Source organism: Aegilops tauschii, chromosome 4 (assembly GCF_002575655.3).
Source record: "Aegilops tauschii subsp. strangulata cultivar AL8/78 chromosome 4, Aet v6.0, whole genome shotgun sequence".
Lineage (NCBI taxonomy): Eukaryota > Viridiplantae > Streptophyta > Magnoliopsida > Poales > Poaceae > Aegilops > Aegilops tauschii.
This window is the reverse complement of record NC_053038.3, coordinates 371,595,279-371,739,457: the sequence shown is the minus strand read 5'-3', so window position 1 is coordinate 371,739,457 and position 144,179 is coordinate 371,595,279. Positions and strand designations below refer to the sequence as shown.

Here is a 144,179-nt window from a genome sequence, read left to right as displayed (position 1 = left end):
CGATTTATCATTGAAAATCAAGCCGGGTTAAATAACAACCACTCATATATACTTTAGATATGAAAAAGAGCTTCAAATAAAATCCAAAAATTGTTTGCAAAAAGAGACTTCAAAAATTTTGAGGCTTCTGATTCGAATACGATCAGAAAACCGTCCCAAAGGGGTTAAGCTAAGATTCGAATACGATCATATAGCCCCCAGTGGCTTTGGCGTTGCCGATCAAGAGGGTACCGACAGCTATGTTCTCTTTGGTTCGAATACGACCTATGTTTGAACAGGAAGCCCCCAAATGACCTTGAGAATTGTTTAACGACGCTGATTCGAATACGATCCACGTCGGTTCCCAAAAGGGGTTGAGCTATGATTCGAATACGATCAAGAAGCCCCCTAGTGAGCTCGGTAGTGTGCCAATCAAAAGGGTACCGACAGCTATGTTCTCTTTGGTTCGAATACGACCTATGTTTGAACAGGAAGCCCCCTAGTGATCATGAGAATATTTAACGACTCTGATTCGAATACGACCAGGGTCACACCAAAAGGGTTAAGCTAAATTCGAATACGATCAGCTCCCAATGGCCATTAAAGCAGGGTACCTATGTTTGAGTTGTGCTTTGTAACCGACTCTCTTTGGTCCTTTTAATTTTTCCTGGGAATTCGAACTTTTGCGAGAGATAAATTCTTTTTGAACCGGAAAAACCGGATATTGAGAGTTTCAAAGCTTTGTGATAAACAAATTTACCTTAAACCAGATTTTGAACCGGATTTGAGAGCTTCAAAACTTTGTGGCGGATAAATTTCCCTTGACCCGGATTTTAAACCGGATATTTAAGAGCTTCAGTGCTTTGTGGGAGATGTCAAGTCTCTTGAGCCGGATCTAAACCGGAATCCTTCTTTTTAAGCCGGAAATTTTCCGACGGCCTTTAAACTTTTTACCAATATGGCGGTAGCCTCCGGGACCGGGTTATTTTTCCCTCCAATGACCCGGAGTTCTTTGAATGCATTGGAACCGACCAATGCTGCCGAGTCATATCATTGTAGCCCCCGAGTCTCAAGACGACTCGAGGAGTTGGCTTTGAGATTCTCCATATTGATCATAGCATAAGGTGTATATCATTGGTATTGATAGCGCGATGTGAATCCACAGAAGGTTGAAGTGACTGCGGCGGGTTATAAATGATCCCGTATGAGCCGTGTCAGCAACTCGGCCAATGGTTCCTTCCAACTGGATGTTTTGAAGTTAACCAAACTGTAGTGGCGGCGACTTGTGCGCCTGCCCATTGAACCATCCAGTGCAGACGGCGGCTGATAATACATGATAATTCGCCTCCAATTTGTTGGAAGAAAACCGGGCTTCCCAAACAGTGACTCGCTCATATTCAATAAACAGCTCATGCATACAGGTGCGGCCCAGTGTGTTTATATGGACCAACCCGCGAGAGATGGATGGTAAAGACGACCGTTGCATCAGAGGCGGCACAGACAGATGAGCCGGCCGTGGTGTTGTAAGCCGATCCGGACGGGCGAATCGATCGCCGGCGCGGTAAGCCGCGCGGATGGGCGAGTCAACCACGTTGTGTTGATGTAGTGAACAATTGTCCTACTTGAAAAACATCACAAGCCAGAGTAATTGTTCCTTGACAAAAATAATATGCCTAATAAAATAGACCTTAGATGGATATCACCTGATATGTTAGGCTGGAAATTATCCACCGTGGAGTTTAATGATCCCACGGTGAAGCTAAAATCAATCAGGGATGAGTCGCCCGCAGGAGCAGACGGATGAGTCGGCCGTGGCATTGTAAGCCGGTGCAAACGGGCAAATTGTCCTCCTCGTTGTAAACCGGCGCGGTCGCAAGAAACGGCCACGATGTTTTAAGCCGGTGTGGTCCGTATCCGCGGTATAATGCCACTTTTGTAGTAAATGGTTACCCTGCATATAAAAAACACCGTAGAGCAGAGTAGTTGTGCTCGAATGAATTAATTTGTGCTTTTAAAAATAAGCAGGATAAATAGCACCTGGTATTTTTATCGGATGAATACGGATACTGATGGTGGATAATGCTGGACGTAGTTGGTCAGGAAATAAACTGCCTGCATGTACGTCTAGCTGATGTAGCAGTAGCACCCCATGTGGCCTTCGTGACTGCCGCAATGATCATTCCTTTTTTTTATTCCATCCATAAAAACTCATTTGTCTTGATGAGATGAAGAAACAGCAGCAGCTTTTAATCCCCATGTAGCGCTAGCAGTACTATATAATGTATCCACAACACCAGTGTTTTGCAGTTTGCCTTCGGGTGCATCTTGTGTAACCGTATGTAGACCAGATAAACAAGGCTGCCACTGTCCCTCGCCACCGCAGGAGTCTTTTGATCAGTCAATACACCCACGGGACGCATCCAAAAAGAACCAGGCGCAGCGAGCCAGCAGTCAAGCCCAGCAAACAATCAGAGGAGCAGCGGGTCAACCTTTCAGCGGCTCAGTGCGTGTTGGTGAGGGCAGCTTAAAACAAACCATGTTGCAGCGGTGACGAAGGCAGACGGGTCAACCCAGGCGGGTGCATTGAACCAAAGTTACAGTGAAGGAAGGATCGACGGCGGGTCTCAACAGAGACAGGCCACGACAGCTCAACTGAGGCCTGGCCGGTCTGAAAACGGCTGCTCAGAGCGATGGCTCGCTTGGCATCCGAGTGGCCATTTGATTCCTTGGTTGATCTTTTGACTAGTACTAGAACTGCTATCTGTCAATCTGGATTGGATCCTTCATCACTTGATCCCCTTTTTTATTCTTCCTTAACTTCACGTGGGAGTGGATGCCAAGTCTCCTCTAGCATAGTCTTATCCTGACGCAGCATATGGCGGCTCAGGGCGAGGTTGGCGTCGCAGAAACATCCGAGTCCGTGATTTCGCATGGGTCCTTCTCCATGTCGTGGCCGGTTTCAACAAACCTGTCCGAGTCGTGTTGAGTTTTGACCTTTGTGTTTTGGCTGCGCACGTGCGGATCCGAACGCCAGCGTTGCTTCCGGATGAATAATAGTACTACTCGATTGATTTTGACGGGAGTAGTTGGCTTGTCTTTGATCTCCTCCTGGAGTAAACAATACCTTCGATTGATGGCCTCTAGACTTGCAGGGTATCCAAACGGTCTTGGTGATGACTAGCTTACGCAAAGGGAGTCGATCTGGTTCAGGTCGATGGCTCCTGTTGACTTGGCGACTTGCGGCAGCAAACATCTCGCAATCTCGATTTTCTTGAACCTTAAATCTCATAAACTATGAATCAGAACCGATGAACTCGAAGCTGATGTAGATCCTCTCCAACCGGCTCTTCCTCATCTGGAAAATTATGAACTCCTCGATCCATGGGAAAAATCCCTCCAAGAACTCAACACCACCGTGCACGGGCCCCACGGTGGGCGCCAACTGTCGTGGATTGTCACGGCAGATGTCCTTAGTGTCAAGACTTAGTCGCGAGGCCAGCACATCTATGTGGTAGCTTGAGAGGGGTTGGGCGGAATCGAGAGACGCAACACAAGACAAGGATTTAGACAGCTTCGGGCCCCGGGAAACATCATCCGGTAACAACCCTACATGCTGTTTGAGGCTAGGTCTCATTATGATCACGGGGGAGTCGCCGGGAACCGGCTCTCGGTGTCTAGCCCTAGAGATTGTTTCTTGTTACTTGTCCCTCTTTGGGGTGCCCTGCCCCTCCTAGTAGGATTAGGATTACTCAATTACAAGTGGAGTCCTAGTCTTGCTTTCTTTGTAAGGGAATATTCCTTACGCTTTCCTCTTAAGCCGGCCCACCATACATGAGCCGGCCTTCTGGGCCTTGGGCCTAGTCTTCTATCTGACTCGCCGTCGGGGCCATCCATGAGTCGTCTGGTTCATGAGCTGTCTGACCAATGAGCCGCCAGACCCATGAGTCGCTAGTCCTCCGCCGGGTCATCGGTGAAATGCCAAGTCTGGCCTGGTCATACTCCCGGCTGGGTCATACCGCGGGGTATATCCCCGACAGATGCTTTTCGAAGGTTGAGGTACACGATTTCCGAAGGTTTCTTGGTTATGTGTTGACGGATGGATACAGCTGGATCTAGGGATTGCTAGTTTGGGTGATATATTTTGTGTCCCCTGTATCGCCAACACCAGATTGCATAACCAGAAAGTTTCGGGAGTTTATAGGTGGGATTCATGTAGCTCTTAGCATTTCTTCCCGCAAATATTTGGTTTGTGATTGGGTAATCCTTACCACTTATTTGTTCCACTCGTACCTTGTTATTTTATTCATCAATCTCTTATCAAGTGGCTTCTCACCTTATGGAAGTGTGATGATTTACTATGGAATTCATTCGTTCATCCTCGTTCGAATGTTTATTGTGAAGACTATATGTTGCAATTTCTAACCGTTGATTCAACTTGCCTATTTGTCTATCAAGATGCTAACGGATGTCACCCTCTTCAAGATGGCTCCGCCAACGCGTCAGAATCCGGAACGCAATGAGGGGAGTCAGGCGAACCCTCCGCCACCACCTCCGCCTCCGGAGGCATGGCAAGCTATCATGGCAGCCACCAACGCCAATGCTCAGATGATTTTGCAACTCTTGCAAGAGCGCACCCAAGGGCAAGGCAACCAAGGAAATCAAGGCCAAGGCAACAATCAACCTCATTTTGCTACCCTCAACCAGTTCCTCGCAAATCAGCCGAAGTCTTTCAGCTACTGTGCCGAGGCCACAGACGCCGATGATTGGCTCGTGGACATCAACAAGCATTTTGAATGTAGCAATGTCAGGCCTGAGGACTTTGTCAAGTTCGCTTCTTTTCAACTCAAGGATCAAGCTGCCGAGTGGTATCAACAATACAAAGATTCCAGAGGAGGTCGTGTGATTACCTGGGATGATTTCCGCCGAGACTTCAAAGCTCACCACATTCCACAAAGTGTTGTTGAGAGCAAGCGTGAGGATTTCCGCGGTCTCAAGCAAGGCAGCATGTCTGTGTATCAATACAATACCCAATTTTAGAAACTCGCTCGCTTCGCTAGGCAAGACGTTCCTGATGAAAAGAGCATGATCTATCAATTCAGAGGTGGCCTTAGAGAGGATCTGCAATTACCTCTCGTGCTTTTTGAGCCGACCAAGTATGATGATTTTTACAATATGGCACTGAAGCAAGAGGCTGCTCAGCTCAAGTGTGAGGCTTCTAAGAAGAGAGTTAGGGACGCAGTTCAGTCTTCTTCTTCCTCACTAGTGGCTGCTAAGCAACAGAAGTTCTGGTTGCCTCCTCCTCCTCCTCCGTTTCGTCAGCCTTTCCAGCAGAAGAACAAAGGTGGCCATGGATCTTCCCACCCACCCAACCCTGGCTATCAAAACAAGTCTCAGAATCAAGCTCCAAAGTCGAATGCTCCTTATCATCATCCACTCTCAGAGGTGACTTGCAACAAGTGTCAGTAGAAAGGTCACTATGCTAACAAGTGCTTCAACCAAAGGCGCCTTCCGCCTCCTCCTCCTGTGAGATCTTCCAGCAATGCAGTGGTCAAGCATAATCCCAAGTCTGCAAAGGTGAACATGACGAATGCAGCTCAAGCGGAGGAATCTACTGATGTGATAATGGGTAATCTTCCTGTTAATGACTTTCCTGCAAAAGTTCTTTTTGACACTGGTGCATCGCATTGTTTCATGTCAAGATCATTTGTTGCTAAGCATGATTTCATTTCGGAAATGTTGGAAAAACCCATGGGAGTTGTTTCTCCGGGCTCTTCTATGAGGGCTACCACAATGATTCCAGATGTTTCTATCAAGATGGGCAACTATAAATTTCTGTCTAAACCTTTTGTTCTTGGAGACTCTGATATTGATCTAATTCTCGGGATGGACTGGCTTTCTAAGCACAAGGCTCAACTTGATTGTGCGGCCAGGGAAATTCAATTGACACACTCTTCTGAGGATGTTATCATCTATGCCACTCGTGATGAAACCATTCGGTTGTTTTCTCTCAATGAGAAGGGCGAGCTGGATGCTATTTCTCAAATTCCAGTCGTTTGTGAGTACCAAGATATCTTTCCAGAAGAGCTTCCGGGTATGCCTCCTCACCGGCCAGTTGAGTTCGTTATCGATCTTGAGCCCGGCACTGAACCCGTTTGCAAGCGTCCTTACAAGCTTGGACCCAAGGAGCTGAAAGAATTGAAGAAACAACTCGATGAACAAGAGCGTCTGGGTTTGATCAGACCGAGTTCATCTCCGTGGGGTTGTGGTGTTCTTTTTGTCCAGAAGAAGGATGGCACGGACCGAATTTGTGTCGACTACCGTCCATTGAACAAGAAGACAATCAAGAACAAATATCCACTTCCCAACATCAATGAGCTATTCGAGCAACTTAAAGGTGCTAAAGTATTCTCCAAGCTTGACCTTCGAATGGTGTCGTGGAATTGTCACAGTAGATGTCCTCGAGCTAGGACTTAGTCGTGGAGCCATCGCAGCTAGGAAGCTTGAAGAGGTTAATGCAGGACAAGGAACACGAGGGTTTATGCTGGTTCGGCCCCTTACGGTGAAGGTAAAAGCCTACGTCCAGTTTGAGGTGGTATTGATTAGGGTTACGATCACCAGGGAGCTAAACTGCTATGCCCGGCTCTCGATGAGATTGTTGTCGCCCTTAAACTGCTGCCGGGTCGTCCCTTTATATAAGGAGGCTGACGCCCTGCAGCTCTCAGAGTCCCGGCCGGCTCATAAGAGTGTCCGGCTCGGACTCTCAACTATCCTTGCCTTACACTACAAGTTCTACCATAATAATGATTGTAACTACGGGCCTTAAGCCATATCCGGGTCTTAAGCCCATCTTTGGCCCACCGTCTTTAAGCTTGGAGCCGGGCTTCTGGCAATGACCATATGAGTAACCCGGCCCCTCCTGGCGGGTGACTCTAAGGACTATATCCTCAACATTCGGCCCCAGATTGATTTGAGCCGGCTCATGTCAATCTTCAACTCCTTCGACAGAAAAAACTCCGGCTTACAATTGTATGAAGGCCATAACCCGGCGTGACGTCATCCTCTGGACTCTGGGTAATCCGCCGTGACGTCATCTTCCATTAAATCCGTTTATTACTCCGCCAGATCCGCAACGGATCTTTACCTTTACTGTCGTCCCGAAAATCGAGGCGTTGCGTGGGGAGATAACCACGCCACGGTCTCCTTGATTCTCGCGCCCGCTTTACGAGCTCGCCTTATAAATAGGCCGCCCCGACGGGCCTTTCTCACTCTCCTTCCTCTGTCGTCTCCTTCCTCTCACTGTCCCGTGCTGCTCGAGCTCCGCCGCCGTCGCCGCCGCGGGTCTTCTCGTCGTCACCAGCTCAGGCTGCTGCATCACCCTGATCGGACCAGAGAAACGTGACAACCTCCGCAGCTCTGCAGCTCCTGTAAGTCCTGCTTGTCCCATAGAATAGATCTGCCGTAGGGTTCGTCCGCGTTCTTCGTGTTCGTCGCCATTGCCACAAACTCCGGTAGTTTTCTTTCTTACTGCTCCTTTTGATCTTAGATCTGCATAGAACTATTGCGGTGACTGTTTAGCACCCATTTTACACGCAAGCAGCTCTCTTTTTACTGCATAGGAACTTTGTTCGAGCCCAAGAACTCCCTCGCTTCTGTTTCTAGGTCTAGAAATTTTTCTTTTGCCTGACCATTTTGATCCAAAAAAGTTACTGCAATGTGTGAAACCTGTTTTACCACACTTAGTAAAAAAACTACAATCATTGAATCTCAGCGGTTTATAGTTCCGGCTTAAAGAAACCACGCGCCGTAGAACCGTCCGGCTTAAAGAAAGCCATGCGCCATAAAAATTTCCGGCTTAGCTGTGATAAGGCCTGTAGACGATCAAATTACCCTCAATCCCTCGGCGGCTTAAATAGCCCGATGCACTTAAGTGTATACCATTAGTCCCCTTCATAAGCCGCCACCTTGACATTGAACTGTAGATTTCCTCCGGCTCATAATTAACCCGGACATTTTTCCTTTTATCATAGACTGCCGACTTTCACCATGCCTCCCAAAGCTCCCAAAGCTTCCATCACTTGCAACTGGATGAGGTCCAATGTCACCAGTGAGATACTAGCAAATTTTGTTAAGTCCGGATACCTGCCCAAGAAGGACGTCATGTCCTACCGTGCCCCCGACCCGTCAAAAGAGAGACCACAACCAAAGGACGGGGAGGTAGTGGTTTTTGCGGATCATATGAGCCCGGGCTTCGCACCGCCCGGTTCAAAGTTTTTCAGAGACGTCCTGAACTTCTTCGACCTGCGGCCTTAGGACATAGGACCCAACTCAGTGTCCAACATCTGCAATTTCCAAGTGTTCTGCGAGGTTTACCTTGGAGAAGAACCTAGTCTGCTGCTCTTCAGGGAGCTTTTTTATTTGAACCGTCAGAATGAGTGCGCCAATGGGCCAAGTCTGGAGCTAGGTGGCATCTCCATCCAGCGGCGTAGGGACTGCCTGTTCCCTTACGCAGAGCCGCCCAGCCACCCCAAGGACTGGAATCTGACATGGTTTTACTGCCAAGACACGTCGCCGGCTGACGAGAGTCCGTTGCCCGGCTTTCGCCCCTCGCGTCTGGAGCCGACTCACCCACTGTCAGACAAGCTGACTCAAGCGGAGCGCCAACCTCTGCTCCCCACTATCAACAAGATCAAGGCTCTCCTGGGCAATGGTCTGAATGGAATCGACCTGGTCTGGGTCTGGATCTCATGGCGGGTGATCCCATTGAGCCACCGCCCCGGCTTAATGTGTGAGTACACGGGCCGAAAAGATGACCCTCAAAGACACAGCCGCAACGATCTTCCTGAAGACGTTGCAGAAGAAATGACCAAGGCTCTTTTAAACGAGAGCCTGGCAGACTGCGGAAGGACCGGGCTAGCCCCCTTCTGCAACACCAACCCAGCCCCAGCGGTAAGCCGCTGATCTGAACATCTTATCTGTACATGACTTTCATCTGAATTGTTTTAAGAAAACCTCATTGCATTTTTCAGGCTGATGATAAGTTCTGGCGGGTCAAATACGACCATGAAGCGGCCAAGAAGGCCAGGAAGGCGAAGAAAGCCTCCAAGAAAGCCGCCCCTCGCAAGAAAGGAAGCAGGCCTACTGCTTCGGAGCTGATGCAATTAAGCAACAGCTCCGAGTCAGAGGTAACCCCTGAGCCTTTAAGTCCTTGCTGTATTTGTTGTTTGTTGCTGTCCGTCTTATCAATATTTGCTCATTGACAGGATGACACCGGCGCAAGTAACCCGGTGGTTGAAGAGGTAATGTCACTTTCCTCCGACTCGGAGCCCTTGCCCAAGCTGAAAGTCCGAAGGGTAACCCGGAAAGTAAGCTTTTCACATCCTTTAGCTTATCAAGACCCTCAATTTATTTTGAAGCGACAGGTTCATGAAAGCCGGCGTCACACCCGGACCAACAAGGACACCGACCTCTCAGCCGGGTTACCCGACGCAACAAGGAAGCGCCGAACTGAGGTTATTTCCCACTTGTACCCTTTTCATCCGTTGGCGGGTGTTATCCGTCAGCCACTCAATTCTTCTGACTCCAATTATCAGGAGACCTCCCCCTCTTCGGGCGACTCTATGCAGTCGAGTCTTCCGGCTTTCAAGACCGTGCCCGGGTAATGATAACCCTCTCATATTTGTTCTGGTCCTTGCTCATACTTTTTATACTAACCTTTGCTGTTCTTTCAGTGCCCAGGCAAAACTCACCAAGAGAGCGAAGAAAACCAAGTCGGCCGGAGAGCCGGATTTGCCTCAGCCGGAGGTGACGGTCCAAGACCCGCCAGCTGCCTCCGCCCCCGAAGCCACCACTCCAACGGACACGGCACCTGTAGAAGCTTCTGCTGACCCGGAGGCCTCCGGCTCGGCTCAACCAACAAATGACCCGGACGTGGTAATCACCCGGACGACATTTGTTGAGCCGGGGAGACCTACCGCATTGGCTAAGTGCTCCACGAAGGGGGAGTTGCTGCAGCCCCACCGGGTGAACCTGGACCTCTCCGACCACACCAACCTGAGCATTGGAGAGCTCGTCTCTGGCTACATCAGCCAAGTGCACAAGAGCCGGGACGCAGAGGTTGCCATGGTGAACCAGATCCAGCAGAAATCTGAGGTATCCTTCTGCTATCCTCTTACTTACTGCATAGTTACTTTTATCATGCTAGCCCCCAAGTCGGCGACTTATGATTAAATATGTTGTAGACTTAGGGTCCGGCTTACTCAACTGAGCCGGCAGCTTGTAGATAGATACGTTCAATATGCATTAGCCCCCAAGTGCCAAGTGTCTTTGCCTGGAAAACGCTTGGGACTTAAAATTTATATAGTAACTGTTCATGTCATAACCCGGAAATGTATGCAGGCTGCTGGCAAGAAGCTAGAGGCTGACATGGCTGATCTCAAGAGCCGGCTGCAGATGCAAGAGATGGAGACCCGGAAGGCAAACGCCAAGGTCGTGTCCAGCATCGCCGCGCAAGAGAAGCTGAAGACAGAGTTCGACGCTGAGCGGAAGGCATGGGCCGAAGAAAAGGCCGCATTGATGAACCGGGCAGAACAGGCGGAGAAGACTCTCTCCGAGAAGACCGCCGAGCTCTCCGGCCTAAAGCGCCAGGTGTCCCAGATGGTGGCCGCAATCTTCGGTAAGTCGTCTCGCCGGCTTTCATCAAGTTTAGAATGTTTATATTTCATAATTCCATCCTTGTCGGCGGCTTATCTGACTCTGTAAAATAGGTCCCAGAAGTGCCAACCTGAATCAGAGTGTGGTGACCAAGCTGAAGGCCGTATACACCCTGGTGGAGCAACTCTACACCGGGTCACAACGTGCCTTGGCTGTGGTGGCCCTCTCCAACGAGGTGCCGACTCACCTAGCGGAAGTCCTGCGCCGGCTCGCCGTTCTGCCTCAGCGGATCCAAGAGCTGCGACGGGCCTCTGCAAGAGCCGGAGCAATCGTTGCGCTGAGCCGGGCGAAGGCGTTCTTGCCAGAGCTAGACCCGGCGGACATCGCCCTCGGCTACCCAAGCCTGAAGGAAGACGGCACCGCCTTTGATCAGAAGGACTTCGCAGCTTGCGTGAAGGCTGTACGCCCGGTGGCTACTCTTCTTGGCAACGATACAGATCTGACCAAGTACCAGCCGGGTTACAATGCGGAGAATCAGAGGATCCCAACCCCTCGCTATGAAGCCCTCAACTTGATCCCGCCGGCTCGTCAGCACACTTTCGCCCCGGAGATTGACCCGACCGGGTTTATTGACGAGGAAGCCCAATTCGAAGCTCTCAGCGGCATCGACTGGAAGTCATCAACTTTCCAGGTCTTGGGATCAGCCGGAGGAGAAGATAGGGACGAGCCAGAGACTTCAACTCAGCCAGCGTCGTAACTCGGCTGGCGGTTTACCAAACAATGCCTCACCCTTTTGGACTCAACGAGTCTTGTAATAGAGTAGGACCAACACTTTATCTTGCCGTGCCATCGTGCACGTCTTGAATGCTTGAAGTTTTATTGAAGTTGTCTCCTTTATGCTTCTCCGGGTTATTCATTCTCCTTAGTCTCAAATAAGTGTCTTTAACTATCCTGCATAGAAAGACGAATCACAAATCTCCAGGCGGCTTACCGCCCTGAGAATCATATGTTTTAGATATATAACCCGGAATATGAATCAAAAAAGACTGGTCCCCAATTATATCCTTAATACAGCCGTAATAACACACTTAGCAGCCTGCAAGCATACTTCCGGTTTAGATAACCTGGGTAATAAGGTTGGTACCTTAATTCCGATTTACTTGTCTTAATGACACCCATTGTGTTCAACCAACACTGTAAACCAAAGTTAAACCGGCAAAGTGAGACCCGGCCATACACACTTTGAAATAATCAGAAGAAACTTGCTATAAAACAGAAGAACTTAGGGGCTTCCGGTTCGAATACGACCAGAGACCCGGCCCAAAGGGGTTATGCTAGGATTCGAATACGATCATATAGCCCCCAGTGGGTGTGGCGATGCCAATCAAGAGGGTATCGACAGCTATGTTCTCTTTGGTTCGAATACGACCCATGTTTGAACAGGAAGCCCCCAAATGACTTTGAGAATTGTTTAATGACGCTGATTCGAATACGATCCACGTCGGTTCTCAAAGGGTTTAAACTAAGATTCAAATATGATCAAAGAAAACTCCTCAATGAGCTCGGCACTTTGCCAATCAAATGGGTATCGACAGCTATGTTCTCTTTTGTTCGAATACGACCCATGTTTGAACAGGAAGCCCCCAAGTGACCTTACTGCCTACGGCTAGATTCGAATATGATCATAAGCCGGATCCTCCTTCAAGCTATCATGTAATCTTGCAATGAAAAACAACACGTGCACATATGGAGGAGAAAAAAGGACAGAGGCCCTGCTTTATAGCTTATCATAATATATACATGGCTGAGAGAAATATGTACATTATGAGAGCCGGTGGCTCAAGTGTAGTAAGGCCGAAGCTGAGCTATGTTCCACGGTCGACGGGTTTCTTCCTCCGACTTACGTGAATCTTTGTGCTCCCGAATGTCAATGAGGTAATATGACCCGTTGTGCAAGTTCTTGCTGACCACAAAGAGCCCTTCCCAAGGCGGGGATAGCTTGTGTGCATCTGTTTGATCCTGGATGAGCCGGAGCACGAGATCGCCTTCCTGGAAGACCCGGGATTTAACCCGGCGGCTATGATAACGGCGCAGGTCTTGTTGGTAAATCGCTGAACGGGCTGCCGCCACATCACGCTGTTCGTCCAACAAGTCAAGAGCATTTTGGCACGCCTGTTCATTATCCGCCTCAACATAAGCCGCCACTCGAGGTGAGTCATGACGGATGTCACTAGGGAGGACTGCTTCTGCCCCATAAACCAGGAAGAAAGGCGTAAAACCTGTAGACCTGTTAGGTGTAGTGTTGATGCTCCATAACACGAAGGGCAACTCCTCCACCCAACAACCCGGCGTCCGTTGCAAAGGGACCAAAAGCCGGGGCTTGATACCCTTCAGAATCTCCTGATTAGCTCTCTCAGCTTGACCATTTGATTGAGGATGAGCCACTGAGGAAACATCAAGTCGGATATGCTCTCGTTGACCAAACTCCTCCATGGCGCCTTTGGAGAGATTGGTGCCATTGTCAGTTGTGATGCTGTGTGGAAAACCAAAGCGAAAGATCACCTTCTTCATAAACTGAACCGTCGTGGCTGCATCACACTTGCTGACTGGCTCCGCTTCAACCCACTTGGTGAACTTGTCAACTGCCACCAAAAGGTGGGTCTTCTTATCCTTGGATCTTTTGAAAGGCCCAACCATATCCAGCCCCCAGACCGCAAAGGGCCAAGTAATTGGGATCATCCTCAGCTCTTGAGCCGGTACATGAGCCCGTCGCGAGAACCTTTGGCAACCATCACACTTACTGACCAAGTCCTCTGCATCAACATGAGTCGTCAACCAATAAAAACCATGACGAAAAGCCTTGGCCACAAGGGACTTTGAGCCGGCGTGATGGCCACAATCCCCTTCATGAATCTCACGCAAGATCTCTTGCCCTTCCTCGGGGGAAACACAACGCTGAAACGCCCCTGTAACACTGCGATGATGCAACTCGCCATCGATAACAATCATTGATTTAGCCCGCCGGGTTATTTGCCTGGCCAAAGTTTCATCCTCAGGCAACTCGCCCCGGGTCATGTAAGCCAGATACGGCATTGTCCAGTCTGGTATGATATGGAGAGCCGCCACCAGTCGTGCCTCCGGGTCAGGGACAGCCAAATCTTCCTCTGTAGGCAATTTAACAGAAGGATTATACAGGACATCCAGGAAAGTATTAGGCGGCACCGGCTTTCGCTGAGAGCCTAGCCGGCTTAAAGCATCAGCCGCCTCGTTCCTCCTGCGATCAATGTGCTCTACCTGGTAGCCCTGAAAGTGCCCTGCAATGGCATCAACTTCGCGGCGATAAACCGCCATGAGAGGGTCCTTAGAGTCCCACTTGCCTGATACTTGTTGAGCCACCAAGTCTGAGTCACCGAAACACCTCACCCGGCTCAAGCTCATCTCCTTAGCCATCCAAAGGCCGTGGAGCAAGGCCTCGTACTCAGCCACATTGTTAGTGCAAGGAAACATCAATTGTAGCACATAATGGAACTTGTCGCCCTTAGGGGAAGCCAATACAACTCCAGCCCCCGAGCCCTCCAACTGCCTGGACCCGTCGAAGTGAATAGTCCAATATGTGTTATCCGGCTTTTGCTCGGGCACTTGTGACTCTGTCCAATCATTGATGAAATCCACCAGGGCCTGAGATTTAACAGCAGTGCGTGGCACATATTTGAGACCATGAGGTCCGAGCTCGATAGCCCACTTAGCCACTCTCCCTATGGCCTCTCTGTTTTGAATGATATCACCAAGAGGGGCAGAACTGACCACGGTTATGGGATGACCCTGGAAATAATGCTTAAGCTTCCGGCTTGCCATGAACACACCATAAACAAGCTTCTGCCAATGTGGATACCGTTGTTTGGACTCAATAAGCACTTCGCTGACATAGTAAACCGGCCGCTGAACCGGATGCTCCTTACCCTCTTCCTTGCGTTCCACAACCACAGCCACACTGACGGCTCGTGTGTTTGCTGCCACGTACAGTAATAAGGGCTCTTTATCAACCGGAGCAGCAAGGACTGGGGGCTCTGCCAACTGCTTCTTCAAATCCTCAAAAGCGGTATTAGCTGCATCATTCCAGACAAAGTTATCAGTTTTCTTCATCAACTGATATAATGGCATGGCCTTCTCACCCAAACGGCTTATAAACCAGCTTAAAGCAGCGATGCGACTAGCCAAGCGCTGAACATCATTTATACACGCCGGCCTAGCCAGAGAGGTGATGGCCTTGATCTTCTCCGGGTTAGCTTCAATGCCTCTGTCAGAAACCAAGAAACCCAAAAGTTTGCCTGCAGGAACACCAAAAACACACTTGGCCGGGTTAAGCATCATCTTGTAGACCCGGAGATTATCAAAGGTTTCTCTCAAATCATCTATCAGGGTTTCCTCCTTTATGGATTTAACCACAATGTTGTCCACATAAGCATGAACATTGCGCCCAATCTGTTTATGAAGACAGTTCTGTACGCAACGCTGATAAGTCGCCTGTGCACACTTGAGTCCAAAGGGCATGGAGACATAGCAGAAGGCTCCAAAGGGAGTGATGAATGTTGTCTTCTCCTGGTCCTTAACTGCCATTTTAATCTGATGATATCCGGAATAGGCGTCCAAGAAACTTAAGCGCGCACAACCTGCCGTAGCATCAATAATTTGATCAATACGGGGAAGGGCAAAAGGATCAGCCGGACACGCCTTGTTTAAGTCCGTGTAGTCCACACACATCCGCCAAGTGCCGTTCTTCTTGAGTACGAGCACCGGGTTAGCTAACCATTCTGGGTGAAAGACTTCAACGATAAACCCGGCCGCCAAGAGCCGGGCCACCTCTTCACCAATAGCTTTCCGCCTCTCTTCATTAAACCGCCGAAGGAACTGCCTGACCGGCTTAAATTTCGGATCAACATTGAGAGTGTGCTCAGCGAGTTCTCTAGGTACACCTGGCATGTCAGAAGGTTTCCATGCGAAGATGTCCCTATTCTCACGGATGAACTCGATGAGGGCGCTTTCCTATTTCGGATCCAGGTTGGCACTGATGCTGAACTGCTGAGATGAATCTCCTGGAACGAAATCAACAAGTTTAGTCTCATCAGCCGACTTAAATTTCATCGCCGGCTCATGCCCCGTAGTCGGCTTTTTCAGAGAGGTCATATCTATTGGGTCAACATTGTCCTTGTAAAACTTCAACTCCTCTGTTGCACAAACAGACTCTGCATAAGCTGCATCGCCTTCCTCACACTCCAGGGCCACTTTCCGGCTGTCGTGAACCGTAATGGTCCCATTGTGACCCGGCATCTTGAGCTGCAAGTACACATAACACGGCCGAGCCATGAACTTGGCGTAAGCCGGCCGCCCAAATATAGCATGATACGGACTTCTTATCTTAACCACCTCAAAGGTCAATTTCTCCACCCTGTAGTTGTTCTCATCTCCAAAGGCCACTTCCAATTCGATCTTGCCGACTGGATAAGCCGACTTACCAGATACCACACCGTGGAAAATAGTGTTGGACTGGCTGAGGTTCTTATCAATCAACCCCATACGACGGAACGTCTCATAATAGAGGATGTTGATGCTGCTGCCTCCATCCATGAGCACCTTAGTAAACTTATATCCTCCCACTTGAGGAGCCACCACTAGGGCCAAGTGGCCCGGGTTATCCACCCGGGGAGGGTGATCCTCCATACTCCACACTATAGGCTGCGCAGACCACCGCAAGTAGCGTGGAACCGCCGGCTCAACAGCATTCACATCCCTCTTATGAAGCTTCTGATTTCGCTTACACAGGCTGGTGGTAAACACATGGTACTGTCCACCGCTAAGCTGCTTTGGATTGGTCTGATAACCCCCCTGCTGCTGTTGATGACCCTGGCCAGACTGTTGATTGAAGCCCCCTTGACCGTTCTGAGGATTAGAATTTGAGCCGCCGCCCGGGCCATGGAAACCGCCGGCGCCTGAGCCGCCGCCCGGGCCATTGTAATTCTTAAAGGCCTTCATGATTGCACAGTCCTTCCATAGATGAGTCGCCGGCTTCTCTCTAGAGCCATGCCTTGGACAAGGCTCATTCAACAGCTGCTCCAGCGTCGGGCCTGACCCGCCGCCTCGGGTAGGGGGCCTCCCTTTGCGTCGCTGGTTATTACCTTGTGAGCTGGCGTTGGCTACAAACTCTAGGATGCCATCAGCCTTGCGCTTGCTTCCTCCTTGGTTCCCCGGGTTATGCTGAGGACCCTTGCCATTGCCGTTCTTCTTTCCCTTCCCTGTCCTTTCATCATCTGAAGGGGGATCCTTGGTACCATCAGAATCGGCGTACTTGACAAGAGCCGCCATTAGTGTACCCATATCATTGCAGTCGCGCTTAAGCCGCCCGAGTTTCATCTTCAGGGGCACAAAACGACAATTCTGCTCCAGCATTAAAACTGCTGAGCCGGCATCCATCTTGTCTGACGAGTGTATGATCTCCTTAACCTGGCGAACCCAATGTGTCGTAGACTCACCCTCCTGCTGCTTACAGTTAGTCAAATCCACAATTGACATAGACTGCCTACAGGTATCTTTGAAGTTTTGGATGAACCGGGCCTTCAGCTCAGCCCAAGACCCAATGGAATTCGGCGGTAGCCCTTTCAACCAAGTGCGGCCAGTCCCATCTAACATCATGGTGAAATACTTGGCCATTGCCGCCTCACTGACCTCCAGCAGCTCCATGGCCATCTCGTAACTCTCGATCCAGGCTGCGGGTTGTAAGTCAGCTGTGTAATTAGGCACCTTCCTAGGGCCTTTGAAGTCCTTAGGTAAATGTTCATTACGGATAGCTGGTACTAAACAAGGGACACCCCCAGTCCTGGTAGGGATACCCACGTCGACGGAAGTCGTCGGGTAAGCCGGGGGGGTCTGGTAAGCCGTCAATTGAGGCACCTGCTCCGCCTCTTGCCGCGCTCTGTCCTGGTCTGCTGCGTGAAAGGCTCCGTTATGAACCGGGCCATGGCCAGGGGGCGGGTCATGGCGTCGGACGTTACTTGAGCCGGTCGCTGAGACCATGTGTCTGCTGTAACTCGGGCTCCGGCCTGGCCGAGGGGTCGAGTGGATCCTGTCCCGGCTGTAGGAGTACGCCTCTTGCTGCGCCAGTGCTGTCTGAAGGAGTTCCCTGACCCGGCGGGTTTCAATAGCTGTCGGAGAGTCGCCGTCAACTGGGAGAGCCGCCAGCCGTGCTGCCGCGGCGACCATGTTCTCCAGCGGGTTATTATAATGACCCGGGGGTATTGGCACGTACTGAGGCGGGGCATGGGGCACCTGGGGAGGCTCCATCACTATTGGCTGAATAGGGGTTCCAGACCCGGGCACTATGACCCCTGGCGGGTTACTAGACCCTGCACCTGGCGTGTTGAAGAGGTTGCGTGGATCGTAAACCGGAGGGAGTCGAGATTGGGCCTTTTGATGCCTCCTTCTCATGACCTCATTGGACGCGTTCTGATCCATCGTGAGCCAGAAGGACTGCGCTTGGATCAACTGAGTTTGGGCGTCGAGAGCCGCCCTCTCCGTAGCCATCCTGATCCCTTCCGCTGCCAGATCCTCCTTAGCTTTCACTAGATCCAACTTTAACTGTGCCACCTCCGCATCATGCTGAACTTGATCCGCCGGGTCAACCGTGGCGGTTAACAGGGCCGTCATCTTGTCCGTAAGATCCATCAGCACCTGAGCCGGAGAAGGCACCGGGTTTCCCGCTCCAGCAGCGGGGTTCTGAACAGGCTGCGCACCGGCCATAAAGATTCCAACCCGGCTTGGCGGCTCAAATAGGTCTGGAATACTGTCACCATCGGAACAACCCATGAGCCTGCCATCTTGAAGTTTATACAACGAGTTGGACTCATCGGTGGCCGACTCGCCGTCAGAGCCGGCGGCCGTCTCATCACCAGATCCAGATCGATCAGAGAGTCCTCCGTGGATACACCCCACAAAAGCATGCCTTAAGGCAGGCCGGGCCCGAGCGAGTTGTGCGCGCTGAGCCACCTCGATGAGATCGGCGCAGAGATCCGGCTCAGGGCCCGGCTCACCAATCTTGCCAATGAAAACATGAATTCCGCCGAAGGGGACCCGGTACCCGTACTCAATTGAGCCGGCGTCGGGGCCCCAGTTTGCATCGTCGATGTACAGCTTGCCGCGACGACTCTTGGTCATCCGGCCCACAGCGTATCCCTTGAGCCCTTCGAAGCTTCCCTTTAAGAACTCGAATCCACCGTGGGGCGCCAACTGTCGTGGAATTGTCACGGCAGATGTCCTCGAGCTAGGACTTAGTCGTGGAGCCATCGCAGCTAGGAAGCTTGAAGAGGTTAATGCAGGACAAGGAACACGAGGGTTTATGCTAGTTCGGCTCCTTACGGTGAAGGTAAAAGCCTACGTCCAGTTTGAGGTGGTATTGATTAGGGTTACGATCACCAGGGAGCTAAACTGCTATGCCCGGCTCTCGATGAGATTGTTGTCGCCCTTAAACTGCTGCCGGGTCGTCCCTTTATATAAGGAGGCTGACGCCCTGCAGCTCTCAGAGTCCCGGCCGGCCCATAAGAGTGTCCGGCTCGGACTCTCAACTATCCTTGCCTTACACTACAAGTTCTACCATAATAATGATTGTAACTACGGGCCTTAAGCCATATCCGGGTCTTAAGCCCATCTTTGGCCCACCGTCTTTAAGCTTGGAGCCGGGCTTCTGGCAATGACCATATGAGTAACCCGGCCCCTCCTGGCGGGTGACTCTAAGGTCTATATCCTCAACAAATGGGTTATCATCAGATTCGCATTCGTGAAGAAGATATTCCCAAGACAACATTCAGAACAAGCTTTGGTTCTTATGAATATACTGTCATGTCTTTCGGCCTTGTCAATGCTCCTCCAACATTCTCTTGAATGATGAATTTCATCTTCAACCCCTATACCAATGAATTCGTCCTGGTGTATCTCGATGATATCTTGGTCTTCTCCAAGAATAAGAAGGATCATGCCAAACATTTGCGATTGGTGCTCGACAAGCTCAGAGAGTATCAATTCTATGCGAAGTTTTCCAAATGTGAGTTTTGGCTTGATGAAGTTCTTTACCTTGGTCATATCATCTCTGCCAAGGGTATCGCTGTTAATTCCGAGAAGGTGTCTGCAATTGTGAATTGGGAACCTCCTCAGAATGTCAAGCAGCTCTGCAGTTTTCTTGGTCTTGCAAGCTATTGCCGAAGATTCGTTGAGAATTTCTCTAAGATTGCAAAGCCTCTTTCCAACCTCCTCCAGAAGCATGTGAAGTATGTTTGGACTCCAGAGTGTGACGTTGCTTTCAACACTCTCAAAGAGAAACTCATCACAGCTCCTGTCTTAACTCCTCCTAACGAATCCAAGCCATTCGAAGTTTTCTGTGATGCTTCTCTTCAAGGTCTCGGTGCTGTGTTAATGCAAGAGAAGAAAGTTGTGGCCTATACCTCTCGTCAGTTGAAGCCCAACGAAAAGAACTACCCCACTCACGATCTTGAGTTGCCCGCAGTTGTCCATGCATTAATAACATGGAGACATCTCTTGTTGGGAAGAAAAGTGGACATATTCACCGATCACAAGAGTCTCAAGTACATCTTCACTCAGCCCAACCTCAACCTCAGGCAAACTCGATGGGTCGAGATGATTCAAGAGTACAATCCGAGTATTGAATATACTCCAGGCAAGGCCAATGTCATTGCAGATGCTTTGAGCAGGAAGGCTTATTGCAACAGCTTAATTCTCAAGCCATTTCAACCGGATCTTTGTGAAGCTTTCCGCAAACTGAATCTCCAAGTTGTTCCTCAAGGCTTTCTTGCCAACCTCATAGTCTCTCCTACTTTGGAAGATCAAATTCGTGAGGCACAACTCCTGGATACCATGGTGAAGAAGGTGAAACGTGGTATCGACAAGGGTCTTTCCAAATACAAGTGCTATCACATTGATGACCGAGACACTTTATTCTTCGAGGACCGGATTGTGGTTCCTAAAGGTGATCTAAGAAAAGTCATTATGAACGAGGCACACAATTCTCTTCTTTCCATTCATCTGGAAGTACGAAGATGTACCATGACCTCAAGCAGTCGTATTGGTGGACTCGAATGAAGCGAGAAATCGCTCAATTCGTGAATGAATGTGATGTCTGTCGAAGGGTGAAAGCAGAACACCAATGACCAGCTGGTCTCCTCCAACCTCTTGCTATCCCAGAATGGAAGTTTGATCATATCGAAATGGACTTCGTGACTGGATTTCCTAAGTCCAAGCATGGAAATGATGCTATCTTCGTTGTCATCGACAAGCTTACTAAAGTGGCTCATTTCCTTCCAATCAAAGAATCTATCTCAGCAGCTTTGTTGGCAGAGCTATACACCTCCAGGATTGTCTCCTTGCACAACATTCCACAATTGATATCTTCAGATCGTGGAAGCATCTTCACTTCTAAGTTCTGGGACTCCTTCCAGAAGGCCATGGGCACCAACATTCGCTTGAGCACAGCTTTCCATCCTCAAACTAGTGGCCAAGTCGAGCGAGTCAATCAAATTCTTGAAGATATGCTCAGGGCTTGTGTCTCCTTTGGCATGAAGTGGGAAGATTGTCTTCCATATGCCGAATTCTCCTACAACAACAGCTTCCAAGCGAGTTCGGGCAAGGCCCCATTCGAGATTCTCTATGGCAGAAAGTGACGTACTCCTCTCAATTGGTCAGAGACTGGTGAACGCCAACTTCTTGGCAATGACTTAATCACAGAGGCTAAAGAAATGTGTAAAGTCATCCGTGAAAATCTCAAAGCCGCGCAATCGCGCCACAAGAGTTACTATGATAGCAAGCACCGTGACTTGGCTTTCGAGATCGGAGACCATGTCTACCTCCGCATCTCTCCAATGAAAGGCACTCGTCGCTTCGGTATCAAAGGGAAGCTTGCCCCTAGATACGTGGGTCCTTTCAAGATCATTGGCAAAAGAGGCGACCTCGCCTATCAACTTGAACTTCCCTCCAACTTCGCAAACGTGCACGATGTGTTCCACGTGTCACAGCTTCGCAAGTGCTTCAAGACTCCTGAGCGCACCATCAACTTTGAAGAGATTGACCTCCAAGAAAATCTGTCTTATCATGAGCACCCCGTTGCTATTCTTGAAGAAACTGAGCGCAAGACTCGCAACAAGTCAATCAAATTCCTGAAAGTGAAGTGGTCGCACCATTCCGACTGAGAAGCCACCTGGGAACGCGAGGACCACCTCCGTTCTGAATATCCGGAGTTCTTTCAGTCCTAGATCTCGGGACGAGATCCTCTCGTAGTGGTGGAGTGTTGTAACACCCCGATGTAACTTTCCATATTTGTAACTCCAACTCTTGCCATTTTCGGCTATGTGCTATGATATTCCCCTCGTGGTTGGGTTCTGTTTTTTGTTTTGCATGTTGTTCATGTCATGCATCTCATATCATGTCATCATGTGCATCTCATTTGCATACGTGTTCGTCTCATGCATCCGAGCATTTTCCCCGTTGTCCGTTTTGCAATCCGGCACTCCCACATGCACCTGCGCACCCCCTCTTGTCTCTTTTCGTGAGCGGGTGTTAAACGTTCTCGGAATGGACCGAGGTTTGTCAAGTGGCCTTGGTACACCACCGGTAGACCACCTGTCAAGTTTCGTTCCATTTGGAGGTCGTTTGATGCTCCAACGGTTAACCGGGTAACCGCAAAGGCCTTTGTGTGTTGCAGCAAAACCCCCCTCCAAACAGTCCAATAACCCACCTAAGTCACTTCCATGCTCTCGGTCGTTCGATCATGATCGTGTGGGCGAAAACCGTGCCTCATTTGGACTCTCCTAGCTCCCTATGCCTATATAAACACATCACCCTCCGAAATTTGCGTCCAAACCCTAGACTTCGTCCTCCTCGCGCCACCGGACAAATTTTCGCCGCCGGACGTGTCTACATCGCCGCCTCCGGCCAATCGGCTCTCGCCACGTCACCCCGCCAGCGCCGTCTCCACCGCGCCGCCTCCCGCGGCACGCCGGGGCCCAGGCGGGGCCCGCCTGGCCCGATCCGGCCGCGCCGCCGCCCCTTGTCCACCCGCGTCGCCCGCGCCCCGAGGCCGTTCCGCGCCGCCGCGGCTCCCAGCCGCCGCCGCCGTTCCCGCGGGGCCCGTCCGCCTCCGCCGTCCGCCGCGCCTCGGCGCCGCGCCCCCAAGCCCGCGCGGTCGCTCCGCCACCGCCCGGCGACCCTCGCCGCCATCCCTCCTTCTTCCCCGAGCTCCGGCCCTCTCCTCCGTCCAACTCCGGCGAGCTCGCGCCGCACCTCGGTTTCCGTGCGGATCCAGATCTGGGAGAGGTTGACCCCGAAAATCCTCCAAGTCCCGAAGTTTTTACATTATATTGCTCTGTTCATTGTATCATATCTTATTGGATACTGCTCCGTTTTGTGTGCATGATATATCGAAATGTTCGTCACAAGATGCTCTTAATTTTGTTACATTGCGCCATGCTAGTTTGAGTCCATCTTGATGCCCAAATATCTGGTGCAAGAGTGCTATATGATGTTAACTGCTGTTACTTATCAGAACTTGGTGAATTGTCTTTTTTTATTGCATTTTGTGTGTGCATTTTATGGGCATGAGCTCTACAGGTGTTTTGAAATATGCCATGCCATCTTTACAGAGGTGTATGCCATGTATTTTTTTGATCTATGTGGTGACTAGCACAAGCATGCAAACTAGGCTTCGTGATGTTTCTGTTTTCAGGGTCTTAGAATTTTGCCGTCTGTGACTGCTGTTATTTTGTTGCCATGTATCCATGTGTCTACAGTGAGATCCATGCTTAGTTTGAGTATCTTCAGTAAGGATGCTTTGTAGATATAGTTGTTCTCTATCCATCCATGCACCTGTTTGAAATTTTGGAGTGCCATAGCATGTATTAATGTTGCTCTACTTTTGCTACAAAATGTTCCTGGCAGAATGTTAACATGATATTCAATTTTGCCAAGGTTGTTGTAGTTGATCCATACATGCTATGAACTTGCTCTTGCCATGGTAGCTTCATAAACATGCCATATTGCTGTAGGTATGCTTGTTTTGTCATGCATCACTTTGTGATGAGTGCATCAAGCTCACAAAGATGCCTTCATAATTCTGTTAATGCCATGTTCTGTTTTCTGCTAAGTCTGAAACCTGTTAACGAAACTTGCTATGTCTACATGGGTGCCATCATATCTTCTGGTCCTTTTTGGCTCATGGTCAGTAAGGGACTTTTGTTCTATGCTTTTAGTAGATTCATGCCATGCCTGGTTTTGCTATGTTAAGTTCCTGTAGCATGTTGATTGCTTGCTCTGAACTTTGCTACCTGATGCTGTTTCAGCCATGTCCAGTATTTTCTCCAAGTCTGTTAAGCTGATATCTTTTGCACTTTTGCCATGCTTGTTTGAACCTGTTATGTTGTGATCTAGTCATAGCTCAGTGTTCATATTTTGTCAAGCATCTCCTGTAGATTACTGCCATATGCTTTGTTGCTATGTTGGAGTGATGTAGCATAGTTACTTGATGTATTTTAAGTGCTATCATGCTGTTAATCGCAAAATCGTGTCATTCTTGTTTTGCTTGCCATTTGCTAACCGTGCATCCGTTTCCGGTGATCTTTATATCGATTTCGACCGAAATCATCTCATCTTTCCAGTGGCATACTTGGTTTGCCAAGTTACTGCCTTGTTCATCCTTTTTCTTCCGGAGCACGCATACGCATCGCATATCATATCTCGCATATCATGCATGTTTTGCATCATGTTGCTTGTGCATTTTCCGTGATTGATTGTGGTTCCATTGCTTGTGTTCTTGCTGTGGGTAGAGCCGGAAGACGAGTTCGTGAACGAGGAACCTGTTGAGTACGCTTACGAGGATCAAGCTTTCGACAACTCTGAGAACCTTGCAGGCAAGATGACCATACCCTCGAAATCACTTCTATCTTTGCTTTGCTAGTTGTTCGTTCTATTGCTATGCTGCGCTACCTACCACTTGCTATATCATGCCTCCCATATTGCCATGTCAAGCCTCTAACCATCCTTTCCTAGCAAACCGTTGTTTGGCTAAGTTACCGCTTTTGCTCAGCCCTTCTTATAGCGTTGCTAGTTGCAGGTGAAGTTGAAGTTGGTTCCATGTTGGAACATGGATATTTTGGATTATCACAATATCTCTTATTTAATTAATGCATCTATATATTTGGTAAAGGGTGGAAGGCTCGGCCTTATGCCTGGTGTTTTGTTCCACTCTTGCCGCCCTAGTTTCCGTCATACCGGGATTATGTTCCTTGATTTTTGCGTTCCTTACGCGGTTGGGTGATTTATGGGACCCCCTTAACAGTTCGCCTTGAATAAAACTCTTCCAGCAAGGCCCAACCTTGGTTTTTACCATTTGCCACCTAAGCCTTTTTCCCTTGGGTTTTCGCGAGCCCGAGGGTCATCTTATTTTTAACCCCCGGGCCAGTGCTCCTCCGAGTGTTGGTCCAAACTAGAGCACCGTACGGGACCGTCCCTTGGCAACTTGGGTTACGCTGGTACCTGTACGCTTAGCTTATCCGGTGTGCCCTGAGAACGAGATATGTGCAGCTCCTATCGGGATTTTTCGGCACAGCGGGTGGTCTTGCTGGTCTTGTTTTACCATTGTCGAAATGTCTTGTAAACCGGGATTCCGAGACTGATCGGGTCTTCCCGGGGGAAGGTTTATCCTTCGTTGACCGTGAGAGCTTATAATGGGCTAAGTTGGGACACCCCTGCAGGGTTTTATCTTTCGAAAGCCGTGCCCGCGGTTATGAGGCAGATGGGAATTTGTTAATGTCTGGTTGTAGAGAACTTGACACTTGACTTAATTAAAATACATCAACCGTGTGTGTAGCCGTGATGGTCTCTTCTCGGCGGAGTCCGGGAAGTGAACACGGTTTGAGTTATGTATGAACGTAAGTAGTTTCAGGATCACTTCTTGATCATTTCTAGCTTCGCGCCCGTTGCGTTGTTTCTCTTCTCGCTCTCTTTTGCGTATGTTAGCCACCATATATGCTTAGTGCTTGCTGCAGTTCCACCTCATTACACCATCCTTTCCTATAAGCTTAAATAGTCTTGATCTCGAGGGTGTGAGATTGCTGAGTCCTCGTGACTCACAGATTCTACCAAAACAGTTGCAGGTGCCGACGATGCCAGTGCAGATGACGCATCTGAGCTCAAGTGGGAGTTCGACGAGGAACGTGGTCGTTACTATGTTTCGTTTCCTGATGATCAGTAGTGGAGCCCAGTTGGGACAATCGGGGATCTAGCATTTGGGGTTATCTTATTTTCATTTGGTTTTGACCGTAGTCGGTCTATGTGTGATTTTGGATGATGTATGAATTAATTTATGTATTGAGTGAAGTGGCGATTGTAAGCCAACTCTCGTTATCCCATTCTTATTCATTACATGGGATTGTGTGAAGATGACCCTTCTTGCGACAATACCTACAATGCGGTTATGCCTCTAAGTCGTGCCTCGACACGTGGGAAATATAGCCGCATCATGGGCGTTACACCCACACAAGACCGCCATCCCGCATCCCAACATGCCGCGCAGATGCCCCGCGGGGCCCCACTCCCATGGTACCAGCGCCGACGAAGCAACGCAGGGCGCCGCCACACCGGATCCGCAACCAAGACACCGAAGGGATGCCACATCCGCCGCCCTGGAGAAGAGCAGGGCCAACAAAGTCCGACGGCCCTAGAGGAGACGCGGTGCATGCCGGCGGCGAGGAGAAGCGCCAATGTGGGAGTTGTTGCTGGCGGCGGCTAGGGTTACTCCTGGGTTACGCGCTCTGGAGCGACACGAGAGTCGGGGGGGGGGGGGGGGGGAGGGGGTTGTTTTCTTCTCGACCACCCGTGTATGTAGCAAAAATAGTATTATTAGAAATTATATGCAAATACGAATTTAACAGTACTTTTATTGTTACATATATTAACATTTTGCTAGTTAAATATGTGGTCAAATTTTGACCCAAAAAATGATGAGGACTAATAACCCCGACGAAGGTAATAGAGGCATACGAACGACCTTCCCATGTCATTTTCCCCTACAATTTTGCAGTTGGTTGTTTGTTAATTCGTAAACGAAAATGTTATCTGACGAACGTCAGTTGGGAAGGGGGTGGTGAGCAAATGTTTTTACGGAAAGTTTACTTGATAAGGGATGGAAAATCCTGTCGTTTTTGCTGCAAAATTTCTCTTCTTCCCAGAAGTTGTCATATGTTTTTTAAGAAACTGCCAACCTCATCCAACTAAACTTGCCAAAAACATTGGCAAATGCTAACCTCTCCCAGCGAACATTCGCCAGCTATGTTCTTGGCTTCACTTCTATGTCAAGAATGTAATTTTTCTGTAGTCTTTCATGTTTTGGCTCCAACAATTATTATGAGAACACCCTTTACTTCAAGATGTCCAGCAGCAAAGTAGGATATTCTTCAGTATGTTTGCAACAATTGTCCTTGGCACACATAAAATATGAGCAACACTACAAAAAGAATCCACAAGTAGTAGTTGGTGTCCGCACCTTCCAGAACTTCCGGGCCAAACCATAGTATTAAACTGCAACAAAGTAATACAAAACTATGCAATGGAACTAAGACATCTACTTGCATTATTCGTCTGAAAAGTCATACAAATCAATGATTTGACCAATCAATATTCAATATAGCATGACTGTAATATACGAATAATCAGCAATACTAACAATAATGGTCTTCACAACCTCAATAGAAGGCAGTTTCGACGGTAATGGTAAAATGGCAGTGGTAGTACAAAACACTTCGTGGTTGCAGCACCGTAACAAAGTTTGTGGTTATGGGTGCTATATTCGATGGCATGAATACACAAATAAAATATAAACAATAATAAGATAGGAGGAAACTGTGCTGCGCCCACCAAGTACAAAAGTTCCCTTACATAAACAGAGTCATAGTATTGCTCCAAAAAATGCTTCGAAAGCTAGGGGATCTAACTTTTATATACATATGAATCTATTAGTGTAATCTAGAACAACAGTAGAAGCAATATTTTATCAAACGCCCTATAGAGTATCATAGCCTGCTATAACAAGCCTCACCATATGTTTGGTTGTGCAAGAAGATGATTCTACCATGGAAACAACAAACAAGGCAAAGAAAATGTCTTCATGCCAACTAAGAAAAAAGAAAATGTCTTCATTCTTTTTTTCTTTGGTCCATATACTAGAAAAAATGGATGAAGACAGGAACTCTAGCACAACGACATATAGATACTAATGGTTGTATGCGGTAATGGGAACTTGATTGTTTCCAAATCCCACAAGCCCCCACTCAAGCTCACCGAGTCACCATGACTACACAGGCAAGCCATATCAGTCCATTAGTGATTTTGGAAATAAAACATAAATTAAGTAAAGGATAGGTTAGCTAACCTGATTGTATCCAAGCTCACCATGCACCAGGTCACTTAGCCCTAGGTAGCCGATAAGGTAATTACATATCAGCCAGTAGCTCCAAACCTGGTCAAATCCATCCCCCTGTGGAGGAGAAGTGAATGGATTACTTCCAACCCATCGATACCTTACGATTCAGGAGATAACATTAGAAGATTATTGCAAAGCTACGATACCATTGGACGCTGAGGATAACAGTTTAATCATTCTAGAAATGTCTTAAAGAATATCTGAAATCTACACTGTGTTGTTGTTGATGCTCTCACCCTTGATATCAACAATAAATAGAGTTGACCTTGTCTCATATGATACTACCAACTATTTGAACCAAGTAACCGATTTGGCAAGCAATATGATGGTTCACACGAACTAAGCACAACTCATATCAACTATGCTACACTTACAGACATATCCCATGGAAAGCAAGTTACAGACTGATTTGGCAATGGTTAATTGGAAAACAAAGTGCAGCAGGGCTGTCAGTGTACAAAAGTAGGAGCCTTCTATACCCCTTTACTTGTGCGCGGGCAATTGTAGCCACGCCTGCGGCCACGCTTTGCGGAGCAGAGGAAGCAAAGACACAAGACAACCAGAGCAACGCCAAACCAGAGGCACGAGGAGCAAAGGGACAAGGTGGGCTTTCCCCGGCAAGAGCCTTGCTGGGGCAGCTTACGTAGCCCTGGCAAGAGCCTTGCCCGGGCAACTTGCCCAACACCAGCGAGGCCGCCACCCTTGAGCCTAAGAGTTCCAACACCATCAACGACATTGGAACCAAGGCTCCGGAGGCACCTGCATGGTGGCATGCAGATCTTTGTAAAGACCAAGAACATACAAGGCTGGATGAGAACCAGAAGACGGAAACCCCCGGCAAGATCCTTGCCGGGGACGCTCACAAGACCCCCGGCAAGACCCTTGCCGGGGACACCCGCGAGATCCTGGCAAGACCCTTGCCAGGGACATCCGCGGGGCCACAGCCAGGCCCACACCTGCCAAGGCTCCACCGCCATTCCAACACAACAGTCAGCCCACCAACTAGGCAGGCACCTGCGTGGAGACGTGCGGCTTCCAGACCAACTCAGCAAGCACCTGCGTGGTGGCATGCAGATCTTCGTGAAGAGTCTGCCACCACACCAGCTCAGCAGCTAACCAGCCAGCATGGCGCTGCACGCCTCGTCAGCCTGGACGCGCCTCGGAGCGAGCCGAAGCGGCGACGGACGGGACGAGCTTCCTTGCCGTCCCCGATAAAGTGAGAGGGCACGTCGGCAGCGCATTAAATGCGTTTTGTCCTACGGTGCTAGGGATAGACTTGTGTACAATACATACTTTCCACCTCCTGTGTGCCACTGTGGTGACCCCTTTGAACTATAAAAGGAGGCCCGAGGCGTACTGAGGAAGGATTCAGACATTTTGGACCCTGCATGCTTTGTAGCTAGTCCAAGAACACCAGATAAACACAAACCAGCAGGAGTAGGGTATTATGCATCGCTTGCGGCCCAAACCTGGATAAAATTCCCCCGTGTTGATCTCCCAAACCCGCTCTTTCCACAGCCCCGCGCCCTGTCAACTGTAGTAGGGATTCCCTGTGATCCCATAGGTGTCGTTCGCCCCGACATCCTTGGCGCGCCAGGTAGGGGGCGCAGCTGTGAAAATTCGGTTTTGGAGTCAGGTCATCGATTTCTCCGTTGTGATGGCTCGAGGGAGGAAGGCGACGGCGGCTCCGATGCCATCGGCTAGGCGGGGCGATGTTGTCCGCAGCCGCAACAACCATCTGCGTGGCGACCGAAAAGCTAAGTCACGCACAACTTTGAACAATTTCTTTTTATATAAAGTTATCTCCTCGAAAGATGTTGCTCTTTGTATGGAAAACCTGCACGCAATGGGACCCTTCCGTTATTGGCAGCGCCCTTTGAAGGAAATATGCCCTAGAGGCAATAATAAAGTTGTTATTTATATTTCGTTATATCATGATAAATGTTTATTATTCATGCTAGAATTGTATTAACCGGAAGCTTAGTACATGTGTGAATACATAGACAAAACAGAGTGTCACTAGTATGCCTCTACTTGACTAGCTCGTTAATCAAAGATGGTTAAGTTTCCTAACCATAGACATCAGTTGTCATTTGATGAACGGGATCACATCATTAGAGAATGATGTGATTGACTTGACCCATCCGTTAGCTTAGCACTATGATCGTTTTGTTTATTGTTATTGCTTCCTTCATAACTTATACATGTTCCTATGACTGAGATTATGCAACTCCCGAATACCAGAGAAACACTTAGTGTGCTATCAAATGTCACAACGTAACTGGGTGATTATAAATATGCTCTACAGGTGTCTCCGATGGTTTTTGTTTAGTTGGCATAGATCGAGACTAGGATTTGTCACTCCGATTGTCGGAGAGGTATCTCTAGGGCCTCTCGGTAATGCACATCACTATAAGCCTTGCAAGCAATGTGACTAATGATTTAGTTATGGGATGATGCATTACAGAACGAGTAAAGAGACTTGCCGGTAACAAGATTGAACTAGGTATTGAGATACTGACGATCGAATCTCGGGCAAGTAACATACCGATGACAAAGGGAACAACGTATGTTGTTATGCGGTTTGACCGATAAAGATCTTCATAGAATATGTAGGAACCAATATGAGCATCCAGGTTTCACTATTGGTTATTGACCGGAGATGAGTCTCGGTCATGTCTACATAGTTCTCGAACCCGTAGGGTCCGCACACTTAACGTTCGATGACGATCGATATTATGAGTTTATGTGTTTTGATGTACCGAAGGTTGTTCGAAGTCCCGGATGAGATCACGGACATGACGAGGAGTCTCGAAATGGTCGAGACATAAAGATTGATATATTGGAAGGTTATATTCGGACACCGGAAAGGTTCCGGGGGTCACCGAATAAATACCGGAGTACCGGGGAGTTACCGGAACCCCCCGGGGGGTCAATGGGCCTTCGTGGGCCTTAGGGGAAATAGAGGGCAGCAAGGGAGCTGTGGGGTGCGCCCCCCTAGGCCCAAACCGAATTGGTTTAGGGCTTGGGGGCGGGCCCCTCTTTCCTGCTCCCCTCCTCCTCTTTCCTTCCCCTCCTAGTTGGACTAGGAAAGGGGGAACCTACTGTTGGGGAATGTAGCAATTTCAAAAAAAATCCTACGCACACGCAAGATCATGGTGATGCATAGCAACAAGAGGGGAGAGTGTTGTCCATGTACCCTTGTAGACCGAAAGCGGAAGCGTTAGCACAACGCGGTTGATGTAGTCGTACGTCTTCACGATCCGACCGATCCAAGTACCGAACGTACGGCACCTCCGAGTTCAGCACACGTTCAGCTCGATGACGTCCCTCGAACTCTGATCCAGCCGAGCTTTGAGGGAGAGTTCCATCAGCACGACGGCGTGGTGACGGTGATGATGATGCTACTGACGCAGGGCTTCGCCTAAGCACCGCTACGATATGATCAAGGTGGAATATGGTGGAGGGGGGCACCGCACACGGCTAAGAGATCAAGAGATCAATTGTTGTGTCTCTAAGGAGTGCCCCCTCCCCGTATATAAAGGAGTGGAGGAGGGGGAGGGGGCGGCCACCCTAGGCGCGCCCCATGAGGAGTCCTACTCCCACCGGGAGTAGGACTCCCCCCTTCCAAGTGGGAGTAGGAGAGGAGAGGGAAGGAGAGAAAGGGGGAAAGGAAAGGGGGGCGCCGCCCCCTCCTTGTTCAATTCGGACTGGGGGGAAGGGGGCGCGCGGCTGCCCTTGGCCGTCCCTCCTCTTCTCCAATAGGGCCCAATAGGCCCATTAGTCTCCCCGGGGGGTTCTGGTAACCCCCCGGTACTCCGGTATGTGTCTGAAACTCCTGAAACCATTCCGGTGTCCGAACATAGTCGTCCAATATATCAATCTTTATGTCTCGACCATTTCGAGACTCCTCGTCATGTCTGTGATCATATCCGGGACTCCGAACTACCTTCGGTACATCAAAACACAAAACTCATAATACCGATCGTCATCTAACTTTAAGCGTGCGGACCCTATGGGTTCAAGAACTATGTAGACATGACCGAGACACGTCTTCGGTCAATAACCAATAGTGGAACCTGGATGCTCATATTGGCTCCTACATATTCTACAAAGATCTTTATCGGTCAAACCGCATAACAACATACGATGTTCCCTTTTTCATCGGTATGTTACTTGCCCGAGATTCGATCGTCGGTATCTCAATACCTAGTTCAATCTCGTTACCAGCAAGTCTCTTTACTCATTCTGTAATACATCATCTCGCAACTAACTCATTAGTCACAATGCTTGCAAGGCTTATAGTGATGTGCATTACCAAGAGCGCCCAGAGATACCTCTCCGACAATCGGAGTGACAAACCCTAATCTCGAAATACGCCAACCCAACAAGTACCTTCGGAGACACCTGTAGAGTACCTTTATAATCACCCAGTTACGTTGTGACGTTTGGTAGCACACAAAGTGTCCCTCCGGTAAATGGGAGTTGCATAATCTCATAGTCATAGGAACATGTATAAGTCATGAAGAAAGCAATAGCAACATACTAAACGATCAAGTGCTAAGCTAACGGGATGGGTCAAGTCAATCACATCATTCTCCTAATGATGTGATCCCGTTAATCAAATGACAACTCATGTCCATGGCTAGGAAACTCAACCATCTTCGATTAACGAGCTAGTCAGGTAGAGGCATACTAGTGACACTATGTTTGTCTATGTATTCACACATGTATTATGTTTCTGGTTAATACAATTCTAGCATGAATAATAAACATTTATCATGATATGACGAAATAAATAATAACTTTATTATTACCTCCAGGGCATATTTCCTTCAGTCTCCCACTTGCACTAGAGTCAATAATCTAGTTCACATCGCCATGTGATTTAACATCAATAGTTCACATCTTTATGTGGTTAACACCCATAGTTCACATCGATATGTGACCAACACCCAAAGGGTTTACTAGAGTCAGTAATCTAGTTCACATCGCTATGTGATTAACACCCAAAGAGTACTAAGGTGTGATCATGTTTTGTTTGTGAGATAATTTTAGTCAACGGGTCTGTCACATTTAGATCCGTAAGTATTTTGCAAATTTCTATGTCTACAATGCTCTGCACAGAGCTACTCTAGCTAATAGCTCCCACTTTCAATATGTATCCAGATTGAGACTTAGAGTCATCTGGATCAGTGTAAAAAACTTGCATCGACGTAACCCTTTACGACGAACCTTTTGTCACCTTCATAATCGAGAAACATATCCTTATTCCACTAAGAATAATTTTGACCGTTGTCCAGTGATCTACTCCTAGATCACTATTGTACTCCTTTGCCAAACTCAGTGGTAGGGTATACAATAGATCTGGTACACATCATGGCATACTTTATAGAACCTATAGCTGAGGCATAGGGAATGACTTTCATTCTCTTTCTATCTTCTGCCGTGGTCGGGCTTTGAGTCTTACTCAATTTCACACCTTGCAACACAGGCAAGAACTTTTTCTTTGACTGTTCCTATTTTGAACTATTTCAAAATCTTGTCAAGGTATGTACTCATTGAAAAAACTTATCAAGCGTCTTGATCTATCTCTATAGATCTTGATGCTCAATATGTAAGCAGCTTCACCGAGGTCTTTCTTTGAAAAACTCCTTTCAAATACTCCTTTATGCTTTCCAAAAAATTCTACATTATTTCCGATCAACAATATGTCATTCACATATATTTATCAGAAATGTTGTAGTGCTCCCACTCACTTTCTTGTAAATACAGGCTTCACCGCAAGTCTGTATAAAACTATATGCTTTGATCAACTCATCAAAGCGTATATTCCAACTCCGAGATGCTTGCACCAGTGCATAGATGGATCACTGGAGCTTGCACATTTTGTTAATCACCTTTAGGATCGACAAAACCTTCTGGTTGCATCATATACAACTCTTCTTTAAGAAATCCATTAAGGAATGTAGTTTTGACATCCATTTGCCGGATTTCATAAAATGTGGCAATTTGCTAACATGATTCGGACAGACTTAAGCATCGCTACGAGTGAGAAAATCTCATCGTAGTCAACACCTTGAACTTTGTGAAAAACCTTTTTTCAACAAGTCTAGCTTTGTAGATAGTAACACTACTATCAACGTCCGTCTTCCTCTTGAAGATCCATTTATTTTCTATGGCTTGCCAATCATCGGGCAAGTCAACCAAAGTCCACACTTTGTTCTCATACATGGATCCCATCTCAGATTTCATGGCCTCAAGCCATTTCGTGGAATCTGGGCTCATCATTGCTTCCTCATAGTTCGTAGGTTCGTCATGGTCAAGTAACATGACCTCCAGAACAGGATTACCGTACCACTCTGGTGCGGATCTCACTCTGGTTTACCTACGAGGTTCGGTAGTAACTTAATCTGAAGTTACATGATCATTAGCTTCCTCACTAATTGGTGTAGGAGTCACAGGAACAGATTTCTGTGATGAACTACTTTCCAATAAGGGAGCAGGTACAGTTACCTCATCAAGTTCTACTTTCCTCCCACTCACTTCTTTTGAGAGAAACTCCTTCTCTAGAAAGGATCCATTCTTAGCAACGAATGTCTTGCTTTCAGATCTGTGATAGAAGGTGTACCCAACTGTCTCCTTTGGGTATCCTATGAAGATACATTTCTCCGATTTGGGTTTGAGCTTATCAGGATGAAACTTTTTCACATAAGAATCGCAACCCCAAACTTTAAGAAACGACAACTTGGGTTTCTTGCCAAACCACAGTTCATATGGCGTCGTCTCAATGAATTTAGATGGTGCCCTATTTAACGTGAATGCAGCTATCTCTAATGCATAACCCCAAAACGATAGTGGTAAATCGGTAAGAGACATCATAGATTGCACTATATCCGATAAAGTACGGTTATGACGTTCGGACACACCATTATGCTGTGGTGTTCCAGGTGGCATGAATTTGTGAAACTATTCCACATTGTTTTAGTTGAAGACCAAACTCGTAACTCAAATATTTGTCTCTGTGATCAGATCGTAGAAACTTTATTTTCTTGTCACGATGATTTTCCACTTCACTCTGAAATTATATGAACTTTTCAAATGTTTCAGACTTATGTTTCATCAAGTAGATATACCCATATCTGCTCAAATCATCTATGAAGGTCAGAAAATAACGATACCCGCCGCGAGCCTCAACACTCATCAGATTGCATACATCAATATGTATTATTTCGAATAAGTCAGTTGCTCATTCCATTGTTCCGGAGAACGGAGTCTTAGTCATCTTGCCCATGAGGCATGCAAGCATCAAGTGATTCATAATCAAGTGATTCTAAAAACCCATCAGCATGGAGTTTCTTCATGCGCTTTACACCAATATGACCTAAACGGAGTGCCATAAATAAGTTGCACTATCATTATTAACTTTGCATCTTTTGGCTTCAATATTATGAATATGTGTATCAGTAAAATCGAGATCCAACAAACCATTTTCATTGGGTGTATGACCATAGAAGGTTTTATTCATGTAAATAGAACAACAATTATTCTCTAATTTAAATGAATAACCGTATTGCAATAAACATGATCAAATCATATTCATGCTCAACGCAAACACCAAATAACATTTATTTAGGTTCAACACTAATCCCGGAAGTATAGGGAGTGTGCGATGATGATCATATCAATCTTGGAACTGCTTCCAACACATATCGTCACTTCACTCTTAACTAGTTTCTGTTCATTCTGCAACTCCCATTTCGAGTTACTACTCTTTAGCAACTGAACTAGTACCAAATATCGCGGGGTTGCTATAAACACTAGTAAAGTACACATCAATAATATGTATATCAAATATACTTTTGTTCACTTTGCCATCCTTCTTATCCGCTAAATACTTGGGGCAGTTCCGCTTCCGGTGACCAGTCCCTTTGCAGTAGAAGCACTTAGTCTCAGGCTTAGGTACAGACTTGGGCTTCTTCACTTGAGCAGCAACTTGCTTGCTGTTCTTCTTGAAGTTCCCCTTCTTCCCTTTGCCCTTTTCTTGAAACTAGTGGTCTTGTTAACCATCAACACTTGATGTTTTTCTTGATTTCTACCTTCGTCGATTTTAGTATCACGAAGAGCTTGGGAATCGTTTTCGTTATCCCTTGCATATTATAGTTCATCACGAAGTTCTAGCAACTTGGTGATAGTGACTAGAGAACTCTGTCAATCACTATCTTATCTGGAAGATTAACTCCCAATTGATTCAAGTGATTGTAGTACTCAGACAATCTAAGCACATGCTTACTGGTTGAGCTATTCTCCTCCATCTTGTAGGCAAAGTAATGTCAGAGGTCTCATACCTCTCGACACGGGCATGAGTATGAAATACCAATTTCAACTCATGGAACATCTTATATTCTCAGTGGCGTTTCAAAACATTTTTGAAGTCCCGGTTCTAAGCCGTAAAGCATGGTGCACTAAACTATCAAGTAGTCAACATACCAAGCTTTTGTCAAAACATTCAAAACGTCTGCATCTGCTCCTGCAATAGTTCTGTCACCGAGCGGTGCATCAGGGACATAAATTCTTCTGTGCAGCAATGAGGATAAACCTCATATCACGGACCAAGTCGCATCATTGCTACTATCATCTTTCAACATATTTTTCTCTAGGAACATATCAAAATAAGAATAAACGGGGAGCAACAACGTGAGCTATTGATCTGCAACATAGCTATGCAAATACTATCAGGACTAAGTTCATGATAAATTAAAGTTCAATTAATCATATTACTTAAGAACTCCCACTTAGATAGACATCCCTCTAATCATCTAAGTGATCACGTGATCCATATCAACTAAACCATGTCCGATCATCACGTGAGATGGAGTAGTTTTCAATGGTGAACATCACTATGTTGATCATATCTACTATATGATTCACGCTCGACCTTTCGGTCTCCCGTGTTCCGAGCCCATATCTGCATATGCTAGGCTCGTCAAGTTTAACCCGAGTATTCTGCGTGTGCAAAACTGGCTTGCACCCGTTGTAGATGAACGTAGAGCTTATCACACCTGATCATGACGTGGTGTCACGACACGACGAACTTTGGCAACGGTGCATACTCAGGGAGAACACTTTTATCTTGAAATTTAGTGAGAGATCATCTTATAATGCTACCGTCAATCAAAGCAAAATAAGATGCATAAAGGATAAACATCACATGCAATCAATATAAGTGATATGATATGGCCATCATCATCTTGTGCTTGTGATCTCCATCTCCGAAGCACCGTCATGATCACCATCGTCACCAGCGCGACACCTTGATCTCCATCGTAGCATCGTTGTCGTCTTGCCAACTATTGCTTCTACGACTATCGCTACCACTTAGTGATAAAGTAAAGCATTACAGGGCGATTGCATTGCATACAATAAAGCAACAACCATATGGCTCCTACCAGTTGCCGATAACTCGGTTACAAAACATGATCATCTCATACAATAAAATATAGCATCATGCCTTGACCATATCACATCACAACATGCCCTGCAAAAACAAGTTAGACGTCCTCTACTTTGTTGTTGCAAGTTTTACGTGGCTGCTACGGGCTGAGCAAGAACCGTTCTTACCTACGCATCAAAACCACAATGATAGTTCGTCAAGTTAGTGTTGTTTTAACCTTCTCAAGGACCGGGCGTAGCCACACTTGGTTCAACTAAAGTTGGAGAAACTGACACCCGCCAGCCACCTGTGTGCAAAGCACGTCGGTAGAACCAGTCTCGCGTAAGCGTACGCATAATGTCGGTCTGGGCCGCTTCATCCAACAATACCGCTGAACCAAAGTATGACATGCTGGTAAGCAGTATGACTTGTATCGCCCACAACTCTCTTGTGTTCTACTCGTGCATATAACATCTACGCATAAAACCAGGCTCGGATACCACTGTTGGGAAACGTAGTAATTTCAAAAAATTCCTACGCACACACAGGATCATGGTGATGCATAGCAACGAGAGTGGAGAGTGTTGTCCACGTACCCTTGTAGACCGAAAGCGGAAGCGTTAGCACAACGCGGTTGATGTAGTCGTACGTCTTCACGATCCGACCGATCCAAGTACCGAACGTACGACACCTCCGAGTTCAGCACACATTCAGCTCGATGACGTCCCTCGAACTCCGATCCAACCGAGCTTTGAGGGAGAGTTCCGTCAGCACGACGGCGTGGTGACGGTGATGATGATTCTACCGACGCAGGGCTTCGCCTAAGCACCGCTACGATATGATCGAGGTGGAATATGGTGGAGGGGGGCACCGCACACGACTAAGAGATCGAGAGATCAATTGTTGTATCTCCAAGGGGTGCCCCCCTCCCCGTATATAAAGGAGTGGAGGAGGGGGAGGGGGCCGGCCAACCTAGGCGCGCCCCATGAGGAGTCCTACTCCCAGCGGGAGTAGGACACCCCCTTCCAAGTGGGAGTAGGAGAGGAGAGGGAAGGAGAGAGAGGGGGAAAGGAAAGGGGGGGCGTCGCGCCCCCTCGTTCAATTCGGACTGGGGGGGGAAGGGGCGCGCGGCTGCCCTTGGCCGCCCCTCCTCTTCTCCACTAGGGCCCAATAGGCCCATTAGTCTCCCCGGGGGGTTCCGGTAACCCCCCGGTACTCCGGTATGTGTCCGAAACTCCCGAAACCATTCCGGTGTCCGAACATAGTCGTCCAATATATCAATCTTTATGTCTCGACCATTTCGAGACTCCTTGTCATGTCCGTGATCATATCCGGGACTCCGAACTACCTTCGGTACATCAAAACACAAAACTCATAATACCGATCATCAATTAACTTTAAGCGTGCGGACCCTATGGGTTCGAGAACTATGTAGACATGACCGAGACACGTCTCCGGTCAATAACCAATAGCGGAACCTGGATGCTCATATTGGCTCCTACATATTCTACTAAGATCTTTATCGGTCAAACCGCATAACAACATACGTTGTTCCCTTTGTCGTCGGTATGTTACTTGCCCGAGATTCGATCGTCGGTATCTCAATACCTAGTTCAATCTCGTTACCAGCAAGTCTCTTTACTCATTCTGTAATACATCATCTCGCAACTAACTCATTAGTCACAATGCTTGCAAGGCTTATAGTGATGTGCATTACCGAGAGGGCCCAGAGATACCTCTCCGACAATCGGAGTGACAAATCCTAATCTCAAAATACGCCAACCCAACAAGTACCTTCGGAGACACCTGTAGAGTACCTTTATAATCACCCAGTTACGTTGTGACGTTTGGTAGCACACAAAGTGCTCCTCCGGTAAACGGGAGTTTCATAATCTCATAGTCATAGGAACATGTATTAGTCATGAAGAAAGCAATAGCAACATACTAAACGATCAAGTGCTAAGCTAACGGAATGGGTCAAGTCAATCACATCATTCTCCTAATGATGTGATCCCGTTAATCAAATGACAACTCATGTCCATGGCTAGGAAACTCAACCATCTTCGATTAACGAGCTAGTCAAGTAGAGGCATACTAGTGACACTATTTTTGTCTATGTATTCACACATGTATTATGTTTCCGGTTAATGCAATTCTAGCATGAATAATAAACATTTATCATGATATGAGGAAATAAATAATAACTTTATTATTGCCTCTAGGGCATATTTCCTTCACCTACTCCTAGTAGAGTAGGATTCCCCCCTTGGGGTGCACCCTATGAGGCCGCCGGCCCCCTCCCCTTGCTCCTTTATATACGGGGGCAGGGGGCACCCTGGAACACACAAGTTGACAGTTGTCTTAGCCGTGTGCGGTGCTCCCCTCCACAGATTTCCACCTCGGTCATATCATTGCAGTGTTTAGGTGAAGCCCTGCGCCAGTAACTTCATCATCACCGTCACCACGCCGTCGTGCTGAAGAAATTCTCCCTCGACCTGAGCTGGATCTAAAGTTCGTGGGACGTCACCGACCTGAACATGTGCAGATCATGGAGGTGTCGTACCTTCGGTGCTAGGATCGGTCGGATCGTGAAGACGTACGACTACATCAACCGCGTTGTCATAACGCTTCCTCTTTTGGTCTATGAGGGTACGTGGACAACACTCCCCCCTCTCATTGTTATGCATCACCTAGATGGATCTTGCGTGTGCGTAGATTTTTTTTGAAATTAATGTGTTCCCCAATAGTGGCATCCGAGAAAGGTCTATGCGTAGATGTTATATGCACGAGTAGAACACAAAGAGTTGTGGGCAATAATAGTCATACTGGTTAGCAGCATGTCATACTTTGATTCGGCGGTAATGTTGGATCAAGCGGCTTAGACCGACATTACGTGTACGCTTACGCGAGACTGGTTCTACCGATGTGCTTCGCACACAGGTGGCTAGTGGGTGTCTGTTTCTCCAACTTTAGTTGAATCGAGTGTGACTACGCTCGGTCCTTGTTGAAGGTTAAAACAGCAAACTTGACGAAAAATCGTTGTGGTTTTGATGCATAGGTAAGAACGGTTCTTACTAAGCCCGTAGCAACCACATAAAACTTGCAACAACAAAGTAGAGGACGTCTAACTTGTTTTTGCAGGGCATGTTGTGATGTGATATGGTCAAGACATGATGCTATATTTTATTGTATGAGATGATCATGTTTTGTAACACAGTTATCGGCAACTGGCAGGAGCCATATGGTTGTCGCTTTATTGTATGAAATGCAAGCGCCATGTAATTGCTTTACTTTATCACAAAGCGGCAGCGATAGTCATAGAAGCAATAGTTGGCGAGACGACAACGATGCTTCGATGGAGATCAAGGTGTCAAGCCGGTGACTATGGTGATCATGATGGTGCTTTGGAGATGGAGATCAAAGGCACAAGATGATGATGGCCATATCATATCACTTATATTGATTGCATCTGATGTTTATCCTTTATGCATCTTATTTTGCTTAGTTCGGCGGTAGCATTATAAGATGATCTCTCACTAAATTTCAAGGTATAAGTGTTCTCCCTGAATATGCACCGTTGCGACAGTTCGTCGTGCCGAGACACCACGTGATGATCGGGTGTGATAAGCTCTACGTTCACATACAACGGGTGCAAGCCAGTTTTGCACATGCAGAATACTCAGGTTAAACTTGACGAGCCTAGCATATGCAGATATGGCCTCGGAACACTGAGACCGAAAGGTCGAGTGTGAATCATATAGTAGATATGATCAACATAGTGATGTTCACCATTGAAAACTACTTCATCTCACATGATGATCGGACATGGTTTAGTTGATTTGGATCCCGTGATCACTTAGATGATTAGAGGGATGTCTATCTAAGTGGGAGTTCTTAAGTAATATGATTAATTGAACTTTAAATTATCATGAACTTAGTACTTGATAATATTTTGCATGTCTATGTTGTAGATCAATAGCTCGCGTATAGCTCCCTTGTTTTATTCTTGATATGTTCCTAGAGAAAAATAAGTTGAAAGATGTTAGTAGCAATGATGCGAACTAGCTCCGTGATCTGAGGATCATCCTCATTGCTGCACAGAAGAATTATGTCCTTGATGCACCGCTAGGTGACGAACCTATTACAGGAGCAGATGCAGACATTATGAACGTTTGGCAAAGCTCGGTATGATGACTACTTGATAGTTTAGTGCACCATGCTTTACGTCTTAGAACCGGGACTTCAAAAACGTTTTGAACGCCATGGAACATATAAGATGTTCCAAGAGTTGAAATTTGTATTTCAGACTCATGCCCGAGTCAAGAGGTATGAGACCTCTGACAAGTATTTTGCCTACAAGATGGAGGAGAATAGCTCAACTAGTGAGCATGTGCTCAGAATGTCTGAGTACTACAATCGCTTGAATCAAGTGGGAGTTAATCTTCCAGATAAGATAGTGATTGACAGAGTTCTCTAGTCACTATCACCAAGTTAGTAGAACTTCGTGATGAACTATAATATCTAAGGGATGATGAAAATGATTCCCGAGCTCTTCGCGGTGCTGAAATCAGCGAAGGTAGAAATCAAGAAAAGCATCAAGTGTTGATGGTTGACAAGACCACTAGTTTCAATTAAAAGGGCAAGGGGAGAAAGGAAACTTCAAGAAGAATGGCAAGCAAGTTGCCACTCCCATGAAGAAGCCCAAAGCTAGACCCAAGCCTGAAACTGAGTGCTTCTACTTCAAAGGAAATGGTCACTGGAAGTGGAACTTCCCTAGATACTTGGCGGATAAGAAGGATGGCAAAGTGAACAAAGGTATATTTGATATACATGTTATTGATGTGTACTTAACTAGTGTTTATAGCAACCCCTCAGTATTTGATATTGGTTCAGTTGCTAAGAGTAGTAACTCGAAACGAGAGTTGCAAAATAAACAGAGACTAGTTAAGGGCGAGGTGATGATGTGAGTTGGAAGTGATTCCAAGGTTGATAAGATCACCATCACACACTCCCTTTACCTTCGGGATTAGTGTTGAACCTAAAATAAAAGTTATTTGGTGTTTGCGTTGAGCATGAATATGATTGGATCATGTTTATTGCAATACAGTTATTCATTTAAGTCAAAGAATAATTGTTGTTCTATTTACATGAATAAAACCTTCTATGGTCATACACTCAATATAAATGGTTTATTGAATCTCGATCGTAATGATACACGTATTCATAATATTGAAGCCAAAAGATGCAAAGTTAATAATGATAGTGCAACTTATATCTGGCACTGCCCTTTAGCTCATATTGGTGTAAAGCGCATGAAGAAACTCCATGCTGATGGACTTTTGGAATCACTTGATTATGAATCACTTGATGCTTGCGAACCATGCCTCATGGGCAAGATGACTAAGACTCCGTTCTCCGGAACAATGGAACGAGCAACTGACTTATTGGAAATAATACATACTGATGTATGCGGTCCGATGAGTGTTGATGCTCGCGGCGGGTATCGTTATTTTCTAACCTTCACAGATGATTTGAGCAGATATGGGTATATCTACTTGATGGAACATAAGTCTGAAACATTTGAGAAGTTCAAAGAATTTCAGAGTGAAGTGGAAATCATCATAACAAGAAAATAAAGTTTCTACGATCTGATCATGGATGAGAATATTTGAGTTACGAGTTTGGTCTTCATTTGAAACAATGCGGAATAGTTTCGCAACTCACGCCACCCGGAACACCACAGCGTAATGGTGTGTCCGAACATCGTAATCGTACTTTATTAGATATGGTGAGATCTATGATGTCTCTTACTGATTTACCGCTATCGTTTTGGGGTTATGCTTTAGAGACGGCTGCATTCACGTTAAATAGGGCACCATCTTAATCCGTTGAGACGACGCCTTATGAGCTGTGGTTTGGCAAGAAACCCAAGTTGTCGTTTCTTAAAGTTTGGGGCTGCGATGCTTATGTGAAAAACTTTAACCTGATAAGCTCGAACCCAAATCGGAGAAATGTGTCTTCATAGGATACCCAAAGGAGACCGTTGGGTACACCTTCTATCACAGATCCGAAGGCAAGATATTCGCTGCTAAGAATGGATCCTTTCTAGAGAAGGAGTTTCTCTCGAAAGAAGTGAGTGGGAGGAAAGTAGAACTTGATGAGGTAATTGTACCTTCTCCCGAGTTGGAAAGTAGTACATCACAGAAGTCAGTTCCAGTGATTCCTACACCAACTAGTGAAGAAGCTAATGATGATGATCATGAAACTTCTGATCAAGTTACTATCGAACCTCGTAGGTCAACCAGAGTAAGATCCACACCAGAGTGGTACGGTAATCCTGTTCTGGAAATCATGTTACTAGACCATGACAAACCTACAAACTATGAGGAAGCGATGATGAGCCTAGACTCCGCAAAATGGCTTAAGGCCATGAAATCTGAGATGAGATCCATGTATGAGAACAAACTATGGACTTTGATTGACTTGCCCGATGATCGGCGAGCCTTTGAGATTAAATGGATCTTCAAGAGGAAGACAGACGCTGATAGTAGTGTTACTATCTACAGCTCGAATCGTCGCAAAAAGGTTTTTCGACAAGTTCAAGGTGTTGACTACGATGAGATTTTCTCACTCGTAACAATGCTTAAAGTCTGCCCGAATCATGTTAGCAATTGCCGCATTTTATGAAATTTGGCAAATGGATGTCAAAACTGCATTCCTAATGGATTTCTTACGAAGAGTTGCATATGATGCAACAAGAAGCTTTTGTCAATCCAAAAGGTGCTAACAAAGTGTGCAAGCATCTCGGAGTTGGAACATACGCTTTGATGAGTTCATCAAATCATATAGTTTTATACAGACTTGCGGTGAAGCCTGTATTTACAAGAAAGTGAGTGGGAGCACTACAACTTTTCTGATAAGTATATGTGTACGACATATTGTTGATCGGAAATGATGTAGAATTTTTTGGAAAGCGTAAAGGAGTGTTTGAAAGGAGTTTTTCAAAGAAAGACCTCGGTGAAGCTACTTACATATTGAGCATCAAGATCTATAGAGATAGATCAAGATGCTTGATAAGTTTTTTCAATGAGTACATACCTTGACAAGATTTTGAAGTAGTACAAAATGGAACGGTCAAAGAAGGAGTTCTTGCCTGTGTTGCAAGGTGTAAAATTGAGTAAAGACTCAAAACCTGACCACGTCAGAAAATAGAAAGAGAATGAAAAGTCATTCCCTATGCCTCAGTCATAGGTTCTATAAAGTATGCTATCCTGTGTACCAGACCTATTGTGAACCTCACCATGAGTTTGGCAAGACACTAGTACAACGAGCTCCTAAACAAACGGTTTAAAACCCCTTTCCGCGACGGCACTTGGAACCGTCTCCAAGTGAGTGTGGGCGATAGGGGGGGTCCTTCCCACACGACCCAGAAACCGTCGGGGTTATGCCTTCCTGGCACACACGTTCGGCAAAATAAGGTCGTGTGCGACCGGCGAGCGCTCAAATACGGAAATACGTACAGTAGAGCTAGAAGAATACAATTATATGGCGAAATTGTTTCCGGTCGCAAGTACATCCCACACAGTCAGTCCCCGCTAAACGTTTTCGTTCGTATGTACATCCCACACAGTCGCTCGAAGGAAAACTTTTCGTTCACAGGTACATCACACATAATTTTTCCCGTTAAATCGCTTGCGTTATTGAATATATCACACACGGTCAGTGGAAGAAACTGTGTGGCAAAGGCTGTCCATCACACACAGCTTTCATGTGGTAAACGTTTGTTTAAGGTGGCCTAACACAAACACTTTTCAAGAGAAAGTCATGTGTGATTGTTCATTGACCCAACACGGTTTATTCCTAGAAACTGTGTGCATTGCCTGAGGTCATCGCCATCGCCCACGGTATTTTTTCAACAACCGTTTGCATTAGCAAAACCCAATTAGCAGGATAATTCGCCACTAGCAGGCTAATTATCCGGTTATTCATAATCCATTTATTAATATAATTGACAGTTCATATTAAGCACACAATATATTTCATTTTCATAATTGAAATACATCAGAGTACAACATCATATAGCTTCAGCACTCAGCTACCCCATTACACAACTACACGAGGACCAAGTTTCACATGCAACATCTATAACCTTTTGAAATTAGCATCATAGACGGTACATAGACAGATGTATCTCATCTGGAAAACTACTGAAGCAGAAGGCGAATATTGAGCCTTCATTGATGTTGAAGGTCTTTGTAACTTTAGGTCAGTGCCTGTGGATGATTGACCGTCCATCCTTCGTCCTCTTCAGGAACACTTCAATATTGAACCGTGGGTGTTGTATGAATACCTTCCTCGCCTCCTGACCATACAGGTGGTTTGAGAGGTAATCATCAGTGAACTGCTTTGGAAAGGCCTGAAAACAAGGATGTGCATAAATATCTTCTCTATATTGGAAATGGGGCAATGGAATTAAAAAGGCAAGGTACAATAGTTAGTACCATCCTGTAGTAAACTGATGTCTTCTTCATTGTGCAGACAAAGATCTTGTTGTTTTTTGTCGCATATTTCTTTATCCTAACAATCTTTCTGAGTTTCTTGACTTGACTGATATTCATGGACAACTCATTTCCCCATATGCAAAAAGGGTCGAACAATGGGTCAAAACCTCTGACAGCAGGACCTACATGTGCAAGACCAAATAGTTAAAAACCTAAATATTAGAATGGTTCCTGCAATTGCACAATAATGTGCTATTAGACAACGGACCAAGCACGTGCTAACCTTGATTGCAAACCTCAGTGCTTCCCATTGTTTCCCTGCAACACATATAAGGTAGTTAGTCATCAGGTTAAGTAAGGGTTCGCATGCTATCAGTAAAATATGTTGATGAAAAATAATCACATTGCGGATTCATCAGATTAATTCAAGCCACAGGGAAAACCCATTTACCCAAATCAAGCATGATTAAGAAGTAGGAAATATAGCACTTGTATATGTTTCTCATGTATTAAGTGCAGCCAAATTCGATTTATTCCTCACATGCACAACAATACAAAATTCTACCCACGACAATTGGACATCGCATTGCAGAATTGAACCAAGCAGTTAACTAAACACCACAAAAAATGAACCAAACATTAACTGAGCACCACATTGCACAATATAACATTGAACCAAGCAGTTAACTAAATACCACAACAAATGAACCAAACATTAACTGAGCACCACATTGCACAATATAACATACTCCTAATAGAAGATCAGACAGTTAACCAAATAGTTAACTACAGCCAATTGTAGCAATTGTATTTGTTTCTCATGTATTTACTACAGCCAAATTCAATTTATTCCTCACATGGTATACAATAACAGAATGCACCCACAATTTTGTAAAGCTAAATTCGATTTATTTCTCACATGGAAGACAATACAAAATTGCAGCCTAAAGAAATGAACATCACATTTGCAGAATTAAACCAAACAGTTAACTGCAGACGACAGCTAATTAACAAAAACAGTTCATAAGTGAGCACCAGACTGCATGACATATAGAACATATACACTAGAGCAACAGATTGCATGGTAAAATTAGATAGCACAATTCACTAGAATTTGGGAAGGAAAGGCAGGAGCAGCACACGCAACAGGTAAACCGAGCATGCTTAACCGGCGTAGCTAGAAAATGGCAAGGTGCTCCTTCAAGATCTGGGGGTCGGCACGAATGGCAGCCATCGCGACCTCATCCGCGCGTGCGGCCGCGATTTGCTTCTCCGCTGCCAAATGCTCCTTGAGGTCCTGGCTATACTGCGTGCACCATGGCTTAGGCCGGCACTTATTTGGTGGAGGGGTTGGTGATTTTGGTGGAAGCTGTCACGCTAACGCCGGCGGTAGGGGCATGTGGGATGTGGAAGGAGGAGGAGGATGGGATCGGGTGTGGATTACCTGCCTGGATAGGCGAGGCCGAGGAGCGTGAAGGAGGGTTGCCGACGAGGAGGCGGCGGCGCTGCAAGCAAGGAGTGAAGGTTTCAACTTGGAAAGGAAGGCGGAAAGAGGGGAAATGTGGCTTTTGGTAAGGGGGAGGGGGGAGGTAGATATTTCCGCGGAAGCCGAAAATTTGGAATCGCTTCAGCCAAAAAACTGGCGCGCAAAGTGTCATCAGACGCGGTCCCTTATTTAGAACTGTTTACGATATGTAAACATCACAAACGATTCAGATAGCTTAACCCGTGTGTGTTGAGTTTGAACGTCAAAAATTTTGATTCGAATTTCCGTGGTTACAGTGGTCATCCACGTCATTGCATAATTTGGGTACACAAAGGAGACTAACTTCTTAATCGAGCAAGTTCAGCAATTAAACAGAGCTAGATGACCTAAACATTACTCTAACAAATTAAATACCGGCGCTCTTAATTAAACAAAACAAAGAGTACTACTACGGCTGGTGCTTGTCGATCTCCGCCACCGCTTCCATGTCCAGCTCGCGCCCGACAGTGTCCTGGGGAAGGGGCTCCATGGCATCAATTGCACCATACTCGGCAAGCATCTCGCCATCCGCGTCCGCCATATCTTTGGAAAAGGCCGCCACGAGCTGGGCGTGGGCGGACGCCATGTGGGCTCTGACGGGCTCTGTCGTGGCAAGGTATGCCGCGCAGGAACGGACGGCTGCTCGAACTCTCTCGGCGATTGCTAGCTCTTCGACCGTGGGTTGCCGACCGTTGTTGGAGAAGCTTCGTTCGATTTGTGCTGTGACCGCCACGACCTAGGTGTGGACGGCCTCGACCTGGTAGTGGGCGGCCCCTAGCAGGGCTAAGGCCGCCGCTGCGGAACGGACAGCTGCTGTGCCGCTCTCGCCAGTTGCTATCCCCGAGGCAGATGTTGCTGCCGCTGCCGCCTGAGAAGCAACATCGGCCGTTTGGGCTGCCTTGGCCGCCCGGACGTAGACTGCGGTCGCCCTCACGAAACTTGTTAGCACACGCCTGGCGCCTGCGGCCACGCTCTCGCTGGAGTGGGCCGCCGAAGTTGCCCTCAAGACGTGGGTCCACGTCCCCATCTTTCACAGGCGACGAATGAACAGTGAAATGATATTTGGGGAGTGAGCTAGCTAGTGTGCTTGACACGCCGGCTGTGGACTGTAGCCGACACACCTTCTCTCCTAAGGCATGGGCGTACTATACACCGACGGTGCTCCCAGATATTGTGTGGTGCATCTCACACGGTTGGTTATAATAAACTATGTGCGATCTACTTGATTTATCGTCTTGATCCTTTGAATTACGTAATGGGTCACAGCTACAAAGGATGGTGTTTGAATTGTTTGAACTTTTATCTGCAGTGAACATGCAACTATAGGTGTGTCGTCAAAAAAATTGGAATTATTCAGGGTTCGTTTGTACATTTTTATACATTAACTGGGTTTTCCAGGTATTTTATGCGCATAATTCAAATTTGAACTACATGCACATGCTCCAATGCATATAAACTTATTGAAAAATCAAATATGTGTCCTTGGTTGCATGCTTAGGTCCCATGCAAGAAATGAGAATGGATTTCAAACACCCTGCCACCGTCACTTGGCCACAAAAATGGAGATACCTGGTTTTTAAATTCTAGTAAATCCAAAACTTGTCTGAAATTCATGAAACTTGGCATGCTATCATGTAGCGGCATCAACATGCCGTGGTACAAATTTTGTCCCATTTGGGGCAGGTTTGGGTATATGCTTCTCACAAACCGGAGCTTCTCACAACAAGCATGATGGTTTTCAGTAGGGAACGTCCCACCTTTGGGGACGAAACGATATCCATTGCCTCTTATGTTGGGAAACGTAGTAATTTCAAAAACTTTTCGACGCACACATAGGATCATGGTGATGCATAGCAACGAGACGGGAGAGTGTGTCCACGTACCCTCGTAGACCGAAAGCGGAAGCGTTAGCACAACGCGGTTGATGTAGTCGTACGTCTTCACGATCCGACCGATCTGAGTACCGAACGTACGGCACCTCCGAGTACAGCACACGTTCAGCTCGATGACGTCCCTCGAACACCGATCCAGCCGAGCTTTGAGGGAGAGTTTCGTCAGCACGACGGCGTGGTGACGGTGATGATGATGCTACCGATGCAGGGCTTCGCCTAAGCACCGCTACGATATTATCGAGGTGGAATATGGTGGAGGGGGGCACCGCACACGGCTAAGAGATCAATTGCTGTGTCTTGAAGGGGTGCCCCCCTCCCCGTATATAAAGGAGTGGAGGAGGGGGAGGGGGCCGGCCACCCTAGGCGCACCCCATGAGGAGTCCTACTCCCACCGGGAGTAGGACTCCCCCCTTCCAAGTGGGAGTATGAGAGGAGAGGGAAAAAGAGAAAGGGGGAAAGGAAAGGGGGTTGCCGGCCCCCCCTCCTTGTCCAATTCGGACTGCGGGGGAAGGGAGCGCGCAGCTGCCCTTGGCCACCCCTCCTCTTCTCCACTAGGGCCCAATAGGCCCATTAGTCTCCCCGGGGGGTTCTGGTAACCCCCCGGTACTCCGGTATGTGTCCGAAACTCCCCGAAACCATTCCGGTGTCCGAACGTAGTCGTCCAATATATCAATATTTATGTCTCGACCATTTCGAGACTCCTCGTCATGTCCGTGATCATACCCGGGACTCTGAACTACCTTCGGTACATCAAAACACAAAACTCATAATACCGATCGTCATCTAACTTTAAGCATGCGGACCCTACGGGTTCGAGAACTATGTAGACATGACCGAGACACGTCTTCGGTCAATAACCAATAGTGGAACCTGGATGCTCATATTGGCTCCTACATATTCTACAAAGATCTTTATCGGTCAAACCGCATAACAACATACGCTGTTCCCTTTGTCATCGGTATGTTACTTGCCCGAGATTCGATCGTCGGTATCTCAATACCTAGTTCAATCTCGTTACCAGCAAGTCTCTTTACTCATTCGGTAATACATCATCTCGCAACTAACTCATTAGTCACAATGCTTGCAAGGCTTATAGTGATGTGCATTACCGAGAGCGCCCAGAGATACCTCTCCGACAATCGGAGTGACAAACCCTAATCTCGAAATACGCCAACCCAACAAGTACCTTCGGAGACACCTGTAGAGTACCTTTATAATCACCCAGTTACGTTGTGACGTATGGTAGCACACAAAGTGTTCCTCCGGTAAATGGGAGTTGCATAATCTCATAGTCATAGGAACATGTATAAGTCATGAAGAAAGCAATAGCAACATACTAAACGATGAAGTGCTAAGCTAACGGGATGGGTCAAGTCAATCACATCATTCTCCTAATGATGTGATCCCGTTAATCAAATGACAACTCATGTCCATGGCTAGGAAACTCAACCATTTTCGATTAACGAGCTAGTCAAGTAGAGGCATACTAGTGACACTATGTTTGTCTATGTATTCACACATGTATTATGTTTCTGGTTAATACAATTCTAGCATGAATAATAAACATTTATCATGATATGACGAAATAAATAATAACTTTATTATTGCCTCCAGGGCATATTTCCTTCAGTCTCCCACTTGCACTAGAGTCAATAATCTAGTTCACATCGCCATGTGATTTAACATCAATAGTTCACATCTTTATGTGGTTAACACCCATAGTTCACATCGATATGTGACCAACACCCAAAGGGTTTACTAGAGTCAGTAATCTAGTTCACATCGCTATGTGATTAACACCCAAAGAGTACTAAGGTGTGATCATGTTTTGTTTGTGAAATAATTTTAGTCAACGGGTCTGTCACATTTAGATCCGTAAGTATTTTGCAAATTTCTATGTCCACAATGCTCTGCACAGAGCTACTCTAGCTAATAGCTCCCACTTTCAATATGTATCCAGATTGAGACTTAGAGTCATCTGGATCAGTGTAAAAAACTTGCATCGACGTAACCCTTTAGGACGAACCTTTTGTCACCTTCATAATCGAGAAACATATCCTTATTCCACTAAGGATAATTTTGACCGTTGTCCAGTGATCTACTCCTAGATCACTATTGTACTCCTTTGCCAAACTCAGTGGTAGTTTATACAATAGATCTGGTACACAGCATGGTATACTTTATAGAACCTATGGTTGCATAGGGAATGACTTTCATTCTCATTCTATCTTCTGTCGTGGTTGGGCTTTGAGTCTTACTCAATTTCACACCTTGTAACACAGGCAAGAACTCTTTCTTTGACTATTCCATTTTGAACTATTTCAAAATCTTGTTAAGGTATGTACTCATTTGAAAAAACTTATCAAGCGTCTTGATCTATCTCTATAGATCTTGATGCTTAATATGTAAGCAACTTCACCGAGGTCTTTCTTTGAAAAACTCCTTTCAAATACTCCTTTATGCTTTCCAGAAAATTCTACATTATTTCCGATCAACAATATGTCATTCACATATATTTATTAGAAATGTTGTAGTGCTCCCACTCACTTTCTTATAAATACAGGCTTCAGCGCAAGTCTGTATAAAACTATATGCTTTGGTCAACTCATCAAAGTGTATATTCCAACTCCGAGATGCTTGCACCAGTCCATAGATGGATCGCTGGAGCTTACACATTTTGTTAACACCTTTAGGATCGACAAAACCTTCTGGTTGCATCATATACAACTCTTCTTTAAGAAATCCATTAAGGAATGTAGTTTTGACATCCATTTGCCAGATTTCAAAAAATGTGGCAATTTGCTAACATGATTCGGACAAACTTAAGCATTGCTACGAGTGAGAAAATCTCATCGTAGTCAACACCTTGAACTTTGTCAAAAACCTTTTTTTGACAAGTCTAGCTTTGTAGATAGTAACACTACTATCAGCACCCGTCTTCCTCTTAAAGATCCATTTATTTTCTATGGCTTGCCGATCATCGGGCAAGTCAACCAAAGTCCACACTTTGTTCTCATACATGGATCCCATCTCAGATTTCATGGCCTCAAGCCATTTCGCGGAATCTGGGCTCATCATCACTTCCTCATAGTTCATAGGTTCGTCATGGTCAAGTAACATGACCTCTAGAACAAGATTACCGTACCACTCTGGTGCGCATCTCACTCTGGTTTACCTACGAGGTTCGGTAGTAACTTGATCTGAAGTTACATGATCATCATCATTAGCTTCCTCACTAATTGGTGTAGGAGTCACAGGAACAGATTTATGTGATGAACTACTTTCCAATAAGGGAGCAGGTACAGTTACCTCATCAAGTTCTACTTTCCTCCCACTCACTTCTTTCGAGAGAAACTCCTTCTCTAGAAAGGATCCATTCTTAGCAACGAATGTCTTGCCTTCGGATCTGTGATAGAAGGTGTACCCAACTGTCTCCTTTGGGTATCCTATGAAGATACATTTCTCCGATTTGGGTTTGAGCTTATCAGGATGAAACTTTTTGACATAAGCATCGCAACCCCGAACTTTAAGAAACGACAACTTTGGTTTCTTGCCAAACCATAGTTCATATGGTGTCGTCTCAACGGATTTAGATGGTGCCCTATTTAACATGAATGCAGCTGTCTCTAATGCATAACCCCAAAACGATAGTGGTAAATCGGTAAGAGACATCATAGATTGCACTATATCTGATAAAGTACGGTTATGACGTTCGGACACACCATTATGCTGTGGTGTTCCAGGTGGCATGAACTTGTGAAACTATTCCACATTGTTTTAGTTGAAGACCAAACTCGTAACTCAAATATTTGTCTCTGTGATCAGATCGTAGAAACTTTATTTTCTTGTCACGATGATTTTCCACTTCACTCTGAAATTATATGAACTTTTCAAATGTTTTAGACTTATGTTTCATCAAGTAGATATACCCATATCTGCTCAAATCATCTGTGAAGGTCAGAAAATAACGATACCCGCCGCAAGCCTCAACACTCATCAGATCACGTACATCAGTATGTATATTTCCAATAAGTCAGTTGCTCGCTCCATTGTTCCGGAGAACGGAGTCTTAGTCATCTTGCCCATGAGGCATGTTTCGCAAGCATCAAGTGATTCATAATCAAGTGATTCCAAAAACCCATCAGCATGGAGTTTCTTCATGCGATTTACACCAATATGACCTAAACAGCAGTGCCATAAATAAGTTGCACTATCATTATTAACTTTGTATCTTTTGGCATCAATATTATGAATATGTGTATCACTACAATCGAGATCCAACAAACCGTTTTCATTGGGTGTATGACCATAGAAGGTTTTATTCATGTAAATGAAACAACAATTATTCTCTAATTTAAATGAATAATCGTATTGCAATAAACATGATCAAATCATATTCATGCTCAACGCAAACACCAAATAACATTTATTTAGGTTCAACACTATCCCGAAAGTATAGGGTGTGTGCGATGATGATCATATCAATCTTGGAACTGCTTCCAACACACATCACCACTTCACTCTTAACTAGTTTCTGTTCATTCTGCAACTCCTGTTTTGAGTTACTACTCTTAGCAACTGAACTAGTATCAAATATCGCGGGGTTGCTATAAACACTAGTAAAGTACACATCAATAACATGTATATCAAATATACTTTTGTTCACTTTGACATCCTTCTTATCCGCCAAATACTTGGGGCAGTTCCGCTTCCAGTGACCAGTCCCTTTGCAGTAGAAGCAATTAGTCTTAGGCTTAGGTCCAGACTTGGGCTTCTTCACTTGAGCAGCAACTTGCTTGCTGTTATTCTTGAAGTTTCCCTTCTTCCCTTTGCCCTTTTCTTGAAACTAGTGGTCTTGTTAACCATCAACACTTGATGTTTTTCTTGATTTCTACCTTCGTCGATTTTAGCATCACGAAGAGCTTGGGAATCGTTTCCGTTATCCCTTGCATATTATAGTTCATCACAAAGTTCTAGCAACTTGGTGATAGTGACTAGAGAACTCTGTCAATCACTATCTTATCTAGAAGATTAACTCCCACTTGATTCAAGTGATTGTAGTACTCAGACAATCTAAGCACATGCTTACTGGTTGAGCTATTCTCCTCCATCTTGTAGGGAAAGTAATGTCAGAGGTCTCATACCTCTCGACACGGGCATGAGTATGAAATACCAATTTCAACTCATGGAACATCTTATATGCTCAGTGGCGTTTCAAAACATTTTTGAAGTCCCGGTTCTAAGACGTAAAGCATGGTGCACTAAACTATCAAGTAGTCATCATACCGAGCTTTTGTCAAAACGTTCAAAACGTCTGCATCTACTCCTGCAATAGTTCTGTCACCTAGCGGTGCATCAAGGACATAATTCTTCTGTGCAGCAATGAGGATAAACCTCAGATCACGGACAAAGTCCGCATCATTGCTACTATCATCTTTCAACATATTTTTCTCTAGGAACATATCAAAATAATAATAAACAGGGAGAAACAACACGAGCTATTGATCTACAACATAGTTATGCAAATACTATCAGGACTAAGTTCATGATAAATTAAATTTCAATTAATCGTATTACTTAAGAACTCCCACTTAGATAGACATCCCTCTAATCATCTAAGTGATCACGTGATCCATATCAACTAAACCATGTCCGTTCATCACGTGAGATGGAGTAGTTTTCAATGGTGAACATCACTATGTTGATCATATCTACTATATGATTCACGCTCGACCTTTCGGTCTCCAGTGTTCCGAGGCCATATGTGCATATGCTAGGCTCGTCAAGTTTAACCCGAGTATTCTGCGTGTGCAAAACTGGCTTGCACCCGTTGTAGATGAACGTAGAGCTTATCACACCTGATCATCACGTGGTGTCTTGGCACGAAAAACTTTGGCAACGGTACATACTCAGGGAGAACACTTTTATCTTGAAATTTAGTGAGAGGTCATCTTATAATGCTACCGTCAATCAAAGCAAAATAAGATGTATAAAGGATAAGCATCACATGCAATCAATATAAGTGATATGATATGGCCATCATCATCTTGTGCTTGTGATCTCTATCTTCGAAGCACCGTCATGATTACCGTCGTCACCGGCGCGACACCTTGATCTCCATCGTAGCATCGTTGTCTTTTCATCAACTATTGCTTCTATGACTATCGCTACCGCTTAGTGATAAAGTAAAGCAATTACAGGGCGATTTCATTGCATACAATAAAGCGACAACCATATGGCTCCTGCCAGTTGCCGATAACTCGGTTACAAAACATGATCATCTCATACAATAAAATATAGCATCATGCCTTGACCATATCACATCACAACATGCCCTGCAAAAACTTTGTTGTTGCAAGTTTTACGTGGCTGCTATGGGCTGAGCAAGAACCGTTCTTACCTACGCATCAAAACCACAACGATAGTTCGTCAATTTGTGCTGTTTTAACCTTCTCAACGACCGGGCGTAGCCACACTTGGTTCAACTAAAGTTGGAGAAACTGACACCCGCCAGCCACCTATGTGCAAAGCACGTCGGTAGAACCAGTCTCGCGTAAGCGTACACGTAATGTCGGTCCTGGCCGCTTCATCCAACAATACCGCCGAACCAAAGTATGACATGCTGGTAAGCAGTATGACTTCTATCACCCACAACTCACTTGTGTTCTACTCGTGCATATAACATCTACGCATAAAACCAGGCTCAGATACCACTGTTGGGAAACGTAGTAATTTCAAAAAAATTCCTACGCACACACAGGATCATGGTGATGCATAGCAACGAGAGGGGAGAGTGTGTCCACGTACCCTCGTAGACCGAAAGCGTAAGCATTAGCACAACTCGGTTGATGTAGTCGCACGTCTACACGATCCGACCGATCCGAGTACCGAACGTACGGCACCTCCGAGTTTAGCACACGTTCAGCTCGATGACGTCCCTCGAACTCCGATCCAGCCGAGCTTTGAGGGAGAGTTCCGTGAGCATGACGGCATGGTGACGGTGATGATGATGCTACCAACGCAGGGCTTCGCCTAAGCACCGCTAAGATATTATCGAGGTGGAATATGGTGGAGGGGGGCACCGCACACAGCTAAGAGATCAAGAGATCAATTGTTGTGTCTCCAAGGGGTGCTCCCCTCCCCGTATATAAAGGAGTGGAGGAGGGGGAGGGGGCTGGCCACCCTAGGCGCACCCCATGAGGAGTCCTACTCCCACCGGGAGTAGGAGGAGTAGGACACCCCTTCCAAGTGGGAGTAGGAGAGGAGAGGGAAGAAGAGAGAGGGGGAAAGGAAAGGGGGCGCCGCCCCCCCTCCTTGTCCAATTCAGACTGGGGGAAGGGGCGCGCGGCTGCCCTTGGCCGCCCCTCCTCTTCTCCACTAGGGCCCAATAGGCCCATTAGTCTCCCCGGGGGGTTCCGGTAACCCTCGGTACTCCGGTATGTGTCCAAAACTCGCCGAAACCATTTCGGTGTCCGAACATAGTCGTCCAATATATCAATCTTTATGTCTCGGCCATTTCGAGACTCCTCGTCATGTCCGTGATCATATCCGGGACTCCGAACTACCTTCGGTACATCAAAACACAAAACTCATAATACCGATCGTCATCTAACTTTAAGCGTGCGGACCCTACGGGTTCGAGAACTATGTAGACATGACCGAGACACGTCTCCGGTCAATAACCAATAGCGGAACCTGGATGCTCATATTGGCTCCTACATATTCTACAAAGATCTTTATCGGTCAAACCGCATAACAACATACGTAGTTCCCTTTGTCATCGGTATGTTACTTGCCCGAGATTCAATCGTCGGTATCTCAATACCTAGTTCAATCTCGTTACCGGCAAGTCTCTTTACTCGTTCCGTAATACATCATCTCACAACTAACTCATTAGTCACAATGCTTGCAAGGCTTATAGTGATGTGCATTACCGAGAGGGCCCAGAGATACCTCTTCGACAATCGGAGTGACAAATCCTAATCTTGAAATACGCCAACCCAACAAGTACCTTCGGAGACACCTGTAGAGTACCTTTATAATCACCCAGTTATGTTGTGACGTTTGGTAGCACACAAAGTGTTCCTCTGGTAAACGGGAGTTGCATAATCTCAGTCATAGGAACATGTATAAGTCATGAAGAAACTTTGTGTGCAACTCCTCTTTCATGACTTATACATGTTCCTATGACTGATATTATGCAACTCCCATTTACCCAAGCAACACTTTGTGTGCTACCAAACGTCACAACATAACTGGGTGATTATAAAGGTACTCTACAGGTGTCTCCGAAGGTACTTGTTGGGTTGGCGTATTTCGAGATTAGGGTTTGTCACTCCGATTGTCGGAGAGGTATCTCTGGGCGCTCTCGGTAATGCACATCACTATAAGCCTTGCAAGCATTGTGACTAATGAGTTAGTTGCGAGATGATGTATTACGGAACGAGTAAAGAGACTTGCCGGTAACGAGATTGAACTAGGTATTGAGATACAGACGATCGAATCTCGGGAAAGTAACATACCGATGACAAAGGGAACAATGTATGTTGTTATGCGGTTTGACCGATAAAGATCTTCATAGAATATGTAGGAACTAATACGAGCATCCATGTTTCGCTATTGGTTATTGACCGGAGATGAGTCTTGGTCATGTCTACATAGTTCTCGAACCCGTAGGGTCCGCACGCTTAATTTTCGATGACGATCTGTATTATGAGTTTATGTGTTTTGATGTACCGAAGGTTGTTCGGAGTCCCGGATGAGATCGCAGACATGACGAGGAGTCTTGAAATGGTCGAGACATAAAGATTGATATATTGGAAGGTTATATTCGGACACCGGAAAGGTTCCGGGGGTCACCGGATAAATACCGGAGTACCAGGAAGTTACCGGAACCCCCCGGGGGGTCAATGGGCCTTCATGGGCCTTAGTGGAAATAGAGGGCAGCAAGGGAGCTATGGGGTGCGCCCTCCCTAGGCCCAAACCGAATTGGTTTAGGGCTTGGGGGGGCGGCCCCCTATTTCCTTCTCCCCTCCTCCTGTTTCCTTCCCCTCCTAGTTGGACTAGGAAACGGGGAACCTACTCCTAGTAGGAGTAGGATTCCCCCCTTGGGGCGCACCCTATGAGGCCGCCGGCCCCCTCCCCTTGCTCCTTTATATACGAGGGCAGGGGCACCCTAGAACACACAAGTTGATAGTTGTCTTAGCCGTGTGCGGTGCCCCCTCCACAGATTTCCACCTCAGTCATATCATTGCAGTGCTTAGGCGAAGCCCTGCGCTAGTAACTTCATCATCACCGTCACCACGCCGTCGTGCTGACGAAACTCTCCCTCGACCTCAGCTGGATCTAAAGTTCATGGGACGTCACCGAGCTGAACGTGTGCAGATCACGGAGGTGTCGTACCTTCGGTGCTAGGATCGGTCGGATCGTGAAGACGTACGACTACATCAACCGCGTTGTCATAACGCTTCCGCTTTTGGTCTATGAGGGTATGTGGACAACACTCTCCCCTCTCGTTGCTATGCATCACCTAGATGGGTCTTGCGTGTGCGTAGGAATTTTTTTGAAATTACTGCGTTCCCCAACACCCTTGTCCTGTTTCGAGTCCGCTCAACAGTTCAAGCGGCCGCGCTGAGAACGGCAAGGTGGCCTGCCCGCTATTAGCAACGCCCTTGTTCTGTTTCGAGTCCGCTCAATAGTTCAAGCGGCCGCGCTAAGAGCAGCAAGGTGGTTTGCCCGGCAGCAAGCGCCCCCCGGCAGGCTGCTAAGGATCCGTCCTCAAAGCGCCATAGCATGGGTTTACGCGCCGGCAAACCTATCCCACTGGGCGTAGGGCGTATACATACAAAGAAAGATCAACACAGGAAGATAGCACGTTTCATCTTAAAGTACAGCAGAGTTATATTACATTAATAATTGTTGCGGTTCTAACTTAAAATAAAATTGTCTTGGTCATGAACCCGCAGCGGCGATGAGAAACGGGGTGCCTAGTCCCGGCGCTGGCCCTCCACCCTCTGGACTCTGTTGACGCAGCTGATGATGGGCTCGATACGCTCCTTGAGCGCCTGAGGTCTGCATCCTCCGGCAAGCTCTCCAGCGCGTCGGCGAAGTCGACGTTGGGGTTCCAGAACGCCACCTTGGTGAGCACCTTGGTCAGGGCACCCCGACAGAGCCTCCGGGACTCATTGGCCAGATAAACTGCTCAGTTGGAGCGGAGCCGCTCCAGGGCTTCGAGGACGCCCTCGGAGAACAAGGTCAGCCTGGCGTTGGGGCTCATGTTCACCTTCGGGGAGTACTTGAAGTTCAGCATGCCCATGGTGGCCAGCTGCGTGGTGAGCCTCTCTGCAACATCGACGAGGCGGCTGATCCAGAGGTTTACGCTCTTCACGTAATCCCCGTGATTGGCGGCGTCGTTGCTCCGCAGCTGCCTCTTGTCCTCTAGGGCCTTGTTCATGGTCTCCTCACGGGCCCTGGCCTCCGAAAGCTCCCCCTGTAGGCCCTCCAGCTTCACCTTCAGATCGTTGATGGAGTCGCTGGCCTCGGAAAGCAGTTTGGCTTTGTCAGAGACTGCGGCCTGCGCATCCGCCGAGGCGCGGTTGGCCGTGTCCCTCTCCTCCATCAGCTTCGGGACCACCTTCTTCATCCCGTCCCACTCCAGCTCCAGCTTCTCCACTTCGCCGGCGTGAACCCGAGCTAGAGCACCGAGCGCGTCCTTGTGCCTCTGCTCCAGCTCCTGGGTCCGCTGCGCGACGAGCTTCTCGACCTCCTCATCCTTGCCGCGGAGTGTGGCGGCAAGCGCCTCCTCACGGGCAGCAAGGTCCTCCTCCTGGGAGTCCAGCAGAGCCTGGTGCTATTGCCGAGCAGCCTCGTCCATGGCAGCCTGCTCCTTCGCCACCTCCTGGGCCTTCTCGACATCAGCCTGCTTCAGGATGAGCTCTCGTTTGCGCTTAGCTAGCTCTCCCTAGGCAGCCTTCAGTTCTTCCCGAGCCTCGCGGAACCAGGCCTGCGTCTGAGTGACGCGCTCCTCAAGATTCACCTCCGCCTTGTCCACTGCCGCCATCCTAGATTTCGGCTTGTCTAGGCGGGCACGGTGGAGCACCTGGAGCTTCTGGAAGTTCACGCTCATGGCCTGGAGAAGCTACTCCTCTTGGGAACCGCCACCGCCAGCGCTCGGTTCATCAACAACCTGGAGCCCGGAGGTGGTGAGCGCCTCGTCGTCGAACACCTCCCCCTCGGCTGGCGCCCTGGTGCTCGCCGTCCCTGGAAGGTGGACGAACAGGTCATCGCCCACCTTCAAGTACTTGCCCGGGGCAGGGCAGCAGGGGAGGGAGGTTGGTCGTCAGCCACCTCCTCCCTGGCAGGCCCCTTGCCGGCCTCCTCGGCAGCGGCCTTGCCAGCATCCCCGACAGGCCCCTTGGCGCCCTCCTCATCGGCGGTCTTGGCGGCCTCCTCGGCAGCAATCTTGTCGGCCTCGGCCTCGGCGTCCTTGGCGACCTCCTCGAAGACGGTATCAATACCCTCCTAGTCCGCCGAGGGAGGGTCTGGATGCTGATAAGGAGAATGAGATGAAGCCAAAATCAAGGTTCAAAAAAAGAAGAAGAAAAAACAGGGACGAGGGGCAGGCCACTTACCCGTGCCGAGCTGGGAAGAAGTGGTTCCCTCCCCGCCAATGTTTGTCGCCGGGACGGAGCCACCGGCACCCAAGTTCGCCTCCTCCTCCTCCGTGCGCATGGGCTCAGTGCTTGGTGCCCTTGCCGGGGATGCCCCTCTGGGCGGCGTGGTCGATGGGGGCGGCGTGTTGGGGGTGGCTGATACGGGGCTAACCCGGTGTAGGCCGATCTTTCACGATTGGAGTGGGATCCCTCGAAGAACACGAAGAACACGGGGAAGAATGGAGAGAAATCACAAGGGGAAACACTCAAGAACAAGTCCAATCACACATCCACTAGACAATCAAACACACAAGATCCACAAGGTACATGAACAACAAAGGGAAAGATACAAGGTAAAGTTCATCTCCATGAGGAGGTCTTGAAGGGGTCCGCCCGTGAGGGGGTCTTGATGATATATCCCGCAGGATCTTCTCCTAGATGGAGGTCTTGGCCTCCAAAGGAGTAGTAGTCTCTCTCTCTCTCTCTCAAGAGTAGATTGGTACAAGGAGCAAAGCTCTCAATCAAATGAGCTATCACTTTGCTAACCCTAGAAAGGATGAGGAGGTGGTCTATTTATAGTCTAAGCCGCGAAGGGGTAAGTGGGAGAGGGATACAAGGCCAAAGGCCCGGCTGCACACAGGCAGGGTCGGACGTCCGGTCGGTGTCAGACATCCGGTCGCTCGCGGGGGTCCGGTCGTCCGCTAAAAGTGTTCTGTGATCGGGACACCGGACGTCTGTAGATGCTCGGACTTCTGTTAATATTACCGGTCGTCCGGTGGGGCCCGGACGTCCGCTCGCTGGGAGGTGCTGTAGCTGGCGTTGGCTGGGCTTCAGGCACTGGTCGTCCGGTGGAGGCCAGTCGTCCGGGCCCTATAGAGTGTTGGACGTCTGGTGGCACGTCGGACGTCCGGCCGCTGTAGACTCCGCAGCTTCGTCTTCTTCCGTCTTCGCTTCCACGCTTCCCCCGCGGATGGTGTAGGTGTTCCTTGGCGCTTGCACTCCTCCACGTCGTCCGTAGCGTTCCGACAATACCTATGCATGCACACGGGAGAAGTGTCAAGTAGTATACCATCCTCGAAGGGGTCAAGTGAGCACGTGTAAAGGAGATGATTCACCTTTTTGTATGTGAAGTAGATGTCGCACGTGTCACTCGCCGAACGGACTCTTGACATGGTAATGTTCATAGGATGCTCCGCATCATCTCCTCCCCCTTGGAAATGATCCGACCTCGGATCGAAAACCAAATCACCATGGGAAAGAGATGGCTTCGCCATGTAGAAGTGGACGTTCACCAAGTACTCACCATCTTCAAGCTCGCAATGGGCACTCTCCAATGTCGCACCGTCTAGTGATTCCTTCAAAAGGAGCAAAGGCAACAAACACTTGGAAAAACAAATGTGGTTAGCGTTAGTGCAAAACCAAGCATTCAAGAGGTGATTCACCCAACAAGTGTCATCATCAATCATAGCATATGGTATGACAAAGGATTGTGACATCGCATGTAAGCACATAAATTGAGCATAATCAAGGATATCATGGGGACAAGCAGTAAATGTGAGGTAGTGATGCAAATATGTTGAACAAGTGAACAAGCATCTACCTCAAGATCATAGCAAACATTCACAAATTGCTCAAAGAAAGGTCTATGGTAGGCATAAGAATCATTCACAACACCAAATAAAATGAAGTGTCTAAACACATGGGACAAGTGCAAGACAAACCAAGTATAATGTGCATACGGTGTAGTGAATATAGTGTGGCACTCAACACAATAGAAAGAGAAATTGTTCATCATGTGTGAGGCAATCAAGTCAATCATGTGACAAGCAATGGGACATGGCATATGTGAATAAATGGTATTGTTGCAACCAAACATGTGATAGGACCATCTAATCCAAGAATTGGATGCAACACACAAGGCATATATATCAGGATGCATGGAATGGTGAAAATGACAAGTCGAAGCAAGATCTCTAACATGTGTGCAATCAAGTGTTCCAAGATGAACAATAAGTCTCATGGTGCAAGCAACACAAGTAGGATGATCCGCAATATCCATGCTCAAGAAAGATGTCACCTTAAAGATGTGTCCTTGTGCATTCTTCACAATGCCGAAGTACAAGCAAGTGCGATGTAGAATCGTTGTGGTAGAAGGTGGTTTGTTCTCAAGAGCTCGAATGGTCAACTCACGTGACGTGGAAGTCGACACAATGTCCAAGTATCCTACACATGCACAAAACAAAACAACGAAAGTATGCGCATGGTAGATAAACACATCATCCATCGTGATGGTTCTCTTTTCTTGCACATAATCATTAGAAGCACAAGTGCATGAATAATATGATGCAACAATGGCAATATTCATGTCACTAGGTATATGGTGCAGAGAGGTAAGACAAGCATGCTTCACAAGGAATATGTCAAAATCTCCAATCGTATGTGAGAATGCTATGGGGGCAAACTCATTATCAAGACTAAAGGCATAGCTGCACTCAATACATGACAAATCATCTATCATGAGAGAGGCAATACATGGAGATATATGACAAGAAGCAATAACTATGATGTGATAAGCATGTAGATGGTTGTCATCAACCGCATGAAATGAGCAAGTATGAACCATCGGTGATGCAACAAGGCAAGCAATCATAGGAATCAAGTTGTGCAAACTAGTGGAGCGAAGATGCAACACACTAGGTGAAATCATGGCAATCATGTCATGTGAACAAATAATAGGCATAGACAATGCACATGACATATCGCAAGCACGAACACAAAGCAAGATCATAGTATCATCATAGGCATGGGGCCCAAAGCAAACATGGCAATAACAAGTGATATCTCCACCAAGCTTGCAAATACACATACAACTAGTAGAATCAATCATCATGTGTAATGCAAAGCATGGGTCACAAATGCATGGCAAAGGCATAGGAATGAGCATATCATGCAAAGTGAACATGGCAATATGGGCAAATGATATATAATGGACAATAACCCATAACCATGTGAGGGCCATGTAGAAGAAATGTGCGAAGTCTTGGCGCAAAGAGAGCGGTGGGAAAGACAATCCATGGGATCCCAAGTCATCGTTGCTCTCTAGAGCTCATTTTGTCAACTCGTGGGATTGCGAGGTTGACAAGTATTCATGGGTACCTACACAAAAGAGACACAAACCAAAGAAATTGTGCGCGTGGTAAATGTACACATCATCCATCATGATGTGTAGGTGCATGTGTGAGTTAGCACAAGGTAAGCATCGCTCAAAGAAATTTGATGCATGGTATAAGAACATGTCATCCATCATGAAAGAATAATTATTGTGTATGACACGATGGGTACACAAATTGAGAATGCAAGTATATGGCACATCAATAGCATGTTTATTCATGGGGAGCATATTGTGCACACAAGTATTAGGATCATGCAATGAATGGGATGGATCACCTAAAATGTATGAGGAAACTATGGGGGTCTCCTCATGTGCAATATTGTAAACATCACATGGAGAAAATGGACAACATCCAAAACAATGCATATCCAAAGCTAGGTGGTCATGGCATGGCATATGAGATAAATGATGCAAAGGGAGCATATCAATATCATCACAAGAAAAACAAATGCCAATAACCATGGGCTTGTCATCTATGCCATAAGTGCAAATTGGGTTAATTTTAATGGCATATGCATAGTCACTACGATGAGATTGAAAATATGACATATGATTGATCTCGTGCATAGCATATGACAAGTCAAGCGGGTTGTCAAACATGATGTGACCTAAGGAATTGTCACAAGAAATCCTATGTAACATGGCATCACAACTAAGAGACTCCACATGGCAATCATCATACTCATCATAAATGGGCAAATCATCGCATGGGGAAATCATACTAGCATGAAGCATGTCAATAGGAGGATCAACATCATGCAAGCAATCAATGTCAAGAATGTCCACTAGTGGGACTAGAGCGTCACCTTCACCTATGTTACCTTGTTCATTCCACTCAAGTGGTGTAGGTGAGGTGGGAAAGACCAAATGGTGGTCATCTTCATCTTGATGGAACCATGTGGGGGGTGCATCATATTCCACCATGGCCATCGTCTTGTCCAAAGGGAGGAAGAAGTCGTTGAGTATCAACGCGTCATCATATATGGGACCTAGCACCAAATGAGAAGACACAATAGAGGTAGAGGTCAAGTTGTTAGAAATGCAAATGGCCTCACGAGACCTATCAACTATCACACTCTCTCTATGTGGTGGTTCACTCACTCCCTCAAGGTAGGTGCACTCAATGTCACATATGGTGGAGTCACTCATCTCACTCAAGTGGTGGGGGTTGTGGCTCTCCTCACATGGGAATTGGGGCAACTCGTCATATATGGGGCTAGTGGTGAAGTCACTCTCACTCTCAATAAGGTGGCAAAAGTCACTCAAATCATCATAGGTCGCCGTGGTCGAGGTGAAATACTCAACCATCTCATCACCGTCGCCATGGATGAAGGCCGAAGAAGGCACATCATCACTCTTCTCCATGACCGAAGGGAAAATCCCATGCTCGATCATCTCATCATCGTCGTCGTGGATGAAGGCCGAAGATGGCACATCATCACTCTCGCCTCCTAAGATGGAAGCATCATCCTTGCTCGCCACCTTGTCGCTTGCCTCCAAAGCATGTTCCTTGATTGGCTCCATAGTTGTAGTCGTCACCGCACCGTCTTGAAAAAGAGTCGAGGTAGACTCGGCATCATCAATGCCACAAAGAGGGATGGCGGTGAAGTCGAACTTGGGAGCGTCGTCTTGGAGCTCGTCGGGCTTGGACATCTTGGTGGTACTATCCTCATGCTCGTTCTCATGGATCTTGGTCGTCGCGAAGTGAGCTTGGGGTGGAGAAGCCTTGGCCTTCATGAGTTCTTGTTCCGCCTTGAGAGCACCAATGTAGTTGCCGTCGAGGGCTTGTAGTTCTCGAGGAAGATAGTATTGGAGATGTCATTGTTCAATCCCATCATGAAGTAGAACTTCATCAAAATGGGGTCGTCCACGCCGGCTCTTCGCAAGGCAATCTTCATCTCCTTGAAGTACTTGTCGATGGACTTGGATCCTTGGATGGTGTTCTCCAATTGGCGTAGAAGATGTTCCGTGTAGGTTGGAGGCATGAACTCTCGCCGCAAAACTCTCTTCGTCTTGGGCCAACTCATGTTGTGGCTCGCCGAAGGTGTGTGAAGCCACCATGTCAAGGCGTAGTCGTGGAAGTTTCTTGTGGCGCACTTTACTTGATCTTCGGGAGGAACTTGATGTAGCTTGAGGTAGTCGTCCATTAGGCGCTCCCACTCGAGATACTCCTCGGGTTCTTGAGTCCCATAGAAAGGAATTGTGTGGTCGGTGTCGAGGTCATAGTAGCTCGTGGAAGTCGCGGACTTGAGCTTGGGGAGCTTCTCTTGAGGTGCTTGTGGGAAAAGATGTCGTATGTCCGTAGGCGAAGATGCCTTGGAGACGCTTGGCGAAGATGCCAAGGGAGATGGTGAAGTCGTTGAGCAGTTGTTGGTGTTGAGCTCTTGAGCTTCACGTTTTTGTCGGTGGTGGTGCCGATGCCGATGTGACCTTGCCGGAGATGGTAGCTCGGAAGCACGTGCTCTTGAGCGTCTTCTCGAAGATGAGGAAGATCGCTTGTAGGACTTGATGAGGACTTTGATCTCCTCCCTTTGAGCTTTCATCTTGGCGTCGTTGGAGTTGTTCGTGGCATCGAACTCTTTGTTGTTGTTGTAGACCGAGGTTGAAATGCCTTGCCTATCCATCACAAGACTCGAGTAGAGGTGAGTAGGAAATGGGATAAACAATACCAAGTTACCTTTTCCCAAAGTTGAGGATGTATCCAGTTTCACTCAATGTGAGATGAAAAAATAGTGGAATTGGTACCGGACTTGTTCACTCACACCTATCAAGTAAAGCTTATGGTGGAGCTCGGTGAGGATAGTGGCACAAAAATTTGATGCAAAATGTTAGCAAGAGTCAATAAAGTTGAATGAGATTCACAAATTCGCAAGTGAAACAAGTAGACCAATAGCAATGAATGGCACACGGAAACGCACACACGGATAGATAAATGGGGTCGTGCAACCAAGGAATGAGCACAAAATGTGGAATCCACGGAAAACGCTCGTGTTGCACAACTCAAGAGAGACGCTAGCACGTTTGCTCAATAGGCGGATACGACACTTGTGCACAACCTATAAGATGCAAAATGTATCAACTTTCTATCCCAAGTATGCTATATATGTATGGTTCCCGGTGTTTCTCACACGATGATCCAAGATGATCAAGTATGATACCATATGATATATTGTAATGCACTATGATGCGATGCTATTGCTCTTGCTTACAAGCTCTTTGCTCACTCTTATTCATTGCTTAAAAGCTTATTCTTTTTTTTGTTGGATGTGGCCACAATGCGAAATGCACAAACCAAGATAGCAATTGTGTATATCCGGGAACAATCTTTGTGACACAAGAGATGATATGATACCAAGATGATATGGTAAGTATGCAATGGAAGGTGTATCGATGTTCATTAATGTGAACAAGTAACGTTGCCGGCAATACTCAAATGGCTAGTCTCGATAGGCAAGTAACGCAAAATGGGCTAGGGGTTATCAATGCAATTGCAAGGGGAATGTACAATGGTGTCGTCGAGGTTACCGTCCTTTGCGATGATGAGTGGCGGTGTTCTTGATGTAGATACCAAGATGATGGAGACTCGTCCCTAAGTAGCCGAAACACCTTAGGAAACGGAAAAACCGCGAACTCAAAATCTCAAATGACAAATGTCAAATGGTGGTAGCGGAATGCGGTGGTGGTGTTGCAACTAGGCAATGCGGAAGTGGAATGATGGGTTATGCGAGTAGGCAATGCAGAAGTGGAGGGTTATTGGGAGATGCGAGTCGGAGTTGGAGATCACCGTCCCTAAGTAGCCGAAACACCTTAGGAGATACAACTCACAACTCAAACAAAATTGGGTTAAGTTGGGGTGGAAGTGTATGGTGGGTAAGCCTATGCGAAAGTGGCGATGGTGGTTGATGAAGAAGCAACCGTCCCTAAGTAGCCGAAACACCTTAGGAGACTCAAATCACTACTCAAGCAACCACTAATGCTATGGGGAACAAAAAGTGTTAGGTTGCGGATAGTCCTGGCCATGGGTAGCCCGGCTCGAACGGCCCGGCCCGAAAAAGCCCGACCCGGCCCGGCCCGACGCCGCTCCCGGGCCGGGCTCGGGCCTAGATTTTGAGCCCGGAGACCGGGCCGGGCCGGGCCCGGGCCCATCGTTTTCGCGTTTTCCTGAAGGACGGGCCGGGCCGGCCCAAAGCCCGACGAGCTTTTACGTGTTCGGGCCGGGCTCGGGCCCAGAAAACAGACCCGACGGCTGGGCCGGGCCGGGCTCGGGCCTGGGTTTTTTCGTCGGGCTTGGCTAGGCCCGGCCCGGCTCGAGGTATGGCCAGGTATAGTTGCGGAAGTCGGTGGTGGTGTAGCGGATGATGTGGTTAAGGCCCTAGGCAAAGATGCCAAAGTTCCAAAAATTTTATGGAGTCAAATGATGTTGGTGGTATTTTTTTGAAAAGGAGGATGTCAATAGCTTCAAAACGAGCTAAAGAACGTCAAAATCAGAGTTCGGATGAATTAGTTATGGACAAAACAAAAATCAGCCGAAGTCTGAAACTAGAGGTTACGGACGTCCGTAAATGGACGGATGTCCGGTCGTCGGACGTCCGGTCGGGCTCGGAAATCCGCTATTTTCATTTTGTTGGAAGGCTCCGGTCGCCCGGAAAGTTGCGGACGTTCGGTCGTTCGGGAGGCTCCGGACGTCCGTAAAAACGTCGATCGTCCGGTGGGTCGGGGTCAACGCGAGATGCGAGTTTTGGGACGCGATTTTGGGCGGAAAATGGAGATTTTGGGGTCAAAATTGACGAGATTTCGTGGATGAAAGATGGGGAAACTTGGGGAAATGCTAGATCCACTCGAAACCAAGCAAATCCATGGATCAAAATCAACAAAACTTCTTCAAACCAACAAATCACAAAAAAAATTGGGGCTATTTTTGGTGGGGATTTTCGAAATTTAGGACGAAATCACACAAAACAAGGCTAGAAAACGGCGGGAGGGACTCCAAATACGTGATCAACGTGGCTCATGATACCATATGATACGGGGCTAACCCGATGTAGGCCGATCTTTCACGATTGGAGTGGGATCCCTCGAAGAACACGGGGAAGAACGGAGAGAAATCACAAGGGGAAACACTCAAGAACAAGTCCAATCACACATCCGCTAGACAATCAAACACACAAGATCCACAAGGTACATGAACAACAAAGGGAAAGATATAAGGTAAAGTTCATCTCCATGAGGAGGTCTTGAAGGGGTCCGCCCGTGAGGGGGTCTTGATGATATATCCCGCAGGATCTTCTCCTAGATGGAGGTCTTGGCCTTCAAAGGAGTAGTAGTCTCTCTCTCTCTCAAGAGTAGAGTGGTACAAGGAGCAAAGCTCTCAATCAAATGAGCTATCACTTTGCTAACCCTAGAAAGGATGAGGAGGTGGTCTATTTATAGTCTAAGACACGAAGGGGTAAGTGGGAGAGGGATACAAGGCCAAAGGCCCGGCTGCGCACAGGCAGGGTCGGACGTCCGGTCGGCGTCGGACGTCCAGTCGCTCGCGGGGGTCCGGTCGTCCGGAGGGCGTCGGTCGTCCGCTAAAAGTGTTCTGTGATCGGGACACCGGACGTCCATAGATGCTCGGACTTCCGTTAATATTACCGGCCATCTGGTGGGGCCCGGACGTCCGCTCGCTGGGAGGTGCTGTAGCTGGCGTTGGCTGGGCTTCAGGCGCCGGTCGTCCGATGGAGGCCGGTCGTCCGGGCGCTGTAGAGTGTCGGACATCTGGTGGCACGTCGGACGTCCGGCCGCTGTAGACTCCGCAGCTCCATCTTCTTCCGTCTTCGCTTCCACGCTTCCCTCGCGGATGGTGTAGGTGTTCCTTGGCGCTTGCACTCCTCCATGTCTTCCGTAGCATTCCGACAATACCTATGCATGCACATGGGAGAAATGTCAAGTAATATACCATCCTCGAAGGGGTCAAGTGAGCACGTGTAAAGGAGATGATTCACCTTTGTGTATGTGAACTAGATGTCGCACGTGTCACTCGCCGAACGGACTCTTGACATGGTGATGTTCATAGGATGCTCCGCATCAGTGGCCCTCAGTGGCTCCTCCTGCCGCCGTTCTCCTCCTGCAAACCCGGTAAGGTCAGCACCAAGGATTCGTGTCCCGATGCCCGTCAACGAAGAGTGAGTGATGAACTCACGCTGGGGGCTGAAGCGGGGGCTGCGTCGGGGGCTGTTGTCCGGGCTGATCTCCACCACCACCGGCGTGTGCGGAGCACCAGCCGGGGGCTTGTTGCTCGTCGAGGCCCTGACCCTCTTCGCCACCCTCTGGGCCAACGTTTCCATCTCCCTGTGAAGATAACATCAAGTCAAAGGAGGATAACATAGGCATGGGGTCAGGAGATGATGGGGGGCGAAGTACTTACTCGTCCTCCACCTCCTCCTCCTCCACTAGCTTCCTCTTCCTCTTCAGGCTAAAGGACCCGAGGTCGAACTCGGCCTCCAGGGTGCTGTCCGAAGGAGGAGGAGAAGGGGATGGGGACCTGCGCCGCTTGGACGAAGAAGAGGCAGCCGCCGTCTTCTTTGTTGTCGCGGGCTTCGCCGTCTTCATCGTTGCCGCAACCTTCATCGCCCTCGTCTGGCGCACGGGCTGCTCTTGAGCCTGTTGCCGCTGCGCGGTCCTGCTGGGCCAGACCGGCTCGCCGGAGCTAGCCCGCCGCAGGACGCGTTTCTTCCCCGTGGCCGGGGGATCGTCCGTCTCGGCCTCCTCTTCGGCCGTCTCCTCGACCACGTATTCGACGAGGGGGGCCCCGACGCCGACGCTACTGGCCTCCCCAGCAGACTCCGCCCATCTGGCGAGCTCTTTCTCCTCCGCGGCCGTGTCAGCCTCGTCCTCCGCGGTGCCGGTGCTGCCAGCCTCCTTGGCGAGTGCCGCCTCCACCGCCCTGGTGGCGATGTAGTCCAGCTCCCCCTGGTGGTGTCGCGGATGAGCAGCGACTCGCCGCGGATGTACCTCTCCGACAGATTGTCGAAGAACTCCTGCACCCGCTCCGCTTCCGGCTCGGCCCAGCTTGGGTCATGGCCGTGCGCATTGAAGTCTGGCATCATGGCGATAATCTCGGTCTGGCGAGAATTGTTGCTCAACGGGACCACTCCCGCCGGCAACCCAAATAGAGACGCCTTGACGGCCCTGCCGTCGTCGCCCACCTTGAGCTGGAAGAGCCTTTGGCAAAAACGAGCATGCCCCATCACCGTGAAGTTGTGCTTCAAGCTAGGGCGGAGCCTCATGATGTTGGCCGCATTCCTGTAGTCCCAGGCCGGTCTCCCCTTATTGTGCAGTGGGGCAATCCGGCGGCGGATGAAATCGGCCCCAATCATTTCGAGAGTGAGCCCGGCCGTGGTGAGGCGTTGGATCCTGGTGGTGGCGACCGAGAGCTTCTTGTCGTTGGCATCAAGGTCGCTCCAGTCCTTGCGGCGGACCGGCGGACCCGGCAGAACTCCCGTGGATCCTTCTCCTTGATCCAGCACCACCGGCTTCGCCACTCCTTCCACCTCTCCTTCTGGGCGCCCTCTGGGTACGTGCCCTTCTCCTGAGACCTCGGGATCCAGGTGATGCAGCCGAAGATGACGCCCCCTGGCTGGATGCGAGGATAGAAGTAGTGGCGGAAGAGCATCGTGCTGGGGAGCACTCCGGCGAAGCCCTCGCAGAGATGGGCGAAGAAGGCATGAGGTCCAGAAGATGGAAGCCGTAGGTGTGCATGACGTCGTTGAAGAAATCAGAGAAAGGGGGACATGGCCCGCAAGAGAAGTAGTCGACGAAGAAGGGGTACCGATTTGGGCCGGGCTTGGCGAACTCGGCAGGCACGATGCGCGTGGCAGGGTGCCCCGTCGTCTCCCTCCCCCACAGGGGCCTGAAGTAGTCCCTGAGGTGGACCGCATAGACCGTCGAGGGGAAGTAGGCGTGCTGCGTCCGAAGCGCCGCCAACTCGCTCCCTGGCGCCTCCTTCTCCCCGGCGTCCTTGGCCGCTCCCTTGCCCCTGCTTGTCTTGGGCGCCATAGCGGCTCAGAGGGAATGAAAGTCAAGGGCAATGGGGGCGCGGTGGCGGCGAGCAGAGGCAAGGGCTTGAAGAAGAAGAGGGGAACGGCGATTCCGAGATTGAAAAAGGCACCGAGGGTAAATGAGCAGCGCCCCTGCAGTTCTCCTTTTTATGGGAAAGACGCGGGCCGTCTCTTTACCATTTACCATGATGTGATGCAAGCGTGCAACAACCGCTCCACGCACGACCCCCACGTCACGCATTCAACGCAGGTCGTGGGGAAGCGCAACTGGCGAAGGAATTACCGCAGTAAAGACTCTGCCACACATGCCCGCACACCGTTCTGGGCCTGGCCCAACAACGCTCTGCGCTTATGTGTGGCCCAGGCCCGGGGGCCCCTGTCGGTGTACAAAAGTAGGGGCCTTCTATACCCCTTTACTTGTGCGCGGGCAGTTGTAGCCACGCCCGCGGCCACGCTTGGCAAGGCAGAGGAAGCAAAGACACAAGACAACCAGAGCAGCGCCAAGCCAGAGGCACGAGGAGCAAAGGGACAAGGTGGGCTTTCCCCGGCAAGAGCCTTGCCGGGGCAGCTTACGTAGCCCCGGCAAGAGCCTTGCCGGGGCAACTTGCCCAACACCAGCGAGGCCGCCACCCTTGAGCCTAAGAGTTCCAACACCATCAACGACATTGGAACCAAGGCTCGGGAGGCGCCTGCATGGTGGCATGCAGATCTTTGTAAAGACCAAGAACATACAAGGCTGGATGAGAACCAGAAGATGCGGCAAGATCCTTGCCGGGGACTCTCACAAGACCCCCGACAAGACCCTTGCCGGGGACACCTGCGAGACCCCGACAAGACCCTTGCCGGGGACATCCACGGGGCCACAGCCAGGCCCACACCTGCCAAAACTCCACCGCCGTTCCACCACAGCAGTCAGCCCACCAACTAGGCAGGCACCTGTGTGGCGACGTGCGGCTTCCAGACCAACTCAGCAAGCACCTGCGTGGTGGCATGCAGATCTTTGTGAAGACTCTGCCACCGCACCAGCTCAGTAGCTAGCCAGCCAGCGTGGCGCTGCACGCCTCGTCAGCCTGGATGCGCGTCGGAGCGAGGCGAAACGGCGACGGACGGGACGAGCTTCCTTATCGTCCTCGATAAAGTGAGAGGGCACGTCGGCAGCGCATTAAATGCGTTTTATCCTACGGTGCCAGGGATAGACTTGTGTACAGTACATACTTTCCACCTCCTGTGTGCCACTGTGGCGACCGCTTTGAACTATATATAAAAGGAGGCCCGAGGCGTACTGAGGAAGGATTCAGACTTTTTGGACCCTGCACGCTTTGTAACTAGTCCAAGAATATCAGATAAACACAAACCAGCAAGAGTAGGGTATTACGCATCGCTTGCGGCCCGAACCTGGATAAAATTCCCCCGTGTTGATCTCCCAAACCCGCTCCACAACCCCGCGCCCTGCCTACCGTAGTAGGGATTCCCCATGATCCCATGGGTGTCGTTCGCCCCGACAAGGGCCCACACTATAAAATCATGAGGGCGAAGGGATTGGTTAGGAGGTAGTTCGTAAGTTACTTTGCGTGTGAGCTGCCCGTAAGTGTAGCATTTTTGTAACTCATATGGTTAGGTTCCTTGCGGCGAAACCAGCATCAGGTTTTAAGTCATAAACTCGGCACTAGCCCTTTCTTTTCAGGGCTGCGGCTCAGTATTTAGGGATGTACATGCATCTATGATGGTACTTTAAAAAAGATGGGATGACTCACAAATGCAACCCAACGCGTGGCAGCGGCACGTCTTGCATGCAAGCTCAAACGTTAACTCTCTCTCACGTCGGCCGTTTGTGCTTGACACCGTCGGTAAAACTACGAACGTGTAGCCGCAGCCCACAGGCAGCTTTGCGCCACGCGCGCTCGCGGTTTGTTCATGTGGCGAGCACCTGATTAACGGACGGCTTGTCTCGTTCCCGATAAGTGGATCAGGCTAGGATTTTTCACAATTTTTATTTTGACAAACATTCGATCGGTTGAAAATTCTATCATGTCGCAGTCGTTCCTGAAGCAGCTGGCGTCCGAATGCGAAACCGCGTTGGGTGAGGTTAATCCTAAATTAATTTTGGTCGGTTGGACCCGGACAGATCGATTTTCTCCTCTGAAACTTCAGTTGCGTCGGTTGACAGCAACTGTGTTTATTACGGGTAACGGTCGATAGATAGATAATCTTATTACGAGTAACTACGTAGGCATTGTTGGACTGGAACTTACTGGAACTGACACGTCTGCATGTGCTGCGCGCTAACTGGGGTACGTGCTACATTTTGTCGCACACGTTTTGTTCCACCAGTTTAATCCATTCTCTCTGGCTATCTTTTTTTTTAGGAACTCTCTGGCTATCTAAGCATAGTTTAAATGTCTTTTTTTAGGAACTCGTTCGTCGGGTTCGAGTCCTAAATTTATCATTGTAATCTTTTTTTACGAGTTCTTGTATTTATTTAGACTTTTACGGTTTTATTATTCTTTCAATGGTAAGCAGCCGACATGGAGGCACTTGTGATATCTTGGTCAATCTCAAGGTTTGACAGGCCCGTCTTTCGAAGCTGCTCAAAAAGGTATGATGTGCATACACGTGTTCATAAAAATAAGTTTATATGTGCATGTGTCTATACTGTGTTGCATAAAAGAATTTTCATCCTCCCTCTTTCTTCTTTATAGCAAGCCTCCGTCCCCCTGATTTTGACTATTATCCAAAATAGTTTATCTACAACGACGTAGCTGGCCTATGGAGTTGATGTTTGATTGATTTTCTTTTCCTAAATGATAACGTCCACATGTGTAGCATTTATCAACATGGACTAAACGTAATTGATGTCGTTTTATTCATTTGCACGAATATTGCAGCAGTTGCCATCTGGGTTGAGAGCCACGTAAGCACCCAACATCGTGTGGGTGTTACTATCATTTAGTGCCACACGTGTGGGCGCTCATCGCCCGAACGTATGGGTGAAACTGCTCTTCATCCACACGACGCTCGCACGATGATAGATGGCAACTTCAGTTGTGCATATGTGGCAACTAGTTGATTACACACGACAATTATGGTTGACGATACATGTCAACTGTGGTTTGACCACCACACGTGGCAACTCTAATTAGTTACACATGGCGACTATATTTAGTGATACATGGCAACTAAAACTAATCACACATGGCAACTACAGTATTAGACATGCCAACTACAGTTAATTACACATGGCAATTAAAGTTAATTACATACGTGTTCGTACTCACAGGGTGGGGGTGAGCAGCTGCCACACAGGATCGTGTGGGCCGTCGTAGCTGCGCCCGAACGTGTGGACAGATTTAATGTTCGTCCACACAAAATCGTGTGGGCTGGCTCCTAGATATGACCGGACGAGTCATGTAGTTGAGTGTCCATTGTGCCATACGTGTATTGAATATCGACGTCCTTTCTTTCCGCATAACACAAGTAATTTAAACTTGCACATTAAGTTGAAGAAACACTGAACCTGTCATTCTCAGTACGGTACTATATCTACTAGTAGAATGCCTGTGCGTTGCCACGGGCTTCTGAAATAGTTTAGTGAAGTTATATAAAATGGTTTGATGAAGTTATATAAAGATAATGCATGCTAAATTTCACAGGTAAAGACAATATAACACGGTCATAATTGCATAATACTTGAACTTTAATTTGACATCTTTTTTGTTTTTTATGAGATATCACCGCTTTCATATCATTATATTGTTAAAAAAAACGGTGGTCCCTTTCAGCGACGTCGCTTCGGAACCATTGTCAATGGGTTCTTTTTGTACATCTTCAAAATCCATATCTATCTCTCCTATATTCTGAAAAACAATAATATAAAATAATGCACCTTTTGCGTTAACATGTACAGCACCTCTTCTCGTGGTGTTTCGGTCCGAGCCGTCATCATTACATCAGTGCATATGTCAGTTGATATATTTGAAACATCATTCGAGTCCATCACTGTTTATCTCTGATGGACAAAGGTGAAACATATAAAATATAATGATATTTTATACTGCATTATATAAACATCTATAATATACAATAAAAACAAAAGTGAGACTAACACAGATATTTTCAATTGCATTTTTTTCACCCTACAACCTTATCCGGACCTTTTTTTAGAAATCCTTATGCGGACCTCCCCGACTCTCTCCTCCTCACAGCCAGACCTGGCCAAATGGGCCGCCCGCAACGGCACGGTCCGGCCTGAGTTAAACATGCCACCTCTCCCCACCCGATGCTCAGAAAAAAAACCCTCTCCCCACCTACTCTCTCCCCCTCCCAGCCACTCACTCTATCCCCCTCCTCTCCCCCGCGATGGCGTTGGCCGATGTCCCTCTCAGTCTCTCCCCCTCCTCTCCCCACCGCGCCGCCCACCACGTGCGTCTCCCAACTACGCCGCCGCCGCCGCTGCCGCCGCCCTCCTGCGCTGCTGCCTAGGCGTCGTGGTCCGCCGCTCGCCGCCGCTGGACGGCTGGAGGTCGTCGGCACCCAAGTGCCGCCCACGCTCTGGCGCTTGCACGCCGCCGGCCCTGCCCCATCCCACCCTCCGCCACCACCTTCCCCACCCCGAGCTCGGATTTACGACGCCCACTGCCTTCCAGTTCGAGCTCCGCCTCGACCTCATCCCTGCTGCTGCCCTCTTCCCTGAACCAAGGAAGCCCTCATCTGATACGCTCTCGTCCGCGACGTGCTTCTCCAACCATTGGTACGCGACGGTGGTTCGGTCCGGGAGGTGGCTCCTGCAATCCTGGCGTCGCCGCAGCGGTGGTTCCATTCCGGCGGCATCAGGGGAGCACACAGACACAGCGTCCACGAGCAGCAAGCAGAGCCGGCCAATGATGCAGCAGCGCCGGCCATGGGGAGACGCCTGCCGTGGCGGACGCGGAGACAACAGCCATGGGCGTGGAAGACGGTTTTGGATCCTGTGAGCCGCCGCCGCTGCCGCACAGAAAGTCAACGCCGGCCTTCTGCTGCTCCATGTCCAACAAGTCGCCCACGAGGCATCAGTGTGGCATTGCTAGCTCCAGCTTCCCCCTGCAATCGTCTCTGCCGCCGGCACTTGCACGCAATCGTGCTGGTGAGGCTCTTCATGTTTACTTTCTTCTGCTTGTAACATGGCCTATACTCACAAATACTATTTTGCATCATCTGAACAAATGATGGTAAATTGATTCATATGTAATGTGACATCCTGATTACAAGTTCTGTTAGATTAGTTTTTCTGTTGGAATAATGTTCTATTGGAATAATTGTTCTGTTGGAGCAGAACAATGACATCCCTGTGATTCAGTTTTAGGGGATGGACAGAATGGGAGTATAAAACATTTGACTACTGTATTTTTTTAATACTTATAAACAGGGAGTATATATCATCGAGGTAGTACAGGGATATCCAACATAATCAGAGACCTTATGGTCGGATCGATCTTCATATATAGTAGAATGTTTTATTTGTTTGCGAGTTAGGTAATTGTCTTTTTTTGAGCCGTGGTGTTTTCCATAGTACTAAATTAGTATTAGTTATTCCTACAAGTGTTAGTTGTTCATAAGCATATAATATAATCTGCTACTGTCTATATTTATCTCTGAAACTCTGGTATTCTACTCCTTTATTTCCCTGATACCTTGTCAGTCAGTATGTACTGAGTATATCCACACTACAGGTTTCTGTAGTTCAAGATCAAAGGAAAGAATCAGCCAAATATGATGATGAGAATAAGGCTAATGACGGAGAACCTTCATCTATCGAAGCTGAGCAGTCTATTGGGAATACTAAGTTTCAATGCGCATCCTAAGTTTCAATTACCTGAAATAAAGGCCAGTTTCAGTCGATGCCGAAGTAAACTACCACATGTAAGTTTAGGGACACACATTAGTTTCCTGCTAGGGATTTAATGGCTGCCGAACATTATGCACATATATAGTAGAATTAGTATTAGTTATCTGAATTTTTTCTGACTTGCACTCTTCTTGCCTTTAGTTCTGTTCTTAACAGAATTATTACTTACTGACAGACGAATACTTGTTTGCCTTCATCATCTGCATTTCAAATGACTCATTATGCATCAGGCTAGCTAGGCGATATGAAATTTTACTTCTTGGCTATAGTCACCGAGCACTGCAATTTGAAATTACAGCCACGAATTTTGGATTAGTCGAAAGGGCATTCTTAATCTGATACAGTCAACCGAGCACTGCAATTTTCAAAACAAGAAGCGGCTGCTACCATATTATTTATGTTTACAATTAACAAACTACATCCTGACATTCCTTCTTATTTTTGTTTGCATCCAGACGTGATGACCTTGAGAAAATCCATGCACTTCAATTGGACAGGAGTTTTCTGCCACGTAATCGATGATGCACTTCACGTGACAGAATTGTAAGATCAGTACTTCTATCTACTCTATTCGTCACATCTACACTTCTGTTTATTCATTCTATGAGCTCTCTATTTAAGAGAAACAACAGAGACTACTATTTAAGAATAGTAGCCTTTTCAATTAAATGCTGAAGTATGTGTTTTCTGCATGCACCCACAAGTTATTCAAGAAAAACTAATTAATGCCTTAAACTTAAAAGTATCTCGTGGCCACAACAAACAGTTCACTCAAAATTAAAACAGGAACTGCTTTTACTGGTAAGTGGTAACTGTGCATCTCCATATTGTGCTGCAAACAAAAGCATAACAGGGTTTAGGAACCACAATTTTAATTTTGAAAACCTTTACGAGTTTAGCAACAAACCGGCATGGTAGCAAAGTTTTTAGAAATACAGGGTAATAAAAAATGTAGTACTTCAATGTGTGGGCAAGCAATAGTACGTTTTTTTATAACAACTATTAGGATGTGATTCGAGTCTGACACGACATTTTCAATGGTAGTCACATTAGTAATGGCTGAAATGTATGTAACTTCTATATGGTGTCGTAGTGTCATTTGAAGAGAGAAGTACTGCTGCTTAAGATAAACAAATATTGACTGAAAAAATGTACCATGTCAAAACTGCCCAACTGAAATATCATGATCTACACCTAAAGTGTGTTCCCGGTGATGAAGACAACTATATGTTGTTTCCTTAAGGAAAACATGCACACACATTATTGATAGATAAAAATGCCACAATAATTAAATCTGTCTAGTGTATACTAACCGAACTGAAACATATAGACTTAAAACAGGGGGCGATCGTCTCATGTTATTATCTAACATGTCATATTGGCTATACCTACATCTCGAGACGTCCAAAGCATAGGTGTACTGGATGCAAAAACTGTATAGATGCATAATCTAAATCCTCAGAGTCTGAGCAAAACGTGATAAAATTGAAGATGAAGTGCACTGGCCCGTAGCAACGCCACTGAAGCTGGGCATTCTTAATCTGATAGTGGTCGCGCACGTTTAAATAAAGATTGCAGTCAAATAAAAAACAAAGATAAACATCTGTACAAAAGTGCTCCAGAGCAACAAATTATCTGTAGAATGAGTAAATGCTCTTGTCATATTCAAAACCCGCCGGTTTCGTAAGTGCGGATTTCAGCCTGTAAGGACTTCCTTATAGACGATGTTCTTCATCGAGGTTTGTAAGGACAAGGAAGGTCTTTTTCGCTTCTTTGATTTACCACTTTGCTTCTTGCCATTATCCTTCTCCTTCTCCTTCTCAATGAGGATCTTTATGTTCCTCTTCGCGGTGGCTCGAGACAACGCGACATAGAGTTGACCATGAGAGAACACCGGATTAGGTAGGTACACGCCAACAATCGGAATCGTCTGTCCTTGAGCCTTGTTAATCGTCATAGCAAAGCTAAGCCTTACAGGAAATTGCTTCCTCTTGAACTTGAAGGGAAACATGTCATTGTCAGACGGGGATAGGGGTATTCGAGGAAGGAATACCCTCCTACCTGCGTGTTGTCCGATCACGATTTCTGCGTCGATGGCGTTCCTCTCGAAACCTCGGACCACAAGCCTCGTCCCGTTACACAGACCATTAGCTGGATCAATGTTCCTCAGAAGTATGACAGGGCATTTGAGCTTCAGTTTGAGTGCATGCGGAGGCAGACCGTTGGGAGTCAACCCATTCAGGAACTCGGGAGCGTAGTAGCCATATGGTTCGTCTTCTGCACTGTCAAAGCTATGGTAGATTACTTCTTCTCCCCGAAAACGCTCTACCATGCGTATGTTTATCTTGTCGACGTTGTCGTTTGTGGTGGAGAGGATTGCGCGTGAAGTCATGTAATTCGGATCGGACATGTTGTCATCTAGTGTCAGAAACACATGGTTAATCAGCTTCTCTAGGTCGTCACCCTCGCCTGTAGATGGCACACAAATATCTTCAGGGAGTCGTATGTTTCCTTGATCGTCAACTTCCTCAGTGCCATTCCCTACCCTTAGCAAGTAATCCGCAAACCAGGTGTCATTATGAGCCCTCATGTTGGTGACGAGCCTTAGCTGGCGCATACCCTTCCAGAGATGTGAACGTATGTGAGGCGGCAGCGGCGTTCTCGTGATCCAGGACGGACGTGGGAAACGAGGAGCGGATCGGGTCCTCGTTCCATACAGGAGAGTCGATCCGTTTTTTTGTCGATACGTAGATTAAAACCAGCATGTATTTCGTTAGTAAATGCCCTAATATTTCTTGTCTAGCCAGCATGTATTTCGTACTACAGTGAGTTGATGTGAAATCCTGCGGTATTTTGTAATGATTATCTAATTTTGAGTGGCATTTACTTGCAGGTTTTTTAAAGGAACTTTTGGCAAGAAATACACAACCGTGGCATTCAGTGCTGGACCTCTGTTATTGGCAAGAAATACACTAATGTGTAGCTCACTGCTAAGGTAACATCAAATTCGTCTAATACTTGTTCTTGCATGTAGAAGTAAAATGCTCTTTGAGAATTCAGTTATTAGTGTCAGTATATTCTTCAGTTTAGCAAACTATGATTGATTGCTCTTTATGCTAATCTAAAGAAGTTTAGGACCATATGTATTCTGAACATTGGCAAGTCCGCTTACATAAATTCTTCTATTTTGCCATTGCAACGAGAGAAAAAAAATATATACATGCAGTGCCAATGGAGAACTTGGCCCAATTGATAATATACCCATCTTGGGCACTATACATCTATTTCATATCAACGTTTGCTACTGACGTTGTGATAGTTAATGTTTCATACTCCACATTTGTTTCTTTTTCAGACAAATCGAGAACCATCTATCATAGTATTCACCTTCTTGCAAATTTCTTATTTTTTTTAGAAAAGCTACTTTCTGTCTTTGAGTGCCGGTAAATCTAATTTAATTTTTTAAATCCATTTACGTCTTTCTAACACCGCAGATGTTTTTTTAAGCGTTCCGATATATGACATTTCTTGACCGTTCATATTTCAAACTCCAGTTTTTAACTTCATATTGAATCAATTATTGTAAGTCAAAGCTAAAAGTGCGTATTCTAATATTTGATTCCCAAATTTGGTTTGTCACCGCCGTAAGCTCATAACTTTAAACACCCGTACCTGGCATCGAACCGGAAGGCTGATCAATATTAGTGATATCACCAAGAGGGGGTCGGGAAACAGTCTGCTTTTCATTTTGGAGCTTGACCTGTTCATCCTTTTTCTTTCGATAAGTTGCTCGCCTTCGTGCGTTTCTCTGCTCCCTTTTGTCTTCTGTTATGCTATAACTCACTTGGTCATTCACAACAGCACATGTTGTCTGGGAATGAGTTGGGTATACATCACATGTTGGGGTAGACGATGTCACAAGCTCTGAACCACCACAACCAAGGGCATTAAGACACACATCATTGCGGGCAGATTCTCTGGCTGCAGGAACAAAAGAAAATATGTCCATTAGGCTAATACATGAACATGCATCCCTTTAAGCACAAATCTGGCCATATGAAAGGCATATCGGCTCACACCACTGCCGCCTTCTGCGTGACCTGTGGCATAAAGTGATGCAAGAGTACTCCTATCCGGGAACGAAGGCACATTATTGTCTGCACGATGTATAAACAACAAATCTAGATGAGAATTAGTCAACATGTACATTCATAGAGACGTTTGATCATTGTCCATGATGCACGTCCCGGGTCATACCAAATGAACTTCCTGCAAGGCCGCAGGCACAAATATCTGTGAGAGTACTCGGACCAGGGAACGAAGCAACATCAGGGCTACAGAAGGAGATTGATGGGTTGTCTACATAACAAAATCAGTACAGAATGAGGCAGTTTCCTGCTAACCGAATAGGGTAGATAGTGTGTTTAAATATGGAACCCACGTACGTAAACTCGCATGCCCAGGCTGATCAACAATTGTTAACTCAGAAAGAGGGTGTTTGGTTAGGTTTGCAAGCTCGTCCTGCTCTAACCGTGGCATGCCAGTTCCATCTGTTTCCTTGTGTGCTTCCAAGTCTGTTAGGCACAATTGATCATGTTAAAACCATATGATACAACGGATAGGGGTATTTACACACTCCAATACCTGGAGTCATTTGATAATTGTCAACATTGTCAGCTACGGGAATGATTGCTGGGTTGTATTCATTAACATTTCCGTCCATTATGGCCTGCAACACATTAGCGAGATACAATGATTGTTGGGCACCCTTGACATCTGACTCATTTATGTTATTCTAACGTACCTTGGCTCCCTTGTGAATGTAGGTCAGCAAGAGGGGGTATAGGCACATCTGACCCCTTTTTCTCTTACGGCGCCTTGCTATTTGCATTTCCCATTCGTACCTATCATTTTTCAACAGCATTAGTATTGATGTGGTATGTATACTGAACAATTGGCTTGCCATGTATTTTTGGTGTTCCAGCCGGGAACATGGGGAAGAAATGACTACATTGTATTTTTGGTGTTCGAACTGGGAACATGGGGAACATTTATTCGTATGGCTCCATTGTACTCCCTCTGTTCCTAAATATAAGTCTTTTTAGAGATTCCAATATAGACTACATACGGATGTATATAGACATATTTTAAAGTGTAGATTCACTCATTTTGCTCTGTACGTGGGTCCATATTGGAATCTCTAAAAAGACTTATACTCCCTCCGTTCCTAAATATAAGTCTTTCTAGAGATTACAATAGAGACTACATACGGAGCAAAATGAGTGAATCTACACTCTAAACTATGTCTATATATGTAGTCTATTAAAATCTCTAGAAAGACTTATATTTAGGAACGGAGGGAGTATATGGCTCCATCTGGTGGCTCCATCGTATATGGCTCCATCTGGTGACAGCGTTGCGTGATCTTTACGAGATCATGAGCGTACGTACCTTTAAGAAAGCAAGGTTGAAAACTGATCAGTGAAGACGCCCTGCACTGCTTGCCGCCGTAGGCGTCGTCGTCGGAGATCCGTGGCGTGTGGCTACTCGAGGCGGCGGCGGCGGTGTCTTGCTGATCCGTGACGAGATCGTGGTGTGTGGGTACCCGAGTTGGCGGCGGCGGCGGTGTCTTTGTCAAGACCTAACCATGATCGATGTGTAGAATTGTGTATAGTATGATCAGAACTCGCATGTACTAGCTCTCAGATCCCCTTTTGTATTAATAGAAGTATGAACTATAAGAGTATAATAGAAGCCATCGAGGCAATCTTCTGGAAGAGAGTAGAATGCGAATGACAGCCACACCCCAGCTGTATTTATAGGGACAGCCTCACCCGGCAAAACGGTGAGACGTAACAGTAAAGGCCTCATAACGGTAAGTAAAGATCTACGGCTGACGACGCGCTAGCGAGGAGCGATCCTGATCGTTGATTGCTGTGAAGGGTTTTCTGAACTTTTACAGTTAACTGAACTTGTCGAGGCCTGACATTGCCCCCTTCTTGAGATACGACGAGTCCTCATGTCGTTGTTGCTGCTGCCCTCCAGGATTGAGTAGTTGTTTTGAAGAAATCCGGGAAGGAGTACTTATAAAATCAGCGTCTTCCCACGTGGCTTCTTCTTCGGACATGTTTTGCCACTGAATCAACCACTGCACCACGGGTAAATTGTTCCGCGGTATCTGCCTGACCTGAGTGCTTCCGGGCCCGTTTTGATTGTGCCATCACTGTTAACCATAGGCAACAGTGGGCTGGGAATTGCTTTGCTGCCAATGTGTTTCTTGAGTTGGCTCACGTGGAATACTGGGTGTATCTGAACTCCTTGAGGGAATTGAAGCTTGTATGCCGAATTGCCCACCTTCTGAATTATGAGGAAAGGACCGTAGTATTTATTCTGAAGCTTGAGAGCACCTCTGAATCCAAAAGCAGCTAATCTGTATGAGGCCATTTTCAGATAAACCATATCTCCCACTGAGAAAATTCTTTCCACTCTCTTGAGATCTGCATATCTCTTCATCCTGTTTTGAGCTTTGCACAAATTGTCCTTCAAGTGTTCCATCATCTGTTGTTTGGAAGAAAGGAAATCTTGTGCTTCCTCATCCTCAGGGCCAGGGATTGCCAACTCTGAGATTAAAGGTGGGGGAAATCCATACAGGGCCTGGAATGGAGACATTTTGAGAGTGGTGTGGTAGGTAGAATTGTACCAATACTCAACTATGATAGCCAGGCAAGCCACTTCTGAGGTTGATCAGTAGTCATGCATCTCAGGTATGTCTCAAGGCACTGATTAACTCTCTCAGTCTGGCCATCAGTTTGAGGGTGGTATGTTGTACTGTACCTCAACTCCACTTTTAATGCAGCAAATATGTCTTTTCATAACTTGCTGGTGAAAATCCTATCTTTGTCAGAGATGATCAACTTAGGAGGTCCATGTAGTTTGATAATGTTGTCTACAAAAGCTTGAGCCACAGATAAAACTGAATATGGGTGAGACAAAGGAATAAAGTGACTGTATTTAGTGAACCTGACTACTACCACCATGATCACATCTTTACCATTGGATTTTGGTAGTCCTTCGACAAAATCCATTGTGATATGTTGCCAAGCCATGTCAGCCACAGGGGGGGGGGGATCTAGCAACCCTGGTTGTAAGCAAGTTTCATGCTTTGCTCTCTGGCATATAGGGCAAACAGCAATGAAACTCTCTACATTAGCCTTCAGTCCTGGCCAATAGAAAATGCTTTTAACTCTGTGGTAAGTAGCCCTCCTTCCTGAATGTCCTCCTACAGGGGAATTGTGCAGTGCTGACACTAATTTGTTCCTGAGTTCACTTGATTTGCCCACTAGTAACTTTCCCTTGTATCTGATTACCCCAACATGCATTGTATAATCAGAGTTAGTGCCCTGTTTCTGCACAAGCAACTGTTCTACCAATGTTCTGGTTTGCTGGTCTTGTTGATAGCTAGCTATTAACTCCTCAACCCAAGTAGGGGTAACAGCAGAGATAGCAAAGCACTTAGGAACAATCCTTGAGAGAGCATCAGCTACTCTATTCTCAACTCCCTTCTTATACTGTATTGTAAAGTTGAATTCCAAAAGCTTCATCATGAGTTTGTGCTGCACTCCTTCAGTTATCTTTCTGGTTTGTGATAAACTTCAGTGATTGCTGGTCAGTTTTGATCACCACTTCCTTGCCTAGCAAATAGTGTCTCCACCTTTTCAGTGCTTCCAGGATAGCTAGGGCTTCTTTCTCATAAGTGGAAAGGGCTGCATTTCTAGGGCAGAGGGCTGAGCTGTAATAAGAAATTGGCTGGCCATCTTGCATTAATACAGCTCCAATTCCTTTTCCTGAAGCATCAGTTTCCAACACAAAGGGCTTATTGAAATTTGGTAGTGCAAGTACTGGTGTTGTAGTAAGGGCCTGCTTCAACTGAGAAAAAGCTTGATCATGCACTTGTGTCCACAGGAATTGTCCCTTTTTCAACAAATCATGCAGTGGTCTGCATATGAGACCATATCCCTTAATGAACCTCCTATAATACCCAGCCAGGCCAAGAAAACTTCTCACTTTAGTGACTGTATCAGGAGTAGGCCATTCAGCAATAGCTGCAATTTTCTGGGGATCAGTGGCCACTCCTTTTTCAGATATAACATGCCCTAGATATTCCACTTGTTGTACTGCAAAGACACACTTGGACAGCTTAGCAAAGAGTTTGTTCTCTCTAAATACATCCATAACTATTTTGATGTGCTCCAAGTGCTCTTGGAGATTTCTGCTGTGAATGAGAATGTCATCGAAGAAAACTAACACAAATTTCTTGAGGTAAGGCCCAGAGATGGTGTTCATCAATTCCTGAAAAGTGCCAGGGGCATTAGAGAGCCCAAAAGGCATCACCAAATACTCAAAATGGCCTAAAAAAGTTCTAAAAGCTGTTTTGTGTATGTCCTCTGGGTGCATCCTGATTTGGTGGTATCCAGATCTTAAGTCCAGCTTAGAGAAATACTTAGCTCCATGTAATTCATCCAACAGATCTTCTATAACTGGGATTGGAAATTTGTTCTTGATTGTCAAGGAGTTCAACTTCCTGAAATCAGTACACAATCTCATGGAGCTGTCCTTCTTTTTGACCAACAGTACTGGAGCAGCATATGGACTTTGACTGTGTCTGATAAGATGTGCTGCTAACAGTTTCTTGATCTGCTCCTCCATCTCCTTCTTCTGGTGTTGGGGCACTCTATAGGGTCTCATATGAGGAGGGTTGGCACCAGGTACTAAAGGAATCTTGTGGTCTAAAGCTCTATGAGGGGGAAGTGTAGTTGGTTCTTCAAATAAATCAGCATATTCCATGACCAACTTTTGTATTTGAGGAGGTGTTTTAGTTCCTTCAGGAGCTTCCATTAAGATATTGTGTACTTGCAATAGGAAAACTTCTGCTCCTTTTTCCATTTGCTTCTGCACTCTCTCAACTGGGATTTCTTTAGTTGTTTCAGGGTTTGTATAAATGGCAGTAGTTACAGTTTTCTGTCCTTGCTGTGTAAAACTGAAACTTTGCTTGGGAATGTCAAATGAAACTGGGCTCACCGCAGTGAACCAGTCATATCCCAATATGACATCATGGCTGGGCAGTTCCAGTGTTCTGAAATTGTGAGATAACTTGATTTTTGCTACCTGAAACTCACAGTTAGGTATTACAGCAGTAGACAACAATTTTCCTCCTCCAGCAACTTCAATAGTTTTGGGTTTCACTGGAATCATATTGCAATTCAGTTTTGCTGCAAACTGTGCATTAATGAAGGAGGTGGCGCTGCCAGAATCCAGTACAGCAATTGCTCTCTTCCCATTGATATGTATCACAATGGTTGGGGTGGGAACAGCCAACCTTTGCCCCATAGCATGAGCTGAAACAAACATTACTTGCTCTTCTTGTTCCACAACCTCCCCTTGTTCTTGTTGTGTTAGTTCTTCAATTTCTTCTTGTTGTTGTTCCTCACCTTCTTGCTATAACAAGTGGACATTAGGAATTAACCTACATTTGTGGCCATGCACCCATTTGTCCCCACATCTCCAGCACTCCCCCACTTTTCTTATTTTATGTGTGTTGGTAACAGGGACCTCTGCTTGTCTTACTGGCAATTGCTGTGTCAGTACAGGTCTACTCTGCTTGACTGGAGTAGACCAATTGGTTTTCTGATAGTTGTTAAACGTTGTCCCTGTTTTCTTAGGTGCTGCTGCTACATGAGGATGACAGGGCTCGATGTCCTTAGCTAAACAGTAAGCATCTGTGAGTGTTGCTACCTCTTGAGCACTGCGTTGTTTTTCCTTGAAGAGGAAAAGGGTGATGCAGTAAAGCAGCGTAAGTATTTTCCTCAGTTTTTGAGAACCAAGGTATCAATCCAGTAGGAGGCCACGCACGAGTCCCTCGCACCTACACAAACAAATAAATCCTCGCAACCAACACAATAAAGGGGTTGTCAATCCCTTCACGGTCACTTACGAGAGTGAGATCTGATAGATATGATAAGATAATATTTTTGGTATTTTTATGATAAAGATGCAAAGTAAAATAAAAGGCAATAAAAATAGCTAAGTGTTGGAAGATTAATATGATGGAAGATAGACCCGGGGGCCATAGGTTTCACTAGTGGCTTCTCTCGAGAGCATAAGTATTACGGTGGGTGAACAAATTACTGTTGAGCAATTAACAGAATTGAGCATAGTTATGAGAATATCTAGGTATGATCATGTATATAGGCATCACGTCCGCGACAAGTAGAACGACTCCTGCCTGCATCTACTACTATTACTCCACACATCGACTGCTATCCAGCATGCATCTAGAGTATTAAGTTCATAAGAACAGAGTAACGCTTGAAGTAAGATGACATGATGTAGAGGGATAAACTCATGCAATATGATATAAACCCCATCTTGTTATCCTCGATGGCAACAATACAATACGTGCCTTGCTGCCCCTACTGTCACTGGGAAAGGACACCGCAAGATTGAACCCAAAGCTAAGCACTTCTCCCATTGCAAGAAAGATCAATCTAGTTGGCCAAACCAAACTGATAATTCGAAGAGACTTGCAAAGATAACCAATCATACATAAAAGAATTCAGAGAAGATTCAAATATTGTTCATAGATAAACCTGATCATAAACCCATAATTCATCGGTCTCAACAAACACACCGCAAAAGAAGATTACATCGAATAGATCTCCACGAGAATCGTGGAGAACTTTGTATTGAGATCCAAAGAGAGAGAAGAAGCCATCTAGCTAATAACTATGGACCCGAAGGTCTGAGGTAAACTACTCACACATCATTGGAGAGGCTATGGTGTTGATGTAGAAGCCCTCCGTGATCGATGCCCCCTCCGGCGGAGCTCCGGAAAAGGCCCCAAGATGGGATCTCACGGGTACAGAAGGTTGCGGTGGTGGAATTAGGTTTTTGGCTCCGTATCTGGTAGTTTGGGGGTACGTAGGTATATATAGGAGGAAGAAGTACGTCGGTGGAGCAACGTGGGGCCCACGAGGGTGGAGGGTGCGCCTGGGGGGGGGGGGGGGGGTAGGCGCCCCCCTACCTCATGCCTTCCTGGTTGATGTCTTGACGCAGGGTCCAAGTCCTCTGGATCACGTTCGTTCCGAAAATCACGTTCCCGAAGGTTTCATTCCATTTGGATTCCGTTTGATATTCTTTTTCTGCGAAACTCTGAAATAGGCAAAAAACAACAATTCTGGGCTGGGCCTCCGGTTAATAGGTTAGTCCCAAAAATAATATAAAAGTGTATAATAAAGCCCATTAATGTACAAAACAGAATATAATATAGCATGGAACAATAAAAAATTATAGATACGTTGGAGACGTATCAAGCATCCCCAAGCTTAATTCCTGCTCGTCCTCGAGTAGGCAAATAATAAAAACAGAATTTTTGATGTGGAATGCCAGTTGGCATAATTTCAATGTAATTCTCTTAATTGTGGTATGAATATTCAGATCCGAAAGATTCAAGATAAAAGTTTAATATTGACATAAAAGTAATAATACTTCAAGCATACTAACTAAGCAATTATGTCCTCTTAAAATAACATGGCCAAAGAAAGTTTATCCCTATAGTCATGCTCCATTTTCGTCACACAAGAATGCTCTCATCATGCACAACCCCGATGACAAGCCAAGCAATTGTTTCATACTTTAGTAATCTCAAACTTTTTCAACCTTCACGCAATACATGAGCGTGAGCCATGGATATAGCACTATGGGTGGAATAGAATATAATGATGGGGGTTATGTGGAGAAGACAAAAAGGAGAAAGTCTCACATCAACGCGGTTAATCAATGAGCTATGGAGATGCCCTGTGACACCCCCGATTGAATCGTACACTAATCATGCACGCAAATGTGTACGATCAAGATCAGGGTCTCACGGGAAGATATCACAACACAACTCTACAACATAAATAAGTCATACAAGCATCATAATTACAAGCCAGGGGCCTCGAGGGCTCGAATACAAGTGCTCGATCATAGACGAGTCAGCGGAAGCAACAATATCTGAGTACAGACATAAGTTAAACAAGTTTGCCTTAAGAAGGCTAGCACAAAAGTAGCAACGATCGAAAAGGCAAGGCCTCCTGCCTGTGACCTCCTAACTACTCCTCGAAGCCGAACTCCATGTAGAATCATCCTCGGGATCTCTAGCTCCTGGACTCCAGCATCTGGTTGCGACAACCAGGTATAGAAAGGGGAAAAGAGGGAGAAACGCAACCGTGAGTACTCATCCAAAGTACTCGCAAGCAAGGAGCTACACTACATATGCATGGGTATATGTGTAAAGGGCCATATCAGTGGACTGAACTGCAGAATGCCAGAATAAGAGGGGGATAGCTAATCCTGTCGAAGACTACGCTTCTGGCCACCTCCATCTTGCAGCATGTAGAAGAGAGTAGATGGTAAGTTCACCAAGTAGCATCGCATAGCATAATCCTACCCGACGATCCCCTCCTCGTCGCCCTGTTAGAGAGCGATCACCGGGTTGTATTTGGCACTTGGAAGGGTGTGTTTTATTAAGTATCCGGTTCTAGTTGTCATAAGGTCAAGGTACAACTCCGGGTCGTCCTTTTACCGAGGGACACGGCTATTCGAATAGATAAACTTCCCTGCAGGGGTGCACCACATAACCCAACACGCTCGATCCCATTTGGCCGGACACACTTTTCTGGATCATGCCCGGCCTCGGAAGATCAACACATCGGAGCCCCACCTAGGCTCAACAGAGAGGTCAACACGCCGGTCTAAATCCTATGCGCGCAGGGGTCTGGGCCCATCGCCCATTGCACACCTGCACGTTGCGTACGCGGCCGGAAGCAGACCTAGCCTAGCAGGCGCTCCAGTCCAATCCGGCGCGCGCCGCTCCGTCGCTGACGTCAAGAAGAGCTTCGGCTGATACCACGACATCGAGTGCCCATAACTGTTCCTGCGTAGTTGGTTAGTTCGTACAGACCAAATGGCCAGACTCAGATCAAATACCAAGATCTCGTTTAGCGTGTTAAGTTTCCGCGAACGCCGACCAGGGCCAGGCCCACCTCTCTCCTAGGTGGTCTCAACCTGCCCTGTCGCTCCGCCATAAAGTAACAGTCGGGGGCCGTCAGGAACCCAGGCCCACCTCTACCGGGATGGAGCCACCTGTCCTTTCAGCCCCCTCATCAGAATCACTTGCGGGTACTCAACGAGCCGACCCGACTTTAGTCACCACATGTGTCATGTATATAAAGTATATAGTATATACCCGTGATCACCTCCCGAAGTGATCACGGCCCGATAGTATAGCATGGTAGACGGACAAGAGTGTAGGGCCACTGATGGAACACTAGCATCCTATACTAAGCAGTAGGATAGCAGGTAAGGGTAACAACTGTAGCAACAATGACAGGCTATGCATCAGAATAGGATTAACCGAAAGCAGTAAGATGCTACACTACTCTAATGCAAGCAGTATAGAGAAGAATAGGCGATATCTGGTGATCAAGGGGGGGGGGCTTGCCTGCTTGCTCTGGCAAGAAGGGTTCGTCGTCGATGTAGTCGATCACAGGAGTACCGGCAGCGGTCTCGGGGTCTACCGGAAAGAAGTAACGGAGGGGAACACAATAAATAATAGAGCAATCAAAGCATCACAAAGCATAACATGGCAATACGCGGTGCTAGAGGTGATCTAATGCAGGGATAGGTAATACCGGCGAAGGGAGGAAACATCCGGGAAAGTATCCCCGGTGTTTCGCGTTTTCGGACAGACGAATCGGAGGGGGGAAGTTGCGTGTTTGCTATGCTAGGGATGTGTAGCGGACGAACAGGCTGCGTAACCGGAATCGTCTCGTCGTTTTGAGCAACTTTCATGTACAAAGTTTTTTCATCCGAGTTACCGATTATTTTATATTGATTTCCAAAGTTTTAAATGATTTTTTGGAATTTCTGAATTTAATTTCATTTGAAATTATACTAAATGCAATTGCTATGTGTACCCAGTTTTGTACCTAGACAGACCACACAAGGGCTGACTAGTGGGCCAGTTGACTGGGTCAACAGTCCAGGCAGCAGAGGCTGACTGGTGGGGCCCCTGCTGAGTCAGCAGGCTGACGTGTCAACCTTATCCAGTTAAATGGTGGCATGGACCCACCTGTCATGGACTATTTATTCAACAGAGGTTGAATTTAACCCAGAGGTTAATTAAGCGGTGGGGCCCGACTTCAGTGTCTAGGTTAGTTATTCTTAACGTTTTAATTAGCAGGTTAGTTAAGCAGTGCGGGACCCATATGCAGGGGGTTAGTGGATAAACAAAAGGCGCCATGTTAGTGACGTCGACGCTTAGTCGTCGGCCGCCACGGAACACGGCGGAGGCTCGCCGGAGTTGCGTTCCGGCGACCGTTTGGTCACCCACGAGCAGCAGCAGGACGAGCGTGTCGGCGCGCATCCAGTGGGGCTAGTGGTCGGCGCCGGAGGTGAGCGAGGGCGTTGCAGGTCCCTGGGGCAACAGCCGCGACGCGAGGCGAGCGTGTGGGCGCGCGGGAGGGGAGCCACGGCAGCGGGCGTGGCGACAGGCGGCTGCGGCCAGGAACGAGGCGGGCGTGATGACCGGAGCTCCGGACTGGGGAGGCGGGGCGCATCCTACGGCGTCGGAAGCAAGGGGAAGATGGGGAGGTGCTCACCCCCGTTGCTGTGCAGGGGGGTCGACGAGGCTCGACGAGGCCGTTGAGGGGGAGTCGAGGAGGCGACGCGGAGCAGAGACGAGGTCGACGGCGAGGACGAGGCGACGACGACGTGGAGGAGGTCAAGGAGGCGGCGATGAACGGCGACGACGCCAGATCCAGGGGAAGGGCGCGCGAGGTGGCGGGGCACCGGCGGGGCGACGGGCTTGGGTGCCCCCGATCCAAATGGGGGAAGGGGATCGAGGGGGGTGGGGGATCGAGGGGAGTGGGGGGGGGTAGCAGTTAGGGTTTCGGGGACGGTTTGGCCAAATAGGCCAGCGGGGAGAGGTGGGCCGACTTAGGTGGGCTGGCCGGTTGGCTAGCTGGGCCAGTTGGTCCAGCGTGTGTGTGTGTGTGGGGGGGGGGTTTCCTTTTTATTCTGTTTTGTTTTGTTTTTTACTTTTTATTTATTCTTTTCTATTTCGGCTAATTGTTTGGGCACCAAATGAGTTTTGTAAAATATGAGAGCTGGCCCACAATTCACGGCATAATATATTCTACCACCAAAAACTAGTTTGGGGTAAATATCATTTCATAATTCTTTTGTATTAATAAAGAGGTTATTAAATAATGTTTTCAGCCACTGTTTGAGGTTGTTTAAGTCACTTAACAAATTTCATTAATGTTGTTTACAATTTTATCGTAGCCTCTGATTTATCTACTATTTATTGAACATTTTAGTTTTAATATTTGAAAACTTTTATTGTTTGCTTGATTTTGAATTTTGAATTATAATCGGTTTCGAACTAACACCAGATTAATAACAGTAATCATGGTGACGTGGCATCGTTAACAGATGTTTACTGTAGCTTAATTATCCGGGCGTCAAAATTCTCCTCCACTACAAGAAATCTCGTCCCGAGATTTAAGCGGTGGAGTAAGGGGGGAAAGTGTTGGTAGCGAAAACCTAACGAGTCTTCTCGGTCTTGGCTGCCCTTTCGAAGAGGTTGATCCCTTTCGTTGATGTCTTCAATTCTCTGCTTCAAGTCACCATGATCAAGCCGTCATCCTTTCTTCGGGATCTCCAACGTACTTACGAATAGGTAAGGGGCAGCTCGGCTACGACAGAATGCTTATGAGGGAAAACAATCTGGGGTTAACCCATGAATGAGCATAAGATTATCTCTCGAGTTGAACATATAAAATACATCGAGAGTAAGGTACGAAGGTAAAATAAGAGGTTCCCAGCGGATAGATAGTTGCTCGAAGTCTGAACCAGAGTGAGAAAGGGGTTCAGAGCGGCGAGAGTAAGTATTGCGTCTGATACCAGAATAGATTACTAGGCATGTGGCCCGTGAATTACATACGAAGTCAAGCTCGAGGAATAACTTTGACAACAGGGTGTACAGGAGAGTCAGGTTTCGATCCTGTGGATCTGTGGGTTATGGGCCCACCATGTGGGTTAATAGTAGGAAGGCGATGACATCTTACACGATCATGTAAGCAAGGCATGTCAGAGGATAACCTGTCAGTTATGTCGGCAACCACATCGGTACCAAGGGCGAGGGACGAAGAGAACCATTATCCTGCTCGTTGAACGAGGCGGACCAATAGGCAAAGTCCTCGTCCATCGGTGGCTACCAGAATGTCATCAACAATAGTAACAGGGTCTTGCTGACAGAATTGTACACCGTGGTGCTTACCTAAGTAGGGGATTATCACTGCTCAGTTAAGTAGATTACAAGAAAGGTTAAACAAAACAATGGAAAGGACAATGTGTTTAAACACATATTTCAGGGGTATATCCTCCCCAAGGACAAGCAGAGCATGATATCTATGACATGATAGAAAGTACAAAACCATTTAGGTAAGGGAGAGGAATTTCATAACATTTCCCATACAATGGTGTTTGGATAATTGATAAAGAAATTTTAGCATTGTGCTTCAAATGTTCTTATTGAAGATCGGAGTAGCACAGACATGCTTCGAGATAGCACTAATGTGGTCTTCTAGCAAAGGCCAGACATTGGATACACGAAGGATTCATCAGGAACAACTTGTAGAATAAGTCTTACAATTTCCTCATGGAAGAATAGCTAACCTTGCTAAAAAGGAAACTTATAACAATAGGTCCTCCGGCCAGGTGTGTTAGGCATGACATCACCTTACCGGGTCATATATAGACCAATGTTATAACTCTTGGAAATATGTTCCAACCATCATATCTGACCGAGATTCAGATCTGATTGGTGTCAGGATAACTCAGACTCAGGATGCCTGAGAAGAAAGGTGCAACACAAATTGTCGAGACGACATCGAAGATTCTCGGGAGATGAACTATGGAAGCGAGTTCCGAACAAGGGTTCATCATTAAATCAAGGAGAGGTGAGGAGGTGACTGATTGACTCAGCGACAATCCATTGAGATTTCCAAAAGATGGATTTCCACAACTATGTGAACAAGGAGATAACATTAGCTAGATCGAATGACTTAATGATGTATGCTCGAGGAAAACATACACAGTTAAACATTGGTTGAAATGTGCACCCGAAATATGGGCTAGGTAGCACGATCAATGTTCGAATGATGATTCATTAAGCCATAGACGTAGAATGAAACTATAGACCAATAACTTCAAAGCAATAGTGTTGCTAGAAGTTTAGAATTTACACATCACAGACCATTTGTCGGTATTTTGTTTAGAAACAACATGGGGACCAAGAAAGAATGGTGATGGTGAGAAGTATCACTGTACCAAGAATTCTTAAGAGGTGGAGTAATGCTCACGACATTCTTGACATCAAAGATGGTAATACGCCACGGTAGAACATAACATAAGTTGGATAGTAGGGAAATCAAGATACAACACAAAATATGAACAAGTTTGTGTTGGGGGAAGGCAAGAATGTTGTCGATGATAACACAATTCATCGAGGGGCAAGGATGGTATTTCTCATCCTGAATTTCGATTGATATCCTGGAAGAGCTCAAAATGTTGGTGCTGATCACGACACATTTGTCGAGAGATTTCATGAAGATGTAATCTATCGGCGATGACATCAAGTCAAAGGAATGATGAAAGCGAAAGGTTATTGGAACCACGAGTAGGACACAAACTCAAAATCAAGTTTGCTGTTCGAGGTGAACGATAAGACGAGGAAGATCGACGTAAGCTTAGCTCAGCGTAGAAAGTTATGCTCCGGGAATAAGGACCAGGTAGCACAGTTAAAATCATCTCGACAATGATATAGCCAAATAGGCTAGGAATGGCGTGATCAGGTACAAACTCGTACGTAAAGAAGATTACTAAGAGTTGTTGAACCATAGTGCGGACTCGGTTCAGTTATAGGTGTCTTTGAGTGTTTCATAACTCAGAGCCCGTGAAAAATTGGAATCAGTGAGAATGTAGTACTTGATGAAGAACTCATAAGAAGTTATGCAGTTCCATGATAATCTCGAGATACCAGGGGGGTGATACTCGACGACAAACCAAAGTAGAGGTTGGACTGGGGTATTGCTCTGCAGAAGACAAGTGCTTAACTTGTACGAGAAATGGTATTTAAAGGAGAACATGGTCGGAACCACGATTGCAAAAGGCCAGATCCCAGATATAAGATGAACTTATACCAAGGGAATAATTAATTTAAGAGAAGCTTTAATGATAAGATCTACATCGTGTCCATGGGCATGAACACAAAGTTCAAGGTCGACTCCCACTTCTCCAATGCATAACCTTTCATTTACTTCTCGCATTCGATGAAGTTGTATGGTAGAAAATTAACTGGTAAAATACCAGAAGGGTATGACTTGTGAAAACCTTCGGGTTCATACAGTTTTTAGGGAAGGTATAGGTTCAATCCATCGGGGCATCTTAGAAACATATACCTCAAACTTCAAGAGTAAAATCACCAGCTCAAAAGTAGAGTATGGTTATCAAGCAGAAGATACAAATTACCAAAGGCATTATATATCCATGGAAATGATCACAAGGTTATTGAATATGAAGGACACTGTCGAATAATAACCCAACAAGGGGTCTTGTGGTCTACAACGGAGCTGATGCGAGTATCGGTACTCTATCAGAGGAAGAAGGAACGAAAGGGCATCGGACTATAAAAACAACTGAGTAATTCAAAGCTCAAATGCAAAGGAATTATCATTTCCAAATCAAGGGATCAGAAGCCAATGGTCTGATTATGAATGGATAAGTTGAATAGACTTAGGGGTACAATCGACGATAATTTGATTGGTCGATAACCAGTTCACGTTTCAAATGACGTCTGAGCCGGAAGGATGAATTCTAGGCTCTGACTGAAGATTGCGAGCATTCGCAACAAATTGAATCAACGGACTCAAAATGATAATGACAAGAGATGCCAATAAGATTACGAGACTTAAGATTAATCATAATGCAAGTAAGCAAGAATTTCAAGAGCAAAAAGGCTCCTGAGGATTTTCGGAAGATCGAATGGTATTTTGAACACTTTTGTGAAATACTTGAATCAACTGGGGATGAGCGGATACTCGGTAAGTGCGAGAATTATCCGTAGGGGTATTCAGGTGACAAAGAACAGCAAGGCAGTAAGCTCAAAGGATTCTCGGAACAACAGAGAGAATTTCGGGGTATCTTGTAATAACAAGATCAACTGGGAAACATTGTATGAATGGCGAGTATACGTGGTTATCGATAGGAGTTTATCGATGGAAGGGAATTGCAAAAGCGATGAACACAATTTCTCGGGTTAACAGTGGAGAGTATCTCAGGGTCTTCATGTGCAGCAGACGATCATCAGTAATAAGGGGCTCTCCGGGTGAAAGCGATAACGAGATCCTAATGTTAGAATTAGCAAAATTTATTTAACCCGAATAGAAGAGAGATCAGAGTCCCAGAGTATAGACAAGGAGTAAAAGATCCTAATACCACCCAATGGCGACGTGGGCCCGTAAGCCACACAGCCATGTCAGTAAAAGTTTTTCAATGACTAGACTCGACTTCGGCCAAGGAGTTGGAAGGGGGGATTCCTACAGGCAGCCGGCTTTGATACCAACTTGTGACGCCCCCGATTCAATCGTACACTAATCATGCACCCAAATGTGTACGATCAAGATCAGGGTCTCACGGGAAGATATCACAACACAACTCTACAAACATAAATAAGTCATACAAGCATCATAATTACAAGCCAGGGGCCTCGAGGGCTCGAATACAAGTGCTCGATCATAGACGAGTCAGCGGAAGCAACAATATCTGAGTACAGACATAAGTTAAACAAGTTTTCCTTAAGAAGGCTAGCACAAAAGTAGCAACGATTGAAAAGGCAAGGCCTCCTGCTTGGGACCTCCTAACTAATCCTCGAAGCCGAACTCCATGTAGAATCATCCTCGGGATCTCTAGCTCCTGGACTCTAGCATCTGGTTGCGACAACCAGGTATAAAAAGGGGAAAAGAGGGAGAAAAGCAACCGTGAGTACTCTTCCAAAGTACTCGCAAGCAAGGAGCTACACTACATATGCATGGGTATATGTGTAAAGGGCCATATCAGTGGACAGAACTGCAGAATGCCAGAATAAGAGGGGGATAGCTAATCCTGTCGAAGACTACGCTTCTGGCCACCTCCATCTTGCAGCATGTAGAAGAGAGTAGATGGTAAGTTCACCAAGTAGCATCGCATAGCATAATCCTACCCGGCGATCCCCTCCTCGTCGCCCTGTTAGAGAGCGATCACCGGGTTGTATCTGGCACTTGGAAGGGTGTGTTTTATTAAGTATCCGGTTCTAGTTGTCATAAGGTCAAGGTACAACTCCGGGTCGTCCTTTTACCGAGGGACACGGCTATTCGAATAGATAAACTTCCCTGCAGGGGTGCACCACATAACCCAACACGCTCGATCCCATTTGGCCGGACACACTTTTCTGGATCATGCCCGGCCTCGGAAGATCAACACGTCGTAGCCCCACCTAGGCTCAACAGAGAGGTCAGCACGCCGGTCTAAATCCTATGCGCGCAGGGGTCTGGGCCCATCGCCCATTGCACACCTGCACGTTGCGTACGCGGCCGGAAGTAGACCTAGCCTAGCAGGCGTTCCAGTCCAATCCGGCGCGCGCCGCTCCGTCGCTGACGTCAAGAAGAGCTTCGGCTGATACCACGACACCGAGTGCCTATAACTGTTCCTGTGTAGTTGGTTAGTTCGTACAGACCAAATGGCCAGACTCAGATCAAATACCAAGATCTCGTTTAGCGTGTTAAGTTTCCGCGAACGCCGACCAGGGCCAGGCCCACCTCTCTCCTAGGTGGTCTCAACCTGCCCTGTCGCTCCGCCATAAAGTAACAGTCGGGGGCCGTCAGGAACCCAAGCCCACCTCTACCGGGATGGAGCCACCTGTCCTTTCAGCCCCCTCATCAGAATCACTTGCGGGTACTCAACGAGCCGACCCGACTTTAGTCACCACATGTGTCATGTATATAAAGTATATAGTATATACCCGTGATCACCTCCCGAAGTGATCACGGCCCGATAGTATAGCATGGTAGACGGACAAGAGTGTAGGGCCACTGATGGAACACTAGCATCCTATACTAAGCAGTAGGATAGCAGGTAAGGGTAACAACTGTAGCAACAATGACAGGCTATGCATCAGAATAGGATTAACCGAAAGCAGTAAGATGCTACACTACTCTAATGCAAGCAGTATAGAGAAGAATAGGCGATATCTGGTGATCAAGGGGGGGGGGGCTTGCCTGCTTGCTCTGGCAAGAAGGGTTCGTCGTCGATGTAGTCGATCACAGGAGTACCGGCAGCGGTCTCGGGGTCTACCGGAAAGAAGTAACGGAGGGGAACACAATAAATAATAGAGCAATCAAAGCATCACAAAGCATAACATGGCAATACGCGGTGCTAGAGGTGATCTAATGCAGGGATAGGTAATACCGGCGAAGGGAGGAAACATCCGGGAAAGTATCCCCGGTGTTTCGCGTTTTCGGACAGACGAATCGGAGGGGGGAAGTTGCGTGTTTGCTATGCTAGGGATGTGTAGCGGACGAACAGGCTGCGTAACCGGAATCGTCTCGTCGTTTTGAGCAACTTTCATGTACAAAGTTTTTTCATCCGAGTTACCGATTATTTTATATTGATTTCCAAAGTTTTAAATGATTTTTTGGAATTTCTGAATTTAATTTCATTTGAAATTATACTAAATGCAATTGCTATGTGTACCCAGTTTTGTACCTAGACAGACCACACAAGGGCTGACTAGTGGGCCAGTTGACTGGGTCAACAGTCCAGGCAGCAGAGGCTGACTGGTGGGGCCCCTGCTGAGTCAGCAGGCTGACGTGTCAACCTTATCCAGTTAAATGGTGGCATGGACCCACCTGTCATGGACTATTTATTCAACAGAGGTTGAATTTAACCCAGAGGTTAATTAAGCGGTGGGGCCCGACGTCAGTGTCTAGGTTAGTTATTCTTAACGTTTTAATTAGCAGGTTAGTTAAGCAGTGCGGGACCCATATGCAGGGGGTTAGTGGATAAACAAAAGGCGCCATGTTAGTGACGTCGGCGCTTAGTCGTCGGCCGCCACGGAACACGGCGGAGGCTCGCCGGAGTTGCGTTCCGGCGACCGTTTGGTCACCCACGAGTAGCAGCAGGACGAGCGTGTCGGCGCGCATCCAATGGGGCTAGTGGTCGGCGTCGGAGGTGAGTGAGGGCGCTGCAGGTCGCTGGGGCAACAGCCGCGATGCGAGGCGAGCGTGTGGGCGCGCGGGAGGGGGAGCCACGGCAGCGGGCGTGGCGACAGGCGGCTGCGGCCAGGAACGAGGCGGGCGTGATGACCGGAGCTCCGGACTGGGGAGGCGGGGCGCATCCTACGGCGTCGGAAGCAAGGGGAAGATGGGGAGGTGCTCACCCCCGTTGCTGTGCAGGGGGTCGACGAGGCTCGACGAGGCCGTTGAGGGGGAGTCGGGGAGGCGACGCGGAGCAGAGACGAGGTCGACGGCGAGGCGACGACGACGTGGAGGAGGTCGAGCAGGCGACGAAGAACGGCGACGACGCCAGATCCAGGGGAAGGGCGCGCGAGGTGGCGGGGCACCGGCGGGGCGACGGGCTTGGGTGCCCCCGATCCAAATGGGGGAAGGGGATCGAGGGGAGTGGGGGATCGAGGGGAGTGGGGGGGTAGCAGTTAGGTTTTCGGGGAGGGTTTGGCCAAATAGGCCAGCGGGGAGAGGGGGGCCGACTTAGGTGGGCTGGCCGGTTGGCTAGCTGGGCCGGTTGGTCCAGCGTGTGTGTGTGTGTGTGGGGGGGGGTTCCTTTTTATTCTGTTTTGTTTTGTTTTTTAATTTTTATTTATTCTTTTCTATTTCGGCTAATTGTTTGGGCACCAAATGAGTTTTATAAAATATGAGAGCTGGCCCACAATTCACAGCACAATATATTCTACCACCAAAAACTAGTTTGGGGTAAATATCATTTCATAATTCTTTTGTATTAATAAAGAGGTTATTAAATAATGTTTTCAGCCACTGTTTAAGGTTGTTTAAGTCACTGAACAAATTTCATTAATGTTGTTTACAATTTTATCCTAGCCTCTGATTTATCTACTATTTATTGAACATTTTAGTTTTAATATTTGAAAACTTTTATTGTTTGCTTGATTTTGAATTATAATCGGTTTCGAACTAACACCAGATTAATAACAGTAATCATGGTGACGTGGCATCATTAACAGAGGTTTACTGTAGCTTAATTATCCGGGCATCAAATGCCCATTGATTGATATTAATGCAAGTTGTAGGGATTGCCATGCAACGAATGCACATGAGCTATAAATGCATGAAAGCTCAACAAAAGAAACTAAGTGGGTGTGCATCCAACTTGCTTGCTCACGAAGACCTAGGGCATTTGAGGAAGCCCATTGTTGGAATATACAAGCCAAGTTCTATAATGAAACATTCCCACTAGTATATGAAAGTGACAAAACAAGAGACTCTCTATCATGAAGATCATGGTGCTACTTTGAAGCACAAGTATGGAAAAAGATAGTAGCATTGCCCCTTTTTATTCTCTTTTTTTGGGCCTTCTTCTTTTTTTATTTGGCCTTTCTCCCCCCGTTTTTTAGGGCAATGCTCTATGAATGATGATCATCACACTTCTATTTATTTACAACTCAATGATTACAACTTGATACTAGAACAAAGTATGACTCTATATGAATGCCTCCGGCGGTATAACGGGTTAGCAATGAATCAAGAGTGACATGTATGAAAAATTTATGAACGGTGGCTTTGCCACAAATACGATGTCAACTACATGATCATGCAAAGCAATATGATAATGATGAACGTGTCATGATAAACGGAACGGTGGAAGTTGCATGGCAATATATCTCGAAATGGCTATGAAAATGCTATAATAGGTAGGTATGGTGGCTGTTTTGAGGAGGATATAAGGAGGTTTATGTGTGAAAGAGCGTATCATATCACGGGGTTTGGATGCACCGGCGAAGTTTGCACCAACTCTCAATGTGAGAAAGGGCAATGCACGGTACCGAAGAGGCTAGCAATGATGGAAGGGTAAGAGTGCGTATAATCCATGGACTCAACATTAGTCATAAAGAACTCACATACTTATTGCAAAAATCTACAAGTCATCAAAAACCAAGCACTACGCGCATGCTCCTAGGGGGATAGATTGGTAGGAAAAGACCATCGCTCGTCCCCGACCGCCACTCATAAGGAGGACAATCAAAAAACACCTCATGTTTCAAATTTGTTACATAACGTTTACCATGCGTGCATGCTACGGGACTTGCAAACTTCAACACAAGTATTTCTCAAATTCACAACTACTCAACTAGCACAACTTTAATATCACTACCTCCATATCTCAAAACAATCATCAAGCATCAAACTTCTCTTAGCATTCAGCACACTCATAAGAAAGTTTTTTTACTACTCTTGAATACCTAACATATTAGGATTAATTTCCCAATTTAAGCAAATTACCATGCTGTTTAAGACTCTCAAAATAATATAAGTGAGGCATGAGAGAATAATAGTTTCTATAAAACAAAACCACCGCCGTGCTCTAAAAGATATAAGTGAAGCACTAGAGCAAAAACTATATAGCTCAAAAGATATAAGTGAAGCGCATAGAGTATTCTAATAAATTCCGAAACATGTGTGTCGCTCTCAAAAGGTGTGTACAGAAAAGATGATTGTGGTAAACTAAAAAGCAAAGACTCAAATCATACAAGACGCTCCAAGCAAAACACATATCATGTGGTGAATAAAAATATAGCTCCAAGTAAAGTTACCGATGGAAGTAGACGAAAGAGGGGATGCCTTCCGGGGCATCCCCAAACTTTAGCTTTTTGGTGTCCTTAGATTATCTTGGGGTGCCATGGGAATCCCCAAGCTTAGGATCTTGCCACTCCTTGTTCCTTAATCCATCAAATCTTTTACCCAAAACTTGAAAACTTCACAACACAAAACTTAGCAGAAAATCTCGTGAGCTCCGTTAGCGAAAGAAAACAAAACACCACTTCAAGGTACTGTAATAAACTCATTCTTTATTTATATTGGTGTTAAACCTACTGTATTCCAACTTCTCTATGGTTTATAAACTATTTTACTAGCCATAGATTCATCAAAATAAGCAAACAACACATGAAAAACAGAATCTGTCAAAAACAGAACAGTCTGTAGTAATCTGTAACTAACGCAAACTTATGGAATTCCAAAAATTCAGCCAAAATAGGACGACCTAGATAATTTGTTTATTGATCAGCAGCAATTGGAATCAATATTTTATCACGTTCTGGTGATTTTTAGCAATTATTTTCGTGAACAGAAAGTTTCTGGAATTTTCAGCAAGATCAAATAACTATCATCCAAGAAGATCCTATAGGTTAAACTTGGAAAAAACACTAATTAAAACATAAAAACACATCTAACCAGAGGCTACATCAAATATTTATTCCTAAACAGAAGCAAAAAGCAAAAAATTAAAAATAAAATTGGGTTGTCTCCCAACAAGCGCTATCGTTTAACGCCCCTAGCTAGGCATAAAAGCAAAGATAGATCTAGGTATTGTCATCTTTGGCTTTCAATTTTTTAGCGGAATCATGCTCGAATCCGGGAGGTTCTTTACGTTTCCCTTCATATTCGGAAATTTTTAGATCTAAATAATCCAACCGCTTATTGCAAAGGGTAATCAACATATTCATGCGGTGAATATTTCCGCTAACGCTCTTAAGAGGTTCAAGAGACTTTTGTAAGATCTTAGTTACTTCGCAAATCTTTTCAAAACCTTGAGTCTCTTCCTGGGTATGTTGTGGCCCCTTTTGTTGAGGTAGTGTTCCCACTACCCCCTCTATGATTTCATGCGCAACACTGGGATCAATTTCAATAAAATTTCCTTTGGCAACACAATCCAAGAGTTGTCTATGGGACATATTTAGTCCAACGTAAAAACTGTGAAGCAAAATTCTAAAACTCACCTCTAAGGTGCAATTACGATAAGATTCCATCATCCTATACCAAGCATCTTTTAATTTTTCTCCTTGTCTTTGTTTAAAGTGAAGAACTTCAAACTCAGGGGACAAAGGAGCAGATAGGGGACTAGCCATAACGAAAAGCAAGCGAAAAAGAGGCAAACGAAAAAGAGAGGGCGAATAAAACGGCAAGGGTGAAGTGGGGGAGAGGAAAACGAGAGGTAAATGGCAAATAATGTAATGCGGGAGATAAGGGTTTGTGATGGGTACTTGGTATGTTGACTTTTGCGTAGACTCCCCGGCAACGGCGCCAGAAATCCTTCTTGCTATCTTTTGAGCACTGCGTTGGTTTTCCCTTGAAGAGGAAGGGGTGATGCAGTAAAGCAGCGTAAGTATTCCCCTCAGTTTTTGAGAACCAAGGTATCAATCCAGTAGGAGACCACGCACGAGTCCCTCGCACCTACACAAACAAATAAATCCTCGCAACCAACGCAATAAAGGGGTTGTCAATCCCTTCACGGTCACTTACGAGAGTGAGATCTGATAGATATGATAAGATAATATTTTTGGGATTTTTATGATAAAGATGCAAAGTAAAATAAAAAGCAATAAAAATAGCTAAGTGTTGGAAGATTAATATGATGGAAGATAGACCCGGGGGCCATAGGTTTCACTAGTGGCTTCTCTCGAGAGCATAAGTATTACAGTGGGTGAACAAATTACTGTTGAGCAATTGACAGAATTGAGCATCGTTATGAGAATATCTAGGTATGATCATGTATATAGGCATCACGTCTGCGACAAGTAGACCGACTCCTGCCTGCATCTACTACTATTACTCCACACATCGACCGCTATCCAACATGCATCTAGAGTATTAAGTTCATAAGAACAGAGTAACGCTTTAAGTAAGATGACATGATGTAGAGGGATAAACTCATGCAATATGATATAAACCCCATCTTGTTATCCTCGATGGCAACAATACAATACGTGCCTTGCTGCCCCTACTGTCACTGGGAAAGGACACCGCAAGATTGAACCCAAAGCTAAGCACTTCTCCCATTGCAAGAAAGATCAATCTAGTAGGCCAAACCAAACTAATAATTCGAAGAGACTTGGAAAGATAACCAATCATACATAAAATAATTCAGAGAAGATTCAAATATTGTTCATAGATAAACTTGATCATAAACCCACAATTCATTGGTCTCAACAAACACACCGCAAAAGAAGATTACATCGAATAGATCTCCACGAGAATCGTGGAGAACTTTGTATTGAGATCCAAAGAGAGAGAAGAAGCCATCTAGGTAATAACTATGGACCCGAAGGTCTGAGGTAAACTACTCACACATCATCGGAGAGGCTATGGTGTTGATGTAGAAGCCCTCCGTGATCGATGCCCCCTCCGGCGGAGCTCCGGAAAAGGCCCCAAGATGGGATCTCACGGGTACAGAAGGTTGCGGCGGTGGAATTAGGTTTTTGGCTCCGAATCTGGTAGTTTGGGGGTACGTAGGTATATATAGGAGGAAGAAGTACGTCGGTGGAGCAACGTGGGGCCCATGAGGGTGGAGGACGCGCATGGGGGGGGGCACGCGCCCCCCTACCTCGTGCCTTCCTGGTTGATGTCTTGACGTAGGGTCCAAGTCCTCTGGATCACGTTCGTTCCGAAAATCACGTTCCCGAAGGTTTCGTTCCTCTTGGACTCCGTTTGATATTCTTTTTCTGCGAAACTCTGAAATAGGCAAAAAACAGCAATTCTGGGCTGGGCCTCCGGTTAATAGGTTAGTCCCAAAAACAATATAAAAGTGTATAATAAATCCCATTAATGCCCAAAACAGAATATAATATAGCATGGAACAATAAAAAATTATAGATACGTTGGAGACGTATCAAGTGTTTGAGGTCGAAGTGGCCTTAACTGGCACTTAACCCCTTCTCTTAAACCATTCACATAGCATCTCACAAACTAGAGTTCTCCCAATTCAGGATTTTCTTCCTGAACATCTGCCATTAAATCTTCAAACACTTTAGTGTATTCAGACACTGTACTTTGCAATTGCTTGACTGAATTGAATTTTTCAGTCAAATCATAGGAGCCTTTGTCAAAAAATCGTTTGATCACTTCAGCTCCAAATTGTTTCCATCTCAACTGCTTCTTTAGTAACCCAGATCTCCTTAACCACACATCTGCATCCCCTATAACATACATCTGAGCTAGGGATATCTTGTACTCCTCTGGAGCTCCAGACATCTGGAAATATTTGTTGCATTGCCTCAGCCAACCGACTGGATCTTCACCTGAAAACCTTGGAAAATCTAGTTTGGGACCTTTTGTTAGTGACTTCATGACTTGTGCTTGCATATCCTGCTCATAGGTTCTGCAATAGCCCTGCCACATTTTCCTATCCCTGTTGTTCTGATAGTATTGATTGAATGCTGGTGTATGCACCTAATCTCTAGCCGTCATTGGAGTTCCAACATTGGGTATTTGTTCTATTCTGATGGGATATGCATAACCTGGGGGCCCCAGGGCTCTATTTGTCCTGATAGGAGGTAAGTTCTGCAGTTGCTCTTCAATTTGTTTTGATTTCTCCTTCTCTAGTTCCAACTGCTTTCTTAATTGCTCTGTTATGTCCACTTGGCTCTGTATTTCTTTCTGCTGTAGTGTTGGAGATTTAGGAAGCTGATTTGAGCTGGTTGGTCGCTCTTGCTGAGGATTTGTAGCTGTGTTTTTTACCAAAGTCTGCAAAACTGAACTCATTGCTGAGATCCAAAACCACTTGCTCCACGTTACCGACATGCTTTGATATTTCTCCTTTCTTGCCACTCATTGACAACATTTCTTCCTGCAACTTGGTTATCTCAGAACGCATTTGTGCACTTTCTTGTTGCAAACTCCCGAAATCATCCCGAAGGCCAAGCACTTCTTGCAAATCAGCTTCATCTATTGTCTTAGTACGCCCCATCGCCTTGATCAGAGACTCAGGTGAGGAATTTTACCGCTGGATCGTCCAGCAACCCTGCCTTTATCTCCGATCCTGCCGCCGCCACGATCCGCGCCTCCGTAGCACACGGATCTGTGCTAGAACTCGGGATTTTACCAATCGAGCAGTGTACTCGACCAACCAACTCTGTTCGACAGATCTGTGCCCGAATTTTACTGCCACCAACCACCTCAACCCCGCCGCCACGCGCCCGCAGGCACCGCCGCCGATTGCGAAGAAGGGTGGGAGAAACAGGGTGGGAATTCCCAATCTGAGAGAAAAATGTTTCCCCCAATTCTCCCTCCGCCAAGGATCGACTGCTCTGAATACCGATTTGTCAAGACCTAACCAGGATCGATGTGTAGAATTGTGTATAGTGTGATCAGAACTCGTATGTACTAGCTCTCAGATCCCCTTTTGTATTAATAAAAGTATGAACTATAAGAGTATAATAGAAGCCATCGAGGCAATCTTCTGGAAGATAGTAGAATGCGAATGACAGCCACACCCTGGCTGTATTTATAGGGACAACCTCACCGGGCAAAACAGTGAAACGTAACAGTAAAGGCCTCATAACGGTAAGTAAAGATCTACGGCTGGCGACGACGCGCTAGCGAGGAGCGATCCTGATCGTTGACTGCTGTGAAGCGTTTTCTGAACTTCTATAGTTAACTGAACTTGTCGAGGCCTGACATTGCCCCCTTCTTGAGATACGACGAGTCCTCACATCGTTGTTGCTGCTGCCCTCCAGGATTGAGTAGTTGTTTTGAAGAAATCCGGGAAGGAGTACTTGCTAAAATCAGCGTCTTCCCACATGGCTTCTTCTTCAGACATGTTTTGCCACTGAATCAACCACTGCACCACGGGTAAATTGTTCCGCGGTATCTGCCTGACCTGAAGCACTGCTGCCAGGCCCGTTTTGATTGTGCCATCACTGTTAACCATAGACAACAGTGGGCTGGGAATTGCTTTGCTGCCAATGTGTTTCTTGAGTTGGCTCACGTGGAATACTGGGTGTATCTGAACTCCTTGAGGGAATTGAAGCTTGTATGCCGAATTGCCCACCTTCTGAATTATGAGGAAAGGACCGTAGTATTTATTCTGAAGCTTGAGAGCACCTCTGAATCCAAAAGCAGCTAATATGTATGGGGCCATTTTCAGATAAACCATATCTCCCACTGAGAAAATTCTTTCCACTCTCTTGAGATCTGCATATCTCTTCATCCTGTTTTGAGCTTTGCACAAATTGTCCTTCAAGTGTTCCAGCATCTGTTGTTTGGAAGAAAGGAAATCTTGTGCTTCCTCATCCTCAGGGCTAGGGATTGCCAACTCTGAGATTAAAGGTGGGGGAAATCCATACAGGGCCTGGAATGGAGACATTTTGAGAGTGGTGTGGTAGGTAGAATTGTACCAATACTCAGCTAATGATAGCCAGGCAAGCCACTTCTGAGGTTGATCAGTAGTCATGCATCTCAGGTATGTCTCAAGGCACTGATTAACTCTCTCAGTCTGGCCATCAGTTTGAGGGTGGTATGTTGTATTGTACCTCAACTCCACTTTTAATGCAGCAAATATGTCTTTCCATAACTTGCTGGTGAAAATCCTATCTCTGTCAGAGATGATCAACTTAGGAGGTCCATGCAGTTTGATAATGTTGTCTACAAAATCTTGAGCCACAGATAAAACTGAATATGGGTGGGACAAAGGAATAAAGTGACTGTATTTAGTGAACCTGTCTACTACCACCATGATCACATCTTTACCATTGGATTTTGGTAGTCCTTCGACAAAATCCATTGTGATATGTTGCCAAGCCATGTCAGCCACAGGGGGGGGGGGATCTAGCAACCCTGGTTGTAAGCAAGTTTCATGCTTTGCTCTCTGGCATATAGGGCAAACAACAATGAAACTCTCTACATCAGCCTTCGGTCCTGGCCAATAGAAAATACTTTTAGCTCTGTGGTAATTAGCCCTCCTTCCTGAATGTCCTCCTACAGGGGAATTGTGCAGTGCTGACACTAATTTGTTCCTGAGTTCACTTGATTTGCCCACCAGTAACTTTCCCTTATATCTGATTACCGCCGCCGATTGCGAAGAAGGGTGGGAGAAACAGGGTGGGAATTCCCGATCTGAGAGAAAAATGTTTCCCCCAATTCTCCCTCCGCCCAGGATCGACTGCTGATTGTAAGGTGAACGGGTGCATTAGGCAGGATGCACCAGCTTGGCGCCAGAGGTCAATACCTCTCCTGATCGCCTGCATGACCGCCGTCGCGGAGGGCTCCTTTTCTCTAAAAGTGCAACTGTTGCGGTGTAACCAGATCTCCCAGAGCGTCAGCATCGCCAGTGATTTGATGCCCTTTCTGAGCTCTGGCTTTGTGCTCCCCACAATCCGCGACACCCGATCAGCTGCCGTTGTGTCGTTGCCTTCAGGCTGCGTCCTCAGGGCCTCACAGCCTTGCCATGTCGACAAGCTGTTCCAGAGTGATGCACTGAACGGGCATGTCCAGAAAACGTGCTCAACAGTCTCAAGGTTCCGCATACAGAAATGGTAGAAATATGAGTTTGGCCATCCTCGTCGCTGCAGTCGGTCGTTGCACCACAACCTATCCAGCATCAGCAGCCAGCAGAAAACCTTCAGCTTCCCGGGCGCCCATGTTTTCCAAATGAGCTGTGGGAAAACCGAGCCGTGGTTGGTCTGGAATTGTGCTCGATATGCTGACGATGCCGAGTAGCAGCCATTGGCCTCGAGACTCCAACTAATTTCATCTGCGGAGTCCAGGTTGAGGGAGGTCGAAGCAGTTCACAGTAGCCGTGCCAAACGCACGTAGTCTTGCACCACCAGGTCTGTCTGTCCATGCGCCAGGTCTCGGATCCAGCGATCCTCATGCAGGGCATCGGCCACACTCCTATTCTTCCGCTTCCAGTGCTAATATAGAGCGGGAAACAGCACCCTGAGCGTGCCCGTTGGCAGCCAGGAGCAGGTCCAGAAACGAGCTGTCTGGCCATTTCCAACTGTGACTGACGTAGCCGCGCTGAAGAACGCCTTGTCTGCTTCCGAGCACGGCACTTCCATGCCCGCCCATGGCCTCTCCAGGTGCTTCCATGTGAGCCAGAGCCACCTTTTCCGGAGAGCTCTGCCAAAACGCTCGAGATCGAGGACCCCAACCCGCCCTTGTCCAGCGGAGAGCAGACCTTGGACCAGTTCACCTTACATTTGCCACCGGACAGCTCCTCCTCTTGCGCCCAGAGGAAACGCCGCCGCACCTTGTCAATCTCCTTGAGAAATTTTTTCGGCATACGAAGCACGGTGAGAGCAAAGGTAGGAATTGCACTTAGAACAACTCGGACTAGCACCCGCCTGCCAGCGATAGACATTAGCTTTCCTTTCCACCCTGCCAACCTTGCCCTAATTCGATCAAGGACGAACTGGAGGTGCACAATCCTGGTTCTGGTGAGGGTGAGCGGCAACCCCAGGTATCTCATCGGGAAATTGGCCACGGTGCCCCCAAAACTTTGCAGCACCTGCTGAATGTCAACTGTTTCACAACGGATCGGGGTTGCAGTTGATTTCTGACGATTTATCTTCAGGCCCGTGGCTTCTCCAAATATGTGCAGAATAGCGACTAAAGCATCCATCTCGGCCTTGTCCGGATTCATGAAAATCACGGCATCATCTGCGTAGAGGCTGACCCTGAGCTTGAGCTCTCTCCTAGGCAACGGCTTAATCATCTGCTGCGTGATCGCCTCGTCAATCAGGCGCTGCAACGGGTCAATTGCAAGAATAAAAAGCAGCGGTGACAGCGGATCTCCCTGACGAAGCCCTTTCCGGTGTTTGATCCCGCTCCCTGCCGTTCCGTTGAGGAGGAACTCAGAGCTCGACGTTGAGAGCAGCCATGCAACCCAGTCCCTCCACCGAGCGCTGAAACCCAGTTCTTGCAGCAGCTCCAGCAGGTAGTCCCAGGAAACACTATCAAAAGCCTTCGATATATCCAGCTTCAACAGCAGCGACGGTGTTCTGCTTCTGTGCAACGCTCATACTCCATTTTGCACGTATAGAAAACTATCCTGGATGCACTTCTTCTTCATGAAGGCAGATTGCGCTGGTGAAACAATTGTGTGGATCACTTTTGTCAGTCTGATTGACAGAACCTTGGTCACCAACTTGGCAAAAGAATGTATCGAACTGATCGGCCGAAAGTCATTTATTCTCGCGGCACCCTCTTTCTTTGGAAGCAGCGCCACAAACGCCGTGTTCAGCGCAACTAAATTTCCCCCCGCGAGGCTGTAGAAGCGGTGGAACGCCGCCATAATGTCATCCTTGATGATCGGCCAGCAGGCTCTGAAGAATCTGCCAATGAAGTCGTCAGGCCCCGGAGCTTTTTCTGCCGGCGACTGCAAAATTGCTGCCCAAACTTCATCTTCGGTGAAGGGGTTGTCCAAACCAGCGGCTTGGACCCTTGGCAGCCGCAGCACACCCCAGTTTAACGTGACACTCCGGCCCGTGCTAGCTGCCATTGCCTTGCTAAAATGATCCTGGATGACTTGGGCCTTGTCTGCATGCGTTATTTGCAATTCTGCCGTCACTCTGGATGGAGTGAATGAAGTTTTTGCGCCCTCTCGAGCAGAACTTGGCATTAAAGAACTTGGTGCTGGCATCTCCCGCTCGCAGCCAGAGCACCCGGGAGGCTTGCCTTTTTCTGGCTCTCTCGATGGCCGCCAGCCCTACCAATCCCAGCTTGAGCAATCTACGCAGAGTAAACTCTGCAACCGACAGGATTCTTGCCTCTTGAGCTACTTCTAACCGCAGGATGACCTCGCTGGCAATATGGAACTGCAGCTTTGCATCACTGAAAAGAGACTTGCTCCAAATCTTCGGATCACGAGCAGTTCTGGTCAGCTTGGTTTGCAACCGTGAGAACGCACAGCGCTGCTAAACTGGCCGGTTCCAAGCCCGCTCGACGGTGGCTTGAAAATGTGGGAATTTTGGCCAGAAGGACTCAAAACGAAAGTGAGCAGGGCGCTTAGGGGCGTCGCACGATGCAAGGATCAGCGGGCAGTGATCAGAGCACACCGTGGCAGAGGCCATCAGTCCATAAGCGGGGAAGAGCAGCTCCCAATTGACATTGCAGAAAAATTTATCTATGCTAACCAAGGTAGGGTTTTGCCGTTCGTTACTCCACGTGAAGCGTCTATTTTTGCACTTAATCTCCCGCAGGCAAGCCGAGTCGATCGCAGCTCTAAACCTACCCATAATTGTTTGAAAGCTCAGACGGCCGGCACGGCAGCAACCTAGGGGAAGACACGAGAGGGGTTACAGGGCGTTGAGGAAGAGGCGGCTTGCATGGCAGGCACCCTGAACCGCGGCGGCCCGGCGCCGAGGCCGAGGCTGTAAGATTAGGGAAACTACACGTTGTGGTGCCTTGTATTGATCAATATATATAGGTTACAAGGCAGAGTTCGTATCGTACAATATACGGACACCTATACAAGGACTACACATATACAACCGTATAACTATACAAAAAACAATACGGTTATATATTCTAACACCCTCCCTCAGTCGTAAACGGGCGTCGGCGAATGTTAAGACTGTCCCGAAAATCCAAAAAGAGAGGAGATGGCAATCCTTTGGTGAAAATGTCCGCAAATTGAGAAGAACTCGAAACGTGAAGAACCCGGACCTCGCCTGTGGTGACACGGTCTCGCACAAAGTGTAAATCGATCTCCACATGCTTGGTGCGCTGATGATGAACGGGATTCTGTGTCATGTAAACAGAGCTCACATTGTCACAAAACACCACAGTGGCACCAGTCACCGGTCGATGAAGTTCCTGAAGAAGCTGCCATAACCAACATGTTTCAGCCACGACATTTGCAACTGCCCTGTATTCGGCCTCAGCGCTGGAGCGAGAGACCGTGTGCTGCCGCTTAGCAGACCACGACACCAGGTTAGTGCCAAGAAAGACGCAATAACTTGAGGTAGACCGGCGAGTGTCAGGGCAACCTGCCCAATCAGCGTCAGAATAGGCCAGCAATTTGTTGGAGCTGCGTCGAAACAAAGTGAGGCCATGGCCGGTGGTGCCGCGGATATAGCGAAGCACACGCTTCACAAGGAGCAAATGATTAGCCCGAGGATCATGCATATGAAGACAAATCTGCTGCACAGCATAAGAGATGTCCGGCCGAGTGAACGTGAGGTACTGAAGACCGCCTGCAATACTACGATACTCGGTGGGATATGCAACTGGATCACTGGACTTGGTTGAAAGTTTGGAGGTAGTATCAACGGGAGTAGAGATGGGTTTGCACTGCAACATGCCAGCTCTGTCAAGAAGATCCAATGCATACTTCTCCTGTGAGAGGAACAAACTGTCCTTGCTGCGTGTGACAGAGATGCCCAGAAAATAATGAAGATCACCCATATCTGTCATACTGAATTCGGTACGAAGAGAGGCAATCAAACTGTGCAACAATGTCGAGGAAGATGCAGTCAGGATAATGTCATCCACATAGAGCAGGAGATAGGCCATGTCAGCACCACGCCGATAGACGAACAACGAGCTGTCGGACTTGGAGCCAATGAAACCAACTGATGCAATGAACGAAGCAAACCGCTGAAACCATGCTCGAGGCGCCTGTTTCAAACCATAGAGTGATTTATTGAGACGACAAACCTTATCAGGGAAACGAGGATCAGTGAACCCAGAAGGCTGACAAGCATAAACAGTCTCGATGAGAGTGCCATTGATGAACGCATTCTTGACGTCAAGCTGATGAATGGACCAGTCACTAGAGAGAGCAAGAGAGAGCACAGTTCGAATAGTGGCTGGCTTAACGACCGGGCTGAAAGTTTCATCAAAATCGATACCTTCTCGCTGAGTAAATCCATGAAGCACCCAACGAGCTTTGTAGCGATCCAAAGAACCATCAGACTTCATCTTGTGACGGTAGATCCACTTACCACTAACAATGTTAGCATTGCGAGGTGGATCAACGAGGCCCCAAGTGTTGTTGGAGAGAAGAGCACCATACTCCTCAACCATAGCGGAATGCCAATTTGGATCCTTGAGAGCACCATGATAAGTCTTCGGTATTGGAGATAAACCCTCAACATGAAGATCAAATATCTTTTTCGGCTGCACAATGCCCTGTTTAGCACGAGTGGCCATGGCGTGGGATGATGGCGGTGGAGGGGCCCGCGGCCGGCGGGTCCGGGGTGGATCCACAGCAGCAGGAGCCGGCGACGGCGTTGCCGGCGGTGACGCTGCTGTAGTAGGAGAAGGACTCCTAGCAGGACCGCCATCGAGGCTCCTGGCAGGGCGCTCGACAGAAGCCCGTGCCCCAGGCGACCGGGGCGAGGTCGGTGGCGGCGACCGAGGAGGGGACCGTGGCGGCGGCGACAGCGACCGTGGCGGCGGCGACGGTGACCGTGGCGGCGACCGTGGGGCCGCGTCCGGGGTCACCGTGCCTGGCACGGTGAACAGCATCAACGAGACCGGCTGCTCAGTACCCTGCAAAAAATCATAAGTGTGCAGGGAAGGAGTAGGAGTTGGCGAAGATGGAGTGGAGGCAAAGGGAAAGGTTGACTCATCGAACACTACATGACGAGAGATGATGATCTTTTGGGTGCAACGATCAAGGCAACGATAGCCATGATGCCGTGATGGGTACCCTAGAAACACGCATGGCACGGAGCGAGGCGCAAGTTTGTGCGGAGCAATGGCTGTGGTGTTGGGGTAACATAGACATCCGAAAACCCGAAGACCAGCATAGGCAGGATCTATGCCAAGTAAGGCACGAAAAGGAATATGATCCGAGATTGCCTTGGAAGGCAGCCGATTATGCAACATAACGGCGGTGTGAAGAGCTTCGACCCAAAAACGAGGTGGCATACTAGCTTGGATAAGGAGTGTACGAGTAATGTCATTAAGAGTACGAATAATGCGTTCGGCTTTGCCATTCTGTTGCGAAGTGTATGGACATGAAAAGCGGAGTGCAATTCCATGGTGCTGGGCAAACGAATGGAGGAGTGAATTATCGAACTCACGACCATTATCACACGGAATAGCCTGCAAGCGTGCACTAAACTGGGTGAGCGCTAAAGCATGAAGGGACGACAAGTGCGAGAAAGCTTCGGACTTAATCCGTAGAGGGTAAACCCATGCATACTGAGTAAAATCATCGACACAAACGAGATAATACTTAAAGCCAGAAATACTCTCAACAGGAGATGTCCACAAATCACAGTGAATTATTTGAAAGGGAGTAGTGGTTACACGATTGGTGGAAAAAAAGGAAGACGAACATGACGACCTAACTGACAAGCATGACACAAACTACTTTTATTCTTTTCCCTAGGGATAATCGAAGAACGAGCTAATGACTCCATGACGGGCCGCCCAGGATGCCCAAGCCGACGGTGCCAGAGTGTTGCATCGACGACGAGGAAGGCGTGTGGCTGGCTGGTAGATGAAGGGCGGATGGAGTAGAGAGCTCCGAAGCTATTGCATCTGAGAATCTCGGTCCTGGATAGAAGATCCTTCACAGAAAAACCAAGAGGGTCAAATTCGACGGAGACACGATTATCAATGCTGAACTGATGAACAGACAAAAGGTTTTTAACTATGTTAGGAACTACTAAGACATTACGAAGGTAAAGAGGACGAGAGGTGGTGGAAATAGGAAGACATGCATGCCCGGTACCGGTGATTGGAAGAGTGGAACCGTTACTGACAACGACAACATGACGAGAGGAGGAGGGGGAGACACGGAGGTGAGCATACCGGGATCGGACGCGAAGTGGGAGGAGGCGCCGGTGTCCATCACCCACTCCCTGGAGGGTGCTTGCAGCCCCATGGTTTGGAACTGATGCATGAGCGCGGCCTGGTCCCATGAAGCCGAAGTTGATGCCGGTGATGATGGAGCCGTGCCGGTGAGACCGTAGGAGGGCTGTCCAGAGGCGTAGCCGTAGCCGTAGGGAGCAAGGCCGTACGGGTTCTGGGCGTAGAACGCATGCGGCGACGGGGTGTGCCGGGGCGCGTAGCTGGGAGCAGGGGCATAGCCGGGCGGCGCGCGACCGAGCAGCCCCCTTGGCCATAGGGCCACATCTGGATGGCGCCGTTCCAGGGATGCTGCGGTGAGGGCCAGGAAGGAGTGGCAGCCTCCGGGGTCGCGGGCGCCGGGATGATCTCCTTGGTGACTCCAGCGGCGGCCTTCTTCTTCTTCTTTCCTTTTCCAAGAGCCTTGCCAGGGTTGCCGGTGTTGGTGAAGAGGGCCATGTCCGAGTTGCGGGCGCGGCGGTTTTTGCGTTTCATGTCTTGGAGCGCAAGCAACGAGCGGCACTGCGCGAAGGTCATACCGAGCATGAGGGAGATCGGATCGGCGGCGGACTCGTATTGCTCGGAGAGGCCGTTGAGGCAGTGGACCACCATCTCGGCATCATCAACGGGGGCACCAAGATCCGCAAGCCCATCGAAGAGGGACTTGACCTTCTGAAGATAGTCGGCCATACTCATCTCTCCCATCTTGACATCGCCGAGCTCGGCCATGAGGTGGAGTTGACGATTGATCTTGTGGTCGTTGAAGAGACCGTTGATGCTGTTCCAGAGATCGACAGCGAGGGGATCGTCGCCGGGCGTCAGGACGGCGTCGAGGATACCGAGGGAGACAGACCCATAGAGCCAAGAGACGACGGTGGCGTCGAGGAGAGACCACTCCGGGTTCGGCGCATCGGGAGCATCGAAGTCGAGGTGATCCAGGAGGGCGTACTTGCGACAGGCGGCGCGGAAGAAGGTGCGCCACTGCCGGTGAACGCCGGTGTCGAGCGCGAGCTCGACGGGAACGTGGCCTTTGATGGAGTGGAGGCCGACGTCCTGGGCGTGCAGCGAGGTCAAGGAGAAAGACCCTGCGCTCGTCCCTGATCCATCGACGGCGGTCGCGAGAGGCAGCTTGGCCTTGGCGGCCTCGGCGGCCAAGGCGTCCTGGCGCTCCTTGGCGGCGGCCAGCGCCTGGTTCGTCGCGTCGGTGTCGGGCTGCGACATGGATGCGGCGGTGCGGGCGCGGCGGCGAGAGAGGAGGTGGTGGCTTCGGCGGCAGCGGAAGGAGGAGGAGGGCGGCACAGGCTAGGATTAGGTTTTTAGGCTTTATATCATGTAAGATTAGGGAAACCACACGTTGTGCTGCCTTGTATTGATCAATATATATAGGTTATAAGGCAGAGTTCGTATCATACAATATACGGACACCTATATAAGGACTACACATATACAACCGTATAACTATAAAAAAACAATACGGTTATATATTATAACAGAGGCCAGCAAAGGGAGCTTTCATGGTTGGTGCCGAGGATGATTGCACGGTGACGGGGAAGATGGAGCTCAGGTTAGAGGAGGATTGGGGTGTGATCACAGTCGGAGGAGGAGCGGAGGAGCATCCATGGCTGCAGCGGTGAGCAGCATGCTGCGTTGGCGAAGGAGCACACTAGGCGGGACGAACGGGCGGGGGCGCGATCGGGGTTACCTCCCAGACCGGTCTCTCAGGCCTTGTTCCATCTATCCATCCCGCGCTTGCGTGCCAGCGGCTATCTCTGCGACGAGATCGCCCCGCGTCGAATCCTGGCTCCTAGGGATGTGCCCTGCCACGGCAGTCCAATCACGCCTGCACAATGAACTCTCATGCAGCCTAGCGTCCATGCCTCGACGCATAGATTTATATTCTCTAAGCGTCCGTGCCCTTCCTGCCAATGTGTTTCCACCGCCTCTCCTGTCAGCATTAATCTTGATGCATGTAGATAGTTGGTTATGGTTAGTAGATCAACTAGTTGTGTTGTCACGGACGTGCGTGTGCGTGCATCGCGTCAGTAGTTAGCTGATTAGTCGGCCGTGAGTTAGTGGCCGGTTGGGGTGGCCGGGTCGTACGTGCATGCATTAGATGGATAAGCTAGCTACGTGTGTGTGCCGGCCAAGTAAACGGGCTGCATGTGTGCGGTTGGTTAGTGCGTGCGTGGCCGAGTGTGGCGGCCGGCTCTGTGTGAGCCAGAGTATAAATCCCCCTGTCTCTGTATTGGTTGCGTGAGCCGGTGTTGTAGCCATGTAGCCACCGTAAAGAAGAAAAGGATTGGGGCGTTCGTGCGCCCGCGGCGGCGTTCGTGCGCCGGCCCGGAATTTCTTGTGTCTTGTGTCTTCTTCTACCTCTAGTCGAGAGTGAGAGAGGACTGCGGTTCCAACAATTGGTATCATGAGCTTGGTGTCTTGGGCGCGCTTGCCGTGTCGGAGGCGTGGCAGCGATGGCGGCGCTCGCCGGCAGCTGCGCGACGGAGCTCCGGGCCGTGTGTCGGCCCATGGAGGTGGGCGGCGCTGTGGCTGTCATGGCGCGTGGCGGAGGCCGTCGAGGCGCTGCGTGGTGGCGCGGCTGCGCAGCACGGCGTGGCGGCGTGGAGGCACTGCATGGCGGCATGGAGGCCGTGGCGGTGCAGGGCAATAAGCCGCGGCGGCGAGCCGGGCGCGACCGGTGCGTGTTATGGGTGCGCACTGGACGCATCGGGACCGCGAGCGCGCGTACGAGCGTGCGGTTGACGTTGGGAGGAGGCGTATGTCGCCGTTGTGCTCGAGTTCGTGCTCGAGTTCGGCTACATCCTTCTGGCGTTTGTCGCTGGCAGCTACCATGGCGGACGCGGAGGCAGCGCGCGGTGAGCGACTGGTGCGGTCGGGCTCGTCGGGCGCGTCGGGTGCGCGCGGGACGTGCGGGACGCACTGTTGCGGTCGGGCGCGTCGGGTGCGCGCGGGACATGCAGTGGCGTCGGGCGGAGGCGTACAAGGCGATGGCCGACGACGATCCATGTCAAGATTATGGGGAAATTGTCAGCATTAATCTTGATGCATGTAGATAGTTGGTTAGTAGATCAACTAGTTGTGTTGTTGTTAGCAGATTAGTCGGCCGTGAGTTAGTGGCCGGTTGGGATGGCCGGGTCGTGCGTGCATGCATTAGATGGATAAGCTAGCTACGTGTGTGTGCCGGCCAAGTAAACGGGCTGCATGTGTGCGGTTGGTTAGTGCGTGCGTGGCCGAGTGTAGCGGCCGGCCCTGTGTGAGCCAGAGTATAAATCCCCCGTCTCTGTATTGGTTGCGTGAGCCGGTGTTGTAGCCATGTAGTCACCGTAAAGAAGAAAAGGATTGGAGCGTTCGTGCGCCCGTGACGGCGTTCGTGCGCCGGCCCGAAATTTCTTGTGTCTTGTGTCTTCTTCTACCTCTAGCCGAGAGTGAGAGAGAACAGCGGTTCCAACATCTCCCCCGCGGCCCAGCCTCATGTGCGCCACCGTGGAGCAGGCTCCCACGCTGCTTCCCTGACCTACCGCCGACTAACCTGGGAATTCTGTTGCGCCGCCCCATGAACCCTACATAACGCTGGCTAGACAGTCTCCGGTGTTCCAATTTATGTCAACCATGACACTGCTGGTGCCCAGCGGACGCTTGAGTTCCGGTGCATGTGATGTGACTAACGTGGCCTTCGTTTTGTCAGGCTTAGCACTGTGAGGATGAGGCTGCTCCTATAGGCACATGTGATGTCTGCGTTCTTGGTGGCGAAAGGCCTCCATCTATAAGAATGAGGCTGCTCCTATAGGCACATGTGATGTCTGCGTTCTTGGTGGCGAAAGGCCTCCATCTATAAGAATGAGGCTGCTCCTATAGGCTCTTACCATCTACTATATATTGTGTTTCCTTCTACTGTTTTTTGGCTTTACAATTTGCAAATGAAATAATAATTATTATATTCGTAATGTTTATTTGCTTGCTGCTTTGCTTGATTAAACCCAAAACATTACCAGAGAACTTACAATATATGCTCTATGATTTTGTCCTGCAATTCTGAATAATGACGGAATATGTCCATCCAGGTTTTCTTTAAATGTTACTACTATCTGTGCATTTATCTTTAATTAGAAAACTAATGTTAACTCTCAAAGAGAAATATGCATGCTCTCTGTTGAACAATTGAACTATCCCTTGATGCATGTCATTTTAATTTTTGGTGAACTGTTTATTTTTAGAGCAACTACTCTGGACCTCCAAGTGTTGAATGCACATGGAACAACTGAAATCCCAACAATCACAGTATGCTTTGCGTTGTCATTAATTGTCCTAGATATTCAAACCCTATAAATATTACTTGATTGTGTGATGTTAGATGATTATAACTGACATGGACTCCCAAAGAATTTCTCAGGTTGCCTGTGCTGCAATAATCTATCAGGTGCAAAGAAGAAAACCTAAGATTGTGTGATGTATCTTTGTGCTAGCTTTGAAATGGCCATCGGCAGGGAATATGCGATCCTCTCTTCGGCGTCAGGAGGGGTGGCTTGAGTGTGTGACTTTGTTTTCTCCCGTTGCAACGCACGGGCATATGTGCTAGTATCACCCTACGAAGGACAAATATCAAGAAGCGACCTCTCCTTCCCAGTAACGCATCTCTTTCTTGAAAAAAGTAGGAAGTCCATCAGATTGAGGAGAGGGCAACACTGCCTCACTTTCTCCCATGAGAGCACAACACACCTCTGATGTGCCTCCCTCACGCGGCCGCCTCTCCTCCATGCCTCCCCGCGGCACCGACGACAGCCGTCCACGGTGCTCCTCTACTTCGCCGCCACCCCACGCGCGTCGTCGCCTCACTCCTCCGCTTTCCCCTCTACGCCTCTCCACGCTACGCCATGGGGGTGCTAACTACCGAGGCCGAGGCCGTCTGCTGCCAATGCTCCCTTCCTCCAGCCCCCGCCTCCATTCTCTCTCTGCTCTAAATCTCTGCCCGCCTGCGCCTCTGACTCTGGCCGATGCTATCGGTTCTCGCGTCGGCCGCCACTGGCGCGGCTCCACCCCGTCGCCTCCATCGATCCCTAAGCACCTCCTCGTTGTTCCGCCTCTGCGCGCACCCCTGCGGCTAACCCTAGACTCTGAATTGTGATGCGGGTAGTGAGGATGGGAGCGGGGCGGCCGCGTCACTGAGTGGGTGGAGCGGCTGTGGTGTCCCAGCGTGGTTGGAGAAGCAAGGGCAATGGTGGCGCCGTGCTGGGGCGGAGGAGAAGGATGGCTTTGTGGTGGACTGAGCATGGAGGGGTTTGATGGGGTAGCAAGAACACTGAGCACGGGGTGGAGCGGAAATAATGTCACTATGGAGAAGATGAGACCAATTTTGTGTTGCCAGGTATTAAGTTAAGATATTTTCACAACTTTTGGATGGTCGTGCACTCTTTAATTTTATGCACTAATGTCAAGTGTGGATCCATGGGCGCCATGAGAGAACAAGCACCATACGACAACTGCACAGATTGGGCTGTTGAGTTCCTGATTTTCCTTTTCATCAAAATGTGACAAAGTTTCATCACTATAATGTGCATGCCTTTTGTGAGTGATAAGAATATGTAGCATGTTTATTTTTCCAGTATATGTATTGTGTCTGAGGCTGGAAGTATCATATCAGACTTGCATGCAGATTCTAGACCTGCCAACTACCTATACAGAATATCTGTGAATGCACTCATGTAGTCTCATGCAGACTTCTTTTATTTGTTTGAGAAATTTGGAACAAGAAAAGTGTAGTGTTATGAATAGAATATGAGGTTGGGATCAGTGGTAGACATGTGCATATTACATCTGTGTTTCTACAACAACAAATTTGTGTTTTATGTATTTTCTGTACATATTTCCTTTTGTGCCATTCCCAGTAATTCCGTGCCTTGCCAGTGATCCAATAATATTCTTCTAATTCTGGCTAAGTTGTTTCCTCAGCTTCTGTCTGCCAAGGACGTGGTGGATCGAAGGAAGTTTCGATGTAGAGTTAGCTTTGGAAGGAACTTTTTTTGCTCACTGTTTACATGCTGGTGGTACTCTTGGTGTTGTCTACAGTCTTATTGCCAACTGGAAGGAAGATAGTTAGCATTTTTGGGCTTTATTCGTTCATCAATGCCCGTTTTCCAGTGGCCTATTGAAGAAAAATCAAAGGGGGGAAAGATAATAGTATTTCTAAAAGTATTTTTCTGGAGATCCAACAATATCCATTTCATATGTATTTTTCCTGAAAAGAAGTAAATATATTAATCAAAAGTATCAGGTACAAAACTATTCTAAAGTTATATTTAGTACCACTAGCACCATCAACAATTGGCAAGTGGGCTTGTTTTCCTTTGTAAGTCGATGATGAAAAAGTTATCTCCGGGTGTGAGTGCCACAAGTGTACATACAATGGCTTACATATTCACTAGGTTTGGTTTTCAGAGAATTCTCAATGCGTATAGCAGTCCTCTCCATATTAACACATAAAGCCCCATTCCCTCACAACACTGGCTGGTGGCGGAGCTTGACAAGCGTCAGATGCTTTTATGGTGCCTCTTCATTTCCCGATAAATGGAATTAAAATCTAATACTATGATGTGGTAGGTGGTGATGTGGAGGCGATGACCATCATGGAAGAGGGAAACTGGGTAACTAGGTAGGTGAGCATTGTTTCGAAGAGGGAAACATGCTGCTGGATACTGATGTTGATTGCAAGGGCTCCATGACATTGTAAGTTGGTCAATGGAACAATTTTGAGCCTTACATCTATATTATAATGACATCTTTCTTGGAACTCAGTGGTAGAACATCACTCGTTTGGGCAGGCAAAAAATTATAGAGGCCAACATTGGCCATGACATCCCCTTTCGCTTTGAGAACCGATGATGCATAAGAAGAGGCCTAAAGATCTAAAACATTTGTAGGCTCGAAACCATGACCTTGGCCCTCTTTGCACCCTCAGTATCCAAATTTAGATTTGCTTTGTAATAACTTGGTGTTTTACCACCTTAAAGATGGCCTACCGTTAAGTAATATATGCTCGTAAGCTCTATTTTGTTGTCGCATCGCTCCTTTAGCATTCTTCGCTTGCATAGCTATATCAACAGTGCAATTTACACCACGGGCAATCTATGTAAGGTGACAGCATTGCTAATACATCTCCTAACGAGTGCACCTTTTCCCTCTCATAAGGAAGCAGCGTACACCATGGACAATCTATGTGCTGTCCCAGTAGGAAGTACTGAGCCCCGACTAAAATCGCTGAACATTCAGTCTGGATCATAGATGGTGGCCCCTTTCCTGGATTCATAAATTTAGTCAGGTCTGTTAACATTGAGAGCGAGACTTCGACTTTAGTTCCTGGAGATGATGAAAGAATTTTAGTGCGTTTTAATTATTCACATCTCAGTGCCCAACCCGGTTATTATCAAAGTTCAAACTGTGTCTTTGAGTTGCGTGCAGGTTATTTGAATTTATTTGAATGTATTGAATTTCTACAGTTATATTAAGATCCAAATTACAAAAATTTTGTAGGTTACGAGGGGATATCCCAATGGACAGGGATGCGGAGGCGGAGTGGAGGCCGGCGATGGCCTGGGGAAAAATTACAACGAGCAAGGCAGCGATATTGTATAGTAACACGGTCGTGTGTGTGTGGCCTCTGCGCAGCAGCGATGGGTAGTCATCGGAGCAAGGACAACTGCTACCACACACATGTGGGTGATGGTGCTTGAGGCCGCAGGGCCGACCGGGCATGTGGGTGGTACGTGTCTGATTGTCAACATCGGATTCCGAGCAGTCCGTTGAATCTACAGACATTAGTTTTACTTTACAAAATATTCATGACTTAATTATATCCTCTTCTATCAAGTGCTATATTCATATATGCAACCGCTGCCTCAACGGCTCACACTTTTGCAAGTCGTCACCCGCCACTTCATATTTTAGAAAATACAACTGAATTTGATAATTGGATCAAATCCAATTATATGTCATGTACCTACTTTGATTGAATCTGAAATTTTGTTAGAAACATAACGAACCACTTAGAATGTGCAAAAGGAAAGATGTCGTGTTTTTACAGTTCTTATGCCGTCTGATCAAATTTTCTTATCTCACATTTTATTTGAGATGCCAGAGTAAAGAAAATGTTCTCAGCCTTGGACGATGCATTCACTGGATTCTTGAAACCATTACCTTTTTCTCAAGTAAGTCCAACTACCATGCAAGGGGCTCTCACAGGTGTAGGTTTGTTCATTGGCAATTGACAGCATAACCGCGCAAGACAGTTGACAGCAGATCGCTTATGGTAGGACCTAGCTATTACCAATAATTTATACTATCAAATGCAGTGTTTGTGAATGGTGTTCATTTATCATGGCTGAAGTTTGCAGGTCTTCTACTAGGTTGTTTGATACTTTTTGGTCTGTACTTGAATGTTGCTTACCTAATTTTTTATTGGCTACTATTCTCAGTGGAGATGACACACAAGATGTTGTTTTGAAGTAAGCTCATGCACACCATTCTTTTGTAGTTATACTTCAGAAGAAATGACTTCAATCTTTTACTTGAGACTCATGAGTCGTTGAGGTCAATGATGTGTGATATTCTAGGTTCAGAGGATGGCTCAAAGACTAATTACGTCAAACTAGACAGTGATGCTTAGTTAAAACATCATTTTGGGAAGCTTTATGAGGGAGTCCCCTATTCCTATTGTATCCCCTCAACCCTACCCATGTGACACACTCAACATCCATGTCCTACAAGGAGCGAGAGAGAGAGTGGGAGGAAGGGTGAGTGGAGGAATGGCGAGATGTTGATATATAGAGAGGGGAAGAGTGGAGAGAGAGAAGGTTTACGTTTTTTTTACGGGTCAAGAGAGAAGGTTTACTTGATGATTGTTGTCGAGTCGCTCAAATACATGCATTGTAGCCCGTAGCAACGCACGGGTGTTCTACTAGTATATCTAAGTTTTGATTGACTGATGTTTACTCATACTCGTCCTGTGGTGCCACGGTAATGCAGTCAAGTGTAATATGTGTCATGTGGCCAGGATGTCCACATACATATATATATACTACCCCCTCAGTTTTATAATGTACTCCTTCTGTTTTTAAATATAAGCCTTTTTAAAGATTTTAATACGGACTACATACAGAAGTATATAGATGAATTTAGAGTGTAGATTCATCTATTTTGTTCTGTATATAGTTCATATTGAAATCTTTAAAAAAACTAATATTTAAGAACGGAGGGAGTAGTGCCTATTTCTTAGAAAGTGATGGAAGAGAAAAAAAAACTCTTCGCCCTGTCCGCTCCCGTGAGCGGCAGGGCGAAACCCTAGCCGCCGCCGCTAGCAGTCCACTCTCCGCGTCCGCTATCCCTCGCCGCTGTCGAAGGATGCGGTCAGGCAAAGCCTGGCTCGCATTGGCGGTGGTGGACCCTCTTCTTCTACGGTTGCTGCTATGCGGGACGCGATGCTCGATGCGGAGCACGCAGCGGTGCCGGAGGCACGGGTGGGCTTCTTGCTGCGGTGGCCGTGCGGGAGCTCGCGTGCTCGCCTGAGCCTGGGTGGTGTGGCACATGGAGCGTCAGATTTGGTGCCAGCGCTCATCGATCTACGGCGAGGCGTGGGGGTAGCGGGTGTGGCCATTGCCCTAGGTGTTGTTGTTGTGGTGGTCACTCCCGGGTGCAGGAGGATGGCTCGGGTGGTGGTGGTCACTCACTGGGTGATGTCTCTCGCTGCCGTGGTGTTCGGGTTTCGGCGACCAGGGAACCTGGGTGAGGTGATGCTGATGTCCGACGCGGTATGGTAGGTAGTCACACACGTCTCGGTGGCTGATAATCAGCGAGGGTGCGGGCTTGCAGTTGCTCGGCGGCGCAAATTTGGTTGTCGGGCTTTGGCAGGCGGGACGCCGAGGTGATGGCAATCCTTCCTCTTCGGGTCTGGGCATTGGCTGATGGTGGATTGGACCTTGGGCTCATGCTTGGGCGGACCAGATGTCGGCCCGAGGCGGGTCAGGGTTGTCGCTCTAGGTAGAAGTGATTGTGCGTGGTCCGGGTGGTGTCCGTGAGTGGTGAGAGTCCTCTCTATGTGGGCACCATGCTCGATGGTGGTGGTTGGGACCACGCTATGCCTACAGATGGATCAGTGTCGTTGTTCATGGATGCGGCGTCGTGCGATATCGCCTTGGCTAAGGTCATAGGGAGTTAGACGAGGCTTGCCCGGCGGCGGCCATCAGTATTCACTTAGTCTTATTCCTCCTAAGTCCATCGGGACTGGCTAGGGATGCAGGCATCGGCGCCTCCAACTGTGGAGGCGCTGACTTTGACTCGGTGGCTGATGCCGGGCTAGGAGTAGTTGGTGAGTCCACTGCTCTTCCTATTATGGTTGGGTTGCTGAGACATGGGCATGTGGTGAGGTCTCGGACCATGGACGCCGGGGCGGCGGCCCTAGAAGGTGGTTTGCATGGTTGGCTCTTCGGCGGGTACCATGGCAGCGGTGGTGACTATGCCTCTTGGTAGAGCGGGGGTGACGAGAGGTGCAGTGGTGGGTGACATGGGCTTGTTAGCTGCATTCGCAGTGAAGTTGCCCATATCTGGATCTAGCAACTTGTGATCGCCGTTATCGTCCTAGGTGCCTCATGGTGACATGGGTGAGCTACCGAGGGAAAGCTCTGCACCTTGACGCCAACGGCAGTGACGCCCGCTGGTGCCCTCTTGGACTCGAAAGCAGCGATGTTTTCCCTCCTCGGGATGTTGTCATGGAACTTAGGTGTTGTAGGTTGTGTTGTGGCATCGTATTCAGGTTGTCCTGTGTTCTTCTTTTGAGGCTTAGTCATGTGTGTTTATGTTCTCAGATTATCTTAGGATCTGTTGTCTCAGAGGGTTGTCTCACTACCTTGTATCGTTTGGCTGTGTACTTTAATATTTGCTCTATATATAAAACAGGGCAAAAGTCTGTTTCTAGATGCATTTTTAGAAAGTAAACAAAAAATCAAACTTTGATGAAATTTAGAGAAAGGGTTATCCATATATACAATACCAAACATATATAATATAAAAATATGTCTCATGAAGTATGTAATGATATGTACTTGATATTGTAAATATAGATCTATTTCTCTATAAAATTAGTCAAAAAAAATTCATGTTTTATTTTCTAGAAAATCTATAGGCATTACACGTCGTGGGCTAACACAAGAAGTTAGTGGTATCTCTTAGTTCACAGGTGAAATTGTCGTTCATGTAATGTAAACGCCAATAGTCGTGCGTATTCGATAAAATGCAGGCATCACAACATGGAACGGATGCAGTAGTCCCATTACACGCTCAGCTCACAAATATTCGAAAAAATAACGTTTCAATGCTCTCTAGCAAAGTAGCTTCCTTGCCTAGGAAATGATGCAAAAGATTGGCTTTGCTCATCCTTGGGTTGATTGGATAATGACTTATGTAACCTTGGTGAGATACTATGTAAAATTTAATGGAGCTATTTTGGATTCATTTGCACTGACATGTGGCATTCGGCAAGGTGACCCATTATCCCCATACTTATTTCTTTTTGTTGCTGATGGATTATCTGCTCTTATCAACAAGGGAATTGATTATGGTGATTTATCTCCACTGAAAATAACAAGAAGAGCTCCTGGTGTATCTCATCTTCATTGTGCGGATGACACATTTTTTTTAAAGCTTGTGATCAGCCAGCATCTCATGTCAGAAGTACTCTAGAGGCTTATGGACTTGCTACAGGACAAATGATAAACCCAGATAAATGTTCACTCTTGTTTGATAATTCTTGTCCCGAGCATGTACAGGATTCAGTCAAGGCTATTCTACATGTTACTGAAGGAAATATGCCCTAAGGCAATAATAAAGTTGTTATTTATATTTCCTTATATATCATGATAAATGTTTATTATTTATGCTAGAATTGTATTAACCGGAAACTTGATACATGTGTGGATACATAGACAAAACAGAGTGTCCCTAGTATGCCTCTACTTGACTAGCTCATTAATCAAAGATGGTTAAGTTTCCTAACCATAGACATGTGTTGTCATTTGATGAACGGGATCACATCATTAGGAGAATGATGTGATGGACAAGACCCACCTATTAGCTTAGCATAATGATCGTTAAGTTTTATTGCTATTGCTTTCTTCATGACTTATACATATTCCTTTGACTATGAGATTATGCAACTCCCGAATACCGGAGGAACACTTTGTGTGCTATCAAATGTCACAACTCAACTGGGTGTTTATAAAGATGCTCTACAGGTGTCTCCGAAGGTGGTTGTTGGGTTGGCATAGATCGAGATTCGGATTTGTCACTCTGAGTATCGGAGAGGTATCTCTGGGCCCTCTCGGTAATGCACATCACAATAACCCTTGCAATCAATGTGACTAATGAGTTAGTTACGGGATGATGCATTATGGAACGAGTAAAGAGACTTGTGGGTAACAGACGATCGAATCTCGGACAAATAACATACATATGACAAAGGGAATGACGTATGTTGTCATTGCGGTTTGACCGATAAAGATCTTCATAGAATATGTAGGAACCAATATGGGCATCCAGGTTCTGCTGTTGGTTATTGATCGGAGATGTGTCTCGGTCATGTCTACATAGTTCTTGAACCCGTAGGGTCCGCACGCTTAACGTTCGATGACAATTTGTATTATGAGTTATGTGTTTTTGGTGACCGAAGATTGTGAGTCCTGGATGAGATCACAGACATGACGAGGAGTCTCAAAATGGTGGAGAGGTAAAAATTGATATATTGGACGAAGGTATTCGGACACTGGAATTGTTTTGGGATGTTTCGGATATTTATCGGGGTACCGAGGGGTGTGCGGTGCCCCCTCCACAGTTTACTCCTCCAATCATATCATCGTAGTGCTTAAGCGAAGCCCTACGCGGATCACATCACCATCACCGTCACCATGCCGTCCCGCTGAGGAAACTCTCCCTCGACCCTCTGCTGGATCAAGAGTTCGAGGGACGTCATCGAGGTGAACGTGTGCTGAACTTGGAGGTGCCGTACGTTCGGTACTAGATCGGTTGGATTGTGAAGACGCTTGACTACATCAACCGCGTTAACCTAACGCTTCCGCTTTTGGTCTACGAGGGTACGTGGACACACTCTCCCCCTCTCGTTGCTATGCATCTCCTAGATAGGTCTTGCATGATCGTAGGATTTTTTTTTCAATTGCATGCTACGTTCCCCAACAGTGGTATCCGAGCCAGGTCTATGCATAGATGATATGCACGAGTAGAACACAAAGAGTTGTGGGCGATGATAGTCATACTGCTTACCACCAACGTCTTATTTTGATTCGGCGGTATTGTTGGATGAAGCGGCCCGGACCAACATTACATGACCACGTTCATGAGACCGGTTCTACCGACGGGCTTTTGCACACATGTGGCTGGTGGGTGTCTGTTTCTCCAACTTTAGTTGAATCGAATTTGACTACGGCGGGTCCTTGTTGAAGGTTAAAACAACAAACTTGACGAAACATCATTGTGGTTTTGATGCGTAGGTAAGAACAGTTCTTGCTAGAAGCCCGTAGCAACCACGTAAAACTTGCAACAACAAAGTAGAGGACGTCTAACTTGTTTTTGCATGGCATGTTGTGATGTGATATGGTCAAGGCATGATGTGATATACGTTTTTGTATGAGATGATCATGTTTTGTAAGTTATCGGCAATCGGGAGGAGCCATATGGATATCTTCTTATTGTACGAATTGCGATCGCCATGTCATTGTTTTACTTTATCACTATGTGTTAGCGATAGTCGTAGAAGCAATAGTTGGCGAGATGACCACGACGCTACGATGAAGATCAAGGTGTCAAGCCGGTGACGATGGAGATCATGACGGTGATTTGGAGATGGAGATCAAAGGCACAAGATGATGATGGCCATACCATGTCACATATTTTGATTGCATGTGATGTTTATCTTTTATGGATCTTATTTTGCTTAGTACGGTGGTACCATTATAAGATGATCCCTCACTAAAAATTTCAAGGTATAAGTGTTCTCCCTGAGTATGCACCGTTGCGACAATTCGTCGTGCCGAGACACCACGTGATGATCGGGTGTGATAAGCTCTACGTTCAATAACAACGGGTGCAAGACAGTTTTGCACGTGCGGAATACTCAGGTTAAACTTGGCGAGCCTAGCATGTACAGACATGGCCTCGGAACACTGAGACTGAAAGGTTGAACGTGAATCATATATTAGATATGATCAACATAGAGATGTTCACCATTGGAAACTACTCCATCTCACGTGATGATCGGACATGGTTTAGTTGATATGGATCACGTGATCATTTAGATGACTCGAGGGATGTCTATCTAAGTGGGAGTTCTTAAGTAATATGATTAATTGAACTTAATTTACCATGAACTTAGTCCGGATAGTTTTTGCATATCTATGTTGTAGATCGATGGCCCTACCGTTCCCTTGAATTTTAATCCATTCCTAGAGAAAGCTAAGTTGAAAGATGATGGTAGCAACTACACGGACCGGGTCTGTAACTTGAGGATTATCCTCATTGCTGCACAGAAGAATTATGTCCTTGATGCACCGCTAGGTGTGCCACCCCCTCCAGCAATTGCGGACATTGTGAATGCCTGACAGTCGCGTGTTGATTACTACTCGATAGTTTAGTGTGCCATGCTTTACGGCTTAGAATCGGGACTTCAAAGACGTTTTGAACGTCGTGGAGCATATGAGATGTTCCAAGAGTTGAAGTTAATATTTCAAGCAAATGCCCGGATTGAGAGATATGAAGTCTCCAATAAGTTCTACAGCTACAAAATGGAGGAGAACAGTTCTGTCAGTGAACACATACTCAGAACGTGTGGGTACCACAACCACTTGACTCTACTGGGAGTTAATCTTCCGGATGATAGTGTTATTGACAGAGTTCTTCAATCACTACCACCAAGCTATAAAGGCTTCGTGATGAACTATAATATGCAAGGGATGAACAAGACAATTCCCGAGCTCTTCACAATGCTCAAAGCTGAGGAGGTAGAAATCAAGAAGGAGCATCAAGTGTTGATGGTTAACAAGACCACTAGTTTCAAGAAAAAGGGAAAGGGAAAGAAGGGGAACTTCAAGAAGAATGGCAAACAAGTTGTCACTCCCGGGAAGAAGCCCAAGTCTGGACCCAAGCGTGAAACTGAGTGCTTCTACTACAAAGGGACTAGTCACTGGAAGTGGAACTGCCCCAAGTATTTGGCGGATAAGAAGGATGGCAAAGTGAACAAAGGTATATTTGATATACATGTTATTGATGTGTACCTTACTAATGCTCGTAGTAGCGCCTAGGTATTTGATACTAGTTCTGTTGCACGTATTTGCAACTCGAAAGAGGGGTTACGGATTAAACGAAGATTGGCTAAGGACAAGGTGACGATGCACGTCGGGAATGGTTCCAAGGTCGATGTGATCACCGTCGGCACGCTACCTCTACATCTACCTTTGGGATTAGTTTTAGACCTGAATAGTTGTTATTTGGTGCCAGCGTTGAGCATGGACATTATAACTAGATCTTGTTTGATCTGAGATGGTTATTCAATTAAATCAGAGAATAATGGTTGTTCTATTTATATGAGTAATATCTTTTATGGTCATGCACCCTTGTTGAGTGGTCTATTCTTGTTGAATCTCGATCGTGGTGATACACATATTCATATTATCGATAGAAAAAGATGCAAAGTTAATAATGATAGTGCAACATATTTGTGGCACTGCCGATTAGGTCATATTGGTGTAAAGCGCATGAAGAAACTCCATGCAGATGGACTTTTGGAATCACTTGATTATGAATCATTTGATGCTTGAGAACTATGCCTCATGGGCAAGATGAGTAAGACTCCGTTCTCCGGAACAATGGAGCGAGCTACTGACTTATTGGAAATAATACACACCGATGTATGCGGTTCGATGAGTGTTGAGGATCGCGGCGGGTATCGTTATTTTCTGACCTTCACAGATGATTTGAGCAGATATGGGTATATCCACTTAATGAAACACAAGTCTGAAACATTTGAAAAGTTCAAAGCATTTCAGAGTGAAGTGGAGAATCATCGTAACAAGAAAATAAAGTTTCTACGATCTGATCACGGAGGCGAATATTTGAGTTACGAGTTTGGCCTTCATTTAAAACAATGTGGAATAGTTTCACAACTCACGCCACCTGGAACACCACAGTGAAATGGTGTGTCCGAACGTCGTAACCGTACTTTATTAGATATGGTGCGATCTATGATGTCTCTTACCGATTTACCACTGTCGTTTTGGGGTTATGCATTAGAAAAACTGCATTCATTTTAAATAGGGCACCATCTAAATCCGTTGAGACGACACCGTATGAACTGTGGTTTGGCAAGAAACCTAAGTTGTCGTATCTTAAAGTTTTGGGTTGCGATGCTTATGTGAAAAAGCTTCAGCGTGGTAAGCTCGAACCCAAATCGGAGAAGTGCGTCTTCATAGGATACCCAAAAGAAACTGTTGGGTACACCTGCTATCACAGATACAAAGGCAAGATCTTTGTTGCTAAGAATGGATCCTTTCTAGAGAAGGAGTTTCTCTCGAAAGAAGTGAGTGGGAGGAAAGTAGAACTTGATGAGGTAATTGTACCTTCTCTTGAATTGGAAAGTAGTTCATCACAGAAATCAGTTCGAGTGATGCTTACACCAACTAATGAGGAAGCTAATGATAATGATCATGAAACTTCGGATCAAGTAACTACCAAACCTCGTAGGTCAACTAGAGCACGTTCCGCACCAGAGTGGTACGGTAATCCTGTTCTGGAAGTCATGTTACTAGACCATGACAAACCTATGAACTATGAGGAAGCGATGATGAGCCCAGATTCCGCAAAATAGCTTGAGGCCATGAAATCTGAGATGGGATCCATGTATGAGAACAAAGTATGGGCTTTGGTGGACTTGCCTGATGATCGGCAAGCCATAGAAAATAAATGGATCTTTAAGAAGAAGACTGACGCTGATGGTAATGTTACTGTCTACAAAGCTCGACTTGTTGCAAAAGGTTTTAGTCAATTTCAAGGAGTTGACTACGATGAGACCTTCTCACCCGTAGCGATGCTTAAGTCTGTCCGAAACATGTTAGCAATTGCCGCATTTTATGATTATGAAATCTGGCAAATGGACGTCAAACTGCATTCCTTAATGGATTTCTCAAAGAAGAGTTGTATATGATGCAACCAGAAGGTTTTGTCGATCCTAAAGGTGCTAACAAAGTGTGCAAGCTGCAGCGATCCATTTATGGACTGGTGCAAGCTTCTCGGAGTTGGAATATACGTTTTGATAATGTGATCAAAGCATATGGATTTATACAGACTTTTGGAGAAGCCTGTATTTACAAGAAAGTGGGTAGGAGCTCTATAGCATTTCTAATATTATATGTGGATGACATATTGTTGATTGGAAATGATGTAGAATTTCTGGATAGCATAAAAGGATACTTGAATAAAAGTGTTTCAATGAAAGACCTCGGTGAAGCTGCTTATATTTTGGGCATCAAGATCTATAGAGATAGATCAAGACGCTTAATTAGACTTTCACAAAGCACATACCATGATACAGTTTTAATGAAGTTCAAAATGGATCAGTCAAAGAAAGGGTTCTTGCCTGTGTTACAAGGTGTGAAGTTGATTCAGACTCAATGCCCGACCACTGCAGAAGATAGAGAGAAAATGAATGTCATTCCCTATGCCTCAGCCATAGGTTCTATCATGTATGCTATGCTGTGTACCAGACCTGATGTGTGCCTTGCTATAATTTTAGCAGGGAGGTACCAAAGTAATCCAGGAGTGGATCACTGGACAACGGTCAAGAACATCCTGAAATACCTGAAAAGGACTAAGGATATGTTTCTCGTTTATGGAGGTGACAAAGAGCTTGTCGTAAATGGTTACGTCGATGCTAGCTTTGACACTAATCCGGATGACTCTAAGTCGCAAACCAGATACGTTTTTATATTGAATGGTGGAGCTGTCAGTTGATGCAGTTCCAAGCAAAGTGTCGTGACGGGATCTATGTGTGAAGCGGAGTACATAGCTGCTTCGGAAGTAGCAAATGAAGGAGTCTGGATGAAGGGTTCATATTCGATCTAGGTGTAATACCTAGTGCATCAGGTCTAATGAAAATCTTTTGTGACAATACTGGAGCAATTGCCTTAGCGAAGGAATCTAGATTTCACAAGAGAACCAAACACATCAAGAGACGCATCAAATCCATCCGCGATCAAGTCAAGGAGGGAGACATAGAGATTTGCAAAATACATACGGATCTGAATATTGCAGACCCATTGACTAAGCCACTTCTATGAGCAAAACATGATCAGCACCAAGAGTCCATGGGTGTTAGAATCATGACAATGTAATCTAGAATATTGACTCTAGTGCAAGTGGGATACTGAAGGAAATATGCCCTAGAGTCAATAATAAAGTTGTTATTTATATTTCCTTATATATCATGATAAGTGTTTATTATTCATGCTAGAATTGTATTAACCGGAAACTTGATACATCTGTGGATACATAGACAAAACAGAGTGTCCCTAGTATGCCTCTACTTGACTAGCTCATTAATCAAAGATGGTTAAGTTTCCTAACCATAGACATGTGTTGTCATTTGATGAAAGGGATCACATCATTCGGAGAATGATGTGATGGACAATACCCATCCGTTAGCTTAGCATGATGATCGTTAAGTTTTATTGCTATTGCTTTCTTCATGACTTATACATATTCCTTTGACTATGAGATTATGCAACTCCCGAATACCAGAGGAATACTTTGTGTGCTATCAAACGTCACAACGTAACTGGGTGATTATAAACATGCTCTACAGGTGTCTCCAAAGGTGTTTGTTGGGTTGGCATAGATCGAGATTAGGATTTGTCACTCCGAGTAGAAGGTATCTCTAGGCCCTCTCGGTAATGCACATCACAATAAGCCTTACAAGCAATTCGACTAATGATTTAGTTACGGGATGATGCATTACGGAACGAGTAAAGAGACTTGCCGGTAACAAGATTGAACTAGGTATAAGGATACCGACGATAGAATCTCGGGCAATTAACATACCGATGACAAAGGGAATGACGTATGTTGTCATTGCGGTTTGACTGATAAAGATCTTCGTAGAATATGTAGGAACCAATATGAGCATCCAGGTTCCGCTGTTGGTTATTGATCGGAGATGTGTCTCAGTCACGTCTACATAGTTCTCGAACCCGTAGGGTCCGCACGCTTAACGTTCGATGACGATTTGTATTATGAGTTATGTGTTTTTGGTGACCGAAGATTGTTCGAAGTCCCGGATGAGATCACAGACATGACGAGGAGTCTCGAAATGGCTGAGAGGTAAAAATTGATATATTGGACGAAGGTATTCGGACACCGGAATGGTTTCGGGACGTTTCAGATATTTATCGGGGTACCGAGGGGTTACCGGAACCCCCCGGGAAAATATTGGGCCTACATGGGCCTTTGGGGAGAGGGGAGGCAGCCCACAAGGGGTGGCTGTGCCCCCTCCCATGGGGAGTCCGAATTGGACTAGGGGAGGGGGCGCGCCCCCCTTTCCTTCTTCTCTTCCCTCTCCCTTCCCCTTTCCCCCCTCCGGAAGAAGGAAAAAGGGGGGGGGGCGAATCCTACTAGGACTGGAGTCCTAGTAGGACTCCCCTCTCCTTGGCGCACCCCTGGTGGCCGGCCTCCTCCTCCGCTCCTTTATATATGGGGGCAGGGGGACCCCAAGACACAAAAATTATTCTCTTAGCCGTGTGCGGTGCCCCCCCTCTACAGTTTACTCCTTCGGTCATAGCGTCGTAGTGCTTAAGCGAAGCCCTGCACGGATCACATCACCATCACAGTCACCACGCCGTCATGCTGACGAAACTCTCCCTCGACCCTCTGCTGGATCAAGAGTTCGGGGGATGTCATCGAGCTGAACGTGTGCTGAACTCGGAGGTGCCATATGTTCGGTACTAGATCCGTTGGATCGTGAAGACGTTCAACTACATCAACCGTGTTAACCTAACGCTTCCTATTTCGGTCTACGAGGGTACATGGACACACTCTCCCCCTCTCATTGTTGTGCATCTCCTTGATAGATCTTGCGTGATCATAGGAATTTTTTTGAAGTTGCATGCTACATTCCCCAACAGTTACGTCTGCTGTGTTTGAGGAGAAGTACTTGGGCTTGCCAACTCTAGATGGTAAGATGTCTAAAGGAAAATTTCAAAACCTACAAGTTAAACTTACCAAGAGATTATTTAATTTTTATGGGCACCCAACCTGGTATCAGAGCAGGTTCTCTCTGTCTCTGTTTATTAAAGGTCTAACATCCTTGGAGTTTTGGGTATGTCGTATGCAGGTAGATCCTCGCACTCTGAAAGATTTCCCATCTTTAATGGAAATGACTATCTATACTGGAAGGAACGAATGAGAATCAGAATTCAAGCTATCAACTATGATCTGTGGCAAATTGTGGAAGATGGCTACACCATTAAATAATCAAACAATCTCAACACCGATGATAAAGCAAATCTGCAATTGGATGCTCAAGCAAAAGATATCATCTGTAGTAGTCTATCAAAACACATTTTCTTTCGGTACCAAAGGCTCAACGCTGCAAAGCAGATATGAGATGCTATCAACAATGCTCATGAAGAATTTGTTGCTAGATCAGATCCTCACATTCAAATGCTTCGTGCCATGTTCACTAGATTCAGAAGACTTCGTAAAGAAAGTGCTATGGAACTCACTGATCGATTGACAAACATTGTCGAAAGATTACATCAACGAGGAGTAACTGATATCACTGATAGAGATGCTGTCAACAAGCTTCTAAGCGCTCTTGATGAATCCTTCGATCCCATTGTAGCTGAAATCAAGCAAAGACCAGATTATGAAGAGCTTCACTATGTTGAGGTCATGACACTGCTGCCAATTCATGAAGAAAAGATGGAACTGGAAAATGCATATCAAGAATCTTCTTCAGAAGGTGAAGGAGAAATCCTCCCACACTATGGCAGCTCACAGGAAGAAGAAGAAGAATATGTCAAAAATCAACATACCATCACAAGAGAACTGGAAATGCTCACACAAAGACTGAGTGATCTCAGAAGACAAAAGTTGTATCTTGTGAATGATCGTGAAGATGACATGCCTAATCCATCAAGACAGCTACCTCCAAAGACATGAAGTGCTTCAAGTGCAAACAATTCGATCATGTCATAGCTGGGACAGTATGCCAAGCAAAAGATTGAAATATCATCACGACAATGGATTCACATGGGTTAATCGTTATACTAAGCTCAGGAAGACAAATGAGTCTTGTTCATCTGCTTCGACAAGACTAGTCACTAACGTGAAAGCCAGAGCTACCGTCAAATCAAATATGAGAAAGATATCATAGTTGAACAGAGTATGTGCTGAAATGACTATTGATTCAGAAGATGACACATCTGAATCAGACTCTAAAGAAGAATAGCTTAACAGAAGGATTGGGAGAAGCAATGCATATGTTGCCATTGAATCATCAAAGAATTACAGTGAATCAGATGCTGATGATGATGCGTCAAGTGATGATGATTCAAGCGATGATGAACCAACCACCTTCTGTCTCATGGAAAAATCATCAAAGGATCAGGTATCTGCAAAACACCAAAGATCCATGAACAAATATTCACCTGAATATATTTCTTATGCTAATCTGGTCAAGATCGCTAAATCCCAACATGATGAACTTGAAATGCTTGAGAGAAATCTCAGGAAAACCGAAGGAATATTGGTCGAAGAGATGGAGAAGAATCATAAGTTGATCGAAGAGCAAGATGCTTTTTCATCAACTGTTGATGATCTTACCAATCGATATGACTCACTTACAGTTGACCAAGAGTGTTGATCAAATGAACTCCTTAACAGGAATCAAGAACTCGTGTCACTGAAAGAATCTTATAATGAGCTGGTAGTAGAGAAAGCTTCTCTCTTCGCCAAGCAATTTGTTTGACTTCCTGAAGATTTTGTACCTCCATGCTTAAAATGCTTAGAACATAGGAATGCTGATTCTCATGTTGAAAGCTCTAATGCTGTCATAGAAAATATTGCTACTGCTAAAGTTGGTACTACTTACCCCTCTTCTGTGGATTTTGCTACTATTACTGCAGAAAATTGCAAGCTAAAGGGCTTACCTGAGACCGGAATGCTAAGGAGCTTAAAGGACATCAAACCCTATGTGATGTCCTCAAGAAGTCCATACCACAGAAAAACCCTTAGAAAGAAGGATTAGGTTTTGAAAAGAAACTCAACGTGGGTGGATCCTATTGGACTCCCGAGCAGTATCCTCAAACAACTTGGGTTCGTGCAAAGAGTAAAACCCTCGAACCTGACTCTAACTAGTTATTATTCACCCATCTCTGTTGATACTTACGAGTCTGATGACTCAAATTACAAAATCTTCAAACAACAGAATGGTATGGTTTTTGCTCGATATGTTGGAACTAACTGCAGGACAGGTTCACCCAAGAAGCATATCTGGGTAAAGAAGTTCATTGTTGAAAATGTGTCTGTCACTGCTAACCTGACTGTGCAGGATAACTCTTGACAAAGAAATATATATCATTCTCAGTCTGTATGAGTATCATTCTCGCATGATTATCATCCTATCATGTGTCAGAAGGAGTACATGCATACATCCTCAAATCATTACATTCATTCATCGGAAAATAACTCCAATGCCTATTCATCTGATTATCATCAAACTGCACATGTGTCTTGCAGGCCTCACCGAAGGAATACCCTCATTCAGCCGAAGCAAATGAGATTCTCACGCCCACGCAAGCGTGGGTTGTGAAGAAGAACTAACCATATCATGCAGGGAATTCTCTCAGGGATATCTCATGTTTATCATAAGCCTTGAGATCAATTATTGTTGGTGCTTAATTCTCAGTGTTTTTGTTTGCAGTGTTTGTGTTGTGTGTTTTTCTCTCGACTAGTTTATGTTTTGAGTCAGTTTCTTCTTTGTTCTTACTCGGCTCTTTTTCGTCATATACATACAACTTGATCTGAAGGTACTTTCAATCCGACGTCCTTGCTCGTGAATGAAATCAACTGCAAATTTTCATCTGTTTTGGCGCTTGCGCTTCCTCAAACCTTTCGGCACTCTGTTCAATTACCGAGATTTTCGTAGGAAATGGTTGACACGTGTCCACGATCTCACGTTCGTGATCTCGTTCGTTGAATGTGGAACGTCCCAGGTTTTTTGGCCGTAGATCTCGGAGTGAACAGTTTCGCCCTCGAGCTATATAAACCCCCGTCCAGGCTTCTTCATCCTCTGTTCTCTCACTGTTCAGCCTCAAACCTCCTCTCACTCTCCGTCTGAGCCCGAGCTCGAAGCAGCGTCGACGACGAGCCTTGCCGTGCAACTCCGGCGAAGCCCCGTCATCGTTGGTCACGCCAGTGCGGTACTTCTTCTCTCCCGCGCTGCCGTAGTTGATCTATATTGCCAAGTTAGGGTGTATAGATCTGAAACTAGCCCTATTCCTCTTTTGTTCTAGGGTTGTTCGTCCCGGCGCCAGTTATCTTGTTTTACTTTCTTGCGGTAGATCTTTAGGCTTCACCAAGTCATGACTTGTACGGTTTGTAGAAGTTCCTCATACCAGTCTATTTGGATCTAGGGTTTTTATGGTATACATCGAAAGATTAGAAGAGTTGTTATTTTGTCTTAGGGCATATTGCAATTCTCTCGACGATATCTTCCAAAGCGTATGCCATAGGTTCCTTTGCTGCTTCCAGAAATTATCTGTTTTGGGTCAAAATGCTTCTATGCATGTATGTGACTTCTTCCTGTTTTTTCTCACTCGTTTTTTTCTCAGGAGTGGTCATGGCAAACAGTGCGGAAGGGCATTCTGGGTCTAAGAAATTCCACAGCAGCCATGTGTGGCTGATAAAGCAAAGGTGACTGAAAAAAAATCAGCCAAGCCACCGAAAGCCCGAGAGAAGAAGAAGCCTGAATCAGAATCTGCTGAAGAAGACAATGATATTCCCTCAGCTCTTAGTCACCCAGAGGATGAGCTAGTCACTGACTCCAAGACCTTGTTCTTTGATGGAAATCCCAAGAAGGGTGGTCGCGGCAGAGAGAGGAACACCGCGGCTGAAATTTCTGACCCTGAAACGTACAAGACTCCACCTGGAGTTGAAACTGCCAATGCTAGAAATAACCGGCTGCAAAAGATTTGCCGTCATTGGGCGAAGAAGTGGTTCAACTATGAGAACGTCCGAAGAAAATATCAGATCCGATTTGCATTCACTCCACCCAGGAATGACTGCATTGCAGAGGGCTGCCTAGGTCCGAATGATGAAAAAGTAAGGCCAGCTCCTCCTGCCAATGCTCATGCCAATTCCTTAAAGACAATTGCCAATTTCCCCGAGGAAGTGGAAAAGAGAGCAAAGGCAAAGACCAAGCGTGACGCCAAGGAAGCGAAGAAAAATCAGTTGGAACAAAGAAATGTTGAGTTGACTCAACAAGATGTGCAGGAGAAAAAGGAAAGGGCTTCTGCTAGTAAGGAAAATAAGAAGAGGAAGTATGTTTCTCCTCGAGCTTCGAAAAAAAGTATATTGCTAGAAAGTCAAGGAAGGCAGCAACTGCCTCATCTAATGATTCCTCTGATGATAATGTTGGCGAACAAATTCCCATGTACGATCAAAGAGCTCTGCTTGATAAGCCGTACCAAACTCCCTCTCCAGTAAAGGTTTCGCCTCCATTGAGATCGTTACCGAGGCTTGCTACTTTGGCATCAGATAAACCTTCGGGTTCTGATGCTCCTACAATGAAGAGAAAATTGGTACCTGATGAAAAAGCTGCTGCTGCTTCCAAGAAGGCAAAGACAATTATTCCTGCTTCCACAAAGGAATATGATTTTGATCTTATATTTGACATCATTGAAGGTGCTTCCTATGATGCAAATCCAGATGAATTGAGCAGTTTGGGTCTGCCTGAAGATGTTACCAAGATGGTAGCAAAGCACTTCTCTGAGCTAAGAGAAATCACCAAGGAACTCAATCAAGCTGTCAAGGACAAGAAGGTCCTTGAGCAAATGAGGAGGGATGCTAAATCTGAGTCTGAAACAAAAGACGTGAACAAGGGAATTCTTGAGATCACCAAAGCCCTCAATGTTATGAGGAACAACAAAATTGAATGGCACTCCAAGAAGAAGATGGATGTTTCTCAACTTTGTGATCGTAGAAATGATGAGATCAAATGTCAAGCAGATCTTGCTCGACAAAGAGAAAAAATAAGAAAAGTGTTAGAGAGCTCAGGCAAGAGCCAACAAGCCGAAGGCTATCAAGGATCATTGTATCCAATCTGTAGCAACCGATGCACTGATGACCCACAAGTATAGGGGACCAATCATAGTCCTTTTTATAAGTAAGAGTGTCGAACCCAACGAAGAGCACAAGGAAATGACAAGTGGTTTTCAGCAAGGTATTCTCTGCAAGCACTTAAATTATAAGTAACGAGTAGTTTGATAGCAAGATAATTTGTAACGAGTAAGTAACGGCAACGGTAACAAAAGTGAAGCAAGGTAGCCCTATCCTTTTGAAGCAAAGGACAGGCCAAAACGATTTCTTATAATAAGTAAAGCATTCTTGAGGGTGCACGGAAATTTCATCTAGTCACTTTCATCATGTTGATTCGATTCGTGTTCGCTACTTTGATAATTTGATATGTGGGTGGACCGTTGCTTAGGTGCTGTTCTTACTTGAAAAAACCTCCTACTTATGATTAACCCCCTCGCAAGCATCCGCAACTATGAGAAAAGTATTAAGATAAAATCTAACCACATCATTAAACTTTTGGATCCAAATCAACCCCTTACGAAGTAGCGCATAAACTAGGGTTTAAGCTTCTGTCACTCTCGCAACCCATCATCTAATAACTACTCCACAATGCATTCCCTTAGGCTTTAATAAGGTGAAGTGTCATGTAGTCGACATTCACATGACACCACTAAGGGAATCACAACATACATATCATCAAAATATCGAACACATATCAAGTTAACATGATTACTTGCAACAAGATTTCTCCCGTGACCTCAAGAACAAAAGTAACTACTCACAAATGATAATCATGCTCGAGATCAGAGAGGTATTAAATAGCATAATGGATCTGAACATATAATCTTCCACCAAATAAACCATATAGTAATCAACTACAAGATGTAATCAACACTACTAGTCACCCACAAGCACCAATCTAAGGTTCCGGTACAAAGATTGAACACAAGAGATGAACTAGCTAGGGTTTGAGAGGAGATGGTGATGTTGAATATGTTGATGAGGATTGCCCTCCCCAAGATGGGAGAGTTGTTGCTGATGACGATGACGATGATTTCCCCCTCCGGGAGGGAAATTCCCCCAGCGGAATCGCTCCTCCAGAGGGCAAAAGTGCTCCTGCCCAAGTTCCTCCTCGAGACGGCGACACTTTGTCCCGAAAGTCCTCCTATGATTTTCTAGGTCAAAATGACTTATATACCAGAAGATGGGCACTGGAGGTGGGCCGAGGAGGGCACAACCCACCAGGGCACGCCCGGGCTCCCTAGCGCGCCCAGGTGGGTTGTGCCCACCTGGTGGGCCCTCTCTGGTATTTATTTGGTCCAATAATTCTTAAATATTCCATAAAAAATCTTCGTGAAGTTTCAGCTTATTTGGAGTGGTGCAGAATAGGTAGCTCTGACGTGCTTTTTCAGGTCCAAAATTCCAACTGCCGGTATTCTCCCTCTTTGTGTAAACCTGGCATATTATGAGAGAAAAGGCATTAGAATTAGTCCGAAAAGCATCATTATGTATAAAAACATTATAAATAACAGTAGGAAAACATGATGCAAAATGGACGTATCAACTCCCCCAAGCTTAGACCTCGCTTGTCCTCAAGCGAAAAACCGAAATCGAAAAACATGACCACATACTTAGAGAGAGAGGTGTCGTTAAAAACAAAATACGGACATAGAAGCATCATGCACATTATTGTAACAACAACGAACTTAAACATAAAGTTTTTATCACATAACTTTTATCATATAACTTGTGTCATATAATTTCTTATGAACAAGTAACAATTCATCACAACATTGAAGTATAAAGCATAAACCTTATTGAAAACTAATAAACTATGTTCTTAGTCAACTTTGCAACTACAATTCATCTTATTTTCAGGAAGGGTCACGTGTCGGAGCCTTTAGGAAAGTCCACATACTCAACCAATATAATCTTCTATGATTGCTAACACTCACAGCGTACCCATGAACAAAAAGTTTCAACCAGACACATAGAAAGATAGGGGCTTATAGTTTTGCCACCCAACATACTTACCTCAAGGGTGATGTCAACAATAATAACTCATGCCTACTCATATCCAACTGGATATATGTGCCTAGATCTTTCCTCACCGCATGATGCTTGCCAATGGAGAAAATAAAAAGGAATAGGGAAGAAAACTTTGACTCTGCATAAAAGTAAAAGAAAGGCCCTTCGCAGAGGGAAGCAGAGGTTTCCATGCGCTTATTTGTTTGTATGCCAAATCCCTTAATGCAAAAGAACGTTAGGTTATGTTGCCCCTTATGATAGCAACCTTTATTATCCAGTCTGTCGCTTTTATTCTTTGCCATCACAAGTTCGTACAACGCTCAATTTCTCTTACCCTAAATGATCCAACACATTTAGAAGCAATTTTTATTGCCTTATTACACCGATGACAACTTACTTGAAGGATCTTACTCAGTCCATAGGTAGGTATGGTGGACTCTCGAAATAAGATTTGGGTTAAGGGTTTTTGGTTCCACAAGTAGTATCTCTACTTAGTGCGGAGTTTTTGGCTAGAAAAGATATTG

General features: G+C 46.7%; 1 long non-coding RNA gene across 5 annotated transcripts; it reads left to right on the top strand.

The window, feature by feature from the left end:
- Positions 1 to 76,120: 76,120 nt before the first annotated feature.
- Positions 76,121 to 124,151, top strand: LOC141021327 (uncharacterized). 5 transcript variants are annotated; one of them, XR_012182227.1, is made up of 6 exons: positions 76,121 to 77,485; positions 78,072 to 78,261; positions 78,703 to 78,790; positions 81,141 to 81,242; positions 120,449 to 122,952; positions 123,757 to 124,151. It is a non-coding gene; the product is annotated as an uncharacterized lncRNA (long non-coding RNA). The 5 variants fall into 5 exon arrangements; XR_012182228.1 differs by lacking the exon at positions 120,449 to 122,952 and having other exon boundaries at positions 76,672 to 77,485; positions 123,757 to 123,775; XR_012182229.1 differs by lacking the exons at positions 120,449 to 122,952; positions 123,757 to 124,151 and adding an exon at positions 87,967 to 87,985 and having other exon boundaries at positions 76,672 to 77,485.
- Positions 124,152 to 144,179: the final 20,028 nt, after the last annotated feature.